Genomic DNA, 141,274 nt, shown 5'->3' on the forward strand with positions numbered 1-141,274 from the left:
CGTAAGGTGTATGCTACAGTCCGTCCGATGGTAGAACAGGATGGAGAGTGGACTACTTACCTCAGAAAGGTAAGTAGTGGAATGAAGTCTCAACGAGGACAGATTTGAGGCAGCACAGGGATGAAGAAAGGCAGTCCGGGCACAGGCGAGGGTCAGCAACCTGGGAGCCAAAACAAAACACAGGTTGAGAGCGAGCAATCCAAAAGCAGGCAAAGTCGGTACACGGGAATCCACACGAAGAAACACGAGAAAGGAGCGAGTAAACAAGAAGGCGAAAAGAGCGAGCAGAAGAAAACAACAGGAGACGGGCGGTAACGGAGGTAGAAGAAGAGAAGGAACGGTACGAGCAGGGATAGGAGCAGAGGAAAAGGCTAGGAAGGAAACGGTCGAGCAGGACCGAAAAAGGAAGCAAAGGAGTGAAAAACTAGGAGCACTGGGAAGTAAGTGAAACGCAGGCTAACGCAGACAGACTGGAACACAGGACGTTGCGCCCGAAAGCCGGAAGTGCAGAAAGAAAACTACCGGCGTTGGATGTGCTGCAATAAAAGACTAGACCGGCACTCTGCGTTGTACAGAACGTGATGCAACTGTAATGGAGAACGCCGTTTCCAACGGTTCCACAGTCGCCAGGTACCAAAAGGTGTGACAGTATGCCCCCTCCCAAGGCCTACCCCTCCCGGTTTCCCCGGGTATTTCTGATGGTACTTGCGCAATAATAGGGGGGCATTCAGATGAGATCTGGGTTCCCAGGAACTTTCAGACCTAGGAACATGCAAAGGATCTCATCAATCAGGCAGAATGAACAGGAAAACAGTATGAACAATGTTGTGGCATGATGGCAGTTGAAGGGCAAGTGCAGTAATCAGGTGCAAATTGTCAACTGCGGTCAGAAGGGATACTGTAAAACCCAAACCCACAGCCGGGAGATGGTTTGGAGGCACCACATGGGTGACCCATAGCAGTCATGAGTACAGAGCCTCACCTGGCACTGAATCAGACCACATCACCCAAGCAACATACACATGGTTTGCACACACATGGCATGGCCACTCATCGGACATTGCCTCAAGATCTGGTAGGTCTCCCACGCCTTGGATCTGATCCTCTGTGATGAAGCCTCCAGCGATTGACTCATGTTCTGTGAGTACTTCCTCCTCTGGTGGAGACTCACTGTCAGTCACCAGAGTAGAAGCATGATTGTAAGCCAGCTTGTTCTTTGCTCTGCGTTTGAGGTCATTCCACCGCTTAGATCAATCATCAGCTGTGCGCCTCACAAATCCAAGGGAACTAATCTGGTCCGCGATGCATTGCCAGTGGGCCCTACGTTGAGCAGTTGTAGTCTTGCACCCTGCAGTCACCAGCATTTTGCGGCTATGGGCCAACACGTAGCCCACAAATGCGTCTAGTTCCACATCATTGAAACTACGCTTCCTTGACGTGCCGAAGGGGGGAGCCATGTCTGGAGTCCCAGCCTGTACCACAAGAGCATCCTTCTTCCTCTTGAGAGGTGGTCCGGACCCTGAGTGGCTTACGCCGCTCTGGTTGGTAGGGGCTGAAGCACAGGTGGACTGGGCACTGGAAGTAGCCAAAGGCACGATGACCAAAGGTCTCACTGCAGGCATTGGCTGCTGGGTGATGTTGGCGGGACCAACCTCAGTGTGATGGGCTTGGACGAACACTGTCCCGGCTGGGTGACTCGGAGCAGGGGTGGATTGAGCTGCAGCTGCCCCTGCAGCCCCCTCACCCTGGCTACTTGGGGCAGCAGATGACATTGCTGCCCCAGATCCACGTGGCCTGGTGACAGCAACTTTCACCGCCACACGTGGCTTTGACTTGGTGACATGGAAGTCAGCCTGGGAGTCATCCTGTGCCAGTTCGGTTGACAATATGGGCCGGGTTAACAAGGCCTGAGCTGGGATGGTGTCAGCTGCATCTCCCCGACCCATTGGGGGGGCATAGGTATTCCTGATTGGTCCTCCACACACTGGCCTCTTGGGCCACCCTGCACATCCTGGCCATGTCCCCTACCGCGGCCATCTCTTGGAGGTCAGCCACCTTTGCCTCCCTTACCACTTGGTCACCTCCCAACCATGGCACTGATGTTCTTGTTGCGAATGGGAGGTGCAGTAAACAATTGCCCAGGGCAATTGGGGTCAAAGGGGCAGGGTACTAGATGGAATACATACCCTAGTGCTCTAGCAAGGCTGTCTGTGACCCCTGGGGGAAGATGACGGGTCACACAACGCTCAGGCACCCCGAAAACAAAATTTAACATGCACGTGACCCCTGGTAGCCCACGTACGTGAAATAAAGAACCCGCACTATGCTCTGGCACCCAGTAACACAAAAATAAGCGTAGGCGTGGTACACGCAGGCTACAATGACCTCTGAATGGGTACGAGATACACGGGCCAACCACAGTTGAAAAATATGTGCGCGACTCACCAACTGCCTGGAAAAAGAATGTGAAAAAGATGTGCGTATGCGCGTTGGCAACACCCCTGCCAAAAGAAGAATTGCACGCTGTCTGAGTATACAAACAGTACGAATTGGAAACGTTGTGAAGTAATCGCGTGTGAACCGACAAGAAGTACAAGAATCACCCGTTCGCTCTCCACAAAAAGCATGCACAAGAAAATGGTGTCCTACGCGTACCTTTTAACCCAGCCCACACGTGCGACGTCAGTTACGTGCGTACACGCTGAGGGCCTTTCCTCCAATTACACGCAGTGACACCCGGATGTGCAGTTTTTGCATGTGTACAATCAACATGCACTCGTGTGGAGGGAAACGCCCGCACGTGTTACGTCACACACACGCTACTATGCTAAGGCCCTTTCCTCGAATTACAAGCTGATGTGCTATTTTTTCACGTGCCAATTCTCTCCGTATCAAGCTGGCCACGCGCCAACACACGGAAGACCACGCTCCTGCCCAGAAGGCCATTTTCCTGCCCCCCAGAACCTCGAGCACGCTCCCACCTGCCATCTGCTGCTGCCTGCCTGCCTGCTGGCCACGCGCCCTGCTATTTGGTGCCTGCACGTCAGCCATCTGCAGGGGTCCAGTTGCTGTGACCACCCCTGCTGGAACAGAAGACTCCCGAAAGGTATTCCATCACTCCAAAGCCCAGCCCCAGGACCCAGTTGCCCACCCACACCTGCCTCGGGGGTTTCCATGTCCGACACAACACCATCTGGCACCAGTGGCAACCCCCCAGCAGAGAGGCAGAGAGCTGCCAGCTTCACTGCCAATGAAGTTGGCATCCTGGTGGAGCAAGTCCTGGGGCATAATGATGCCCTCTTCGGAGGTTCACGTGCCGACAATGAAGGATGGAAGAGGATCTGGAAGGACATCGTGGCTGCCATCAACGTGGAGGGGTTGGCAGCCCGTGACATGCAACACGTCCGGAAGCGCTGGGAGGACTTCAGGTCCAGGACCCTCAGCAAGTCCTGGCGCCTCTTGAAGGCAAAGCATGCAGAGGGGTGCCGGGTCCGCCTTACCAACATCCAGATGAGGGTCCTGGAATGCATACACCCAGCGCTCCACCTCCAGGTCCTTCAGAGGCAGACCCGTCCGGAGTCGAGCGATAACTGTCCATGCTTACTGATTGGACGCAGTGCATGTTGAGGTGTGCCAGGAGTGTGCAGGTTGGACTTATGTCTTGAAAGGCCAATGTATGGATGTGTATGTACAGGGACATGAGCCTGCCGCATGTGAGTCCAGTCATGTGTGAGGCACATCAATGGTGTATGTGTTCAAATGCATGATGGCCAAATGCATGTGTAGGTGCACACATGTATACATTTCTGTGTATGTACTGTGGCATGGTTGTGGTGTGACACATGGATGCTGATTCCACCTTCATGTATGTGCACAATGTACATGTGCGTGTGTGTGTATTTGACATGTGTGCCACTGTGATACACCATGGATGCATGTGACACCGACATGTAGGAGGCTGATTGGCAGATGTGACATGGATACCGATGATTTCACTGCGACAGGTGGTGGAGATGTACAGATGCATGTATGACTGGTGGCGTGTGTGCATGTGTTCGGCACTCCCCGTGTTGCATGTGACGTCAGGCTAACCTTCGAATGTTCATGCTGTTGTATGTTTATGGATGGTGCTGCTTGCTGTAACATTCCTGTTCATTTGCGCATGTGTGTGGGTTCAAATTATATGTGTGTTGGGGAGTGTGATGCCATGTGTGAAGTTCGACACTGCCACTCATGTGCAACTGTCATGTGTGTATCAGACCATTGTACAGTGCCCTGATGCTTGTGTTCTGTCTCTCCCTGTCTGCAGCGTCAACTGATGAAGAGGGCGGAGACGGTGTTGTGGAGCACAGCATCAGGGATCCCACCGCCAGCCGGAGACGCAAGGCCCAGCTCCCCTCCCATGTTGTCATCTTGTTGGGGAGTGAGGAGTCTGGTACCGCGTCCGCGGCTGCAGCTGCCGAGGGTAAGTCAAAGAGGCGGAGGTCAGAGGTGGACTCCTCGGCAGCAGAAGGGGCAGCTGAGACCCCACAGGGGCCTATGGAGGAAGATGGCATGGAGTCATCCAGGTTGGTGGAGGGTTTGGTTGAGGAGGAGGCCGTGGAAGGCCCACATACAGGGTCTGGAGGGGGGATTCCACTGGTGCTAGTGGTGCAGTCCAGGGGCAGGGACAGGCAGCCGCAGAGGTGCCTTTGTGTAATCGTGTCCCTGATCCTGTGACTATATCATCCCGCACCAGCAGGGATGCCTTCGTCCAGGCCCATTTTCAGGGAGGGGATGCGCGCACAACTAACCTTCCTCTCCCTGCGGACGTGGCAATATGGGACCGTGTTGAGCCTGTCCTGGCTGGGGTGGCGTTGCGTCAACGTGGCATTCGGGATGACATGCAGGGTTCTCGTGAGGACACTGAACGTTATTTCGGATGCCTCGTTGACCGCGTCGACCTACTAGGACGGGTCACCAGTGCTGGGTTCCTCCGTGTGCTGGACCTTCTATCGACCCCCTCCTCAACTGAACCCCTTATGCGCCAGTCGTCCTCCGTGCCATCTTCCTGGCCAAGTATCACCTGGTCACCCTGCGGAGCTGCCCCTGACCCAGCAGCCTGGCTGGTGGAGGACACATCCCTGCCACAGTTGGGAGTCGGAGGTCCAGCAGGGGTGGAAACCACATCAAGTGGACCCCAGCAGGAGGAGGACGTTCAGGCATCAACAGGGGAGCGATGATGGCTTGGGGCCATCAACATCACAGGGGCAGGCATCGGCTAGAGGGCAGGAGGACCCTGGATTGGGAGTGTCTTCCATGTGGCAGCGGTTGGGCCGGCTAATAGATGCGGAGCGACGGCAGGCGGAAGAGGCATGGCTTACTATGGTCAGGGCGGAGAACTCCATGCTCAGGGCGTTGAGGCGGGCTGAGTGCCTCGAGGCAACTCGCAGGGAGTTGGAGGTGGCCATGGCTGCATCCCTGCGAGACCTTGGGGCCAGGGAAGAGGCCCGCCTACGGGAGATTGAAGAGGAGTTTGATGATGCCCGGTCCGGAACATCAACAAGTGAGCCGTTGTACTTGCCCGCCACCTTTGTAAATAGTTCTGTAGGTGTACGTTTCCTTTCTATTTTTTTTCCTTTGGGGCACATGGACTATGCCCCGCCTTTTTGTATATAGTTATTTTTTAGGTAGGATTAAGGTTAGGTTTCCTTTGGATTGTTGGGCTCATGGACCCTTGGATATTCTTTTGTAAATAGTTTTGGACCTGGATTTCATTTTCTTGGTGGAATACTTAGCTTTTTTTAAACTCTGATTTTTTTTTTTGATGGACTGACCCATTGGAGCCATTTTACTTTGGATTTTATTGGTTGCAGCATTTTTTTTTTTTCATTTTTGTACTTCCGGACTTGGAATCTTTCTTTTCATTATTGTGTGCTTTTGTTTTATTCATTTTTGTTAATTCTTCAATACACTTTTTTTCTATACTTTACTTGTGTGGTCTTCTCTCATTTGTTTTGTGCATGTCACAATGTGGTTTTTCACAGTCATGTGTCGCCATTGTGTGGGTCTGAGGGACATGTATTCATGGGCATGCTGGTTATTTATTTTCTATCATAACATTGGGAATTCAATGTGGGGTGTTTGGACTGGGGTGGCGTGGGGTGGGATTTGGGTGGCCATAAGGGCCATGGGTCTGGAGTGTGATGACGTGTCGGGTGGGGGGACATGAGTCGAAGCCTGCTGGCAGGTGCCCGTCAATGTTGAGTGGGTGGGGTTACATCAGTCGGGGCCTGCTGGCAGGTGCCCGTCAATGGTGGGTGGGTGGTGGGACATGAGTCAGGGCCTGCAGGTAGGTGCCCGTCAATGGTGGGTGGGTGGTGAGACATGAGTCGGGGCCTGCTGGCAGGTGCCCGTCAATGGTGGGTGGGTGTTGAAACATGAATCGGGGCCTGCTGGCAGGTGCCCTTCAATGGTGGGTGGGTGGGGGGACATGAGTTGGGCCCTGCTGGCAGGTGCCCTTCAATGGTGAGTGGGGGGGACATGAGTTGGGCCCTGCTGGCAGGTGCCCGTCAATGGTGGGTGGGTGGTGGGACATGAGTCGGGGCCTGCTGGCAGGTGCCCGTCAATGGTGGGTGGGTGGTGGGACATGAGGCGGAGCCTGCTGGCAGGTGCCCGTCAATGGTGGGTGGGTGGGGGGACATGAGTCAGGCCCTGCTGGCAGGTGCCCATGGGGGGGGCATGTGTCGGGGCTCACAAGTGCATGGTGCCATGTGGGCTGCCTACAGGGCACGGTCAGGGGTGTTGTTTAGTCCCCTGCGGTGTGGGCTGCCTACAGAGCATGGTCAGGGGTGCAGGTTAGTCCCCTGTGGTGTGGGCTGCCTGCAGGGCATGGGAAGGGGGGAAAGGGCACACCCGGGAGGGGCCACAATGCCTAATTGCGTGTAAAACTTCCTGCGCACCCCTGAAATACACGTGCCCTGCTCTCGCCAGGACTATCGCATGTGAAACTTCCCGCCTACCCCCCAAATACATGTACCCCGCTCGCCCAAGTTCTATCGCATGTGATACTCCACGCGTACCCCCCAAATACACGTACCCCGCTCACCCAAGGGCTATCACGTGTGAAACCTCCTGCGCACCCCCGTGATACACGTACCCCGCTCACCCATGGCCTATTGCATATGTGACTCCACGTGTACCCCCGCAATACACATACCCCGCTCACCCAATGCCTATCGTGTGTGAAACTTCCCGCGCACCCCCGAAATACACGCAGGTACCCCATCCACCCTGGGCATGCCCCACAGGCAGCCCACTCACGCTCCCCATGCCCCACAGGCAAGCCATCCACCCTGGGCATGCCCCACAGGCAGCCCACACCACACAGGGTACATTTTTCAAAGCAATTTACCTGGCCCGAACGGGATACACGTATTCCAAGTGGTGCGCGAGTACATTTTCACGCGTTTTGGCTGCCGTGAGCGGGGTATGCGTAGTATTTTCACGCGATTACAGTGCAGCAGCCCTGTAAGCTGGTCCAGGGTTAGCGCAGCCCTTTGCGCTGCATTGAGGATTTCAATGGCTTTTCCTTACGCAAGGGGCATTCTTGGGGGCATAACTGGCACTGTGGGATGCTCGCTGCACCAGCGCTCAAAATGGCTTGGAAATTCCATGAATACGCGGTGCGCCAGAATGCTGTTTAGCGCACACGGCTGGCGCACGCTGGTGCACGCTCCCTCTCTGCGCTGCTCGCATGCGCGGCCTCTGCGCTAAAATCTATGAATTACCCCCCATGTGTTTTGACAGAAAAAGATGACACACTCAGTTGCAGGCTCCCAAATATAATAGGCGACCCACTCATTTACAGCCAGGAAATTCTTTCAAAAAAGGTTTTGTAAGACTTTCAGTTGCAAAAAACATTCTAGCGGCCTGCCCACGAATTTAATGGTTTTAGCTCCCAAACGACTGCCAAATCTTAATACCACTCCTGCATGCAGTAATAGCGCAGTCATTTCCAGGGTCCACGTGATTCCGAATCATGCAGACCCTTCGTGTATACCCCATTTAGGGGGTCCCATTGGATTTCATGGGGACTTGTTTTTACCACATACAGTCATGCTATTGTGTGTGGCAATTATCTCCACACTACAGCTAACAGAATAGAAGAGATTCAGAGCTGAAACTCTTGGTTTGGCGGAGTGGTGAAAAATCCAGAGTTCTAAAATACCAGATGTTTCATTGCTGCCCCAAACCTTATAATCAAGATCCAAGTCTTTAATTTGCAAAATAAATTCTGAGACGTCATATTTGCAACTTGGTGTATTTGGTCTTGGAACAAAAGACAACAAATTCAGTTGAAGCAACTAAATTTGCTTTCTTGCCTAAATGGCTTCTAAGACTTTTCATTTGTGGGAAAAATCGAAGCTTTTATTTTGCAGAGACAATTGAAAGACTCTTTATTTTCATCTTTGCAATCACCAAGTTTGGCTGGACAGACGCAGATGACACACAGTCACAGACAGTGAGTATAATCTCCTCCTGCCTCTTAAGATTTTCTAGGATTTTGTAAATGCAAACAACACACATTTGGACTGGCCACACAAAAAGGCAATGCCCTCCGATACAGTCACTGCATGCACTGTTTTGTCTAAAATTTGATCTAACCTTTTAATTCACAAAAAGGTTTCTAAGCCTTTTTATTCCAAAAATTAATTTCAGGACGTTTCATTAACAAGTTAAGGCAACATAGATAATTGTAACACTGTTTATTCACAATTTCACGAGCCGAGGAACAAGAATTTGGACTGAGCAAAAAATGGCACACTATGTTCAAGCAAGTAAATGCACTATCGTGCCTTAACATATTCCTAAAACTATTGGTTTGCAAAACGATTTCTAAGACTTTTCATTTGCAAAAATAATTCTAAGACTTTTTATTTGCATCTTCGCAAACAAAAAGTATTTGGTGGCCAAAGAAAATGGCACACAGGGTGACAGCGACTAAATTCAATGCCCTACACATCAGTGTCACTAGAGAAGACAGCTGTGCTATTCTTCTCAATCACCTCTTTGTGCCCCAAAGATTACCTAGACATTTTTATGCAACCAACAAGTATCTAGCGTGTTCACAAAAAGGTGGCATAACTCAGCTACTGAATATATAGGGCCCGATTCTTGGAGCTGTGCACAGAAATCCTGCAAGGGCTGCGTGCCGAGAAGGGCACTGCGTGAGCCTGCACGCAAAATAAAAAAAGCATGCTGCACATATTCATGGAATTTACTGTGTAAAGTAACCGTATTCACAAGTCGCGCCCGTAACGCCCCTGACATGCCTACACGCAAAGCATAAACAGCCAGAACAGCTACCTTTGCATGCTTCCCTGGGCATGAATACACCCACACTTCAAACAGTGCATGGGATCCCCATAAGCAGGCTTACATATCAGGGTCCCTGCGCACAGTCCCCCGTAACTATTGCTGGCACCCCCACAACATGCATATAGAAAATCGTAACTCGGTCCTGCACCCCGCTACACTGCATACACACACCCCTAAGTTAGATCGAAACCTCAGTTGCGAATATGCACCTGTAAATCAGAGATGCACACCCACCCCCACGCTGCGAATCCCATGTGCAAGTGTAGCTACGCCTGCCTTCGGGTGGCGTAAGGATCGAGGGATTTGTGTGGCCATTCCTAAGTGTAGCTACGCCTGCCTTCGGGTGGCGTAAGGATCGAGGGATTTGTGTGGCCATTCCTATGCCGAGAAGCTGCGTGGGGGGTTTCCATGAGAATACATGCCATCTGGCACAAATGTGGGTGTGTGAGGGACTGCCTGCGGGCCGTCCCTCGTAACAACCACTTTTTCACATGTTCATCCCCATTTTCAACCCTCTGCTCAAGCCATTCCCATGCTCTGCATGGTCTCACGCGCAAGGTGCTTGAGGGCTCGCAGAAGCATGCCGAGCCTGCGTGAACTCCACACGAGTCCTGGAAAAGTCCCACACACTCGATTCCATAAATCGACAAACAGGGATTTGCGTGCTCAATGGATCGTAAATCCCCAATTTACCACGCACGTAATTCCATGAAACAGCCCCTGAATAATCTCTCCCAGCATTCAACGAGTTATTGACCTTTTCTAGGCAAGCAACACATATGTGGACTGGCCACACAATGATGGTGCAATCAGTTACATCCACTGAATGCACAATCTTGTATTTAATTCATGGCTTTGAATGCAACATGTAGTTGTTCTAGAAAAACATATGTCTGGAGCGACCACAAATATAAGATAAACTGAATTATAGATATAGAATGCACTATCTTCTTTAAAAAATGTCTAAGACTTTCAATCAAAAAACAATGATAAGACTTTTTACTTGCAACTTCCCAAGCCACAAGTCTTTGGCTTGGCTATTGAGTGCAAGCAAGACGTATTTGGCTTTGTCACAAAATGACAAAGCATTAAGGTATAGCCACTAAATGCTCCTTCATCCCTAAACATAATTATATGGCTTTCTTTTCTCCGAAAATGTGCAACTCTGCAAGCAACACGCCTTTGATTAGCCCTTTGATGTCAAGGATGACATACCGAGTTACAGCCACACTGTTTAATCTACTACCTGCCCATCTGTATACACAATGTGGTTATGCTCTTCTCCGCAAGCCATGGCATGTGTTTTTATGCCTTCAAGGTAAGCAGAAGTTAGAAAATTGTTTATCCGATTTTACTTTTCTCCCTATCCCTCAAGTAAATACTATCAATTTTTGAACACACCCAACTATGTCTGCTCATCAACTGTAGCCTGCTCCCAAAGGATGTGCAACCTTCTGCCTCTTCTGTTGCCTACACCACACCTGCACTGTTTATTCTATTTGCTCAAACCACTCATTTCCAAAATGGGCAATTTCCAGGGGCTTCTGCTTTGTAGCTAAATATGTTTGCCCAGGTTTTTCCGGGATAAAAAGTATCTTGCATGTGACATGCACGCACTAGTGACTCATTTCATAGGTTCCACATTCTTTCGGGATTTCTGGGCGTGCCGCACAACTGCTTTCCCCATTTGCAAGGGGCCTGTTTGTACTATGGCACTGTGCCAGCGCTCCTTCTCTTTTTAAAGGGCACCTATTTCTGTGATCTTTTGTTATGAAGAGGAAACAGAGATCATACATGTGAGATTGAAGTGCTTTTAGTTTGCCCATGACTTGCCCAAAGCAGGCATTCTTGCCCCGAATCCCTCTTTCAGCTTTGACTTATTGGTGTTCCTGCTGGACATATGTGGAAGTGGGAATTATAGAGACCACCTTCTGTGTTCATGGTGGGAAATGGACCCCAGGCCTCTGTGTGTGTGCCATGTGGGAGGGTTGTGCTATTGTACAGAAGCCGTTCTGTCTGCTTCCACCATGGTGCAGACACTGGACCCGAGCTCTGATGTAGCATTGTGGCTCCTGGTGTGGTCACCAGGACAAAGGCCAGTCGATGCTTGATTTGCACTGCCCTAACGGCAGGATGCCCTCCTAGGCACATGTCTAGTGAAAATGTGGGTGAAGTCAGAGACAGCTGGAAGCCACCCCACCTAACATACTGAAGGAGTTGAACCGGGCTTCTGAAGTTTTCATATCCTGAGCAGCTCTCCAGAAAATACATCTCCCCTCCACAACCCACAACACTGCATTCATGGTAATGAGTGATGTGACCCGCCCCAATATGCTATTGCCTGATTCTGTCTGCACCATGGGTACAATGTATCTACTTAAAAAAGCGTGGGAGAGAGAGGAAGAGACAGAAATATATAGCGAGAGAGAGGGAGAGAGAGAAAGAGCGAGGGAGAAAGGGGGAGGGCTAGAGAGAAAAAGGAGAGCGAGAATAAGCTGTGTGAGAGAGAGAGAGAGAGAGAGAGAAAGAAACCGAGAGAGGGGAGAGGGTGAGAGAGTCAAAGAGCTATAATGAAGGGAGATTTCCGCAGATGTCAGTGGTAGGAATTCGGGAGGAAGACTTGTCTTTTCTTTTAATGTCTTGTTTTATGTATACTCTTCATTCCCTGTTATGTCTATTCAGCGTTGTCTTGCCTTGTTAAACTATATAAGGCAATGCTATGGTTTGTTACCTTGTGTCAGAGAAAGTTATGCCAGATCTCACACTAAAGGCTGCAAATGGTAATCACTTTAGCGGGTACTCCCTTCACGCGGCCCATGGCAACTTCCCAGATATTCCAACTGCTACATCACTCTCCCTTATCTGTGGGAAAAATATTGCATGAAACCCACTTTCTACTAGCAAGTGCCACAAACAGCAGTAAACCATGTGGAAAAACCACAAAGCACACACCCAGAATGGGAGGATTTACATAAAATTAAGAGGACAATCACACAGGCAGCAAAGGCAAGCTAATTTGACCTGAATCAGAGACTAATGTTTTCAACTGAGAGTGATCAAATCAGACTTAATGAATCAGTGGAATGGCACAACATTCTGTCAGCAAGATATTTATGAGGCATCACTACCTCAGCACAATACATTCAAATGTACCTCTTTTGGAAAGAAGCCAGCGATTTTGGTGATTTTGGTTGACCCTGCAAAATACCCTGCAAAAGGCTAATCAATAAAGAATTGCTCATCACTTGTGCTGGATTGGAGACAATTTGAATTCCCTGAAGAATTAAGGTAGAGCTGCCAGTATACTGGCAAACGTAGATACCGTTTCCGGCATTAAGTCCGGTGGCAATGCCGCCAGATTACGAGTGCTGGAGTGATGGTGTAAATCTCCATTCATGGAGTCCCAAAGGACTCGATGAGGGGATTTGCCGTCATTACTGGCACCGTTAATGCCAGTAATAAGGGATTTTTTTGCTGATAGGTGGACTGGCTTACCTCCAGCTCTTAGCTGGATGTCACGCAGGCGCCCCATCTGCTAACTTATAGTCGGCCTGTCCGGTAAAGTGCTGGTATCCACGAATAGCTGCACTTTTTTACCAGACCGACTAACCTAGTATGAGGCCAGCGTTCTTTAATTATTTGCTGCTTCTAACTTTATTGATTGTGCAATGGCATTCATAACGGAGGGAGGGATAAAGTGAAGCAAAGAGAAAAGGAAATCGTTTTTTATTATGACTATATTTTAAACAAAATATTGTATTAAATGTATTGTTTATTTGCATTGTTTTTCTTTTTTATGATGTGTCAAAAGTTTGTATAAAGTACAACACACACAAAAAAAGTAAGACAATTAAAGTACAAATACAAATGATTCATCCCGAAATGGTCCTCATACTATTGTACGTATCAACAACATTTGACCCAATCAGTCACGCAACACTAATAAAAAGATTGATGAAGTGTGGCATGCAGGAATCTTCCAAAAGTGGCTTACCTCATTCCTAACAAACCGAAGGAACCTACCTACCACCGCTCACCTCAAACACCAAAAATTAATCCTGTGGAGTCCCCCGGGGATCCAGCCTCTCCCCCTACTGTTCAGCATCTATATGTGACCACTGATGAAAACCCACCAACTTAACCACCTATAACTACGAAGACGACAATCAACTGATTGTGAAAACAAACAGAACCCTGGAACAAAATAACAGCCTCAACAACTCCCTCAGAGATATCTACAACTGGATGACCACGAACAACCTCAAAGTAAACACGGCAAAACTATAAATAATGCTCTCACCTGCAGGATTCGATGGAGGGAACCCACAACTGGACTGGCCGATCGGCATGGGAACGCAACCAGAGACTACTGATGTAGTGAATAACCTAGGAATACTCCTGGACAATGGACTATCACTGGAACTGCAAGTCAACGCAATCACAAAAACATACTTTTTCCTCCTAAGACTGCTCAGAGGATTACTCCCCTATCTCCCCTTCCCACACAGAACCCTCACAATCATATCCCTGATGCTCACAAGAATTGACTACGCAAACAGCCTCTTCCTAGGAATGTTGGAACGACTCAACAAAAAACTCCAAAGGGTGCAAAAATATTGCAGCCAGGATCCTATTAAGACTAAAAAGAAGAGACCACATCACTCCAGCATTGAAAAGCTTACACTGGTTACCAGTAAAAAAGTGCATGAAATTCAAAGCACTCTGCATCTACCACAGAGCCTTGCACAGATAAGGAGCAGAATTCCTCCGAGACAAGGTTAGCGGTATGGCCCAGGAAGAGAACTAAGATCCAGCAACGACCTACAAATAGAGACAAAAAACTGTAAAAAAGAAAATTCAGCAGAACTGCTTTCAACCGTCTAATTGCTAATATCTGGAACACCATGCCCAAAGAAATTAGAACCACAGAAGACCATATCACCTTCGGGAAACAGCTAAAATCCCAGGTATTCAACAGACAATGACAACCTCAAAGAGACACCAGCATCTATAACATCACAGGCAAACAACTAGAGAGGAGACAAGATGGGCCAAAGAACCACAACCAAGAACCTGGGTAGATACCGTCAAGCAGCAACCAAAGCGTAGCGCCAGAGACTCCAACAAACTGACTAACTTACTCACCCATTTCCCCTTCCTGCTCCTCCAACATAACTGCTGCCACACCAGACCTTGGGCTAGTAACACTACACATAAACAAATCAAGAATCAATTCTATGTTCACATCCAGCATCTTTAGAAACACAGCTAGAGTGAACCACAGTCCATAAAAACACCACCAATGCAATCATACACCAAGATACCGAATAATTTTACAACTATGGCCACTCGTGACTCTGAATCCCTTATGGGCAATATCTAACCAGTGTGCACTATCAATCTCACCACATCACCACACAACACACTTACACCAACACAAAACACTTCCACAAACCCGTGGCACTGAATCTTACTGGTCACAACCAAGAGGCCTCCTGCACCAACTCCCATACGCAAAACATCACTCACAGACACCAGTTGCTCCTGGTTCTGAACCTCTCCTCAGACCCGGGAGGATAGCTCAGGGGCAACGTGGAAGCAAGACGACACCATACCCAGGTCCGCACTTAGAAACCTCTGGGTATTAAGCGAGTCATAAATAACCTATCATATCAGCCGATCCCGCCTACCACCCTCTCTTGCAGAGCCACGCGAGTGCCGGGAGAGTGCTCCTGGGTCCTAGCGGTGCACGGTATAAATCAATATAATATATACACTTGTCTAGCCGATGGGCTCCATATTTTATAATACAACTTTTGTAATCCATGGAGACTAATTTTAGCTCTATCCGTCTGATATTTAATATGATCCTTCCATCGACTGACTTTTGTAAATGCGAGTCCCAAATACATACATGAATCCACTACTTCTATAGGGTCCCCTTTTACTTCCCACCTTAAGGGTTTGTTCTTTTTTCCAAATATCACAACCTTGGTTTTGTCTCTGTGATAACGTTGAATAAGTACATGGTGAATATTCCCCATTCACCTGTGGGTTGTAATGTATGCAGTACAGTAGAAAGTTAAACCATCTTCAGAACAGGTGGTCTCAGCTGTACTCGGGGGCTACGGAACTGAATCATTATTCCTATAGGTCCTGAGAAAATAAGTGACCGTGGAGTGGATGTTTAAGCACACTCACACTTTGATTCCTAGAAATCCCAGGAACTGAAAAGTGTGCAGCCTCAAGCAATCGCTACAAATGATGACAGGAGTCATTAAGTGGGAGGGATTCCATGAATTCTCAGGGACCAGGAAGCGTGGAATCCAGCAGGCAGGAAAGCAGGAAATGGTGTGAATGGCAGCGATGGAGGAGACGATGTACACAGAGTCCGTAGCGTTTACAAACGAAGCTAAATTCCGATGCTCGGCCCTAGAGTCTAATGTGCAGGGGCGTTGCTAGGGGGGGGCTAAGGGGGCTAAAGCCCCTGACCTTTTGCTTGTAGCCCCGGATAGAATCTCAGGAGCTACAGCCAAAAGACTAGCTAGCCCCCAGTCCCAACAGTTCCAACATCAGCTTAGCCCCGGGTCTTTTCCAGACCTAGCAACTCCCCTGCTAATGTGTAATAGAGGCGCATCAAAGCAGTAGGAGCAGCCCCTGTGACAGGGCCCTATAGGCGTAGAGTGGATTAAGTCGCCTACACAGGCACTGATTGGACACAGCAGAAAGTGGGATTTGAAAATTAGGATCTTTCAATTGAGAAATAGGAAGGCAGGAATCCGGTAAAACCCCAATCATACTTAAGAGCAAGGCTTTCTTTATTACACCTTTTAAGACATTTAAGTTGTTAAATAAGACTGTCTGGCCTGCATTCCCTTGAAATAGGTAACAAGCAGGCATTGCAGGGAAGAAGATTGGATTGAACTAAAAGGCTTCATGTTGTTAAGGTAGGCATGGCAAGGCTGAATACACCAGGGGCCTTATAATGTTCATGTTGCTATGCAGAACCTCTGAGGAGCCTCCTCGTGCACCACTGATAGAAGGTGTGACTAAAACAGACATCTCTAAATAAAGAGGCTGTACCCTATACTTTTGACATCCTTTAAGAGGCCATTATACTCACTTTCACATCATTAAATGCTGCAAGTCAGCGTTCTGTAAGTCAAGTAAGAACAATACTAAGAGGCTACAGTTTCTAATATACAGTTTACAGATTTCCTCACAAGAGTTCACAGTTCAAGGGTGTTTATTGAACTGTAAAATGGGTCAGATAAAGGCCTAATCTAAGCCTAAGGGTGTCATTACAAGGTGGGCGGTAAGGGATACCGGGCACCGGTAAGGAGACGGTGCCAGTAATCCCGTACCGCCCTATTCCAAGGTCAGACCACACGTCCCTTACGGGTCCCGCTACGGGACCTGGGCACTAATCACAGGCTTGCAAGTCTCGAGCCCGTTATTAGCGCCCTCCCCATTCCCATTGAGCCCTATGGGGCCTCAAATGGGAATGGGGGATGGCATGTTCAATGGGGACTTACCGGTCCCTCCAGGGTCGGACTACACCGTTAAGTCCCCATTGAACTACACCGGTGCCGGAACCATTATTGATGGCAGTCATGGCGCAAATAGCTCCATGACTACCACCAATCTCGGAATGAGGCCCTAAATCTAAAGTGGGAGCAAACCACGACCATTAAATAATAATAATACAGTCCTAGTGGAGTTTAGTCAAATAAAAAGGGCCTATACATAAGCAATAAGCCCTGAGCCACGGGGGCATTACCGAGTCAGGTAATGCCCCAGGGCCCATAGCTGACTCGGTAATGCCCCTGCAGCAAGGGTCTTATTGCTATTAGTACCCCAGCCTGTAAAACCTGTGTACTAATAGCGGAACAGAAAAAAAAAATGGAAAAAAAAATGACCGCCGTGGAAGGTAAAACGGAGTCGGTTTTCCCTTTCTATGGCGGGCATCGGATGCGGACGCGCTGGGGTCAGAAGTGTTCCCAGTGCGTTCGCTCTTGAAAAAGGACCAAAAAGAATGTACGTGGGGTTGGGAGGGTGGAGAGGGGATTGTTTGGAAGGGGACAAGGGAGGGAGAAAACACTTACCTGAATCCCTGGTGGGGGAGGATGGCAGCCTCCAGCCTTGTGGTGGCTCGGAGCGGGGATTACCCTGTTCCGATCCTCCTCATTGGCTGAGGGGCTGCCACCCCCAGCCCCCTGACGGTGATATGAAGGAAGTTGAAGAGTCCAAGGATTCTGCGTCGGGTAAAGCCCCGGCGAGGGCCAATCAGATTGTATGTAACAATCTGATTGTCTCTCGCCAGGTACTAATGAAACATCTATTGGCAATCCTCACCGCAATGCTACAAAATAGTATGGGAACATTTTCACAAGAAAAGAAAGAAGTGTTCACAAAAGAATAAGTGTCAGGATGATAAGGCAGGGGTATCCCTTCCACACGTTTTAAACACGGGACAAGGCGGGACTCTCGAGCACAGCACACTCCTGGGTTTCTCCGACACAAGGTTACACTTCCTTTTCTCAATGTCAGGGCCTTCTGTGCCCAAGTCTCTTTCATGCAAAGTCTGTTGCTTCAGAGGTCCTAATGTGCTCTAATCAACAAAACAAAAAGTTCCTTCTATTACTCTTCATGGTGGGCGACAACTCTTCATCCGTGGATCCCCCTCAGCCGGGCTCCGATCATTCTCTCAACGTTAGCCTGCCTCAGTCGGGCTCAAACCAACCACTCACTGTGGACATCCCTCAGTCGGGGTCACACTTGTCATCACAATATTCACGGGTGCATTACTGCTCACCCAAGTTCGTAGGCATCCCTCAGCCGGCTTCACATTTGCCTACATACACAATTCTTTTAGCTTTACCACAATGCAGGATTCCCTTACCTTCGGTTTCTCCTGGTATCCCCCATCGGGTTCACATTTCATTTTAGCATAGTTCAACAGAAAGTAATTCTAGACCCCTTATGTTTTTCCCTTACCAAAATCTGGGTCTTTGCCCACAGTCAGGCTTTCCCCTTAAGACCCCAGTCAAGCCTTCCCTACACCCTCCAGTCAGGTTGCACATGATTTGGTCACCACAATGTTCTCGGATGGGTTACTGATTACCCTGATTTGCAGGCATCCCTCAGTCGGGGTCACACTTTCCTCATTTACACAGTTCACTTTGCTCACTATTCTCTTGGAATCCCTCAGTCGGGTTCACATTTGCCTCATTTACACAGTTCACTTTGCTTAGCTTTCTCTTGGCATCCCTCAGTCGGGTTCACATTTGCCTCATTTACACAGTTCACTTTGCTCAGTATTCTCTTGGAATCCCTCAGTCGGGTTCACATTTGCCTCATTTACACAGTTCACTTTGCTTAGTATTCTCTTGGCATCCCTCAGTCGGGTTCACATTTGCCTCATTTACACAGTTCACTTTGCTTAGCTTTCTCTTGGCATCCCTCAGTCGGGTTCACATTTGCCTCATTTACACAGTTCACTTTGCTCAGTATTCTCTTGGCATCCCTCAGTCGGGTTCACATTTGCCTCATTTACACAGTTCACTTTGCTTAGCATTCTCTTGGCATCCCTCAGTCGGGTTCACATTTGCCTCATTTACACAGTTCACTTTGCTTAGCTTTCTCTTGGCATCCCTCAGTCGGGTTCACATTTGCCTCATTTACACAGTTCACTTTGCTTAGCTTTCTCTTGGCATCCCTCAGTCGGGTTCACATTTGCCTCATTTACACAGTTCACTTTGCTTAGCATTCTCTTGGCATCCCTCAGTCGGGTTCACATTTGCCTCATTTACACAGTTCACTTTGCTTAGCTTTCTCTTGGCATCCCTCAGTCGGGTTCACATTTGCCTCATTTACACAGTTCACTTTGCTTGGCTTTCTCTTGGCATCCCTCAGTCGGGTTCACATTTGCCTAATTTACACAGTTTACTTTGCTTAGCATTCACTTGGAATCCCTCAGTCGGGTTCATATTTGCCTCATTTACACAGTTCACTTTGCTTAGCTTTCTCTTGGCATCCCTCAGTTGGGTTCACATTGGCCTCATTTGCACAGTTCACTTTGCTTAGCTTTCTCTTGGCATCCCTCAGCCAGGTTCACATTTGCCTCCACAACGTGCCAAAGACTTTTGACAGCACAAGGGGTTTGACTTGACCCATGTATGACCACTTTGACACCTCAAGCCAGCCTCCCCCAAGGCCTCTTGGTACTTGTAGTTTCTACAACAACCCCAAGACTTTCGAATATGCACTGGATTCAACATAACCTGCTGCAGGACCACTTCGATTTGCCAGCTCAACTCGTTCTCCTTATTCAGGAGTGGGATATCAGTCAGAGTCCTTTGAATCAGCACCCACGTGGTGCCGGACCACTCTAACTCTGATACCAGTTTGGCTCACAAAAGACCTTTGTACCTTAGTCTTCATTCTTCATACAATGTTGCTCTTCGCAACCTTGCACCCAACACAGTCCGGTCTATTATTGGCTCTTTCCAACTCACCAGCTGTACCGAACTCTGTTGGCGTCTCTTGACTCTCGAGTCAAGGAAGGTACCATGTTGGCAACCGCTTCTCCCCACCTTGGCTATCAGTGTGGGAGGGTCTTGTGTACTGCTGACATCCTTCGCACCATTCGCCTGCTGCGATTCCAGGTCTGACATTTCCCTTCTCTGAGGTTCCGTGGATCTGGTTTTAAAAGGGCAAAGGAAATTCCCTCCTTGTCGTCCTTTCAGATCTCGCCGCCTTTCTCCTCCATTTGAACTGCCATCCTGGAGTAGCTGCTTCCCCATGCACTTGGCCTTGCTCGGAATGTGCTTTTGTGCTCTGCCTTTTATACCTATGGAGAAGCGAAAGGGATATCAGGTGTGTGTAGTTATCAGCAATTGCTTGACTCTGCTTGACCCTTTTGTTGCGACAACTTGGCGGGTTGTCACAGGGAATTATCGCCCTTGTATTCCTATAGGGATTCTTTCTACCTCCATGTTCACTGACCCTCATCCTCGGGTGCTTGGTAAACTTTGAAGGGTGAGAATTGTAGGGTTTGTGAAATGAAAGGGAGAAATCCATAAAATAACTATTTGGAGGTCTGACGAGGGAATGACCGGGATTATTGTCATGAAATGTGTAGGGGGGGATTGTGGGAACTGTAGTGTTTTGTCAAAGTGGACTGGGAGTTCGGGAAATAATACTCGGGGAGAAGAATTACTGGAAGTACTCGGTAGGCAACAGGAAAATAGGGATTCTGGGAGATATAGTTTACCACTGCAATGGGGTTTGTGTGCCTAATAGGTTTACCGGATGCGCAAGGGCTCTTGGATTCTGTTAAGGGAGATTCATTGGGTGGAAGGGAGGTTGATTTGGAACCACTTACAAAAGCCTCAGGGACTTCGTCCTCCTTGTCCTCTGCCCCGATGTAATACTGCGTCTCACCTGGGGCATTCCCCCGAGCATAACTCCGGGTTCCCCTACCTAGGTGATCCTTCCTCGCTGGTCCACTCCCAGGGTTGGGATATGAGAGCGCCAGTCCTTCCCTGCCCACCTGAACAAGGGATTCTCGGGATCTAATCGGGAGAACTCCCTTAGGTTTCTCACACCTCATAAGTGTGAACTATCACCACATATACAAATGAATAGTACATGCACATATATTCCCCTGATGAATATTCCAGAATTAACATCTTTTTCAACAGAAACATGTTGGGATAATGTGGCTTACACAGAGGCACATTGAATTGCAGGAACATGCAATGCAGTGTTTAGAAATGATGTTTGATGCTCTTTAAAGTCCTTCATTTTTTTGTCACCTATAGTAGATGTCTGATAAGAACATGAGTTTTATTTAATAAAAATGAGGAACATGTGATGAATGAGCATGTTCGAGGTGGGAATTATGTGTGATTGGTGTGATGCTGTATTGCACTGATCTCTTAATAATGAAACTGATATTCCTTTTAAAAATATCCCAATGTAGCTTTTTACATGAAGAAATTAAAGTGATTCTGAATAGTGGTTTTACAGATTAATTAGTAAGGTAATCCAAAAGAGAGCAAACAGCCAATAGGCAGTTTTAGAGTAGTTTCACTTCGTAAGGTTAGTTATACATCCACAGAAGCATCTCTGTGCAGTCTGCGACATACCACATCACAACCATAGATAGCTATTCTGGAAAGTACCAGTAAGGGGAAGCCTACTGCACACTGCACTGGTGTTGTGATATTCTGTTACTTGGTTCAGTTATTAGTACTTTGTGTTGCTGTATCTTTGCAGTGATTTCAATATGCTTGTGCATAAGGTGACATTATGGCCTCTTGAACAAACTCTGAAAGTTATGCACAGGATTATATGAAGCAGAGCCTCTGCAAACATAGAATATTAATGCATATAAAACAATTAGCACAATAATACATATGCAAATATGTTCACTTACAGAAAAAGAAAACAGGTGGGTTTTTCGTCTATTGTGCATGTGCAATTATTTTAATATAAAGGAGGAATTAATGTGCAGTGTATCAGGTTGACTGTTTTAAATAGTGCACCAATTAAAAACAAAGAAAGGTGGGGTCCTCCCCACATAGGCCATCATTACGCATTTGGCAGTAGTTCAGATGTAATTCCACCAAACTACCACCAAACAGAATTATCGTTACCGTCACTTTGTTCTGTGGATTTGCCACAGGATTATAAGTGGTGGTAGCTGGTGTAAGTCCTCCATAGGACTCCATGGGGATTTCAGTGGAATTACCGCCAGCGGTAATTCCGCCAGGGGCAATTCCCCCGATTTTGCTGGTTCTGGTGGAGGATTTACCTCTAGTTTGATGGTGGAGGTAAATCCTCCACTTCATTGCCAAACTCGGGATTTGGCAGAGTGGTACACGTGTTGGAAATTGTGTTACCGCCACTGTTTTGCCACTCTGCTAAACTGGGAATGAGGCCCATAGTGCCGTGCAGAAGGCATGTAGGGCCCAGGCCTTTGTGTCACACAGTCCTCTGCTCATGCAATCCTCCCTCGGCTTAGAGAGATTGGAAGGAGAGGGACTACTTCTGAGGGAAAGGGGCTTCCTTCAAAAAATAACTTCTTCAAAGAATAGCGACTTCTTCCATGCACAGTGATCTCCTTAAAGGAGGTGAATTCATTGAAGGAGCTAGAGTCATTCAAACGAAAGTGTCTTCTTTTAAGTGGGGTGATTTGGGGAGGGAAGGAGACTTCTTTAAAGGAATTTGAAAGGGAACGTTCTCCAAGTAAATTACTTCTTTGAAACAGAGAAATGTACGTACCTAGAAGATGTTATTACAAATAAGTGCCCTTGTGAAGAGAGCCACTTGTTTGAGAGAATGGCTTGTTTCAGCAGAAGTGACCTGTCAAAATTAGATTTCTTCTTTGAAACATATTAACTTTTTTTCAGATAAAGACGTGTTTGGAAAAAGAGAACTTCATTTGAAAATAATAATATTAATAAATATAATATCAAGTTTTACATGGCACTTCATTCCAGAAACAACCTACTTCTGAGCGATGTACGAAAACATGTTTTTACTATCCCATTTAATGATGCTTAATTTACGGAGCTTTGAAGGATTAAGGGCTGAGTCGGCCCTCTGAAGATTCGAACTTGGAAAGTGCAAGATTGTCAGAAGTGAGCAAACATGAGAATATCAGCAAGTTACTTCTGCTTGAGAGAATGAAAGCTCGCCGAACACCCGCCTTCTTTTAAGGGAAGTGCAGTAACTGGAATTAAAACGACTTCTTGGAATGCAAGCGAGAGGGATTGAAATGGATGAAGAGAGTGACTTCTCCCAAAGCACAGAATGCAAAGTGCAGGAGTTGGCACTTGAAAGGCACTTAGAAAGGGCAGCTGACACTGTCCTCGCACGTCCCAGACATTCTATTTATTGTTGCACGTAAATAGTGGCTCTGGCCCAAACACAGATCAGACTTCTCCCTGAAAAACAACACTCCACCGCCAATTTGTGAGATAAAAGGCAGCTGTTGCTATTTGGTAGGAGTTAACTTAGAGGTGACCTATATAGGAAAATACAATAACAGACCCTTCACTGAGTGGGTGTCCTAACTGTACACAAACCAGAGAAGTCCTTCCTTAAATGAAATCAAACATAGCGAACAAGTTCAGCCTGGCCCCAGGCAGGGTAAAAAGCTCCCTCAATGGGACGAGAAAAACTGGAGAGATTGTATTGACTTTAATATCTGACAATAAAACAGCGGAGGAACGGAAAGGTTTTAAACCGGCTGTTCTACGATTTAGAATTCTCTGCCCCTTTGGGAGTTTCAAATGCAGCCCTATCAGCAATAAGACTGGGGATCATCCATCTTTTTGAGCGTAGGGCCCTTTAGTAACGTGCATGCAATGGATGGAGATGCACAATAACTCTGACTCCAAATAATCGAACCAATTTAGGAAGATGGCAAAGAGTCTGTTTTATTAACAATTATCTAAAACTGGGACTTTACAACAGGCATCAATAGACGTTCGCTCAGCTCTCAACGATTTTCTCATAAAACATAGACTTTATACTAAAAATGTGTCAGAGGTGACGTCATACTACGTGACAAATAAGAAAAACGTACACAAATTGTAATTTTTTACAGGGTAACATCTAAGTATACTTTCTATAGGGACAAGGATTGTGATTGCCTGCCCCTGTCAGATGGACAATGTATGCCTACCCCTAACACATGTCATCTTCAACACTATTAAGTACATGTTTATCATTGGTTCTCAAACTGTAAGGCCCTTCACTATCTGGCCCTCTACAAATGGTTGGAATGCTTGTGCCATGTCTGGGGCATTCGGTTCACTTAGCAGCACATGAGCTCAGACCCAGGTGCCAGGAGTTGGACTTGACTTTACCTCCCCACCCAATTAGCCCAACATCTCTCATCACTCAAGCCTTCTGCTATGAAGATTGTCTTTGAACTTGGCCTTGCAGAGTATCCTTGTCTCTGGGAATATATGGGAGTGCAAGCACTCACTATCGTTGTTCTAGGTCTCCAAACTCAACTCTATTTTCACCCTTGGCTCACATGACAGGAGACCAGGATTTGGTCCATTTTGCAGCATTTTAAATGTCTTAAATCAATAAAACTTGGCACTCTTGGCATTATTTCTTTTCACCTTAATAAGGGATGATTTATCCTGCGTATGTTCACTGCTTTCAAGAATAGATAGCCAACCTTGGCTTCTTCAGTTTTGATACAAGCCAGACAGCCTTGCCATGCGTGTGCACGATCTCAGCTTGTTCTTGCTGCGACACAATTATCTGCCTTTCCTCTCCATGGGTCCTGGCTCACTTAAATTCATGACACTGATGTCCAGCTTCTATACAGTGGCGGCTTTGCCTGCAGTATATTCACTACATATAGCCAGCTTCTATGATGACTTGGTCTACCTTGCCTTTCAGCATCTGTACAATCATTGAACGGTTGATTTTCTGCAGCACTTTGCACACGTGCAATCTTCTTTTCGCATATGAGAGTTTCCTTGATTCTTAACTTTGTCATCAGTTTCTGTAAGGTCCATGCATTCTTTTCAACCACTCTTCTAAGTGCGCCACGCTGCCGGCTTTTCTTTCACTCTTGTTCATATTCCTTCAGGGAGTTCCTCCCTCAGATTGTCCTCTCTTCAGGGATACATTTGATTGGGCTGTCTCGGAGGGTACCTTCTTTCGAATATCTGCTGTGGTACAGTCACAACAGCTGGTGTCAAGCATGGCACGATCGCAGGCTTCTAACTAATAGGAGGTGGCGGGGTGATTTCCTGCAGAGGCATCTAGCTGCTCCTCTACATTTTGTATACGTCTAGAAGTGCATATTTTATAGAGAGAGGGTCATAAGCTTTGCTCATACATGTCCCATCATGATAACCTTTAATTTAATACAATGCAGTTTAAAACTATGAAGCATACCTTGCTGTATATTCTGATAATATATAGTAATTTGTGATGTGAAACACTTCTTGTACACATTATTCATAACCTATAACTATTAGAATGAGACTCAATTGCCCTGCTCCCCAGTGTTTGTTTAGCTCATAAACCCTATTGCTTATCTAAAGCACCCACATTCACTAACATGTGTTCATCAGCGTTTGAGCTAAGCATTAGGAAGAAGGAAAACCTATAATATTATTATTGCATGAGCCATTATGAAAATCTAAGTTCATTTTTACCAAGATGTTGTCATATAGTGTGAATAGCATTTCACTTTTAATAATATGCGTTCATATCAGGATTCAATGATAACGTAGCAGACTGTCGATATTTATTTCATTTATTTATTGGGTATTTATAGTGCACCTATACACAATGCGCCTCATTACGACTCTGGCTGCTGCGGTATGAACGGTGGCGGTAAGGAACCGGCACCGTTCATACCGGGCCGCCACATTACGAGTTTGCTCGCGGGTGGCGGTATGCACGTCTGGTCTGGCCAGACATGCATACCGGCACCCGCGAGCAGACCAGGATGCTAACAACAGACCTGTCATTAACGGGTCCGTTGTTAGCATCCTCTGCATTCCCATGAGCCCTGTGGGGGCTCAAATGGGAATAGGGATGTACCATGTCTGGGTCCCGAAAATGGAAATTACCGGGCCCGCAGAAGTTGGAATGGCCTGGTAAATCCCTTTTTTCGGGACCCGGACACGAGTTTGGAGGTAGGCATGCCGGCAATGATGGCATGGCTACCTCCAAACTCGTTATGAGGCCCAATGTGTTTTGAGGTACAACAGGACAAGATGGAGGGGGAACAGGGAGGAAAACAACAAAAACTGTCCCACTCGGCCGTTGTGACATTCGGACCGTGCTAGTTTAGTAACAAGAAGTGCTGGGGAAACGTGAGGGGGGGCAGGAGTGCCAGATATGGGGGCAGTAGGACCTGTGAGAAAAGCGAGTGCCAAGGGAGGCCAGGTGGACAGAGCCAGGGGAACGCAGGGAGTGCAGGGGAAGGAAGGTACATGAGCTAAGTGCAAGGTAAGGGGCTGGAAGGGCTCAAAGGTGCAGGCCAAGCCAGGCTATTGCCTGGAGGGGGGGTCCCATATGTGCAAGTGCAGGTTGTGGCAGGGTCAGGGAAGACCAAGTGCAGGCCCTACACGAGGGAGGCCTGGAGCCCTGTAAGAATCTGAAGGAAACTGCTAGTCAAGAGGTGGACGGGGACAATAGCAGGAGAGGGGGAGAGGTAAGGAGGAAGAGAAAAGGAAGGTCTTGAGAAGCTTCCAGAACTTAAGGAGACCCAGCTCAAATCTGAGAAGGACAGGGAGGCCATTCGAGTGGAGGCTTATGTGGAAGAGAGTGATCTACCCCCCACTCTCTGCTTGGAAAAGCGTCTGATCTACAGAGAGGTAGGACTAGAAGACAGAAGGGCTCTAGCAGGGAGGTATTTAGGGAAAGAGAGTTGGATGTAGCAGGGTCCAAGGCCCCAGAAAACCTTGAGGGTCTTGAACTTGATCCTCGGAGCATCCCGGAGCCAGTTGAGTTCTACTTTTCTAACATACTTCTCTTGATAGCATGGGATAATACACGGTCTGTCTATGCTATGTTGTGCTATGTTATGTGCATCACGTTAATGCAAGTCCAATACCATCAAGAGCAGCAATGCGCACGCGGGACTCCACTAAGTGTACAAATCACTTGGAGTGCGTCGAGAAGGCTATTGACTTCGACAAAGTGTGCAACTGAGTGATCACTCCCCTCTCTGTTATTTTATAAATAAAGACATCCTGGAGACGAGGAGGACATCACTAAGATCTGATGTATCAAGATTAGGCTTTTTTTGTAGTCGTGATTTTATGACCATTTATAACAAGGATGGAAACTAAGGTTACTTCGACCTACAGTTGGAAAACACATTCACTTCGATAAATGTCATAAAAACACAGACTGAATTTTTTATATTTAATATCAAAGCCATCAATGGCAATCAATATTCAATCACATTGGCATGGCGGGCAGTATGTCTTGTTCTGCAATGCCCTCCAGTGGTAGAATTGTACCGAAAAAAGTAGTGTAGGGGAGAGGGTAGGCAGAAGCCTAGTGCAACATGTGACAAGGTTTTGCGGCCGGGGCATTGCAATAGTCTAAGTGACTATGAACTAAGGTTCTGATTACAACTTTGCACTTGCACAGGGACATGAATGGACAGATCCTCTGTATAGAATGGTGAAAATGCTCGTGAAAGGTAGAGGAACGGTAAAAGAAAATAATGAAAGTAGTGGAACAAAGCTCCCGACCGTTCCCGCTCACTTCGATCACTGCCTATGAACCGCTTTGTGAGATGTTTCCAGTGGTCTACTCACCATCATCAGACTAAAAATGAATTAAGAAAATAGTCACCTGTTAGATAGGCTGCTGAAAGCTGACTAACCAGGAAGCAAACAATGAAAACCCTGAGTGGGGCAAGCTACCACTACCAAGCCTTGGCGCGCCTTTGCTTTTCGCTGCAGCTTATGCCTCCTCCTTTCAGCAGCATGAGCCTCATGTCATCTTATCTCAAGAGTGTGATGTCTTACTCCTTAATGCTCTTATATCATCACTGCTCTATATGTGCTTTCGTATAAGGCTGGTAGTCACCTGGCAACCGTATGACCCATAACCGGGCCAGCATTTGAATGTTGCTTGGCAAAACCCAAGGGGTCAAAGGATCTCACTTTAAGTACTGCCCCTTCAGAAATGCAGATGTAGTCATTGTGTCTGCCTTTCATCTAAAAGGATCCGGAATTCCTTCTTAGGGCGCTAGGAATGGGGTTATAGTGAAGGGTGCAAGGTCCTCACGATACATTAAGTCCAAATTGTAGCCCCCTTCCATTGATAGGAGGCCAAAGCTGTATTTCTCCTAGACTTTAAAAGATGTGTATTTGGACACCAAACCAATCAAGATTTTGAGGCTGTGTTTACTTTGTCAGCCCAGGCAAAAACAAAGAGGTGATGGCTGGAAAGTTTAGAATGAATCTTAACCATTGGCAATGCTCTGGGCAACCCTCCAGACCACTGTTCTTCGCCTGCCAAGCAATTACAGAAGGGGAAAGACCATATGTAAATCAGGCATGGCCCCACCCCAAAAGGGGCAGTCCAGCCCGAACTGCTAGGCCACATCCCTTCTGCACGAGACCACAAGCATCCCCAAACATGTTTCGCCCTTGTTGGGGCTCATCAGTGAGGAGTAGCTTGGGTCTCTAGGCCCAGCAGGCACGGGACCCACGTCTGGGCATACCCGTCCCACTCGGGTTGACAAAGCAAAAACAAAGAGGTGATGGCTGGAAGGTTTAGAATGAATCTTAACCACTGGCAATGCTCTGGGCAACCCTCCAGACCACCGTTCTTCGCCTGCCAAGCAATTACAGAAGGGGAAAGACCACATGTAAATCAGGCTTGGCCCCACCCCAAAAGGGGCAGTCCAGCCCGAACTGCTAGGCCACATCCCTTCTGCCCGAGACCACAAGCATCCCCAAACATGTTTTGCCCTTGTTGGGGCTCATCAGTGAGGAGTAGCTTGGGTCTCTAGGCCGAGCAGGCACGGGACTCACGTCTGGGCATACCCGTCCCACTCGGGGTGACAAAGCAAAAACAAAGAGGTGATGGCTGGAAGATTTAGAATGAATCTTAACCACTGGCAATGCTCTGGGCAACCCTCCAGACCACCGTTCTTCGCCTGCCAAGCAATTACAGAAAGGGAAAGACCATATGTAAATCAGGCTTGGCCCCACCCCAAAAGGGGCAGTCCAGCACGAACTGCTAGGCCACATCCCTTCTGCACGAGACCACAAGCATCCCCAGACATGTTTCAGCCTTGTTGGGCGTCATCAGTGAGGAGTAGCTTGCGTCTCTAGGCCCAGCAGGCACGGGACCCACGTCTGGGCATACCCGTCCCACTCGGGGTGACAATAGCAAAACAAAAGAGGTGATGGCTGGAAGGTTTAGAATGAACCTTAACCTCTGGCATCACTCTGGGCAACCCTCCAGACCATTGTTCTTCGCCTGCCAAGCCATTACAAAAGGGGAAAGACCATATGCAAATCAGGCTTGTTCCCATCCCCAAAGGGGTAGTCCAGCCCGAGCTGCTAGGTCACATCCCTTCTGCACGAGACCACAAGCATCCCCAGACATGTTTCAGCCTTGTTGAGCGTCATCAGTGAGGAGTAGCTTGGGTCTCTAGGCCCAGCAGGCACGGGACCCACGTCTGGGCATACCCGTCCCACTCGGGGTGACAAAGCAAAAACAAAAGAGGTGATGGCTGGAAGGTTTAGAATGAATCTTAACCACTGGCATCGCTTTGGGCAACCCTCCAGACCACCGTTCTTCGCCTGCCAAGCAATTACATAGGGGGAAAGACAATATGTAAATCAGGCATGGCCCCACCCCAAAAGGGGCAGTCCAGCCCGAACTGTTAAGGCCACATCCCTTCTGCACGAGACCACAAGCATCCCCAAACATGTTTCGCCCTTGTTGGGGCTCATCAGTGAGGAGTAGCTTGGGTCTCTAGGCCCAGCAGGCACGGGACCCACGTCTGGGCATAACCGTCCCACTCGGGGTGACAAAGCAAAAACAAAGAGGTGATTGCTGGAAGGTTTAGAATGAATCTTAACCACTGGCAATGCTCTGGGCAACCCTCCAGACCACCGTTCTTCACCTGCCAAGCGATTACAGAAGGGGAAAGACCATATGTAAATCAGGCTTGGCCCCACCCCAAAAGGGGCAGTCCAGCACGAACTGCTAGGCCACATCCCTTCTGCACGAGACCACAAGCATCCCCAGACATGTTTCAGCCTTGTTGGGCGTCATCAGTGAGGAGTAGCTTGGGTCTCTAGGCCCAGCAGGCACGGGACCCACGTCTGGGCATACCCGTCCCACTCGGGGTGACAATAGCAAAACAAAAGAGGTGATAGCTGGAAGGTTTAGAATGAACCTTAACCTCTGGCATCACTCTGGGCAACCCTCCAGACCATCGTTCTTTGCCTGCCAAGCCATTACAAAAGGGGAAAGACCATATGCAAATCAGGCTTGTTCCCATCCCCAAAGGGGTAGTCCAGCCCGAACTGCTAGGCCATATCCCTTCTGCACGAGACCACAAGCATCCCCAAACATGTTTCGCCCTTGTTGGGGCTCATCAGTGAGGAGTAGCTTGGGTCTCTAAGCCCAGCAGGCACGGGACCCACGTCTGGGCATACCCGTCCCACTCGGGGTGACAAAGCAAAAAGAAAGAGGTGATGGCTGGAAGGTTTAGAATGAATCTTAACCACTGGCAATGCTCTGGGCAACCCTCCAGACCACCGTTCTTCGCCTGCCAAGCAATTACAGAAGGGGAAAGACCATATGTAAATCAGGCTTGGCCCCACCCCAAAAGGGGCAGTCCAGCCCGAACTGCTAGGCCACATCCCTTCTGCACGAGACCACAAGCATCCCCAAACATGTTTCGCCCTTGTTGGGGCTCATCAGTGAGGAGTAGCTTGGGTCTCTAGGCCCAGCAGGCACGGGACTCACGTCTGGGCATACCCGTCCCACTCGGGGTGACAAAGCAAAAACAAAGAGGTGATGGCTGGAAGATTTAGAATGAATCTTAACCACTGGCAATGCTCTGGGCAACCCTCCAGACCACCGTTCTTCGCCTGCCAAGCGATTACAGAAGGGGAAAGACCATATGTAAATCAGGCTTGGCCCCACCCCAAAAGGGGCAGTCCAGCACGAACTGCTAGGCCACATCCCTTCTGCACGAGACCACAAGCATCCCCAGACATGTTTCAGCCTTGTTGGGCGTCATCAGTGAGGAGTAGCTTGGGTCTCTAGGCCCAGCAGGCACGGGACCCACGTCTGGGCATACCCGTCCCACTCGGGGTGACAATAGCAAAACAAAAGAGGTGATGGCTGGAAGGTTTAGAATGAACCTTAACCTCTGGCATCACTCTGGGCAACCCTCCAGACCATCGTTCTTTGCCTGCCAAGCCATTACAAAAGGGGAAAGACCATATGCAAATCAGGCTTGTTCCCATCCCCAAAGGGGTAGTCCAGCCCGAGCTGCTAGGTCACATCCCTTCTGCACGAGACCACAAGCATCCCCAGACATGTTTCAGCCTTGTTGAGCGTCATCAGTGAGGAGTAGCTTGGGTCTCTAGGCCCAGCAGGCACGGGACCCCCGTCTGGGCATACCCGTCCCACTCGGGGTGACAAAGCAAAAACAAAAGAGGTGATGGCTGGGAGGTTTAGAATTAATCTTAACCACTGGCAATGCTCTGGGCAACCCTCCAGACCACCGACCGCCAGAGGTTAAGATTCATTCTAAACCTTCCAGCCTTCACCTCTTTTGTTTTGCTATGGTCACCCCGAGTGGGACGGGTATGCCCAGACGTGGGTCCCGTGCCTGCTGGGCCTAGAGACCCAAGCTACTCCTCACTGATGACGCCCAACAAGGCTGAAACATGTCTGGGGATGCTTGTGGTCTTGTGCAGAAGGGATGTGACCTAGCAGTTCGGGCTGGACTACCCCTTTGGAGATGGGACCAAGCCTGATTTGCATATGGTCTTTCCCCTTTTGTAATGGCTTGGCAGGCGAAGAACGATGGTCTGGAGGGTTGCCCAGAGCGATGCCAGAGGTTAAGATTCATTCTAAACCTTCCAGCCATCACCTCTTTTGTTTTGCTATTGTCACCCCGAGTGGGACGGTATGCCCAGACGTGGGTCCCGTGCCTGCTGGGCCTAGATACCCAAGCTACTCCTCACTGATGATGCCCAACAAGGCTGAAACATGTCTGGGGATGCTTGTGGTCTCGGTCAGAAGGGATGTGACCTAGCAGTTCGGGCTGGACTACCCCTTTAGGGATGGGACCAAGCCTGATTTGCATATGGTCTTTACCCTTTTGTAATGGCTTGGCAGGCGAAGAACGATGGTCTGGAGAGTTGCCCAGAGCGATGCCAGAGGTTAAGATTCATTCTAAACCTTCCAGCCATCACCTCTTTTGTTTTACTTTGTTAGCCCAACATCATTCTTGGAGTTGTTTCATTTAGTGGTGAGCGCCCGCACTACAAAGTGCAACAGTTTTTTTCAATGGCATAATCCCTGGGTGGTAGCGGTGCATGGTATAAATCAACATAACATAACATAACATAACATAACATAACATAACATAACATAACATAACATAAGCACATAAGAAGCTGAGACTCCGCTGTCTCACTGCTTTCAGTGTGAAAAGCAGTGCCAGTGGAAGCCCTACGTTTGAGGCACTACAATTGCTATTGAATTCCTGCGGCAGCTGACAGCTAAACATTGCGATGTGGTTCGCCATAGAAGTGCCACGTGTGGGCAGTTTGGAAACTTAAATATAACATTAACTCAATTCGCCATTTTCGGGGCACCCCATGGAGGCGCTACATTTAATGTTAATTCAACTCGACAGAAAATATATTAGGATCTAGGGCCTCGTCTTTGGGTACTAGTGCTATGATTCTGAATTTCTCGCAAAATAAATGACACCTTGTTCCTTTCGGGGGTCACCAGGGCTGGATACTAAGGTTTAACCACTTCACCACGTTCTATCGGTTCTTGCGCTGCTCTGTCTTTGGGTTATTCGGTTCCTCTGAAACTTTTGTTTCCAGGTATGGAATTCCTCCCAGGCCCCCCTCTTGAGATTTTGCATGTGTTTCCAGATCTAGAATACCTACCAGCCCCCGTCCGGAGCATTTGTTTCCAGGCCTGGAATTCCTCCCTGGCCACCTCTGGAGCATTTGTTTGCAGGTCTGGAATTCCTCCCAGACCCCCACTCTCTGGACAATTTGTTTCCAGGTCTGGAACCCCCTCCATGCCCCCCTCTGGGGCATGTGTTTCCAGATCTAGAATCCCTTCCAGCCCCCCTCTGGAGTATTTGCTTCCAGGTCTGGAATTCCTCCCATGCCCCCCTCTGGAGCATTTGTTTCCAGGTCTGGAATTCATCCCAGGCCCCCCTCTTGAGCTTTTGTTTCCAGGTCTGGAATTCCTCCCATGCCCCTCTCTGGAGCTTGTGCTTCCAACTCTGGAATTCCTCCCATGCTCCCCTCTGGAGCATTTGTTTCCAAGTATGGAATTCCTTCCAGACCCCCCTCTGGAGCATTTTCTCCCAGGTCTATAATTCCTCCCAGGGCCCCCTGTGGATCATTTGTTTCCCAGTCTGGAATCCCTCCAATGTCCCCCCTCTGGAGCCTTTGCTGCCAGGTCTGGAACCCCTTCCAGGCAACGCTCTGGAGCATTTGTTACCAGGTCGGGAATTCCTCATGGTCCCCCTCTTGAGCTTTTGTTTCCAGGTCTGGAATCCCTTCAAGGCCCCCCTCTGGAGCATCTGTTTCCAGGTCTGGAATCCCTCCCATACCCCCCTCTGGAGCGCTTGCTTCCAGGTCTGGAATTCCTTCCAGACCTCCTTGGAACCTCCTAGATGCCATCTTGTCTATGGGATCACCTTTTCATTCCTGAAGTTGTGGCTGCCAGAACCTTTTAGCCCTGACAGAGCTGTTTGTTGAATGGATAGTCTGTGACATCCTAGAATAGCGGTCTACAAACTTTTTTATACTGAGACCCCTTGATTAAAAAATATTGTTTCTGGTTCCCAACCCCACAAGCTATAACTGCTTATATTATCTATTAAATGCTTATATTGTCTATTAAACACAGTCACTGTAATCCTCTTTAAAGAGCCTTGCAACCCCCTGGGCATGCTTCACCAACCCCCTGCCCACTCCCGTAGGGGACCAGTCCCACAGTTTGAAGACCACTGCCCTAGAACATTTTAGTGAACTAAAAAAGTGATGCCATAAGAGTGCAGCAATAATAATGGACAGAAAATAGGGGTGGGAGGGCAACAGTAGCAAGCGGAAGAGGCTGGGCACCAGTATCAAGAGGAAGATGGTGGGCAGCAGTAGCAAGCGGAAGATGGTGGGCACAAGTAGCAAGCGGAAGATGGTGGGCACAAGTAGCAAGCAGAAGAGGGTGGGCACCAGTATCAAGAGGAAGATGGAGAACAGCAGTAGCAAGCAGGAGAGGGTGGGCACCAGTAGCAAGCAGAAGAGGGAGGGCATCAGTAGCAAGCAGGAGAGGGTGGGCACCAGTAGCAAGCAGAAGAGGGTGGGCACCAGTAGCAATCGGAAGAGGGCAGGCACCAGTAGCAAGCGGAAGAAGGTGGGCACCAGTAGCAATCGGATGAGGGAGGGCACCAATAGCAAGCGGAAGACAGGGGGCACCAGTAGCAAGCAGAAGATTGAGAACAGCAGTAGCAAGCAGAAGAGGGAGGGCACCAGTATCAAGAGGAAGATGGTGGGCACCAGTAGCAAGCAGAAGAGGAAGGGCAGCAGTAGCAAGCGGAAGAGGGCAGGCACCACTAGCAAGCGGAAGAGGGTGGGCACCAGTAGCAATCGTATGAGGGAGGGCACCAATAGCAAGCGGAAGACAGGGGGCACCAGTAGCAGGCAGAATATTGAGAACAGCAGTAGCAAGCGGAAGAGGGTGGGAACCAGTAGCAAGCAGAAGAGGGAGGGCAGCAGTAGCAAGCAGAAGAGGGAGGGCAGCAGTAGAAAGTGGAAGAGGGAGGGCACCAGTTGCAAGCAGAAGAGGGAGGGCAGCAGTAGCAAGTGTAAGAGGGAGGGCAGCAGTAGCAAGCAGGAGAGGGTGGGCACCAGTAGCAAGCTGAAGAGCGTGGGAATCAGTAGCAAGCGGAAGAGGGTGGAGGGAGGGCGGCAGTGGCAAGCAGAAGAGGTTGGGCACCAGTAGCAAGCGGAAGAGGGGCAGCAGCAGTAGCAAGCAGAAGAGGGCAGGCACCAGTAGCAAGCGGAATAGGGTGGGCACCAGTAGCAAGCGGAAGAGGGAGGGCAGCAGTAACAAGTGTAAGAGGGTGGGTACCATTAGCAAGCGGAAAAGAGGGTGGGCACGAGTAGCAAGCGGAAGAGGGAGGGCAGCAGTAGCAAGCAGAAGCGGGTGGGCACCAGTAGCATGCGGAAGAGGGAGGGCACGAGTAGCAAGCAGAAGCAGGTGGGCACCAGTAGCATGCGGAAGAGGGAGGGCACGAGTAGCAAGCAGAAGAGAGAGCGTAGCAGTAGCAAGCAGAAGAGGGTTGGAACCAGTAGCAAGCAGAAGAGGGCAGGCACCAGTAGCAAACGGAAGAGGGTGGGCACTAGTAGCAAACGGAAGAGGGAGGGCACCAGTGGTAAGTGGAAGAGGGTGGGTACCAGCAGCAAGCAGAAGAGGGTGGGCACCGGGCACCAGTAGCAAGCAGAAGAGGGAGGGCACCAGTAACAATCAGACGAGGGAGGGCGCCAATAGCAAGCGGAAGACATAGGGGCACCAGTAGCAAGCAGCAGAGGGTGGGAACCAGTAGCAAGCGGAAGAGGATGGGCAACAGAAGAAAGCAAAAGAGGGTGGGCAGCACTAGCAAACAAAAGAGGGTGAGCACCTGGCACCAGTAGCAAGTGGAAGAGGGTGGGTACCAGTAGCAAGCTGAAGAGGGTGGGCACCAGCACCAAGCGGAGGACGGTGGGAACCAGTAGCAAGCGGAAGAGGGCAGGCACCAGTAGCAAGTGGAAGAGGGTGGGCACCAGTAGCAAACGGAAGAGGGGGGGCACCAGCACCAAGCGAAAGACGGTGGGCACCAGTAGCAAGCGAAAGAGGGCAGGCACCAGTAGCAAGTGGAAGAGGGTGGGCACCAGTAGCAATTGGATGTGGGAGGGCACCAATAGCAAGCAGAAGATAGGGGGAACCAGTAGCAAGCAGAAGAGGGTGGGCACCAGTAGCAAGCGGAAGAGGGTGGGCATCAGCAGAAAGCAAAAGAGGGTGGGTACCACTAGCAAGCAGAAGAGGGTGAGCACCTGGCACTGCTAGCTATCGGAAGAAGGAGGGCACCACTAGAAATCGGATGAGGGATGGCACCAATGGCAAGCGGAAGAGGGAGGGCAGCAGTAGCAAGCGGAAGAGGGTGGGCACCAGTAGCAAGCAGAAGAGGGAGGGCAGCAGTAGCAAGCGGAAGAGGGAGGGCAGCAGTAGCAAGTGGAAGAAGGAGGGCAGCAGTTTCAAGCGGAAGAGGGTGGGCACCAGTATCAAGAGGAAGATGGTGGGCACCAGTAGCAAGCAGAAAGGGAGGGCAGCAGTAGCAAGTGGAAGAGGGAGGGCAGCATTAGCAAGCGGAAGAGGGAGGGCAGCAGTAGCAAGCAGAAGAGGGTGGGCACCAGTATCAAGCAGAAGAGGGAGGGCAGCAGTAGCAAGCAGGAGAGGGTGGACACCAGTAGCAAGCAGAAAAGGGAGAGCAGTAGTAGCAAGCAGGAGAGGGTGGGCACCAGTAGCAAGTAGAAGAGGGTGGGCAGCAGTAGCAAGCAGAAGAGGGCAGGCTCCAGTAGCAAGCGGAAGAGTGTGGGCACCAGTAGCAATCGGATGAGGGAGGGCAGCAGTAGCAAGTGGAAGAAGGAGGGCAGCAGTTTCAAGCGGAAGAGGGTGGGCACCAGTATCAAGAGGAAGATGGTGGGCACCAGTAGCAAGCAGAAAGGGAGGGCAGCAGTAGCAAGTGGAAGAGGGAGGGCAGCAGTAGCAAGTGGAAGAAGGAGGGCAGCAGTTTCAAGCGGAAGAGGGTGGGCACCAGTATCAAGAGGAAGATGGTGGGCACCAGTAGCAAGCAGAAAGGGAGGGCAGCAGTAGCAAGTGGAAGAGGGAGGGCAGCATTAGCAAGCGGAAGATGGAGAACAGCAGTAGCAAGCAGGAGAGGGTGGGCACCAGTAGCAAGCAGAAGAGGGAGGGCAGCAGTAGCAAGCAGGAGAGGGTGGACACCAGTAGCAAGCAGAAAAGGGAGAGCAGTAGTAGCAAGCAGGAGAGGGTGGGCACCAGTAGCAAGTAGAAGAGGGTGGGCAGCAGTAGCAAGCAGAAGAGGGCAGGCTCCAGTAGCAAGCGGAAGAGTGTGGGCACCAGTAGCAATCGGATGAGGGAGGGCACCAATAGCAAGCGGAAGACAGGGGGCACCAGTTGCAAGGAGAAGATTGAGAACAGCAGTAGCAAGCAGAAGAGGGAGGGCACCAGTATCAAGAGGAAGATGGTGGGCACCAGTAGCAAGCAGAAGAGGGAGGGCAGCAGTAGCAAGCGGAAGAGGGCAGGCACCAGTAGCAAGCAGAAGAGGGTGGGCACCAGTATCAATTTGATGAAGGAGGGCACCAATAGCAAGCGGAAGACAGGGGTTACCAGTAGCAAGCAGAAGGTTGAGAACAGCAGTAGCAAGCAGAAGAGGGAGGGCACCAGTATCAAGAGGAAGATGGTGGGCACCAGTAGCAAGCAGAAGAGGGAGGGCAGCAGTAGCAAGTGGAAGAGGGAGGGCAGCAGTAGCAAGCGGAAGAGGGAGGGCAGCAGTAGCAAGCAGAAGAGGGAGGGCACCAGTATCAAGAGGAAGATGGTGGGCACCAGTAGCAAGCAGAAGAGGGAGGGCAGCAGTAGCAAGCAGAAGAGGGAGGGCAGCAGTAGAAAGTGGAAGAGGGAGGGCACCAGTTGCAAGCAGAAGAGGGAGGCCAGCAGTAGCAAGTGGAAGAGGGAGGGCAGCAGTAGCAAGCGGAAGAGGGTGGAGGGAGGGCAGCAGTGGCAAGCAGAAGAGGTTGGGCACCAGTAGCAAGCGGAAGAGGGGAGGCAGCAGTAGCAAGCAGAAGAGGGCGGGCACCAGTAGCAAGCGGAAGAGGGTGGGCACCAGTAGCAAGCGGAAGAGGGAGGGCAGCAGTAGCAAGTGTAAGAGGGTGGGTACCAGTAGCAAGCGGAAAAGAGGGTGGGCACGAGTAGCAAGAGGACGAGGAAGGGCACCAGTAGCAAGCGGAAAAAAGGGAGGACAGCAGTAGCAAGTGGAAGAGAGAGGGTAGCAGTAGCAAGCGGAAGAGGGAGGGCAGCAGTAGCAAGCAGAAGCGGGTGGGCACCAGTAGCATGCGGAAGAGGGAGGGCACGAGTAGCAAGCAGAAGAGGGAGGGCAGCAGTAGCAAGCAGAAGAGAGAGTGCAGCAGTAGCAAGCAGAAGAGGGTGGGCACCAGTAGCAAGCAGAAGAGGGCAGGCACCAGTAGCAAGCGGAAGAGGGCGGGCACCAGTAGCAAACGGAAGAGGGAGGGCACCAGTGGTACGTGGAAGAGGGTGGGTACCAGCAGCAAGCGGAAGAGGGTGGGCACCGGGCACCAGTAGCAAGCAGAGGAGGGAGGGCACCAGTAACAATCAGATGAGGGAGGGCGCCAATAGCAAGCGGAAGACATAGGGGCACCAGTAGCAAGCAGAAGAGGGTGGGCACCAGTAGCAAGCGGAAGAGGTTGGGCACCAGCAGAAAGCAAAAGAGGGTGGGCACCACTAGCATACAAAAGAGGGTGAGCACCTGGCACCAGTAGCAAGTGGAAGAGGGTGGGTACCAGTAGCAAGCTGAAGAGGGTGGGCACCAGCACCAAGCGGAAGACGGTGGGAACCAGTAGCAAGCGGAAGAGGGCAGGCACCAGTAGCAAGTGGAAGAGGGTGGGCACCAGTAGCAAGCGGAAGAGGGTGGGCACCAGCACCAAGCGGAAGACGGTGGGCACCAGTAGCAAGCGAAAGAGAGCAGGCACCAGTAGCAAGCAGAAGAGGGAGGGCGGCAGTGGCAAGTGGAAGAGGGAGGGCAGCAGTAGCAAGCGGAAGAGGGTGGGCACCAGTAACAAGAGGAAGATGGTGGGCACCAGTAGCAAGCAGAAGAGGGAGGGCAGCAGTAGCAAGCAGAAGAGGGAGGGCAGCAGTAGAAAGTGGAAAAGGGAGGGCACCAGTTGCAAGCAGAAGAGGGAGGGCAGCAGTAGCAAGTGGAAGAGGGAGGGCAGCAGTAGCAAGCAGGAGAGGGTGGGCACCAGTAGCAAGCTGAAGAGCGTGAGCATCAGTAGCAAGCGGAAGAGGGTGGAGGGAGGGCAGCAGTGGCAAGCAGAAGAGGTTGGGCACCAGTAGCAAGCGGAAGAGGGGCGGCAGCAGTAGCAAGCAGAAGAGGGCAGGCACCAGTAGCAAGCTGAAGAGCGTGGGCATCAGTAGCAAGCGAAGAGGGTGGAGGGAGGGCAGCAGTGGCAAGCAGAAGAGGTTGGGCACCAGTAGCAAGCGGAAGAGGGGCGGCAGCAGTAACAAGCAGAAGAGGGCAGGCACCAGTAGCAAGCGGAATAGGGTGGGCACCAGTAGCAAGCGGAAGAGGGAGGGCAGCAGTAGCAAGTGTAAGAGGGTGGGTACCAGTAGCAAGCGGAAAAGAGGGTGGGCACGAGTAGCAAGCGGAAGAGGGAGGGCAGCAGTAGCAAGCAGAAGCGGGTGGGCACCAGTAGCATGCGGAAGAGGGAGGGCACGAGTAGCAAGCAGAAGAGGGAGGGCAGCAGTAGCAAGCAGAAGAGAGAGCGTAGCAGTAGCAAGCAGAAGAGGGTTGGCACCAGAAGCAAGCAGAAGAGGGCAGGCACCAGTAGCAAACGGAAGAGGGTGGGCACTAGTAGCAAACGGAAGTGGGAGGGCACCAGTGGTAAGTGGAAGAGGGTGGGTACCAGCAGCAAGCAGAAGAGGGTGGGCACCGGGCACCAGTAGGAAGCAGAAGAGGGAGGGCACCAGTAACAATTAGATGAGGGAGGGTGCCAATAGCAAGCGGAAGACATAGGGGCACCAGTAGCAAGCAGCAGAGGGTGGGCACCAGTAGCAAGCGGAAGAGGATGGGCAACAGCAGAAAGCAAAAGAGGGTGGGCAGCACTAGCAAACAAAAGAGGGTGAGCAACTGGCACCAGTGGCAAGTGGAAGAGGGTGGGTACCAGTAGCAAGCTGAAGAGGGTGGGCACCAGCACCAAGCGGAGGACGGTGGGAACCAGTAGCAAGCGGAAGAGGGCAGGCACCAGTAGCAAGTGGAAGAGGGTGGGCACCAGTTGCAAACGGAAGAGGGGGGGCACCAGCACCAAGCGAAAGACGGTGGGCACCAGTAGCAAGCGAAAGAGGGCAGGCACCAGTAGCAAGTGGAAGAGGGTGGGCACCAGTAGCAATTGGATGTGGGAGGGCACCAATAGCAAGCAGAAGATAGGGGGAACCAGTAGCAAGCAGAAGAGGGTGGGCACCAGTAGCAAGCAGAAGAGGGTGGGCATCAGCAGAAAGCAAAAGAGGGTGGATACCACTAGCAAGCAGAAGAGGGTGAGCACCTGGCACTGCTAGCTATCGGAAGAAGGAGGGCACCACTAGAAATCGGATGAGGGATGGCACCAATGGCAAGCGGAAGACGGTGGGCACCAGTAGCAAGCGGAAGAGGGCAGGCACCAGTAGCAAGCGGAAGAGGGAGAGCATCAGTAGCAATCGGGAGAAGGTGGGCACCAGTAACAAGCGGAAGAGGGTGGGCACCAGTAGCAATCAGAAGAGGGAGGGCACCAATAGCAAGGGGAAGAGGGTGGGCACCAGGCACTAGTAGCAAGCAGAAGAGGTTGGGCACCAGCAGCAAGCAGAAGAGAGAGGGCATAAGTAGCAAGCAGGAGTGTGAGGGGACCAGTAGCAAGCAGAAGAGGGTGGACACCAGTCGCAAGCAGAAGAGGGTGAGCACCAGGCACTAGTAGCAAGCAGAAGAGGGTGGGCACCAGCAGCAAGCGGAAGAGGGTGGGCAGCAGTAGCAAGCAGAAAAGAGGGTGGGCACCAGTCGCAAGCGGAAGAGAGTAAGCACCAGGAACTAGTAGTAAGCAGAAGAGGGTGGGCACCAGTAGCTATCGGAAGAGGGAGGGCAGCAGTAGCAATCGAATGAGGGAGGGCACCAGTAGCAAGAGGAAGAGGGTGGTCAGCAGTAGCAAGCAGAAGAGGGGGACACAGGTAGCAAGCGGAAGGGGGTGGGCCCAAGTAGCAAGCAGAAAAGAGGGTGCCACCAGCAGCAAGCGAAAGAGGGTGGGCACCAGTAGCAAGCAGGAGAGGGAGGGCACCAGTAGCTATCGGAAGAAGGAGGGCAGCAGTAGCAGTCGAATGAGGGAGGGCACCAGTAGCAAGTGGAAGAGGGTGGGCCGCAGTAGCAAGCAGAAGAGGGGGGGCACCAGTAGCAAGCGGAAGAGCGTGGACAACAGTAGCAATCAGAGGAGGGAGGGCACCAGTAGGAAACAGAAGAGGGTGGGCACCAGCAGCAAGCGGAAGAGGGTGGGCACCAGCAGCAAGTGGAAGCGGGTGGTCCGCAGTAGCATGCGGAAGAGGGAGGGTACCAGTAGCAAGCGGAAGGGGGTGGGCACCATACGAAAGCGGAAGAGGGTGAGCACCAGGCACTAGTATCAAGCAGAAGACGGTGGGTAAGAGCAGCAAGCAGAAGAGGGTGGGCACCAGTAGCAAGCGGAAGAGGTTGGGCACCAGTAGCAAGCGGAAGAAAGAGGGCAGCAGTAGCAAGTGGACGAGGGAGAGCACCAATTGCAAGCGGAAGAGGGTGGGCACCAGTAGCAAGCTGAAGGGGTGGGCACCAGCAGCAAGCGAAAGAGGGTGGGCACCAGCAGCATGCAGAAGAGGGTGGGCACCAGTAGTAAGCGGAAGAGGGTGAGCACCGGGCACCAGTAGCAATTGGAAGAGGTTCGGCACCAGTAGCAACTGGAAGAGGGAGGGCACCAGTAGCAAGCGGAAGAGGGAGGGCACCAGTAGCAAGCGGACGAGGGTGGGCACCAGTAGCAAGCGGAAGAGGGTGGGCACCAGCAGCAGGCGGAAGAGGGTAGGCACCAGTAGCAAGCGGAAGAGGGAGGCCACCAGTAGCAAGCAGATGAGGGAGGGCAGCAGTAGCAAGCAGAAGAGGGAGGGCAGCAGAAGCAAGAGTTAGAGGTGGGCACCAGTAGCAAGCGGAAGAGGGTGGGCACGAGTAGCAAGCGCACGAGGGAGGGCACCAGTAGCAAGCGGAAAAGGGAGGGCAGCAGTAGCAAGCGGAAGAGGGAGGGCAGCAGTAGCAAGCAGAAGAGTGTGGGCACCAGTAGCATGCGGAAGAGGGAGGGCACCAGTAGCAAGCATAAGAGGGAGGGCAGCAGTAGCAAGCAGAAGAGAGAGGGCAGCAGTAGCAAGCAGAAGAGGGTGGGCACCAGTAGTAAGCAGAAGAGGGCAGGCACCAGTAGCAAGCGGAAGAGGGCGGGCATCAGTAGCTATCGGAAGAAGGAGGGCAGCAGTAGCAGTCGAATGAGGGAGGGCACCAGTAGCAAGTGGAAGAGGGTGGGCCGCAGTAGCAAGCAGAAGAGGGGGGGCAGCAGTAGCAAGCAGAAGAGTGTGGGCACCAGTAGCATGCGGAAGAGGGAGGGCACCAGTAGCAAGCAGAAGAGGGAGGGCAGCAGTAGCAAGCAGAAGAGAGAGGGCAGCAGTAGCAAGCAGAAAAGGGTGGGCACCAGTAGTAAGCAGAAGAGGGCAGGCACCAGTAGCAAGCGGAAGAGGGCGGGCATCAGTAGTAAACGGAAGAGGGAGGGCACCAGTGGTAAGTGGAAGAGGGTGGGCAACAGTAGGAAGCGGAAGAGGGTGAGAACCTGGCACCAGTAGCAGGCGGAAGAGGGTGGGTACCAGCAGCAAGCGGAAGAGGGTGGGCACCGGGCACCAGTAGCAAGCAGAAGAGGGAGGGCACCAGTGACAATCAGATGAGGGAGGGCACCAATAGCAAGCGGAAGACATAGGGGCACCAATAGCAAGCAGAAGAGGGTGGGCACCAATAGCAAGCGGAAGAGGGTGGGCACCAACAGAAAGCAAAAGAGGGTGGACACCACTAGCAAGCAAAAGATGGTGAGCACCTGGCACCAGTAGCACGTGGAAGAGGGTGGGCACCAGTAGCAAGCGGAAGAGGGTGGGCACCAGCACCAAGCGGAAGACGGTGGGCACCAGTAGCAAGCGGAAGAGGGCAGGTACCAGTAGCAAGCAGATGAGGGTGGGCACCAGTAGCAATTGCATGAGGGAGGGCACCAATAGCAAGCAGAAGACATGGGGCAGCAGTAGCAAGCAGTGAGGGTGGGCACCAGTAGCAAGCGGAAGAGGGTGGGCACCAGCAGAAAGCAAAAGAGCGTGGGCACGACTAGCAAGTAGAAGAGGTTGAGCACCTGGCACCTTTAGCTATCGGAAGAGGGAGGTCACCACTAGCAATCGGATGAGGGACGGCACCAATAGCAAGCGGAAGACGGTGGGTACCAGTAGCAAGCGGATGAGGGCAGGCACCAGTAGCAAGCGGATGAGGGTGGGCATCAGTAGCAATCGGAAGAAGGTGGGCACCAGTAGCAAGCGGAAGAGGGTGGGCACAAGTAACAATCAGAAGATGGAGGGCACCAGTAGCAAGGGGAAGAGGGTAGGCACCAGGCACTAGTAGCAAGCAAAAGAGGGTGGGCACCAGCAGCAAGTGGAAGAGGGTGGGCACCAGTAGTAAGCAGAAGAGGGAGGGCACCAGTAGCAAGCAGGCAGTCGCAAGCAGAAGAGGGTGAGCACCAGGCACTAGTACCAAGCAGAAGAGGGTGGGCACCAGCAGCAAGTGGAAGAGGGTGGGCAGTGGAAGCAAGCAGAAATGAGGGTGGGCACCAGTCGCAAGCAGAAGAGAGTGAGCACCAGGAACTAGTAGTAAGCAGAAGGGGGTGGGCACAAGTACATATCAGAAGAGGGACGGCAGCAGTAGCAGTCGAATGAGGGAGGGCACCAGTAGCAAGAGGAAGAGGGTGGTCAGCAGTAGCAAGCAGAAGAGGGGGCCACCAGTAGTAAGCGGAAGAGAGTGGGCACAAGTAGCAAGCAGAAAAGACGGTGCCACCAGCAGCGAGCAAAAGAGGGTGGGCACCAGTAGCAAGCATAAGAGGGAGGGCACCAGTAGCTATCGGAAGAAGGAGGGCAGCAGTAGAAATCGAATAAGGGAGGGCACCAGTAGCAAGTGGAAGAGGGACGGCAGCAGTAGCAAGCAGAAGAGGGGAGCACCAGTAGCAAGCGGAAGAGGGTGGACACCAGTAGCAATCAGAGGAGGGAGGGTACCAATAGGAAACAGAAGAGGGTGGCCACCAACAGCAAGTGGAAGAGGGACGGCCGCAGTAGCAAGCGGAAGAGGGGGGGTACCAGTAGCAAGTGGAAGAGGGTGGGCACCATACACAAGCGGAAGAGGGTGAGCACCAGGCACTAGTATCAAGCAGAAGAGGTTGGGTAAGAGCAGCAAACGGAAGAGGGTGGGCACCAGTAGCAAGCGGAAGAGGTTGGGCACCAGTAGCAAGCGGAAGAAAGAGGGCAGCAGTAGCAAGTGGAAGAGGGAGGGCACCCGTTGCAAGCGGAAGAGGGTGGGCACCAGTAGCAAGCTGAAGGGGGTGGTACCAGCAGCAAGCGAAAGAGGGTGGGCACCAGTAGCAAGTGGAAGAGGGTGGGCACCAGCAGCAGGTGGAAGACGGTGGGCACCAGTAGTAAGCAGACGAGGGTGAGCTCCGGGCACCAGTAGCAATTAGAAGAGGTTGGGCACCAGTAGCAATTGGAAGAGGGAGGGCACAGTAGCAAGCGAAAGAGGGAGGGCACCAGTAGCAAGCAGACGAGGGTGGGCACCATTAGCAAGCATAAGAGGGTGGGCACCAGCAGCAGGCGGAAGAGGGTGGGCACCAGTTGCAAGCGGAAGAGGGTGGCCACCAGTAGCAAGCAGATGAGGGAGGGCAGCAGTAGCAAGCAGAAGAGGGAGGCAGCAGTAGCAAGAGTTAGAGGGTGGGCACCAGTAGCAAGCAGAAGAGGGCGGGGACCAGTAGCAAGCGGAAGAGGGCAGGCACCAGTAACAAGCAGAAGAGGGTGGGCACCAGTAGTAATCGGATGAGGGAGGGCACCAATAGCAAGCAGACGACAGAGGGCACCAGGAGCAAGCAGAAGAGGGTGGGCACCAGTAGCAAGCGCTAGAGGGTGGGCACCAGCAGAAAGCAAAAGAGGGTGGGCACCACTAGCAAGCAGAAGAGGGTGAGCACCTGGCACCGGTTGCTATCGGAAGAGGGAGGTCACCACTAGCAATCAGATGAGGGACAGCACCATTAGCAAGCGGAAGACGGTGGGCACCAGTAGCAAGCGGATGAGGGCAGGCACCAGTAGCAAGCGGAAGAGGGTGGGCATCATTGGCAATCGGAAGAAGGTGGGCACCAGTAGCAAGCGGAAGAGGGTGGGCACCAGTAGCAATCAGAAGAGGGAGGACACCAGTTGCAAGGGGAAGAGGGCGAGCACCAGGCACTAGTAGCAAGCAGAAGAGGGTGGTCACCATCAGCAAGTGGAAGATGGTGGGCACCAGTAGCAAGCGGAAGAGTGAGGGCACCAGTAGCAAGCAGAAGAGTGAGGGGACCAGTAGCAAGCGGAAGAGGGTGGACACTAGTCGCAAGCAGAAGAGGGTGAGCACCAGGCACTAGTAACAAGCAAAAGAGGGTGGGCACCAGCAGCAAGCGGAAGAGGGTGGGCACCAGTAGCAAGCAGAAATGAGGGTGGGCACCAGTCACAAGCGGAAGAGAGTGAGCACCAGGAACTAGTAGTAAGCAGAAGAGGGTGGGCACCAGTACATATCGGAAGAGGGAGGGCAGCAGTAGCAATCGAATGAGGGAGGGCACCAGTAGCAAGAGCAAGAGGGTGGTCAGCAGTAGCCAGCAGAAGAGGGGGCCACCAGTAGCAAGCAGAAAAGGGTGGGCACAAGTAGCAAGCAGAAAAGAGGGTGCCACCAGCAGCGAGCGAAAGAGGGTGGGCACCAGTAGCAAGCAGAAGAGGGAGGGCACCAATAGCTATCGGAAGAAGGAGGGCAGCAGTAGCAATCGAATGAGGGAGGGCACCAGTAGCAAGTGGAAGAGGGTGGGCAGCAGTAGCAAGCAGAAGAGGGGGGCACCAGTAGCAAGCAGAAGAGGGAGGGCACCAGTAGCTATCGGAAGAAGGAGGGCAGCAGTAGCAATCGAATGAGGGTGGGCACCAGTAGCAAGCGGAAGAGGGTGGGCACCAGCAGAAAGCAAAAGAGCGCGGGCACGACTAGCAAGTAGAAGAGGGTGAGCACCTGGCATCGGTAGCTATCGGAAGAGGGAGGTCACCACTAGCAATCGGATGAGGGACGGCACCAATAGCAAGCGGAAGACGGTGGGTACCAGTAGCAAGCGGATGAAGGCAGGCACCAGTAGCAAGCGGATGAGGGTGGGCATCAGTAGCAATCGGAAGAAGGTGGGCACCAGTAGCAAGCGGAAGAGGGTGGGCACAAGTAACAATCAGAAGATGGAGGGCACCAGTAGCAAGGGGAAGAGGGTAGGCAACAGGCACTAGTCGCAAGCAAAAGAGGGTGGGCACCAGCAGCAAGTGGAAGAGGGTGGGCACCAGTAGTAAGCAGAAGAGGGAGGGCACCAGTAGCAAGCAGGCAGTCTCAAGCAGAAGAGGGTGAGCACCAGGCACTAGTAACAAGCAGAAGAGGGTGGGCACCAGCAGCAAGTGGAAGAGTGTGGGCAGTGGAAGCAAGCAGAAATGAGGGTGGGCACCAGTCGCAAGCAGAAGAGAGTGAGCACCAGGAACTAGTAGTAAGCAGAAGCGGGTGGGCACAAGTACATATCAGAAGAGGGACGGCAGCAGTAGCAGTCGAATGAGGGAGGGCACCAGTAGCAAGAGGAAGAGGGTGGTCAGCAGTAGCAAGCAGAAGAGGGGGCCACCAGTAGTAAGCGGAAGAGAGTGGGCACAAGTAGCAAGCAGAAAAGACGGTGCCACCAGCAGCAAGCGAAAGAGGGTGGGCACCAGTAGCAAGCATAAGAGGGAGGGCACCAGTAGCTATCGGAAGAAGGAGGGCAGCAGTTGAAATTGAATAAGGGAGGGCACCAGTAGCAAGTGGAAGAGGGACGGCAGCAGTAGCAAGCAGAAGAGGGGAGCACCAGTAGCAAGCGGAAGAGGGTGGACACCAGTAGCAATCAGAGGAGGGAGGGTACCAATAGGAAACAGAAGAGGGTGGGCACCAGCAGCAAGTGGAAGAGGGACGGCCGCAGTAGCAAGCGGAAGAAAGAGGGCAGCAGTAGCAAGTGGAAGAGGGAGGGCACCCGTTGCAAGCGGAAGAGGGTGGGCACAACTAGCAAGCAGAAGAGGGTGAGCACCTGGCACCGGTTGCTATTGGAAGAGGGAGGTCACCACTAGCAATCGGATGGGGGACGGCACCATTAGCAAGCGGAAGACGGTGGGCACCAGTAGCAAGCGGATGAGGGCAGGCACCAGTAGCAAGCGGAAGAGGGTGGGCATCATTGGCAATCGGAAGAAGGTGGGCACCAGTAGCAATCAGAAGAGGGAGGACACCAGTTGCAAGGGGAAGAGGGCGAGCACCAGGCACTAGTAGCAAGCAGAAGATGGTGGTCACCATCAGCAAGTGGAAGATGGTGGGCACCAGTAGCAAGCGGAAGAGTGAGGGCACCAGTAGCAAGCAGAAGAGTGAGGGGACCAGTAGCATGCGGAAGAGGGTGGACACTTGTCGCAAGCAGAAGAGGGTGAGCACCAGGCACTAGTAACAAGCAAAAGAGGGTGGGCACCAGCAGCAAGTGGAAGAGGGTGGGCACCAGTAGTAAGCAGAAGAGGGAGGGCACCAGTAGCAAGCAGGCAGTCTCAAGCAGAAGAGGGTGAGCACCAGGCACTAGTAACAAGCAGAAGAGGGTGGGCACCAGCAGCAAGTGGAAGAGGGTGGGCAGTGGAAGCAAGCAGAAATGAGGGTGGGCACCAGTCGCAAGCAGAAGAGAGTGAGCACCAGGAACTAGTAGTAAGCAGAAGCGGGTGGGCACAAGTACATATCAGAAGAGGGACGGCAGCAGTAGCAGTCGAATGAGGGAGGGCACCAGTAGCAAGAGGAAGAGGGTGGTCAGCAGTAGCAAGCAGAAGAGGGGGCCACCAGTAGTAAGCGGAAGAGAGTGGGCACAAGTAGCAAGCAGAAAAGACGGTGCCACCAGCAGCAAGCGAAAGAGGGTGGGCACCAGTAGCAAGCATAAGAGGGAGGGCACCAGTAGCTATCGGAAGAAGGAGGGCAGCAGTTGAAATTGAATAAGGGAGGGCACCAGTAGCAAGTGGAAGAGGGACGGCACCAGTAGCAAGCGGAAGAGGGTGGACACCAGTAGCAATCAGAGGAGGGAGGGTACCAATAGGAAACAGAAGAGGGTGGGCACCAGCAGCAAGTGGAAGAGGGACGGCCGCAGTAGCAAGCGGAAGAAAGAGGGCAGCAGTAGCAAGTGGAAGAGGGAGGGCACCCGTTGCAAGCGGAAGAGGGTGGGCATCATTGGCAATCGGAAGAAGGTGGGCACCAGTAGCAATCAGAAGAGGGAGGACACCAGTTGCAAGGGGAAGAGGGCGAGCACCAGGCACTAGTAGCAAGCAGAAGAGGGTGGTCACCATCAGAAAGTGGAAGATGGTGGGCACCAGTAGCAAGCGGAAGAGTGAGGGCACCAGTAGCAAGCAGAAGAGTGAGGGGACCAGTAGCATGCGGAAGAGGGTGGACACTAGTCGCAAGCAGAAGAGGGTGAGCACCAGGCACTAGTAACAAGCAAAAGAGGGTGGGCACCAGCAGCAAGCGGAAGAGGGTGGGCACCAGTAGCAAGCAGATATGAGGGTGGGCACCAGTCACAAGCGGAAGAGAGTGAGCACCAGGAATAGTAGTAAGCAGAAGAGGGTGGGCACCAGTACATATCGGAAGAGGGAGGGCAGCAGTAGCAATCGAATGAGGGAGGGCACCAGTAGCAAGAGCAAGAGGGTGGTTAGCAGTAGCCAGCAGAAGAGGGGGCCACCAGTAGCAAGCAGAAAAGGGTGGGCACAAGTAGCAAGCAGAAAAGAGGGTGCCACCAGCAGCGAGCGAAAGAGGGTGGGCACCAGTAGCAAGCAGAAGAGGGAGGGCACCAGTAGCTATCGGTAGAAGGAGGGCCGCAGTAGCAATCGAATGAGGGAGGGCACCAGTAGCAAGTGGAAGTGGGTGGGCAGCAGTAGCAAGCAGAAGAGGGGGGCACCAGTAGCAAGCGGAAGAGGGTGGACACCAGTAGCAAGCAGAGGAGGGAGGGTACCAACAGGAAACAGAAGAGGGTGGGCACGAGTAGCAAGTAGAAGAGGGTGGGCCGCAGTAGCAAGCGGAAGAGGGAGGGTACCAGTAGCAAGCGGAAGAGGGTGGGCACCATACACAAGCGGGAGAGGGTGAGCACCAGGCACTAGTATCAAGCAGAAGAGGGTGGGTAAGAGCAGCAAGCGGAAGAGGGTGGGCACCAGTAGCAAGCGGAAGAGGTTGGGCACCAGTAGCAAGCGGAAGAAAGAGGGCAGCAGTAGCAAGTGGAAGAGGAGAGCACCAGTTGCAAGCGGAAGAGGGTGGGCACCAGTAGCAAGCTGAAGGGGGTGGGCACCAGTAGCAAGCGAAAGAGGGTGGGCACCAGTAGCAATTGGAAGAGGGAGGCCACCAGCAGCAAGCGGAAGAGGGTGGGCACCAGTAGTAAGCGGAAGAGGGTGAGCACTGGGCACAAGTAGCAATTGGAAGAGGTTGGGCACCAGTAGCAATTGGAAGAGGGAGGCACCAGTAGCAAGCGAAGAGGGAGGGCACCAGTAGCAAGCAGACAAGGGTGGGCACCAGTAGCAAGCGGAAGAGGGTGGGCACCAGCAGCAGGCGGAATAGGGTGGGCACCAGTAGCAAGCGGAAGAGGGAGGCCACCAGTAGCAAGCAGATGAGGGAGGGCAGCAGTAGCAAGCAGAAGAGGGAGGGCAGCAGTAGCAAGAGTTAGAGGGTGGGACCCAGAAGCAAGCAGAAGAGGGCGGGGACCAGTAGCAAGCGGAAGAGGAAGGGAAGCAGTAGCAAGCAGAAGAGTGAGGGCAGCAGTAGCAAGCGGAAGAGGGTGGGCACAAGTAGCAAGCGGAAGAGGGAGGGCACAAGTAGCAAGCGGAAGAGGGAGGGCACCAGTAGCAAGTGGAAGAGGTTGAGCACCAGTAGCAAGCCGAAGAGCGAGGGCAGCAGTAGCAAGCAGAATAGGGAGGGCAGCAGTAGCAAGCAGAAGAGGGTGGGCACCCACAGCAAGCGGAAGAAGGAGGGCAACAGTAGCAAGCAAAAGAGGGAGGGCAGCAGTAGGAAAAGGAAGAGGGTGGACACCAGTAGCAAGCCGAAGAGGGTGGGCACCAGAAGCAAGCAAAATAGGATGTGCATCACTAGCAAGCGGAAGAGGGTGAGCACCTGGCACCAGTAGCAATCGGAAGAGGGTGGGCACCAGTAGCAAGTGGAAGAGGGTGGGCAGCAGCAGCAAGTGGAAGATGGTGGGCACCAGTAGCAAGCAGAAGAGGGTGGGCACCGGGTACCAGTAGCAAGCGGAAGAGGGAGGGCACCAGTAGCAAGAGGAAGAGGGTGGTCAGCAGTAGCAAGCAGAAGAAGGGGCCACCAGTAGCAAGCGGAAGAGGGTGGGCACAAGTAGCAAGCAGAAAAGAGGGTGCTACCAGCAGCAAGCGAAAGAGGGTGGGCACCAGTAGCAAGCAGAAGAGGGAGTGCACCAGTAGCTATCGGAAGAAGGAGGGCAGCAGTAGCAAGTGGAAGAAGGTGGGCAGCAGTAGCAAGCAGAAAAGAGGGTGGGCACCAGTCGCAAGCGGAAGAGAGTAAGCACCAGGAACTAGTAGTAAGCAGAAGAGGGTGGGCACCAGTAGCTATCGGAAGAGGGAGGGCAGCAGTAGCAATCGAATGAGGGAGGGCACCAGTAGCAAGAGGAAGAGGGTGGTCAGCAGTAGCAAGCAGAAGAGGGGGGCACAGGTAGCAAGCGGAAGGGGGTGGGACCAAGTAAAAAGCAGAAAGAGGGTGCCACCAGCAGCAAGCGAAAGAGGGTGGGCACCAGTAGCAAGCAGAAGAGGGAGGGCACCAGTAGCTATCGGAAGAAGGAGGGCAGCAGTAGCAATCGAATGAGGGAGGGCACCAGTAGCAAGTGGAAGAGGGTGGGCCGCAGTAGCAAGCAGAAGAGGAGGGGCACCAGTAGCAAGCGGAAGAGGGTGGACAACAGTAGCAATCAGAGGAGGGAGGGCACCAGTAGGAAACAGAAGAGGGTGGGCACCAGCAGCAAGCGGAAGAGGGTGGGCACCAGCAGCAAGTGGAAGAGGGTGGTCCGCAGTAGCATGCGGAAGAGGGAGGGTACCAGTAGCAAGCGGAAGGGGGTGGGCACCATACGAAATCGGAAGAGGGTGAGCACCAGGCACTAGTATCAAGCAGAAGAGGGTGGGTAAGAGCAGCAAGCGGAAGAGGGTGGGCACCAGTAGCAAGCGGAAGAGGTTGGGCACCAGTAGCAAGCGGAAGAAAGAGGGCCGCAGTAGCAAGTGGACGAGGGAGAGCACCAATTGCAAGCGGAAGAGGGTGGGCACCAGTAGCAAGCTGAAGGGGTGGGCACCAGCAGCAAGCGAAAGAGGGTGGGCACCAGTAGCAAGCGGAAGAGGGTGGCCACCAGCAGCAAGCGGAAGAGGGTGGGCACCAGTAGTAAGCGGAAGAGGGTGAGCACCGGGCACCAGTAGCAATTGGAAGAGGTTCGGCACCAGTAGCAATTAGAAGAGGGAGGGCACCAGTAGCAAGCGGAAGAGGGAGGGCACCAGTAGCAAGCGGACGAGGGTGGGCAGCAGTAGCAAGCGGAAGAGGGTGGGCACCAGCAGCAGGCGGAAGAGGGTGGGCACCAGTAGCAAGTGGAAGAGGGAGGCCACCAGTAGCAAGCAGATGAGGGAGGGCAGCAGTAGCAAGCAGAAGAGGGAGGGCAGCAGAAGCAAGAGTTAGAGGTGGGCACCAGTAGCAAGCAGAAGAGGGCGGGCAGCAGTAGCAAGTGTAAAAGTTTGGGTACCAGTAGCAAGCGGAAGAGGGTGGGCACGAGTAGCAAGCGGACGAGGGAGGGCACCAGTAGCAAGCGGAAAACGGAGGACAGCAGTAACAAGTGGAAGAGTGTGGGCACCAGTAGCATGCGGAAGAGGGAGGGCACCAGTAGCAAGCATAAGAGGGAGGGCAGCAGTAGCAAGCAGAAGTGAGAGGGCAGCAGTAGCAAGCAGAAGAGGGTGGGCACCAGTAGCAAGCAGAAGAGGGCAGGCACCAGTAGCAAGCGGAAGAGGGCGGGCATCAGTAGCAAACGGAAGAGGGAGGGCACCAGTGGTAAGTGGAAGAGGGTGGGCAACAGTAGGAAGCGGAAGAGGGTGAGAACATGGCACCAGTAGCAGGCGGAAGAGGGTGGGTACCAGCAGCAAGCAGAAGAGGGTGGGCACCGGGCACCAGTAGCAAACGGAAGAGGGAGGGCACCAGTGGTAAGTGGAAGAGGGTGGGGACCAATAGTAAGCGGAAGAGGGTGGGCACCACCAGAAAGCAAAAGAGGGTGGACACCACTAGCAAGCAAAAGATGGTGAGCACCTGGCACAAGTAGCACGTGGAAGAGGGTGGGCACCAGTAGCAAGCGGAAGAGGGTGGGCACCAGCACCAAGCGGAAGACGGTGGGCACCAGTAGCAAGCGGAAGAGGGCAGGCATTAGTAGCAAGTGGAAGAGGGTGGGCACCAGAAGCAAGTGTAAGAGAGTGGGTACAAGCACCAAGCGGAAGACGGTGGGCACCAGTAGCCAGCGGAAGAGGGCAGGCACCAGTAGCAAGCAGATGAGGGTGGGCACCAGTTGCAATCGGATGAGGGAGGGCACCAATAGCAAGCAGAAGACATGGGGCAGCAGTAGCAAGCAGTAGAGGGTGGGCACCAGTAGCAAGCAGAAGAGGGTGGGCACTAGCAGAAAGCAAAAGAGCGTGGGCACGACTAGCAAGCAGAAGAGGGTGAGCACCTGGCACCGGTAGCTATCGGAAGAGGGAGGTCACCACTAGCCATCGGATGAGGGACGGCACCAATAGCAAGCGGAAGACGGTGGTTACCAGTAGCAAGCGGATGAGGGCAGGCACCAGTAGCAAGCGGAAGAGGGTGGGCATCAGTAGCAATCGGAAGAAGGTGGGCACCAGTAGCAAGCGGAAGAGGGTGGGCACAAGTAACAATCAGAAGATTGAGGGCACCAGTAGCAAGGGGAAGAGGGTGGGCACCAGGCACTAGTAGCAAGCAAAAGAGGGTGGGCACCAGCAGCAAGTGGAAGAGGGTGGGCACCAGTAGTAAGCAGAAGAGGGAGGGCACCAGTAGCAAGCAGAAGAGTGAGGGGACCAGTAGCAAGAGGAAGAGGGTGAGCACCAGGCACTAGTAACAAGCAGAAGAGGGTGGGCACCAGCAGCAAGCGGAAGAGGGTGGGCAGTGGAAGCAAGCAGAAATGAGGGTGGGCACCAGTCGCAAGCGGAAGAGAGTGAGCACCAGGAACTAGTAGTAAGCAGAAGCGGGTGGGCACAAGTACATATCAGAAGAGGGAGGGCAGCAGTAGCAGTCGAATGAGGGAGGGCACCAGTAACAAGAGGAAGAGGGTGGTCAGTAGTAGCAAGCAGAAGAGGGGGCCACCAGTAGCAAGCAGAAGAGAGTGGGCACAAGTAGCAAGCAGAAAAGACGGTGCCACCAGCAGCAAGCGAAAGAGGGTGGGCACCAACAGAAAGCAAAAGAGGGTGGGCACCATTAGCAAGCAGAAGAGGGTGAGCACCTGGCACCGGTTGCTATCGGAAGAGGGAGGTCACCACTAGCAATCGGATGAGGGACGACACCATTAGCAAGCGGAAGACGGTGGGCACCAGTAGCAAGCGGATGAGGGCAGGCATCAGTAGCAAGCGGAAGAGCGTGGGCATCATTGGCAATCGGAAGAAGGTGGGCACCAGTAGCAAGCGGAAGAGGGTGGGCACCAGTAGCAATCAGAAGAGGGAGGACACCAGTTGCAAGGGTAAGAGGGCGAGCACCAGGCACTAGTAGCAAGCAGAAGAGGGTGGTCACCATCAGCAAGTGGAAGATGGTGGGCACCAGTAGCAAGCGGAAGAGTGAGGGCACCAGTAGCAAGCAGAAGAGTGAGGGGACCGGTAGCAAGCGGAAGAGGGTGGACACTAGTCGCAAGCAGAAGAGGGTGAGCACCAGGCATTAGTAACAAGCAAAAGAGGGTGCGCACCAGCAGCAAGCGGAAGAGGGTGGGCACCAGTAGCAAGCAGAAATGAGGGTGGGCACCAGTCACAAGCAGAAGAGAGTGAGCACCAGGAACTAGTAGTAAGCAGAAGAGGGTGGGCACCAGTACATATCGGAAGAGGGAGGGCAGCAGTAGCAATCGAATGAGGGAGGGCACCAGTAGCAAGAGCAAGTGGGTGGTCAGCAGTAGCCAGCAGAAGAGGGGGCCACCAGTAGCAAGCGGAAAAGGGTGGGCACAAGTAGCAAGCAGAAAAGAGGGTGCCACCAGCAGCGAGCGAAAGAGGGTGGGCACCAGTAGCAAGAAGAAGAGGGAGGGCACCAGTAGCTATCGGAAGAAGGAGGGCAGCAGTAGCAATCCAATGAGGGAGGGCACCAGTAGCAAGCGGAAGAGGGTGGGCACCATACACAAGCGTTAGAGGGTGAGCACCAGGCACAAGTATCAAGCTGAAGAGGGTGGGTAAGAGCAGCAAGCGGAAGAGGGTGGGCACCAGTAGCAAGCGGAAGAGGTTGGGCACCAGTAGCAAGCGGAAGAAAGAGGGCAGCAGTAGCAAGTGGAAGAGGAGAGCACCAGTAGCAATTGGAAGAGGGAGGCCACCAGCAGCAAGCGGAAGAGGGTGGGCACCAGTAGTAAGCGGAAGTGGGTGAGCACCGGGCACAAGTAGCAATTGGAAGAGGTTGGGCACCAGTAGCAATTGGAAGAGGGAGGGCACCAGTAGCAAGCGGAAGAGGGAGGGCACCAGTAGCAAGCAGGCGAGGGTGGGCACCAGTAGCAAGCAGAAGAGGGTGGGCACCAGTAGCAGGCGAGCAGGCGGAATAGGGTGGGCACCAGTAGCAAGCGGAAGAGGGAGGCCACCAGTAGCAAGCAGATGAGGGAGGGCAGCAGTAGCAAGCAGAAGAGGGAGGGCACGAGTAGCAAGCGGAAGAGGGTGGGCACCAGTAGCAAGCGGAATAGGAAGGGAAGCAGTAGCAAGCAGAAGAGTGAGGGCAGCAGTAGCAAGTGGAAGAGGGTGGGCACAAGTAGCAAGCAGAAGAGGGAGGGCACAAGTAGCAAGCGGAAGAGGGAGGGCACCAGTAGCAAGTGGAAGAGGTTGAGCACCAGTAGCAAGCCGAAGAGCGAGGGCAGCAGTAGCAAGCAGAATAGGGAGGGCAGCAGTAGCAAGCAGAAGAGGGTGGGCACCCATAGCAAGCGGAAGATGGAGGGCAACAGTAGCAAGCAGAAGAGGGAGGGCAGCAGTAGCTATCGGAAGAAGGAGGACAGCAGTAGAAATCGAATGAGGGAGGGCACCAGTAGCAAGTGGAAGTGGGTGGGCGGCAGTAGAAGGCAGAAGAGGGGGGCAATAGTAGCAAGCGGAAGAGGGTGGACACCAGTAGCAAGCAGAGGAGGGAGGGTACCAATAGGAAACAGAAGAGGGTGGGCACGAGTAGCAAGTAGAAGAGGGTGGGCCGCAGTAGCAAGCGGAAGAGGGAGGGTACCAGTAGCAAGCGGAAGAGGGTGGGCACCATACACAAGCGGGAGAGGGTGAGCACCAGGCACTAGTATCAAGCAGAAGAGGGTGGGTAAGAGCAGCAAGCGGAAGAGGGTGGGCACCAGTAGCAAGCGGAAGAGGTTGGGCACCAGTAGCAAGCGGAAGAAAGAGGGCAGCAGTAGCAAGTGGAAGAGGAGAGCACCAGTTGCAAGCGGAAGAGGGTGGGCACCAGTAGCAAGCTGAAGGGGGTGTGCACCAGTAGCAAGCGAAAGAGGGTGGGCACCAGTAGCAATTGGAAGAGGGAGGCCAACAGCAGCAAGCGGAAGAGGGTGGGCACCAGTAGTAAGCGGAAGAGGGTGAGCACTGGGCACAAGTAGCAATTGGAAGAGGTTGGGCACCAGTAGCAATTGGAAGAGGGAGGCACCAGTAGCAAGCGAAGAGGGAGGGCACCAGTAGCAAGCAGACAAGGGTGGGCACCAGTAGCAAGCGGAAGAGGGTGGGCACCAGCAGCAGGCGGAATAGGGTGGGCACCAGTAGCAAGCGGAAGAGGGAGGCCACCAGTAGCAAGCAGATGAGGGAGGGCAGCAGTAGCAAGCAGAAGAGGGAGGGCAGCAGTAGCAAGAGTTAGAGGGTGGGCACAAGTAGCAAGCGGAAGAGGGAGGGCACAAGTAGCAAGCGGAAGAGGGAGGGCACCAGTAGCAAGTGGAAGAGGTTGAGCACCAGTAGCAAGCCGAAGAGCGAGGGCAGCAGTAGCAAGCAGAATAGGGAGGGCAGCAGTAGCAAGCGGAAGAGGGTGGGCACCAGCAGCAGGCGGAATAGGGTGGGCACCAGTAGCAAGCGGAAGAGGGAGGCCACCAGTAGCAAGCAGATGAGGGAGGGCAGCAGTAGCAAGCAGAAGAGGGAGGGCAGCAGTAGCGAGAGTTAGAGGGTGGGCACAAGTAGCAAGCGGAAGAGGGAGGGCACAAGTAGCAAGCGGAAGAGGGAGGGCACCAGTAGCAAGTGGAAGAGGTTGAGCACCAGTAGCAAGCTGAAGAGCGAGGGCAGCAGTAGCAAGCAGAATAGGGAGGGCAGCAGTAGCAAGCAGATGAGGGTGGGCACCCATAGCAAGCGGAAGAAGGAGGGCAACAGTAGCAAGCAAAAGAGGGAGGGCAGCAGTAGGAAAAGGAAGAGGGTGGACACCAGTAGCAAGCCGAAGAGGGTGGGCACCAGAAGCAAGCAAAATAGGATGTGCATCACTAGCAAGCGGAAGAGGGTGAGCACCTGGCACCAGTAGCAATCGGAAGAGGGTGGGCACCAGTAGCAAGTGGAAGAGGGTGGGCAGCAGCAGCAAGTGGAAGATGGTGGGCACCAGTAGCAAGCAGAAGAGGGTGGGCACCGGGTACCAGTAGCAAGCGGAAGAGGGAGGGCACCAGTAGCAAGAGGAAGAGGGTGGTCAGCAGTAGCAAGCAGAAGAAGGGGCCACCAGTAGCAAGCGGAAGAGGGTGGGCACAAGTAGCAAGCAGAAAAGAGGGTGCTACCAGCAGCAAGCGAAAGAGGGTGGGCACCAGTAGCAAGCAGAAGAGGGAGTGCACCAGTAGCTATCGGAAGAAGGAGGGCAGCATTAGCAAGTGGAAGAAGGTGGGCAGCAGTAGCAAGCAGAAAAGAGGGTGGGCACCAGTCGCAAGCGGAAGAGAGTAAGCACCAGGAACTAGTAGTAAGCAGAAGAGGGTGGGCACCAGTAGCTATCGGAAGAGGGAGGGCAGCAGTAGCAATCGAATGAGGGAGGGCACCAGTAGCAAGAGGAAGAGGGTGGTCAGCAGTAGCAAGCAGAAGAGGGGGGCACAGGTAGCAAGCGGAAGGGGGTGGGACCAAGTAAAAAGCAGAAAGAGGGTGCCATCAGCAGCAAGCGAAAGAGGGTGGGCACCAGTAGCAAGCAGAAGAGGGAGGGCACCAGTAGGTTTCGGAAGAAGGAGGGCAGCAGTAGCAATCGAATGAGGGAGGGCACCAGTAGCAAGTGGAAGAGGGTGGGCCGCAGTAGCAAGCAGAAGAGGAGGGGCACCAGTAGCAAGTGGAAGAGGGTGGACAACAGTAGCAATCAGAGGAGGGGGCGCACCAGTAGGAAACAGAAGAGGGTGGGCACCAGCAGCAAGCGGAAGAGGGTGGGCACCAGCAGCAAGTGGAAGAGGGTGGTCCGCAGTAGCATGCGGAAGAGGGAGGGTACCAGTAGCAAGCGGAAGGGGGTGGGCACCATACGAAAGCGGAAGAGGGTGAGCACCAGGCACTAGTATCAAGCAGAAGAGGGTGGGTAAGAGCAGCAAGCGGAAGAGGGTGGGCACCAGTAGCAAGCGGAAGAGTTTGGGCACCAGTAGCAAGCGGAAGAAAGAGGGCCGCAGTAGCAAGTGGACGAGGGAGAGCACCAATTGCAAGCGGAAGAGGGTGGGCACCAGTAGCAAGCTGAAGGGGTGGGCACCAGCAGCAAGCGAAAGAGGGTGGGCACCAGTAGCAAGCGGAAGAGGGTGGCCACCAGCAGCAAGCGGAAGAGGGTGGGCACCAGTAGTAAGCGGAAGAGGGTGAGCACCGGGCACCAGTAGCAATTGGAAGAGGTTCGGCACCAGTAGCAATTAGAAGAGGGAGGGCACCAGTAGCAAGCGGAAGAGGGAGGGCACCAGTAGCAAGCGGACGAGGGTGGGCAGCAGTAGCAAGCGGAAGAGGGTGGGCACCAGCAGCAGGCGGAAGAGGGTGGGCACCAGTAGCAAGTGGAAGAGGGAGGCCACCAGTAGCAAGCAGATGAGGGAGGGCAGCAGTAGCAAGCAGAAGAGGGAGGGCAGCAGAAGCAAGAGTTAGAGGTGGGCACCAGTAGCAAGCAGAAGAGGGCGGGCAGCAGTAGCAAGTGGAAAAGTTTGGGTACCAGTAGCAAGCGGAAGAGGGTGTGCACGAGTAGCAAGCGGACGAGGGAGGGCACCAGTAGCAAGCGGAAAACGGAGGACAGCAGTAACAAGTGGAAGAGGGAGGGCAGCAGTAGCAAGCGGAAGAGGGAGGGCAGCAGTAGCAAGCAGAAGAGTGTGGGCACCAGTAGCATGCGGAAGAGGGAGGGCACCAGTAGCAAGCATAAGAGGGAGGGCAGCAGTAGCAAGCAGAAGTGAGAGGGCAGCAGTAGCAAGCAGAAGAGGGTGGGCACCAGTAGCAAGCAGAAGAGGGCAGGCACCAGTAGCAAGCGGAAGAGGGCGGGCATCAGTAGCAAACGGAAGAGGGAGGGCACCAGTGGTAAGTGGAAGAGGGTGGGCAACAGTAGGAAGCGGAAGAGGGTGAGAACATGGCACCAGTAGCAGGCGGAAGGGGGTGGGTACCAGCAGCAAGCAGAAGAGGGTGGGCACCAGTGGTAAGTGGAAGAGGGTGGGGACCAATAGTAAGCGGAAGAGGGTGGGCACCAACAGAAAGCAAAAGAGGGTGGACACCACTAGCAAGCAAAAGATGGTGAGCACCTGGCACAAGTAGCACGTGGAAGAGGGTGGGCACCAGTAGCAAGCGGAAGAGGGTGGGCACCAGCACCAAGCGGAAGACGGTGGGCACCAGTAGCAAGCGGAAGAGGGCAGGCATTAGTAGCAAGTGGAAGAGGGTGGGCACCAGTAGCAAGTGTAAGAGAGTGGGTACAAGCACCAAGCGGAAGACGGTGGGCACCAGTAGCCAGCGGAAGAGGGCAGGCACCAGTAGCAAGCAGATGAGGGTGGGCACCAGTTGCAATCGGATGAGGGAGGGCACCAATAGCAAGCAGAAGACATGGGGCAGCAGTAGCAAGCAGTAGAGGGTGGGCACCAGTAGCAAGCGGAAGAGGGTGGGCACTAGCAGAAAGCAAAAGAGCGTGGGCACGACTAGCAAGCAGAAGAGGGTGAGCACCTGGCACCGGTAGCTATCGGAAGAGGGAGGTCACCACTAGCCATCGGATGAGGGACGGCACCAATAGCAAGCGGAAGACGGTGGGTACCAGTAGCAAGCGGATGAGGGCAGGCACCAGTAGCAAGCGGAAGAGGGTGGGCATCAGTAGCAATCGGAAGAAGGTGGGCACCAGTAGCAAGCGGAAGAGGGTGGGCACAAGTAACAATCAGAAGATTGAGGGCACCAGTAGCAAGGGGAAGAGGGTGGGCACCAGGCACTAGTAGCAAGCAAAAGAGGGTGGGCACCAGCAGCAAGTGGAAGAGGGTGGGCACCAGTAGTAAGCAGAAGAGGGAGGGCACCAGTAGCAAGCAGAAGAGTGAGGGGACCAGTAGCAAGAGGAAGAGGGTGAGCACCAGGCACTAGTAACAAGCAGAAGAGGGTGGGCACCAGCAGCAAGCGGAAGAGGGTGGGCAGTGGAAGCAAGCAGAAATGAGGGTGGGCACCAGTCGCAAGCGGAAGAGAGTGAGCACCAGGAACTAGTAGTAAGCAGAAGCGGGTGGGCACAAGTACATATCAGAAGAGGGAGGGCAGCAGTAGCAGTCGAATGAGGGAGGGCACCAGTAACAAGAGGAAGAGGGTGGTCAGTAGTAGCAAGCAGAAGAGGGGGCCACCAGTAGCAAGCGGAAGAGAGTGGGCACAAGTAGCAAGCAGAAAAGACGGTGCCACCAGCAGCAAGCGAAAGAGGGTGGGCACCAACAGAAAGCAAAAGAGGGTGGGCACCACTAGCAAGCAGAAGAGGGTGAGCACCTGGCACCGGTTGCTATCGGAAGAGGGAGGTCACCACTAGCAATCGGATGAGGGACGGCACCATTAGAAAGCGGAAGACGGTGGGCACCAGTAGCAAGCGGATGAGGGCAGGCATCAGTAGCAAGCGGAAGAGCGTGGGCATCATTGGCAATCGGAAGAAGGTGGGCACCAGTAGCAAGCGGAAGAGGGTGGGCACCAGTAGCAATCAGAAGAGGGAGGACACCAGTTGCAAGGGTAAGAGGGCGAGCACCAGGCACTAGTAGCAAGCAGAAGAGGGTGGTCACCATCAGCAAGTGGAAGATGGTGGGCACCAGTAGCAAGCGGAAGAGTGAGGGCACCAGTAGCAAGCAGAAGAGTGAGGGGACCGGTAGCAAGCGGAAGAGGGTGGACACTAGTCGCAAGCAGAAGAGGGTGAGCACCAGGCATTAGTAACAAGCAAAAGAGGGTGGGCACCAGCAGCAAGCGGAAGAGGGTGGGCACCAGTAGCAAGCAGAAATGAGGGTGGGCACCAGTCACAAGCAGAAGAGAGTGAGCACCAGGAACTAGTAGTAAGCAGAAGAGGGTGGGCACCAGTACATATCGGAAGAGGGAGGGCAGCAGTAGCAATCGAATGAGGGAGGGCACCAGTAGCAAGAGCAAGTGGGTGGTCAGCAGTAGCCAGCAGAAGAGGGGGCCACCAGTAGCAAGCGGAAAAGGGTGGGCACAAGTAGCAAGCAGAAAAGAGGGTGCCACCAGCAGTGAGCGAAAGAGGGTGGGCACCAGTAGCAAGAAGAAGAGGGAGGGCACCAGTAGCTATCGGAAGAAGGAGGGCAGCAGTAGCAATCCAATGAGGGAGGGCACAAGTAGCAAGCGGAAGAGGGTGGGCACCATACACAAGCGGGAGAGGGTGAGCACCAGGCACAAGTATCAAGCTGAAGAGGGTGGGTAAGAGCAGCAAGCGGAAGAGGGTGGGCACCAGTAGCAAGCGGAAGAGGTTGGGCACCAGTAGCAAGCGGAAGAAAGAGGGCAGCAGTAGCAAGTGGAAGAGGAGAGCACCAGTAGCAATTGGAAGAGGGAGGCCACCAGCAGCAAGCGGAAGAGGGTGGGCACCAGTAGTAAGCGGAAGAGGGTGAGCACCGGGCACAAGTAGCAATTGGAAGAGGTTGGGCACCAGTAGCAATTGGAAGAGGGAGGGCACCAGTAGCAAGCGGAAGAGGGAGGGCACCAGTAGCAAGCAGGCGAGGGTGGGCACCAGTAGCAAGCGGAAGAGGGTGGGCACCAGTAGCAGGCGAGCAGGCTGAATAGGGTGGGCACCAGTAGCAAGCGGAAGAGGGAGGCCACCAGTAGCAAGCAGATGAGGGAGGGCAGCAGTAGCAAGCAGAAGAGGGAGGGCACCAGTAGCAAGAGTTAGAGGGTGGGACCCAGAAGCAAGCAGAAGAGGGCGGGGACCAGTAGCAAGCGGAAGAGATGGGCACCAGTAGCAAGCGGAATAGGAAGGGAAGCAGTAGCAAGCAGAAGAGTGAGGGCAGCAGTAGCAAGTGGAAGAGGGTGGGCACAAGTAGCAAGCAGAAGAGGGAGGGCACAAGTAGCAAGCGGAAGAGGGAGGGCACCAGTAGCAAGTGGAAGAGGTTGAGCACCAGTAGCAAGCCGAAGAGCGAGGGCAGCAGTAGCAAGCAGAATAGGGAGGGCAGCAGTAGCAAGCAGAAGAGGGTGGGCACCCATAGCAAGCGGAAGATGGAGGGCAACAGTAGCAAGCAGAAGAGGGAGGGCAGCAGTAGGAAAAGGAAGAGGGTGGACACCAGTAGCAAGCCGAAGAGGGTGGGCACCAGAAGCAAGCAAAATAGGATGTGCATCACTAGCAAGCGGAAGAGGGTGAGCACCTGGCACCAGTAGCAATCGGAAGAGGGTGGGCACCAGTAGCAAGTGGAAGAGGGTGGGCAGCAGCAGCAAGTGGAAGATGGTGGGCACCAGTAGCAAGCAGAAGAGGGTGGGCACCGGGCACCAGTAGCAAGCGGAAGAGGGAGGGCACCAGTAGCAAGAGGAAGAGGGTGGTCAGCAGTAGCAAGCAGAAGAGGGGGCCACCAGTAGCAAGCGGAAGAGGGTGGGCATAAGTAGCAAGCAGAAAAGAGGGTGCTACCAGCAGCGAGCGAAAGAGGGTGGGCACCAGTAGCAAGCAGAAGAGGGAGTGCACCAGTAGCTATCGGAAGAAGGAGGGCAGCAGTAGCAATCGAATGAGGGAGGGCACCAGTAGCAAGTGGAAGAAGGTGGGCAGCAGTAGCAAGCAGAAGAAGGGGGTCACCAGTAGCAAGCGGAAGAGGGAGGGTACCAGTAGCAAGCGGAAGAGGGTGGGCACCATACACAAGCGGGAGAGGGTGAGCACCAGTAGCAAGTGGAAGAGGGTGGGCAGCAGTAGCAAGCAGAAAAGAGGGTGGGCACCAGTCGCAAGCGGAAGAGAGTAAGCACCAGGAACTAGTAGTAAGCAGAAGAGGGTGGGCACCAGTAGCTATCGGAAGAGGGAGGGCAGCAGTAGCAATCCAATGAGGGAGGGCACCAGTAGCAAGGGGAAGAGGGTGGTCAGCAGTAGCAAACAGAAGAGGGGGGCACAGATAGCAAGCGGAAGGGGGTGGGCCCAAGTAGCAAGCAGAAAAGAGGGTGCCACCAGCAGCAAGCGAAAGAGGGTGGGCACCAGTAGCAAGCAGAAGAGGGAGGGCACCAGTAGCTATCGGAAGAAGGAAGGCAGCAATAGCAATCGAATGAGGGAGGGCACCAGTAGCAAGTTGAAGAGGGTGTGCCGCAGTAGCAAGCAGAAGAGGGGGGGCACCAGCAGCAAGCGGAAGAGGGTGGACAATAGAAGCAATCAGAGGAGGGAGGGCACCAGTAGGAAACAGAAGAGGGTGGGCACCAGCAGCAAGCGGAAGAGGGTGGGTACCAGCAGCAAGTGGAAGAGGGTGGTCCGCAGTAGCATGCGGAAGAGGGAGGGTACCAGTAGCAAGCGGAAGGGGGTGGGCACCATACAAAAGCGGAAGAGGGTGAGCACCAGGCACTAGTATCAAGCAGAAGAGGGTGGGTAAGAGCAGCAAGCGGAAGAGGGTGGGCACCAGTAGCAAGCGGAAGAGGTTGAGCACCAGTAGCAAGCGGAAGAAAGAGGGCAGCAGTAGCAAGTGGACGAGGGAGAGCACCAATTGCAAGCGGAAGAGGGTGGGCACCAGTAGCAAGCTGAAGGGATGGGCACCAGCAGCAAGCGAAAGAGGGTGGGCACCAGTAGCAAGCGGAATAGGGTGGCCATCAGCAGCAAGCGAAAGAGGGTGGGCACCAGTAGTAAGCGGAAGAGGGTGAGCACCGGGCACCAGTAGCAATTGGAAGAGGTTCGGCACCAGTAGCAATTGGAAGAGGGAGGGCAGCAGTAGCAATTGAATGAGGGAGGACACCAGTAGCAAGTGGAAAAAGGTGGGCAGCAGTAGCAAGCAGAAGGAGGGGGTCACCAGTAGCAAGCAAAAGAGGGTGGACACCACTAGCAAGCAAAAGATGGTGAGCAACTGGCACCAGTAGCACGTTGAAGAGGGTGGGCACCAGTAGCAAGCGGAAGAGGGTGGGCACCAGCACCAAGCGGAAGACGGTGGGCACCAGTAGCAAGCGGAAGAGGGCAGGCATTAGTAGCAAGTGGAAGAGGGTGGGCACCAGTAGCAAGCGTAAGAGAGTGGGTACCAGCACCAAGCGGAAGACGGTGGGCACCAGTAGCCAGCGGAAGAGGGCAGGCACCAGTAGCAAGCAGATGAGGGTGGGCACCAGTAGCAATCGGATGAGGGAGGGCACCAATAGCAAGCAGAAGACATGGGGCAGCAGTAGCAAGCAGTAGAGGGTGGGCACCAGTAGCAAGCAGAAGAGGGTGGGCACTAGCATAAAGCAAAAGAGCGTGGGCAGGACTAGCAAGCAGAAGAGGGTGAGCACCTGGCACCGGTAGCTATCGGAAGAGGGAGGTCACCACTAGCCATCGGATGAGGGACGGCACCAATAGCAAGCGGAAGACGGTGGGTACCAGTAGCAAGCGGATGAGGGCAGGCACCAGTAGCAAGCGGAAGAGGGTGGGCATCAGTAGCAATCGGAAGAAGGTGGGCACCAGTAGCAAGCGGAAGAGGGTGGGCACAAGTAACAATCAGAAGATGGAGGGCACCAGTAGCAAGGGGAAGAGGGTGGGCACCAGGCACTAGTAGCAAGCAAAAGAGGGTGGGCACCAGCAGCAAGTGGAAGAGGGTGGGCACCAGTAGTAAGCAGAAGAGGGAGGGCACCAGTAGCAAGCAGAAGAGTGAGGGGACCAGTAGCAAGAGGAAGAGGGTGAGCACCAGGCACTAGTAACAAGCAGAAGAGGGTGGGCACCAGCAGCAAGCGGAAGAGGGTGGGCAGTGGAAGCAAGCAGAAATGAGGGTGGGCACCAGTCGCAAGCGGAAGAGAGTGAGCACCAGGAACTAGTAGTAAGCAGAAGCGGGTGGGCACCAGTACATATCAGAAGAGGGAGGGCAGCAGTAGCAGTCGAATGAGGGAGGGCACCAGTAGCAAGAGGAAGAGGGTGGTCAGCAGTAGCAAGCAGAAGAGGGGGCCACCAGTAGCAAGCGGAAGAGAGTGGGCACAAGTAGCAAGCAGAAAAGACGGTGCCACCAGCAGCAAGCGAAAGAGGGTGGGCACCAGCAGAAAGCAAAAGAGGGTTGGCACCACTAGCAAGCAGAAGAGGGAGGGCACCAGTAGCTATCGGAAGAAGGAGGGCAGCAATAGCAATCGAATGAGGGAGGGCACCAGTAGCAAGTTGAAGAGGGTGGGCCGCAGTAGCAAGCAGAAGAGGGGGGGCACCAGTAGCAAGCGGAAGAGGGTGGACAATAGTAGCAATCAGAGGAGGGAGGGCACCAGTAGGAAACAGAAGAGGGTGGGCACCAGCAGCAAGCGGAAGAGGGTGGGCACCAGCAGCAAGTGGAAGAGGGTGGTCCGCAGTAGCATGCGGAAGAGGGAGGGTACCAGTAGCAAGCGGAAGGGGGTGGGCACCATACAAAAGCGGAAGAGGGTGAGCACCAGGCACTAGTATCAAGCAGAAGAGGGTGGGTAAGAGCAGCAAGCGGAAGAGGGTGGGCACCAGTAGCAAGCGGAAGAGGTTGAGCACCAGTAGCAAGCGGAAGAAAGAGGGCAGCAGTAGCAAGTGGACGAGGGAGAGCACCAATTGCAAGCGGAAGAGGGTGGGCACCAGTAGCAAGCTGAAGGAATGGGCACCAGCAGCAAGCGAAAGAGGGTGGGCACCAGTAGCAAGCGGAAGAGGGTGGCCATCAGCAGCAAGCGAAAGAGGGTGGGCACCAGTAGTAAGCGGAAGAGGGTGAGCACCGGGTACCAGTAGCAATTGGAAGAGGTTCGGCACCAGTAGCAATTGGAAGAGGGAGGGCACCAGTAGCAAGCGGAAGAGGGAGGGCACCAGTAGCAAGCGGACGAGGGTGGGCACCAGTAGCAAGCGGAAGAGGGTGGGTACCAGCAGCAGGCGGAAGAGGGTGGGTACCAGTAGCAAGTGGAAGAGGGAGGCCACCAGTAGCAAGCAGATGAGGGAGGGCAGCAGTAGCAAGCAGAAGAGGGAGGGCAGCAGAAGCAAGAGTTAGAGGTGGGCACCAGTAGCAAGCAGAAGAGGGCGGGCAGCAGTAGCAAGTGGAAGAGGGTGGGTACCAGTAGCAAGCGGAAGAGGGTGGGCACGAGTAGCAAGCGGACGAGGGAGGGCACCAGTAGCAAGTGGAAAAGGGAGGACAGCAGTAGCAAGTGGAAGAGGTAGGGCAGCAGTAGCAAGCGGAAGAGGGAGGGTAGCAGTAGCAACCAGAAGAGTGTGGGCACCAGTAGCATGCGGAAGAGGGAGGGCACCAGTAGCAAGCATAAGAGGGAGGGCAGCAGTAGCAAGCAGAAGAGAGAGGACAGCAGTAGCAAGCAGAAGAGGGTGGGCACCAGTAGCAAGCAGAAGAGGGCAGGCACCAGTAGCAAGCGGAAGAGGGCGGGCATCAGTAGCAAACGGAAGAGGGAGGGCACCAGTGGTAAGTGGAAGAGGGTGGGCAACAGTAGGAAGCGGAAGAGGGTGAGAACCTGGCACCAGTAACAGGCGGAAGAGGGTGGGTACCAGCAGCAAGCGGAAGAGGGTGGGCACCGGGTACCAGTAGCAAGCAGAAGAGGGAGGGCATCAGTGACAATCAGATGAGGGAGGGCACCAATAGCAAGCGGCAGACATAGGGGTACCCATAGCAAGCAGAAGAGGGTGGGCACCAATAGCAAGCGGAAGAGGGTGGGCACCACTAGCAAGCAAAAGATGGTGAGCACCTGGCACCAGTAGCACGTGGAAGAGGGTGGGCACCAGTAGCAAGCGGAAGAGGGTGGGCACAAGCACCAAGCAGAAGACGGTGGGCACCAGTAGCAGGCGGAAGAGGGCAGGCATCAGTAGCAAGTGGAAGAGGGTGGGCACCAGTAGCAAGCGTAAGAGAGTGGGTACCAGCACCAAGCGGAAGACGGTGGGCACCAGTAGCCAGCGGAAGAGGGCAGGCACCAGTAGCAAGCAGATGAGGGTGGGCACCAGTAGCAATCGGATGAGGGAGGGCACCAATAGCAAGCAGAAGACATGGGGCAGCAGTAGCAAGCAGTAGAGGGTGGGCACCAGTAGCAAGCGGAAGAGGGTGGGCAGTAGCAGAAAGCAAAAGAGCGTGGGCACGACTAGCAAGCAGAAGAGGGTGAGCACCTGGCACCGGTAGATATCGGAAGAGGAGGTCACCACTAGCCATCGGATGAGGGAAGGCACCAATAGCAAGCGGAAGACGGTGGGTACCAGTAGCAAGCGGATGAGGGCAGGCACCAGAAGCAAGCGGAATAGGGTGGGAATCAGTAGCAATCGGAAGAAGGTGGGCACCAGTAGCAAGCGGAAGAGGGTGGGCACAAGTAACAATCAGAAGATGGAGGGCACCAGTAGCAAGGGGAAAAGGGTGGGCACCAGGCACTAGTAGCAAGCAAAAGAGGGTGGGTACCAGTAGCAAGCGGAAGAGGGTGGGCACGAGTAGCAAGCGGACGAGGGAGGGCACCAGTAGCAAGTGGAAAAGGGAGGACAGCAGTAGCAAGTGGAAGAGGTAGGGCAGCAGTAGCAAGCGGAAGAGGGAGGGTAGCAGTAGCAACCAGAAGAGTGTGGGCACCAGTAGCATGCGGAAGAGGGAGGGCACCAGTAGCAAGCATAAGAGGGAGGGCAGCAGTAGCAAGCAGAAGAGAGAGGACAGCAGTAGCAAGCAGAAGAGGGTGGGCACCAGTAGCAAGCAGAAGAGGGCAGGCACCAGTAGCAAGCGGAAGAGGGCGGGCATCAGTAGCAAACGGAAGAGGGAGGGCACCAGTGGTAAGTGGAAGAGGGTGGGCAACAGTAGGAAGCGGAAGAGGGTGAGAACCTGGCACCAGTAACAGGCGGAAGAGGGTGGGTACCAGCAGCAAGCGGAAGAGGGTGGGCACCGGGTACCAGTAGCAAGCAGAAGAGGGAGGGCATCAGTGACAATCAGATGAGGGAGGGCACCAATAGCAAGCGGCAGACATAGGGGTACCCATAGCAAGCAGAAGAGGGTGGGCACCAATAGCAAGCGGAAGAGGGTGGGCACCACTAGCAAGCAAAAGATGGTGAGCACCTGGCACCAGTAGCACGTGGAAGAGGGTGGGCACCAGTAGCAAGCGGAAGAGGGTGGGCACAAGCACCAAGCAGAAGACGGTGGGCACCAGTAGCAGGCGGAAGAGGGCAGGCATCAGTAGCAAGTGGAAGAGGGTGGGCACCAGTAGCAAGCGTAAGAGAGTGGGTACCAGCACCAAGCGGAAGACGGTGGGCACCAGTAGCCAGCGGAAGAGGGCAGGCACCAGTAGCAAGCAGATGAGGGTGGGCACCAGTAGCAATCGGATGAGGGAGGGCACCAATAGCAAGCAGAAGACATGGGGCAGCAGTAGCAAGCAGTAGAGGGTGGGCACCAGTAGCAAGCGGAAGAGGGTGGGCAGTAGCAGAAAGCAAAAGAGCGTGGGCACGACTAGCAAGCAGAAGAGGGTGAGCACCTGGCACCGGTAGATATCGGAAGAGGAGGTCACCACTAGCCATCGGATGAGGGAAGGCACCAATAGCAAGCGGAAGACGGTGGGTACCAGTAGCAAGCGGATGAGGGCAGGCACCAGAAGCAAGCGGAATAGGGTGGGAATCAGTAGCAATCGGAAGAAGGTGGGCACCAGTAGCAAGCGGAAGAGGGTGGGCACAAGTAACAATCAGAAGATGGAGGGCACCAGTAGCAAGGGGAAAAGGGTGGGCACCAGGCACTAGTAGCAAGCAAAAGAGGGTGTGCACCAGCAGCAAGTGGAAGAGGGTGGGCACCAGTAGTAAGCAGAAGAGGGAGGGCACCAGTAGCAAGCAGAAGAGTGAGGGGACCAGTAGCAAGAGGAAGAGGGTGAGCACCAGGCACTAGTAACAAGCAGAAGAGGGTGGGCACCAGCAGCAAGCGGAAGAGGGTGGGCAGTGGAAGCAAGCAGAAATGAGGGTGGGCACCAGTCGCAAGCGGAAGAGAGTGAGCACCAGGAACTAGTAGTAAGCAGAAGCGGGTGGGCACCAGTACATATCAGAAGAGGGAGGGCAGCAGTAGCAGTCGAATGAGGGAGGGCACCAGTAGCAAGAGGAAGAGGGTGGTCAGCAGTAGCAAGCAGAAGAGGGGGCCACCAGTAGCAAGCGGAAGAGAGTGGGCACAAGTAGCAAGCAGAAAAGACGGTGCCACCAGCAGCAAGCGAAAGAGGGTGGGCACCAGTAGCAAGCACGAGAGGGAGGGCACCAGTAGCTATCGGAAGAAGGAGGGCAGCAGTAGAAATCGAATAAGGGAGGGCACCAGTAGCAAGTGGAAGAGGGACGGCAGCAGTAGCAAGCAGAAGAGGGGAGCACCAGTAGCAAGCGGAAGAGGGTGGACACCAGTAGCAATCAGAGGAGGGAGGGCACCAATAGGAAACAGAAGAGGGTGGGCACCAGCAGCAAGTGGAAGAGGGACGGCCGCAGTAGCAAGCGGAAGAGGGAGGGTACCAGTAGCAAGCGGAAGAGGGTGGGCACCATACACAAGCGGGATAGGGTGAGCATCAGGCACTAGTATCAAGCAGAAGAGGTTGGGTAAGAGCAGCAAGCGGAAGAGGGTGGGCACCAGTAGCAAGCGGAAGAGGTTGGGCACCAGTAGCAAGCGGAAGAAAGAGGGCAGCAATAGCAAGTGGAAGAGGGAGGGCACCTATTGCAAGCGGAAGAGGGTGGCACCAGTAACAAGCTGAAGGGGGTGGCCACCAGCAGCAAGCGGAAGACGGTGGGCACCGGTAGTAAGCAGACGAGGGTGAGCTCCGGGCACCAGTAGCAATTAGAAGGGGTTGGGCACCAGTAGCAATTGGAAGAGGGAGGGCACCAGTAGCAAGCGGAAGAGGGAGGGCACCAGTAGCAAGCAGACGAGGGTGGGCACCATTAGCAAGCAGAAGAGGGTGGGCACCAGCAGCAGGCGGAAGAGGGTGGCCACCAGTAGCAAGCAGATGAGGGAGGGCAGCAGTAGCAAGCAGAAGAGGGAGGCAGCAGTAGCAAGAGTTAGAGGGTGGGCACCAGTAGCAAGCAGAAGAGGGCGGGAACCAGTAGCAAGCGGAAGAGGGCAGGCACCAGTAACAAGCAGAAGAGAGTGGGCACCAGTAGCAATTGGATGAGGGAGGGCACCAATAGCAAGCGGAAGACAGAGGGCACCAGGAGCAAGCAGAAGAGGGTGGGCACCAGTAGCAAGCGCTAGAGGGTGGGCACCAGCAGAAAGCAAAAGAGGGTGGGCACCACTAGCAAGCAGAAGAGGGTGAGCACCTGGCACCAGTTGCTATCGGAAGAGGGAGGTCACCACTAGCAATCGGATGAGGGACGGCACCATTAGCAAGCGGAAGACGGTGGGCACCAGTAGCAAGCGGATGAGGGCAGGCACCAGTAGCAAGCGGAAGAGGGTGGGCATCATTGGCAATCGGAAGAAGGTGGGCACCAGTAGTAAGCGGAAGAGGGTGGGCACCAGTAGCAATCAGAAGAGGGAGGACACCAGTTGCAAGGGGAAGAGGGTGAGCACCAGGCACAAGTAGCAAGCAGAAGAGGGTCGTCACCAGCAGCAAGTGGAAGAAGGTGGGCACCAGTAGTAAGCGGAAGAGGGTGGGCACCAGTAGCAATCAGAAGAGGGAGGACACCAGTTGCAAGGGGAAGAGGGTGAGCACCAGGCACAAGTAGCAAGCAGAAGAGGGTCGTCACCAGCAGCAAGTGGAAGATGGTGGGCACCAGTAGCAAGCAGAAGAGTGAGGGCACCAGTAGCAAGCAGAAGAGTGAGGGGACCAGTAGCAAGCGGAAGAGGGTGGACACTAGTCGCAAGCAGAAGAGGGTGAGCACCAGGCACTAGTAACAAGCAAAAGAGGGTGGGCACCAGCAGCAAGCGGAAGAGGGTGGGCACCAGTAGCAAGCAGAAATGAGGGTGGGCACCAGTCGCAAGCGGAAGAGAGTGAGCACCAGGAACTAGTAGTAAGCAGAAGAGGGTGGGCACCAGTACATATCGGAAGAGGGAGGGCAGCAGTAGCAATCGAATGAGGGAGGGCACCAGTAGCAAGAGCAAGAAGGTGGTCAGCAGTAGCCAGCAGAAGAGGGGGCCACCAGTAGCAAGCGGAAAAGGGTGGGCACAAGTAGCAAGCAGAAAAGAGGGTGCCACCAGCAGCGAGCGAAAGAGGGTGGGCACCAGTAGCAAGCAGAAGAGGGAGGGCACCAGTAGCTATCGGAAGAAGGAGGGCAGCAGTAGCAATCGAATGAGGAAGGGCACCAGTAGCAAGTGGAAGAGGGTGGGCAGCAGTAGCAAGCAGAAGAGGGGGGCACCAGTAGCAAGTGGAAGAGGGTGGACACCAGTAGCAATCAGAGGAGGGAGGGCACCAATAGGAAACAGAAGAGGGTGGGCACCAGCAGCAAGTAGAAGAGGGTGGGCTGCAGTAGCAAGTGGAAGAGGGAGGGTACCAGTAGCAAGCGGAAGAGGGTGGGCACCATACAAGAGCGGGAGAGGGTGAGCACCAGGCACTAGTATCAAGCAGAAGAGGGTGGGTAAGAGCAGCAAGCGGAAGAGGGTGGGCACCAGTAGCAAGTGGAAGAGGTTGGGCCCCAGTAGCAAGTGGAAGAAAGAGGGCAGCAGTAGCAAGTGGAAGAGGAGAGCACCAGTTGCAAGCGGAAGAGGGTGGGCACCAGTAGCAAGCTGAAGGGGTGGGCACCAGTAGCAAGCGAAAGAGGGTGGGCACCAGTAGCAATTGGAAGAGGGAGGCCACCAGCAGCAAGCGGAAGAGGGTGGGCACCAGTAGTAAGCGGAAGAGGGTGAGCACCGGGCACAAGTAGCAATTGGAAGAGGTTGGGCACCAGTAGCAATTGGAAGAGGGAGGGCACCAGTAGCAAGCGGAAGAGGGAGGGCACCAGTAGCAAGCAGACGAGGGTGGGCACCAGTAGCAAGCGGAAGAGGGTGGGCACCTGCAGCAGGCGGAATAGGGTGGGCACCAGTAGCAAGCGGAAGAGGGAGGCCACCAGTAGCAAGCAGATGAGGGAGGGCAGCAGTACCAAGCAGAAGAGGGCGGGCAGCAGTAGCAAGCGGAAGAGGGTGGGCACCAGTAGCAAGCGGAATAGGAAGGGAAGCAGTAGCAAGCAGAAGAGTGAGGGCAGCAGTAGCAAGCGGAAGAGGGTGGGCACAAGTAGCAAGCGGAAGAGGGAGGACACAAGTAGCAAGCGGACGAGGGAGGGCACCAGTAGCAAGTGGAAGAGGTTGAGCACCAGTAGCAAGCTGAAGAGCGAGGGCAGCAGTAGCAAGCAGAATAGGGAGGGCAGCAGTAGCAAGCAGAAGAGGGTGGGCACCAGTAGCAAGCGAAAGATGGAGGGCAACAGTAGCAAGCAGAAGAGGGAGGGCAGCAGTAGGAAAAGGAAGAGGGTGGACACCAGTAGCAAGCCGAAGAGGGTGGGCACCAGAAGCAAGCAAAATAGGATGTGCATCACTAGCAAGCGGAAGAGGGTGAGCACCTGGCACCAGTAGCAATCGGAAGAGGGTCGGCACCAGTAGCAAGTGGAAGAGGGTGGGCAGTCGCAGCAAGTGGAAGATGGTGGGCACCAGTAGCAAGCAGAAGAGAGTGGGCACCGGGCACCAGTAGCAAGCGGAAGAGGGAGGGCACCAGTAGCAAGAGGAAGAGGGTGGTCAGCAGTAGCAAGCAGAAGAGGGGGCCACCAGTAGCAAGCGGAAGAGGGTGGGCACAAGTACCAAGCAGAAAAGAGGGTGCCACCAGCCGCGAGCGAAAGAGGGTGGGCACCAGTAGCAAGCAGAAGAGGGAGTGCACCAGTAGCTATTGGAAGAAGGAGGGCAGCAGTAGCAATCGAATGAGGGAGGGCACCAGTAGCAAGTGGAAGAAGGTGGGCAGCAGTAGCAAGCAGAAGAAGGGGGGCACCAGTAGCAAGCGGAAGAGGGAGGGTACCAGTAGCAAGCGGAAGAGGGTGGGCACCATACACAAGCGGGAGAGGGTGAGCACCAGTAGCAAGTGCAAGAGGGTGGCCACCAGTAGCAAGCGGAAGAGGTTGGGCACCAGTAGCAAGCAGAAGAAAGAGGGCAGCAGTAGCAAGTGGAAGAGGAGGGCACCATTTGCAAGCGGAAGAGGGTGGGCACCAGTAGCAAGCTGAAGAGGGTGGGCACCAGTAGCAAGCGAAAGAGGGAGGGCACCAGTAGCAAGTGGAATAGGGTGGCCACCAGCAGCAAGCGGAAGAAGGTGGGCACCAGAAGTAAGCGGAAGAGGGTTAGCACCGGGCACCAGTAGCAATTGGAAGAGGTTGGGCACCAGTAGCAATTGGAAGAGGGAGGGCACCAGTAGCAAGTGGAAGAAGGAGGGCACCAGTAGCAAGCAGATGAGGGAGGGCAGCAGTAGCAAGCAGAAGAGGGAGGGCAGCAGTAGCAAGAGTTAGAGGGTGGGACCCAGTAGCAAGTGGAAGAGGGCGGGCACCAGTAGCAAGCGGAAGAGGGTGGGCACCAGCAGCAGGCGGAAGAGGGTGGGCACCAGTAGCAAGCGGAAGAGGGAGACCACCAGTAGCAAGCATATGAGGGAGGGCAGCAGTAGCAAGCAGAAGAGGGAGGGCAGCAGTAGCAAGTGTTAGAGGGTGAGACCCAGTAGCAAGCAGAAGAGGGCGGGGACCAGTAGCAAGCAGAAGATGGTGGGCACCAGTAGCAAGCGGAATAGGGAGGGAAGCAGTAGCAATCAGAAGAGTGAGGGCAGCAGTGGCAAGCGGAAGAGGCCGGGCACAAGTACCAAGCGGAAGAGGGAGGGCACAAGTAGCAAGCGGAAGAGGGAGGGCACCAGTAGCTATCGGAAGAAGGAGGGCAGCTGTAGCAATCGAATGAGGGCGGGCACACGTAGCAAGCGGAAGAGGGAGGGCACAAGTAGCAAGCGGAAGAGGGAGGGCACCAGTAGCTATCGTAAGAAGGAGGGCAGCAGTAGCAATCGAATGAGGGAGGGCACCAGTAGCTAGTGGAAGAGGGTGGGCAGCAGTAGCAAGCAGAAGAGGGGGGGCACCAGTAGCAAGCGGAAGAGGGTGGACACCAGTAGCAATCAGAGGAGGGAGGGCACCAATAGGAAACAGAAGAGGGTGGGCACCAGCAGCAAGTAGAAGAGGGTGGGCCGCAGTAGCAAGCGGAAGAGGGAAGGTACCAGTAGCAAGTGGAAGAGGGTGGCCACCATACACAAGCGGGAGAGGGTGAGCACCAGGCACTAGTATCAAGCAGAAGAGGGTGGGTAAGAGCAGCAAGCGGAAGAGGGTGGGCACCAGTAGCAAGCGGAAGAGGTTGGGCACCAGTAGCAAGCGGAAGAAAGAGGGCAGCAGTAGCAAGTGGAAGAGGAGAGCACCAGTTGCAAGCGGAAGATGGTGGGCACCAGTAGCAAGCTGAAGGGGGTGGGCACCAGTAGCAAGCGAAAGAGGGTGGGCACCAGTAGCAAGTGGAAGATGGAGGCCACCAGCAGCAAGCGGAAGAGGGTGGGCACCAGTAGTAAGCGGAAGAGGGTGAGCACTGGGCACAAGTAGCAATTGGAAGAGGGAGGGCACCAGTAGCAAGCGGAAGAGGGAGGGCACCAGTAGCAAGCAGACGAGGGTGGGCACCGGTAGCAAGTGGAAAAGGGTGGGCACCAGCAGCAGGCGGAAGAGGGTGGGCACCAGTAGCAAGCGGAAGAGGGAGGCCACCAGTAGCAAGCAGATGAGGGAGGGCATCAGTAGCAAGCAGAAGAGGGAGGGCAGCAGTAGCAAGAGTTAGAGGGTGGGACCCAGAAGCAAGCAGAAGAGGACGGGGACCAGTAGCAAACGGAAGAGGGTGGGCACCAGTAGCAAGCGGAATAGGGAGGGAAGCAGTAGCAAGCAGAAGAGTGAGGGCAGCAGTAGCAAGCGGAAGAGGGAGGGCACAAGTAGCAAGCGGAAGAGGGAGGGCACCAGTAGCAAGTGGAAGAGGGTGAGCACCAGTAGCAAGCCGAAGAGTGAGGGCAGCAGTAGCAAGCAGAATAGGGAGGGCAGCAGTAGCAAGCAGAAGAGGGTGGGCACCAGTAGCAAACGGAAGATGGAGGGCAACAGTAGCAAGCAGAAGAGGGAGGGCAGCAGTAGGAAAAGGAAGAGGGTGGACACCAGTAGCAATCCGAAGAGGGTGGGCACCAGAAGCAAGCAAAATAGGATGTGCATCACTAGCAAGCGGAAGAGGGTGAGCACCTGGCACCAGTAGCAATCGGAAGAGGGTGGGCACCTGTAGCAAGTGGAAGAGGGTGGGCACCAGTAGCAAGCTGAAGGGGGTGGGCACCAGTAGCAAGCGAAAGAGGGTGGGCACCAGTAGCAATTGGAAGAGGGAGGCCACCAGCAGCAAGCGGAAGAGGGTGGGCACCAGTAGTAAGCGGAAGAGGGTGAGCACCGGGCACAAGTAGCAATTGGAAGAGGTTGGGCACCAGTAGCAATTGGAAGAGGGAGGGCATCAGTAGCAAGCGGAAGAGGGAGGGCACCAGTAGCAAGCAGACAAGGGTGGGCACCAGTAGCAAGCGGAAGAGGGTGGGCACCTGCAGCAGGCGGAATAGGGTGGGAACCAGTAGCAAGCAGAAGAGGGAGGCCACCAGTAGCAAGCAGATGAGGGAGGGCAGCAGTACCAAGCAGAAGTGGGAGGGCAGCAGTAGCAAGAGTTAGAGGGTGGGACCCAGAAGCAAGCAGAAGAGGGCGGGGACCAGTAGCAAGCGGAAGAGGGTGGGCACCAGTAGCAAGCGGAATAGGAAGGGAAGCAGTAGCAAGCAGAAGAGTGAGGGCAGCAGTAGTAAGCGGAAGAGGGTGGGCACAAGTAGGAAGCGGAAGAGGGAGGACACAAGTAGCAAGCGGAAGAGGGAGGGCACCAGTAGCAAGTGGAAGAGGTTGAGCACCAGTAGCAAGCTGAAGAGCGAGGGCAGCAGTAGCAAGCAGAATAGGGAGGGCAGCAGTAGCAAGCAGAAGAGGGTGGGCACCAGTAGCAAGCGAAAGATGGAGGGCAACAGTAGCAAGCAGAAGAGGGAGGGCAGCAGTAGGAAAAGGAAGAGGGTGGACACCAGTAGCAATCCGAAGAGGGTGGGCACCAGAAGCAAGCAAAATAGGATGTGCATCACTAGCAAGCGGAAGAGGGTGAGCACCTGGCACCAGTAGCAATCGGAAGAGGGTGGGCACCTGTAGCAAGTGGAAGAGGGTGGGCACCAGTAGCAAGCTGAAGGGGGTGGGCACCAGTAGCAAGCGAAAGAGGGTGGGCACCAGTAGCAATTGGAAGAGGGAGGCCACCAGCAGCAAGCGGAAGAGGGTGGGCACCAGTAGTAAGCGGAAGAGGGTGAGCACCGGGCACAAGTAGCAATTGGAAGAGGTTGGGCACCAGTAGCAATTGGAAGAGGGAGGGCATCAGTAGCAAGCGGAAGAGGGAGGGCACCAGTAGCAAGCAGACGAGGGTGGGCACCAGTAGCAAGCGGAAGAGGGTGGGCACCTGCAGCAGGCGGAATAGGGTGGGCACCAGTAGCAAGCAGAAGAGGGAGGCCACCAGTAGCAAGCAGATGAGGGAGGGCAGCAGTACCAAGCAGAAGAGGGAGGGCAGCAGTAGCAAGAGTTAGAGGGTGGGACCCAGAAGCAAGCAGAAGAGGGCGGGGACCAGTAGCAAGCGGAAGAGGGTGGGCACCAGTAGCAAGCGGAATAGGAAGGGAAGCAGTAGCAAGCAGAAGAGTGAGGGCAGCAGTAGTAAGCGGAAGAGGGTGGGCACAAGTAGCAAGCGGAAGAGGGAGGACACAGGTAGCAAGCGGAAGAGGGAGGGCACCAGTAGCAAGTGGAAGAGGTTGAGCACCAGTAGCAAGCTGAAGAGCGAGGGCAGCAGTAGCAAGCAGAATAGGGAGGGCAGCAGTAGCAAGCAGAAGAGGGTGGGCACCAGTAGCAAGCGAAAGATGGAGGGCAACAGTAGCAAGCAGAAGAGGGAGGGCAGCAGTAGGAAAAGGAAGAGGGTGGACACCAGTAGCAAGCCGAAGAGGGTGGGCACCAGAAGCAAGCAAAATAGGATGTGCATCACTAGCAAGCGGAAGAGGGTGAGCACCTGGCACCAGTAGCAATCGGAAGAGGGTCGGCACCAGTAGCAAGTGGAAGAGGGTGGGCAGTAGCAGCAAGTGGAAGATGGTGGGCACCAGTAGCAAGCAGAAGAGAGTGGGCACCGGGCACTGGGCACCAGTAGCAAGCGGAAGAGGGTGGGCACCATACAAGAGCGGGAGAGGGTGAGCACCAGGCACTAGTATCAAGCAGAAGAGGGTGGGTAAGAGCAGCAAGCGGAAGAGGGTGGGCACCAGTAGCAAGTGGAAGAGGTTGGGCCCCAGTAGCAAGTGGAAGAAAGAGGGCAGCAGTAGCAAGTGGAAGAGGAGAGCACCAGTTGCAAGCGGAAGAGGGTGGGCACCAGTAGCAAGCTGAAGGGGTGGGCACCAGTAGCAAACGAAAGAGGGTGGGCACCAGTAGCAATTGGAAGAGGGAGGCCACCAGCAGCAAGCGGAAGAGGGTGGGCACCAGTAGTAAGCGGAAGAGGGTGAGCACCGGGCACAAGTAGCAATTGGAAGAGGTTGGGCACCAGTAGCAATTGGAAGAGGGAGGGCACCAGTAGCAAGCGGAAGAGGGAGGGCACCAGTAGCAAGCAGACGAGGGTGGGCACCAGTAGCAAGCGGAAGAGGGTGGGCACCTGCAGCAGGCGGAATAGGGTGGGCACCAGTAGCAAGCGGAAGAGGGAGGCCACCAGTAGCAAGCAGATGAGGGAGGGCAGCAGTACCAAGCAGAAGAGGGAGGGCAGCAGTAGCAAGAGTTAGAGGGTGGGACCCAGAAGCAAGCAGAAGAGGGCGGGGACCAGTAGCAAGCGGAAGAGGGTGGGCACCAGTAGCAAGCGGAATAGGAAGGGAAGCAGTAGCAAGCAGAAGAGTGAGGGCAGCAGTAGCAAGCGGAAGAGGGTGGGCACAAGTAGCAAGCGGAAGAGGGAGGACACAAGTAGCAAGTGGAAGAGGGTGAGCACCAGTAGCAAGCCGAAGAGTGAGGGCAGCAGTAGCAAGCAGAATAGGGAGGGCAGCAGTAGCAAGCAGAAGAGGGTGGGCACCAGTAGCAAACGGAAGATGGAGGGCAACAGTAGCAAGCAGAAGAGGGAGGGCAGCAGTAGGAAAAGGAAGAGGGTGGACACCAGTAGCAATCCGAAGAGGGTGGGCACCAGAAGCAAGCAAAATAGGATGTGCATCACTAGCAAGCGGAAGAGGGTGAGCACCTGGCACCAGTAGCAATCGGAAGAGGGTGGGCACCTGTAGCAAGTGGAAGAGGGTGGGCACCAGTAGCAAGCTGAAGGGGGTGGGCACCAGTAGCAAGCGAAAGAGGGTGGGCACCAGTAGCAATTGGAAGAGGGAGGCCACCAGCAGCAAGCGGAAGAGGGTGGGCACCAGTAGTAAGCGGAAGAGGGTGAGCACCGGGCACAAGTAGCAATTGGAAGAGGTTGGGCACCAGTAGCAATTGGAAGAGGGAGGGCATCAGTAGCAAGCGGAAGAGGGAGGGCACCAGTAGCAAGCAGACGAGGGTGGGCACCAGTAGCAAGCGGAAGAGGGTGGGCACCTGCAGCAGGCGGAATAGGGTGGGCACCAGTAGCAAGCAGAAGAGGGAGGCCACCAGTAGCAAGCAGATGAGGGAGGGCAGCAGTACCAAGCAGAAGTGGGAGGGCAGCAGTAGCAAGAGTTAGAGGGTGGGACCCAGAAGCAAGCAGAAGAGGGCGGGGACCAGTAGCAAGCGGAAGAGGGTGGGCACCAGTAGCAAGCGGAATAGGAAGGGAAGCAGTAGCAAGCAGAAGAGTGAGGGCAGCAGTAGTAAGCGGAAGAGGGTGGGCACAAGTAGCAAGCGGAAGAGGGAGGACACAAGTAGCAAGCGGAAGAGGGAGGGCACCAGTAGCAAGTGGAAGAGGTTGAGCACCAGTAGCAAGCTGAAGAGCGAGGGCAGCAGTAGCAAGCAGAATAGGGAGGGCAGCAGTAGCAAGCAGAAGAGGGTGGGCACCAGTAGCAAGCGAAAGATGGAGGGCAACAGTAGCAAGCAGAAGAGGGAGGGCAGCAGTAGGAAAAGGAAGAGGGTGGACACCAGTAGCAATCCGAAGAGGGTGGGCACCAGAAGCAAGCAAAATAGGATGTGCATCACTAGCAAGCGGAAGAGGGTGAGCACCTGGCACCAGTAGCAATCGGAAGAGGGTGGGCACCTGTAGCAAGTGGAAGAGGGTGGGCACCAGTAGCAAGCTGAAGGGGGTGGGCACCAGTAGCAAGCGAAAGAGGGTGGGCACCAGTAGCAATTGGAAGAGGGAGGCCACCAGCAGCAAGCGGAAGAGGGTGGGCACCAGTAGTAAGCGGAAGAGGGTGAGCACCGGGCACAAGTAGCAATTGGAAGAGGTTGGGCACCAGTAGCAATTGGAAGAGGGAGGGCATCAGTAGCAAGCGGAAGAGGGAGGGCACCAGTAGCAAGCAGACGAGGGTGGGCACCAGTAGCAAGCGGAAGAGGGTGGGCACCTGCAGCAGGCGGAATAGGGTGGGCACCAGTAGCAAGCAGAAGAGGGAGGCCACCAGTAGCAAGCAGATGAGGGAGGGCAGCAGTACCAAGCAGAAGAGGGAGGGCAGCAGTAGCAAGAGTTAGAGGGTGGGACCCAGAAGCAAGCAGAAGAGGGCGGGGACCAGTAGCAAGCGGAAGAGGGTGGGCACCAGTAGCAAGCGGAATAGGAAGGGAAGCAGTAGCAAGCAGAAGAGTGAGGGCAGCAGTAGTAAGCGGAAGAGGGTGGGCACAAGTAGCAAGCGGAAGAGGGAGGACACAGGTAGCAAGCGGAAGAGGGAGGGCACCAGTAGCAAGTGGAAGAGGTTGAGCACCAGTAGCAAGCTGAAGAGCGAGGGCAGCAGTAGCAAGCAGAATAGGGAGGGCAGCAGTAGCAAGCAGAAGAGGGTGGGCACCAGTAGCAAGCGAAAGATGGAGGGCAACAGTAGCAAGCAGAAGAGGGAGGGCAGCAGTAGGAAAAGGAAGAGGGTGGACACCAGTAGCAAGCCGAAGAGGGTGGGCACCAGAAGCAAGCAAAATAGGATGTGCATCACTAGCAAGCGGAAGAGGGTGAGCACCTGGCACCAGTAGCAATCGGAAGAGGGTCGGCACCAGTAGCAAGTGGAAGAGGGTGGGCAGTAGCAGCAAGTGGAAGATGGTGGGCACCAGTAGCAAGCAGAAGAGAGTGGGCACCGGGCACCGGGCACCAGTAGCAAGCGGAAGAGGGAGGGCACCAGTAGCAAGAGGAAGAGGGTGGTCAGCAGTAGCAAGCAGAAGAGGGGGCCACCAGTAGCAAGCGGAAGAGGGTGGGCACAAGTACCAAGCAGAAAAGAGGGTGCCACCAGCAGCGAGCGAAAGAGGGTGGGCACCAGTAGCAAGCAGAAGAAGGTGGGCACCAGTAGTAAGCGGAAGAGGGTGGGCACCAGTAGCAATCAGAAGAGGGAGGACACCAGTTGCAAGGGGAAGAGGGTGAGCACCAGGCACAAGTAGCAAGCAGAAGAGGGTCGTCACCAGCAGCAAGTGGAAGAAGGTGGGCACCAGTAGTAAGCGGAAGAGGGTGGGCACCAGTAGCAATCAGAAGAGGGAGGACACCAGTTGCAAGGGGAAGAGGGTGAGCACCAGGCACAAGTAGCAAGCAGAAGAGGGTCGTCACCAGCAGCAAGTGGAAGATGGTGGGCACCAGTAGCAAGCAGAAGAGTGAGGGCACCAGTAGCAAGCAGAAGAGTGAGGGGACCAGTAGCAAGCGGAAGAGGGTGGACACTAGTCGCAAGCAGAAGAGGGTGAGCACCAGGCACTAGTAACAAGCAAAAGAGGGTGGGCACCAGCAGCAAGCGGAAGAGGGTGGGCACCAGTAGCAAGCAGAAATGAGGGTGGGCACCAGTCGCAAGCGGAAGAGAGTGAGCACCAGGAACTAGTAGTAAGCAGAAGAGGGTGGGCACCAGTACATATCGGAAGAGGGAGGGCAGCAGTAGCAATCGAATGAGGGAGGGCACCAGTAGCAAGAGCAAGAAGGTGGTCAGCAGTAGCCAGCAGAAGAGGGGGCCACCAGTAGCAAGCGGAAAAGGGTGGGCACAAGTAGCAAGCAGAAAAGAGGGTGCCACCAGCAGCGAGCGAAAGAGGGTGGGCACCAGTAGCAAGCAGAAGAGGGAGGGCACCAGTAGCTATCGGAAGAAGGAGGGCAGCAGTAGCAATCGAATGAGGAAGGGCACCAGTAGCAAGTGGAAGAGGGTGGGCAGCAGTAGCAAGCAGAAGAGGGGGGCACCAGTAGCAAGTGGAAGAGGGTGGACACCAGTAGCAATCAGAGGAGGGAGGGCACCAATAGGAAACAGAAGAGGGTGGGCACCAGCAGCAAGTAGAAGAGGGTGGGCTGCAGTAGCAAGTGGAAGAGGGAGGGTACCAGTAGCAAGCGGAAGAGGGTGGGCACCATACAAGAGCGGGAGAGGGTGAGCACCAGGCACTAGTATCAAGCAGAAGAGGGTGGGTAAGAGCAGCAAGCGGAAGAGGGTGGGCACCAGTAGCAAGTGGAAGAGGTTGGGCCCCAGTAGCAAGTGGAAGAAAGAGGGCAGCAGTAGCAAGTGGAAGAGGAGAGCACCAGTTGCAAGCGGAAGAGGGTGGGCACCAGTAGCAAGCTGAAGGGGTGGGCACCAGTAGCAAGCGAAAGAGGGTGGGCACCAGTAGCAATTGGAAGAGGGAGGCCACCAGCAGCAAGCGGAAGAGGGTGGGCACCAGTAGTAAGCGGAAGAGGGTGAGCACCGGGCACAAGTAGCAATTGGAAGAGGTTGGGCACCAGTAGCAATTGGAAGAGGGAGGGCACCAGTAGCAAGCGGAAGAGGGAGGGCACCAGTAGCAAGCAGACGAGGGTGGGCACCAGTAGCAAGCGGAAGAGGGTGGGCACCTGCAGCAGGCGGAATAGGGTGGGCACCAGTAGCAAGCGGAAGAGGGAGGCCACCAGTAGCAAGCAGATGAGGGAGGGCAGCAGTACCAAGCAGAAGAGGGAGGGCAGCAGTAGCAAGAGTTAGAGGGTGGGACCCAGAAGCAAGCAGAAGAGGGCGGGGACCAGTAGCAAGCGGAAGAGGGTGGGCACCAGTAGCAAGCGGAATAGGAAGGGAAGCAGTAGCAAGCAGAAGAGTGAGGGCAGCAGTAGCAAGCGGAAGAGGGTGGGCACAAGTAGCAAGCGGAAGAGGGAGGACACAAGTAGCAAGCGGACGAGGGAGGGCACCAGTAGCAAGTGGAAGAGGTTGAGCACCAGTAGCAAGCTGAAGAGCGAGGGCAGCAGTAGCAAGCAGAATAGGGAGGGCAGCAGTAGCAAGCAGAAGAGGGTGGGCACCAGTAGCAAGCGAAAGATGGAGGGCAACAGTAGCAAGCAGAAGAGGGAGGGCAGCAGTAGGAAAAGGAAGAGGGTGGACACCAGTAGCAAGCCGAAGAGGGTGGGCACCAGAAGCAAGCAAAATAGGATGTGCATCACTAGCAAGCGGAAGAGGGTGAGCACCTGGCACCAGTAGCAATCGGAAGAGGGTCGGCACCAGTAGCAAGTGGAAGAGGGTGGGCAGTCGCAGCAAGTGGAAGATGGTGGGCACCAGTAGCAAGCAGAAGAGAGTGGGCACCGGGCACCAGTAGCAAGCGGAAGAGGGAGGGCACCAGTAGCAAGAGGAAGAGGGTGGTCAGCAGTAGCAAGCAGAAGAGGGGGCCACCAGTAGCAAGCGGAAGAGGGTGGGCACAAGTACCAAGCAGAAAAGAGGGTGCCACCAGCCGCGAGCGAAAGAGGGTGGGCACCAGTAGCAAGCAGAAGAGGGAGTGCACCAGTAGCTATTGGAAGAAGGAGGGCAGCAGTAGCAATCGAATGAGGGAGGGCACCAGTAGCAAGTGGAAGAAGGTGGGCAGCAGTAGCAAGCAGAAGAAGGGGGGCACCAGTAGCAAGCGGAAGAGGGAGGGTACCAGTAGCAAGCGGAAGAGGGTGGGCACCATACACAAGCGGGAGAGGGTGAGCACCAGTAGCAAGTGCAAGAGGGTGGCCACCAGTAGCAAGCGGAAGAGGTTGGGCACCAGTAGCAAGCAGAAGAAAGAGGGCAGCAGTAGCAAGTGGAAGAGGAGGGCACCATTTGCAAGCGGAAGAGGGTGGGCACCAGTAGCAAGCTGAAGAGGGTGGGCACCAGTAGCAAGCGAAAGAGGGAGGGCACCAGTAGCAAGTGGAATAGGGTGGCCACCAGCAGCAAGCGGAAGAAGGTGGGCACCAGAAGTAAGCGGAAGAGGGTTAGCACCGGGCACCAGTAGCAATTGGAAGAGGTTGGGCACCAGTAGCAATTGGAAGAAGGAGGGCACCAGTAGCAAGCAGATGAGGGAGGGCAGCAGTAGCAAGCAGAAGAGGGAGGGCAGCAGTAGCAAGAGTTAGAGGGTGGGACCCAGTAGCAAGTGGAAGAGGGCGGGCACCAGTAGCAAGCGGAAGAGGGTGGGCACCAGCAGCAGGCGGAAGAGGGTGGGCACCAGTAGCAAGCGGAAGAGGGAGACCACCAGTAGCAAGCATATGAGGGAGGGCAGCAGTAGCAAGCAGAAGAGGGAGGGCAGCAGTAGCAAGTGTTAGAGGGTGAGACCCAGTAGCAAGCAGAAGAGGGCGGGGACCAGTAGCAAGCAGAAGATGGTGGGCACCAGTAGCAAGCGGAATAGGGAGGGAAGCAGTAGCAATCAGAAGAGTGAGGGCAGCAGTGGCAAGCGGAAGAGGCCGGGCACAAGTACCAAGCGGAAGAGGGAGGGCACAAGTAGCAAGCGGAAGAGGGAGGGCACCAGTAGCTATCGGAAGAAGGAGGGCAGCTGTAGCAATCGAATGAGGGCGGGCACACGTAGCAAGCGGAAGAGGGAGGGCACAAGTAGCAAGCGGAAGAGGGAGGGCACCAGTAGCTATCGTAAGAAGGAGGGCAGCAGTAGCAATCGAATGAGGGAGGGCACCAGTAGCTAGTGGAAGAGGGTGGGCAGCAGTAGCAAGCAGAAGAGGGGGGGCACCAGTAGCAAGCGGAAGAGGGTGGACACCAGTAGCAATCAGAGGAGGGAGGGCACCAATAGGAAACAGAAGAGGGTGGGCACCAGCAGCAAGTAGAAGAGGGTGGGCCGCAGTAGCAAGCGGAAGAGGGAAGGTACCAGTAGCAAGTGGAAGAGGGTGGCCACCATACACAAGCGGGAGAGGGTGAGCACCAGGCACTAGTATCAAGCAGAAGAGGGTGGGTAAGAGCAGCAAGCGGAAGAGGGTGGGCACCAGTAGCAAGCGGAAGAGGTTGGGCACCAGTAGCAAGCGGAAGAAAGAGGGCAGCAGTAGCAAGTGGAAGAGGAGAGCACCAGTTGCAAGCGGAAGATGGTGGGCACCAGTAGCAAGCTGAAGGGGGTGGGCACCAGTAGCAAGCGAAAGAGGGTGGGCACCAGCAGCAAGTGGAAGATGGAGGCCACCAGCAGCAAGCGGAAGAGGGTGGGCACCAGTAGTAAGCGGAAGAGGGTGAGCACTGGGCACAAGTAGCAATTGGAAGAGGGAGGGCACCAGTAGCAAGCGGAAGAGGGAGGGCACCAGTAGCAAGCAGACGAGGGTGGGCACCGGTAGCAAGTGGAAGAGGGTGGGCACCAGCAGCAGGCGGAAGAGGGTGGGCACCAGTAGCAAGCGGAAGAGGGAGGCCACCAGTAGCAAGCAGATGAGGGAGGGCATCAGTAGCAAGCAGAAGAGGGAGGGCAGCAGTAGCAAGAGTTAGAGGGTGGGACCCAGAAGCAAGCAGAAGAGGACGGGGACCAGTAGCAAACGGAAGAGGGTGGGCACCAGTAGCAAGCGGAATAGGGAGGGAAGCAGTAGCAAGCAGAAGAGTGAGGGCAGCAGTAGCAAGCGGAAGAGGGAGAGCACAAGTAGCAAGCGGAAGAGGGAGGGCACCAGTAGCAAGTGGAAGAGGGTGAGCACCAGTAGCAAGCCGAAGAGTGAGGGCAGCAGTAGCAAGCAGAATAGGGAGGGCAGCAGTAGCAAGCAGAAGAGGGTGGGCACCAGTAGCAAACGGAAGATGGAGGGCAACAGTAGCAAGCAGAAGAGGGAGGGCAGCAGTAGGAAAAGGAAGAGGGTGGACACCAGTAGCAATCCGAAGAGGGTGGGCACCAGAAGCAAGCAAAATAGGATGTGCATCACTAGCAAGCGGAAGAGGGTGAGCACCTGGCACCAGTAGCAATCGGAAGAGGGTGGGCACCTGTAGCAAGTGGAAGAGGGTGGGCACCAGTAGCAAGCTGAAGGGGGTGGGCACCAGTAGCAAGCGAAAGAGGGTGGGCACCAGTAGCAATTGAAAGAGGGAGGCCACCAGCAGCAAGCGGAAGAGGGTGGGCACCAGTAGTAAGCGGAAGAGGGTGAGCACCGGGCACAAGTAGCAATTGGAAGAGGTTGGGCACCAGTAGCAATTGGAAGAGGGAGGGCATCAGTAGCAAGCGGAAGAGGGAGGGCACCAGTAGCAAGCAGACGAGGGTGGGCACCAGTAGCAAGCGGAAGAGGGTGGGCACCTGCAGCAGGCGGAATAGGGTGGGCACCAGTAGCAAGCAGAAGAGGGAGGCCACCAGTAGCAAGCAGATGAGGGAGGGCAGCAGTACCAAGCAGAAGTGGGAGGGCAGCAGTAGCAAGAGTTAGAGGGTGGGACCCAGAAGCAAGCAGAAGAGGGCGGGGACCAGTAGCAAGCGGAAGAGGGTGGGCACCAGTAGCAAGCAGAATAGGAAGGGAAGCAGTAGCAAGCAGAAGAGTGAGGGCAGCAGTAGTAAGCGGAAGAGGGTGGGCACAAGTAGCAAGCGGAAGAGGGAGGACACAAGTAGCAAGCGGAAGAGGGAGGGCACCAGTAGCAAGTGGAAGAGGTTGAGCACCAGTAGCAAGCTGAAGAGCGAGGGCAGCAGTAGCAAGCAGAATAGGGAGGGCAGCAGTAGCAAGCAGAAGAGGGTGGGCACCAGTAGCAAGCGAAAGATGGAGGGCAACAGTAGCAAGCAGAAGAGGGAGGGCAGCAGTAGGAAAAGGAAGAGGGTGGACACCAGTAGCAATCCGAAGAGGGTGGGCACCAGAAGCAAGCAAAATAGGATGTGCATCACTAGCAAGCGGAAGAGGGTGAGCACCTGGCACCAGTAGCAATCGGAAGAGGGTGGGCACCTGTAGCAAGTGGAAGAGGGTGGGCACCAGTAGCAAGCTGAAGGGGGTGGGCACCAGTAGCAAGCGAAAGAGGGTGGGCACCAGTAGCAATTGGAAGAGGGAGGCCACCAGCAGCAAGCGGAAGAGGGTGGGCACCAGTAGTAAGCGGAAGAGGGTGAGCACCGGGCACAAGTAGCAATTGGAAGAGGTTGGGCACCAGTAGCAATTGGAAGAGGGAGGGCATCAGTAGCAAGCGGAAGAGGGAGGGCACCAGTAGCAAGCAGACGAGGGTGGGCACCAGTAGCAAGCGGAAGAGGGTGGGCACCTGCAGCAGGCGGAATAGGGTGGGCACCAGTAGCAAGCAGAAGAGGGAGGCCACCAGTAGCAAGCAGATGAGGGAGGGCAGCAGTACCAAGCAGAAGAGGGAGGGCAGCAGTAGCAAGAGTTAGAGGGTGGGACCCAGAAGCAAGCAGAAGAGGGCGGGGACCAGTAGCAAGCGGAAGAGGGTGGGCACCAGTAGCAAGCGGAATAGGAAGGGAAGCAGTAGCAAGCAGAAGAGTGAGGGCAGCAGTAGTAAGCGGAAGAGGGTGGGCACAAGTAGCAAGCGGAAGAGGGAGGACACAGGTAGCAAGCGGAAGAGGGAGGGCACCAGTAGCAAGTGGAAGAGGTTGAGCACCAGTAGCAAGCTGAAGAGCGAGGGCAGCAGTAGCAAGCAGAATAGGGAGGGCAGCAGTAGCAAGCAGAAGAGGGTGGGCACCAGTAGCAAGCGAAAGATGGAGGGCAACAGTAGCAAGCAGAAGAGGGAGGGCAGCAGTAGGAAAAGGAAGAGGGTGGACACCAGTAGCAAGCCGAAGAGGGTGGGCACCAGAAGCAAGCAAAATAGGATGTGCATCACTAGCAAGCGGAAGAGGGTGAGCACCTGGCACCAGTAGCAATCGGAAGAGGGTCGGCACCAGTAGCAAGTGGAAGAGGGTGGGCAGTAGCAGCAAGTGGAAGATGGTGGGCACCAGTAGCAAGCAGAAGAGAGTGGGCACCGGGCACCGGGCACCAGTAGCAAGCGGAAGAGGGAGGGCACCAGTAGCAAGAGGAAGAGGGTGGTCAGCAGTAGCAAGCAGAAGAGGGGGCCACCAGTAGCAAGCGGAAGAGGGTGGGCACAAGTACCAAGCAGAAAAGAGGGTGCCACCAGCAGCGAGCGAAAGAGGGTGGGCACCAGTAGCAAGCAGAAGAGGGAGTGCACCAGTAGCTATTGGAAGAAGGAGGGCAGCAGTAGCAATCGAATGAGGGAGGGCACCAGTAGCAAGTGGAAGAAGGTGGGCAGCAGTAGCAAGCAGAAGAAGGGGGGCACCAGTAGCAAGCGGAAGAGGGAGGGTACCAGTAGCAAGCGGAAGAGGGTGGGCACCATACGAAGCGGGAGAGGGTGAGCACCAGTAGCAAGCGGAAGAGGTTGGGCACCAGTAGCAAGCAGAAGAAAGAGGGCAGCAGTAGCAAGTGGAAGAGGAGGGCACCAGTTGCAAGCGGAAGAGGGTGGGCACCAGTAGCAAGCTGAAGAGGGTGGGCACCAGTAGCAAGCGAAAGAGGGAGGGCACCAGTAGCAAGTGGAATAGGGTGGCCACCAGCAGCAAGCGGAAGAAGGTGGGCACCAGAAGTAAGCGGAAGAGGGTTAGCACCGGGCACCAGTAGCAATTGGAAGAGGTTGGGCACCAGTAGCAATTGGAAGAGGGAGGGCACCAGTAGCAAGTGGAAGAGGGAAGGCACCAGTAGCAAGCAGATGAGGGAGGGCAGCAGTAGCAAGCAGAAGAGGGAGGGCAGCAGTAACAAGAGTTAGAGGGTGGGACCCAGTAGCAAGTGGAAGAGGGTGGGCACCAGTAGCAAGCGAAAGAGGGTGGGCACCAGCAGCAGGCGGAAGAGGGTGGGCACCAGTAGCAAGCGGAAGAGGGAGACCACCAGTAGCAAGCATATGAGGGAGGGCAGCAGTAGCAAGCAGAAGAGGGAGGTCAGCAGTAGCAAGTGTTAGAGGGTGGGACCCAGTAGCAAGCAGAAGAGGGCGGGCACAAGTACCAAGCGGAAGAGGGAGGGCACAAGTAGCAAGCGGAAGAGGGAGGGCACCAGTAGCTATCGGAAGAAGGAGGGCAGCTGTAGCAATCGAATGAGGGCGGGCACAAGTAGCAAGCGGAAGAGGGAGGGCACAAGTAGCAAGCGGAAGAGGGAGGGCACCAGTAGCTATCGTAAGAAGGAGGGCAGCAGTAGCAATCGAATGAGGGAGGGCACCAGTAGCTAGTGGAAGAGGGTGGGCAGCAGTAGCAAGCAGAAGAGGGGGGGCACCAGTAGCAAGTGGAAGAGGGTGGACACCAGTAGCAATCAGAGGAGGGAAGGCACCAATAGGAAACAGAAGAGGGTGGGCACCAGCAGCAAGTAGAAGAGGGTGGGCCGCAGTAGCAAGCGGAAGAGGGAAGGTACCAGTAGCAAGTGGAAGAGGGTGGCCACCATACACAAGCGGGAGAGGGTGAGCACCAGGCACTAGTATCAAGCAGAAGAGGGTTGGTAAGAGCAGCAAGCGGAAGAGGGTGGGCACCAGTAGCAAGCGGAAGAGGTTGGGCACCAGTAGCAAGCGGAAGAAAGAGGGCAGCAGTAGCAAGTGGAAGAGGAGAGCACCAGTTGCAAGCAGAAGATGGTGGGCACCAGTAGCAAGCTGAAGGGGGTGGGCACCAGTAGCAAGCGAAAGAGGGTGGGCACCAGTAGCAAGTGGAAGATGGAGGGCATCAGTAGCAAGCGGAAGAGGGTGGGCACCAGTAGTAAGCGGAAGAGGGTGAGCACTGGGCACAAGTAGCAATTGGAAGAGGTTGGGCACCAGTAGCAATTGGAAGAGGGAGGGCACCAGTAGCAAGCGGAAGAGGGAGGGCACCAGTAGCAAGCAGACGAGGGTGGGCACCAGTAGCAAGTGGAAGAGGGTGGGCACCAGCAGCAGGCGGAAGAGGGTGGGCACCAGTAGCAAGCGGAAGAGGGAGGCCACCAGTAGCAAGCAGATGAGGGAGGGCAGCAGTACCAAGCAGAAGAGGGAGGGCAGCAGTAGCAAGAGTTAGAGGGTGGGACCCAGAAGCAAGCAGAAGAGGGCGGGGACCAGTAGCAAGCGGAAGAGGGTGGGCACCAGTAGCAAGCGGAATAGGGAGGGAAGCAGTAGAAAGCAGAAGAGTGAGGGCAGCAGTAGCAAGCGGAAGAGGGTGGGCACAAGTAGCAAGCGGAAGAGGGAGGGCACAAGTAGCAAGTGGAAGAGGGTGAGCACCAGTAGCAAGCCGAAGAGTGAGGGCAGCAGTAGCAAGCAGAATAGGGAGGGCAGCAGTAGCAAGCAGAAGAGGGTGGGCACCAGTAGCAAACGGAAGATGGAGGGGAACAGTAGCAAGCAGAAGAGGGAGGGCAGCAGCAGGAAAAGGAAGAGGGTGGACACCAGTAGCAAGCCGAAGAGGGTGGGCACCAGAAGCAAGCAAAATAGGATGTGCATCACTAGCAAGCGGAAGAGGGTGAGCACCTGGCACCAGTAGCAATCGGAAGAGGGTGGGCACCAGTAGCAAGTGGAAGAGGGTGGGCAGCAGCAGCAAGTGGAAGATGGTGGGCACCAGTAGCAAGCAGAAGAGGGTGGGCACCGGGCACCAGTAGCAAGCGGAAGAGGGAGGGCACCAGTAGCAAGAGGAAGAGGGTGGTCAGCAGTAGTAAGCAGAAGAGGGGGCCACCAGTAGCAAGCGGAAGAGGGTGGGCACAAGGAGCAAGCGGAAGAGGGAGGGTACCAGTATCAAGCGGAAGAGGGTGGGCACCATACACAAGCGGGAGAGGGTGAGCACCAGTAGCAAGTGGAAGAGGGTGGCCACAAGTAGCAAGCGGAAGAGGTTGGGCACCACTAGCAAGCAGAAGAAAGAGGGCAGCAGTAGCAAGTGGAAGAGGGTGGGCACCAGAAGTAAGCGGAAGAGGGTGAGCACCGGGCACCAGTAGCAATTGGAAGAGGTTGGGCAGCAGTAGCAATTGGAAGAGGGAGGGCACCAGTAGCAAGTGGAAGAGAGAGGACACCAGTAGCAAGCAGATGAGGGAGGGCAGCAGTAGCAAGCAGAAGAGGGAGGGCAGCAGTAGCAAGAGTTAGAGGGTGGGACCAAGTAGCAAGTGGAAGAGGGTGGGCACCAGTAGCAAGCGGAATAGGGAGGGAAGCAGTAGCAATCAGAAGAGTGAGGGCAGCAGTGGCAAGCGGAAGAGGGCAGGCACAAGTAGCAAGCGGAAGAGGGAGGGAACAAGTAGCAAGCAGAAGAAAGAGGGCAGCAGTAGCAAGTGGAAGAGGAGGGCACCAGTTGCAAGCGGAAGAGGGTGGGCACCAGTAGCAAGCTGAAGGGGGTGGGCACCAGTAGCAAGCGAAAGAGGGAAGGCAACAGTAGCAAGTGGAAGAGGGTGGCCACCAGCAGCAAGCGGAAGAGGGTGGGCACCAGAAGTAAGCGGAAGAGGGTGAGCACCAGGCACCAGTAGCAATTGGAAGAGGTTGGGCAGCAGTAGCAATTGGAAGAGGGAGGGCACCAGTAGCAAGTGGAAGAGAGAGGACACCAGTAGCAAGCAGATGAGGGAGGGCAGCAGTAGCAAGCAGAAGAGGGAGGGCAGCAGTAGCAAGAGTTAGAGGGTGGGACCTAGTAGCAAGCGGAAGAGGGTGGGCACCAGTAGCAAGCGGAATAGGGAGGGAAGCAGTAGCAATCAGAAGAGTGAGGGCAGCAGTGGCAAGCGGAAGAGGGCAGGCACAAGTAGCAAGCGGAAGAGGGAGGGCACAAGTAGCAAGCGGAAGAGGGAGGGCACCAGTAGCAAGTGGAAGAGGGTGAGCACCAGTAGCAAGCCGAAGAGGGAGGGCAGCAGTAGCAAGCAGAATAGGGAGTGCAGCAGTAGCAAGCGGAAGAGGGTGGGCACCAGTAGCAAGCGGAAGATGGAGGGCAGCCTTAGGAAAAGGAAGAGGGTGGACACCAGTAGCAAGCCGAAGATGGAGGGCAACAGTAGCAAGCAGAAGAGGGAGGGCAGCCTTAGGAAAAGGAAGAGGGTGGGCACCAGAAGCAAGCAAAATAGGATGTGCATCACTAGCAAGTGGAAGAGGGTGAGCACCTGGTACCAGTAGCAATCGGAAGAGGGTGGGCACCAGTAGCAAGTGGAAGAGGGTGGGCAGCAGCAACAAGTGGAAGATGGTGGGCACCAGTAGCAAGCGGAAGAGGGTGGTCACCGGGCACCAGTAGCAAGCGGAAGAGGGAGGGCACCAGTAGCTATCAGAAGAGGGAGAGCATCAGTAGTAGCAATTGGATGAGGGAGGATGCCAATAGCAAGAGGAAGATGGTGGGCACCAATAGCAAGCAGAAGAGGGTGGGCACCAGTAGCAAGGGGAAGAGGGTAAGCACCTGGCACCAATAGCAGGCGGAAGAGGGTGGGCACCAGCAGCAAGTGGAAGAGGGTGGGCACCAAGCACCAGTGCAAGCGGAAGAGGGAGGGCACCAGTAACAATCAGATGAGGGAGGGCACCGATAGCAAGCGGAAGACAGTGAGCACAAGTAGCAAGCAGAAGAGGGTGGGCAGCAGTAACAATCGGATGAGGGAGGGCACCAGTACCAAGTGGAAGAGGGAGGACAGCAGTAGCAAGTGGAAGAGGAAGGGCAGCAGTAGCAAGCGGAAGAGGGAGGGCAGCAGTAGCAAGCAGAAGAGGGTGAGAACCAGTAGCAGGCAAAAGAGGGTTTGCACCAGTAGCAAGCAGAAGAGGGAGGGCAGCAGTAGCAATCGGATGAGGGAGGGCACCAGTAGCAAGTGGAAGAGGGAGGACAGAATTAGCAAGCAGAAGAGGGTGGGCACCAGTAGCAAGCGGAAGAGGGAGGGCACCAGTAGCAAGCAGAAGAGGGAGGGCAGCAGTAGCAAGCAGAAGAAGGTGTGAACCAGTAGCAAGCAGAAGAGGGCAGGCACCAGTAGCAAGAGGAAGAGGGCGGGCACCAATATCAAACGGAAGAGGGAGGGCACCACTGGTAAGTGGAAGAGGGTGGGCAACAGTATGAAGCAGAAGCGGGTGAGAACCTAGCACCAGTAGCAGGCGGAAGAGGGTGGACACCGGGCACCAGTAGCAAGCAGAAGAGGGAGGGCACCAGTAACAATCGGATGAGGGAGGGCACAAACAGCAAGCGGAAGACAGGGGGCGCCAGTAGCAAGCAGAAGAGGGTGGGAACCAGTAGCAAGCGGAAGAGGGTGGGCACCAGCAGAAAGCAAAAGAGGGTGGGCACCACTAGCAAGCAGAAGAGGGTGAGCACCTGGCACCGGTTGCTATCGGAAGAGGGAGGGCAGCAGTAGCAATCGGATGAGGGAGGGCACCAGTAGCAAGTGGAAGAGGGAGGACAGAATTAGCAAGCAGAAGAGGGTGGGCACCAGTAGCAAGCGGAAGAGGGAGGGCACCAGTAGCAAGCAGAAGAGGGAGGGCAGCAGTAGCAAGCAGAAGAAGGTGGGAACCAGTAGCAAGCAGAAGAGGGCAGGCACCAGTAGCAAGAGGAAGAGGGCGGGCACCAATATCAAACGGAAGAGGGAGGGCACCACTGGTAAGTGGAAGAGGGTGGGCAACAGTATGAAGCAGAAGCGGGTGAGAACCTAGCACCAGTAGCAGGCGGAAGAGGGTGGACACCGGGCACCAGTAGCAAGCAGAAGAGGGAGGGCACCAGTAACAATCGGATGAGGGAGGGCACAAACAGCAAGCGGAAGACAGGGGGCGCCAGTAGCAAGCAGAAGAGGGTGGGAACCAGTAGCAAGCGGAAGAGGGTGGGCACCAGCAGAAAGCAAAAGAGGGTGGGCACCACTAGCAAGCAGAAGAGGGTGAGCACCTGGCACCGGTTGCTCTCGGAAGAGGGAGGTCACCACTAGCAATCGGATGAGGGACGGCACCATTAGCAAGCGGAAGACAGTGGGCACCAGTAGCAAGCGGATGAGGGCAGGCACCAGTAGCAAGCGGAAGAGGGTGGGCATCATTAGCAATCAGAAGTTGGTGGGCACCAGTAGCAAGCGGAAGAGGGTGGGCACCAGTAGCAATCAGAAGAGGGAGGACACCAGTTGCAAGGGGAAGAGGGTGGGCACCAGGCACTAGTAGCAAGCAGAAGAGGGTGGGCACCAGCAGCAAGTGGAAGATGGTGGGCACCAGTATCAAGCAGAAGAGGGAGGGCACCAGTAGCAAGCATAAGAGTGAGGGGACCAGTAGCAAGCGGAAGAGGGTGGACACTAGTCGCAAGCAGAAGAGGGTGAGCACCAGGCACTGTTAACAAGCAAAAGAGGGTGGACACCAGCAGCAAGCGGAAGAGGGTGGGCACCAGTAGCAAGCAGAAATGAGGGTGGGCACCAGTCGCAAGCGGAAGAGAGTGAGCACCAGGAACAAGTAGTAAGCAGAAGAGGGTGGGCACCAGTACATATCAGAAGAGGGAGGGCAGCAGTAGCAATCGAATGAGGGAGGGCACCAGTAGCAAGAGGAAGAGGGTGGTCAGCAGTAGCAAGCAGAAGGGGGCGCCACCAGTAGCAAGCAGAAGAGAGTGGGCACAAGTAGCAAGCAGAAAAGACGGTGCCACCAGCAGCAAGCGAAAGAGGGTGGGCACCAGTAGCAAGCATGAGAGGGAGGGCACCAGTAGCTATCGGAAGAAGGAGGGCAGCAGTAGAAATCGAATAAGGGAGGGCACCAGTAGCAAGTGGAAGAGGGACGGCAGCAGTAGCAAGCAGAAGAGGGGAGCACCAGTAGCAAGCGGAAGAGGGTGGACACCAGTAGCAATCAGAGGAGGGAGGGCACCAATAGGAAACAGAAGAGGGTGGGCACCAGCAGCAAGTGGAAGAAGGTCGGCCGCAGTAGCAAGCGGAAGAGGGAGGGTACCAGTAGCAAGCAGAAGAGGGTGGGCACCATACACAAGCGGGAAAGGGTGAGCACCAGGCACTAGTATCAAGCAGAAGAGGTTGGGTAAGAGCAGCAATCGGAAGAGGGTGGGCACCAGTAGCAAGCGGAAGAGGTTGGGCACCAGTAGCAAGCGGAAGAAAGAGGGCAGCAGTAGCAAGTGGAAGAGGGAGGGCACCCGTTGCAAGCGGAAGAGGGTGGGCACCAGTAGCAAGCTGAAGGAGGTGGTACCAGCAGCAAGCGAAAGAGGGTGGGCACCAGAAGCAAGTGGAAGAGGGTGGCCACCAGCAGCAAGCGGAAGACGGTGGGCCCCAGTAGCAAGCGGAAGAAAGAGGGCAGCAGTAGCAAGTGGAAGAGGGAGGGCACCCGTTGCAAGTGGAAGAGGGTGGGCACCAGTAGCAAGCTGAAGGGGGTGGTACCAGCAGCAAGCGAAAGAGGGTGGGCACCAGTAGCAAGTGGAAGAGGGTGGGCACCAGTAGCAAGCAGAAGAGGGTGGGCACTGGGCACCAGTAGCAAGTGGAAGAGGGTGCGCACTAGTAGCAAGCAGAAGAGGGTGGGCAACAGTAGCAGGCAGAAAAGGGTGGGCCCTTGTAGCAAGTGCAAGAGGGTGGGCACCATTAGCAAGCAGAAGAGGGTGGGCACCAGCAGTAAATGGAAGAGGGTGGGCACCAGTAGCAAGCGGAAGAGGCTGGGCACCAGTAGCAAGCGGAAGAGGGTGGGCACCAGTAGCAAGCAGAAGAGGGTGGGCACTGGGCACCAGTAGCAAGTGAAAGAGGGTGGGCACCAGTAGCAAGCAGAAGAGGGTGGGCAACAGTTGCAAGTAAAAGAGGGTGGGCACCACTAGCAAGCAGAAGAGGGTGGGCACTGGGCACCAGTAGCAAGTGAAAGAGGGTGGGCACCAGTAGCAAGCAGAAGAGGGTGGGCAACAGTTGCAAGGAAAAGAGGGTGGGCACCACTAGCAAGCGGAAGAGGGTGGGCACCAGTAGCATGCGGAAGAGGGTGGGCACCACTAGTAAGCAGAAGAGGGTGGGCACCAGTAGCAAGCGGAAGTGGGTGGGCACCAGTCACAAGCAGAAGAGGGTGAGCACCAGGCACTAGTAGCAAGCAGAAGATGGTGGGTGCCAGCAGCAAGCGGAAGAGGGTGGGCACCAGTACCAAGCAGAAAAGAGGGTGGGCACCAGTCACAAGCGGAAGAGGGTAAGCACCAGGAACTAGTAGCAAGCAGAAGAGGGTGGGCACCAGCAGCAAACGGAAGATGGTGGGCTCAAGTAGCAAGCAGAAAAGAGGGTGGGCACCAATAGCAAGCAGAAGAGGGTTGGCACCAGCAGCAAGTGGAAGAGGGTGGGCACCAGTAGCAAGCGGAAGAGGGTAGGCACCAGTAGCAAACGGAAGAGGGTGGGCACCAGCAGCAAGTGAAAGAGGATGGGCACCAGTAGCAATCGGAAGAGGGTGGGCACCGGGCACCAGTAGCAAGCAGAAGAAGGATGGCAGCAGAAGCATACAGAAGAGGGTGAGCACCGGGCACAAGAAGCAAGCGGAAGAGGGAGGGCACCAGTAACAAGCGGAAGAGGGAGGGCACCAGTAGCAATCGGAAGAGGGAGGGCACCAGTAGGAATTGGATGAGGGAGGGCACCAGTAGCAAGCGGAAGAGTGTGGGCACCAGCAGAGAGTGGAAGAGGGTGGGCACCAGTAGCAAACGAAAGAGGGTGGGCACCGGGCACCAGTAGCAAGCGGAAGAGGGTGGGCACCACTAGCAAGCAGAAGATGGTGGGCACCAGTAGCAAGTAGAAGAGGGTGGGCACCAGTATGAAGCAGAAGAGGGTGGGCACCAGTAGAAAAAGGAAGAGGGAGGGCACCTCTAGCAAGCAGAAGAGGGTGGGCACTTGGAACCAGTAGAAAGCTGATGAGGGAGGGCAGCAGTAGCAAGTGGAAGAGGGTGGGCACCAGTAGCAAGCGGAAGAAGGTGGGCACCACTAGTAAGCAGAAGAGGGTGGGCACCAGTAGCAAGCGGAAGTGGGTGGGCACCAGTAGCAAGCAGAAGTGGGTGAGCACCAGGCACTAGTAGCAAGCAGAAGAGGGTGGGTGCCAGCAGCAAGCGGAAGAGGGTGGCACCAGTAATAAACAGAAAAGAGGGTGGGCACCAGTCGCAAGCGGAAGAGGGTAAGCACCAGGAACTAGTAGCAAGAAGAAGAGGGTGGGCACCAGCAGCAAACGGAAGACAGTGGGCACAAGTAGCAAGCATAAAAGAGGGTGGGCACCTGCAGCAAGCAAAAGAGGGTGGGCACCAGTAGCAAGTGGAAGAGGGTAAGCACCAGGAACTAGTAGCAAGCAGAAGAGGGTGAGCACCAGCAGCAAACGGAAGACGGTGGGCACAAGTAGCAAGCAGAAAAGAGGGTGGGCACCAGCAGCAAGCAAAAGTGGGTGGGCACCAGTAGCAAGTGGAAGAGGGAGGGCACCAGTAGCAAGCGGAAGAGGGTGGGCACCAGCAGAAAGCAAAATAGGGTGGGCACCACTAGCAAGCAGAAGAGGTTGAGCACCTGGCACCGGTTGCTATCGGAAGAGGGAGGTCACCACTAGCAATCGGATGAGGGACGGCACCATTAGCAAGCGGAAGACAGTGGGCACCAGTAGCAAGCGGATGAGGGCAGGCACCAGTAGCAAGCGGAAGAGGGTGGGCATCATTAGCAATCAGAAGTTGGTGGACCCCATTAGCAAGCGGAAGAGGGTGGGCACCAGTAGCAATCAGAAGAGGGAGGACACCAGTTGCAAGGGGAAGAGGGTGGGCACCAGGCACTAGTAGCAAGCAGAAGAGGGTGGGCACCAGCAGCAAGTGGAAGATGGTGGGCACCAGTATCAAGCAGAAGAGGGAGGGCACCAGTAGCAAGCATAAGAGTGAGGGGACCAGTAGCAAGCGGAAGAGGGTGGACACTAGTCGCAAGCAGAAGAGGGTGAGCACCAGGCACTGTTAACAAGCAAAAGAGGGTGGACACCAGCAGCAAGCGGAAGAGGGTGGGCACCAGTAGCAAGCAGAAATGAGGGTGGGCACCAGTCGCAAGCGGAAGAGAGTGAGCACCAGGAACTAGTAGTAAGCAGAAGAGGGTGGGCACCAGTACATATCGGGAGAGGGAGGGCAGCAGTAGCAATCGAATGAGGGAGGGCACCAGTAGCAAGAGGAAGAGGGTGGTCAGCAGTAGCAAGCAGAAGAGGGGGCCACCAGTAGCAAGCAGAAGAGAGTGGGCACAAGTAGCAAGCAGAAAAGACGGTGCCACCAGCAGCAAGCGAAAGAGGGTGGGCACCAGTAGCAAGCATAAGAGGGAGGGCACCAGTAGCTATCGGAAGAAGGAGGGCAGCCGTAGCAATCGAATGAGGGAGGGCACCAGTAGCAAGTGGAAGAGGGAGGGCAGCAGTAGCAAGCAGAAGAGGGGAGCACCAGTAGCAAGCGGAAGAGGGTGGACACCAGTAGCAATCAGAGGAGGGAGGGCACCAATAGGAAACAGAAGAGGGTGGGCACCAGTAGCAATTGGAAGAGGGAGGGCACCAGTAGCAAGCGGAAGAGGGAGGGCACCAGTAGCAAGCAGACGAGGGTGGGCACCATTAGCAAGCAGAAGAGGGTGGGCACCAGTAGCAAGCAGATGAGGGAGGGCAGCAGTAGCAAGCAGAAGAGGGAGGGCAGCAGTAGCAAGAGTTAGAGGGTGGGCACCAGTAGCAAGCAGAAGAGGGCGGGGACCAGTAGCAAGCGGAAGAGGGCAGGCACCAGTAACAAGCAGAAGAGGGCGGGCACCAGTAGCAATCGGATGAGGGAGGGCACCAATAGCAAGCGGAAGACAGAGGGCACCAGGAGCAAGCAGAAGAGGGTGGGCAACAGTAGCAAGCGCTAGAGGGTGGGCACCAGCAGAAAGCAAAAGAGGGTGGGCACCACTAGCAAGCAGAAGAGGGTGAGCACCTGGCACCGGTTGCTATCGGAAGAGGGAGGTCACCACTAGCAATCGGATGAGGGACGGCACCATTAGCAAGCGGAAGACGGTGGGCACCAGAAGCAAGCGGATGAGGGCAGGCACCAGTAGCAAGCAGAAGTGGGTGGGCATCATTAGCAATCGGAAGAAGGTGGGCACCAGTAGCAAGCGGAAGAGGGTGGGCACCAGTAGCAATCAGAAGAGGGAGGACACCAGTTGCAAGGGGAAGAGGGTGAGCACCAAGCACTAGTAACAAGCAAAAGAGGGTGGGCACCAGCAGCAAGCGGAAGAGGGTGGGCTCCAGTAGCAAGCAGAAATGAGGGTGGGCACCAGTCGCAAGCGGAAGAGAGTGAGCACCAGGAACTAGTAGTAAGCAGAAGAGGGTGGGCACCAGTACATATCAGAAGAGGGAGGGCAGCAGTAGCAGTCGAATGAGGGAGGGCACCAGTAGCAAGAGGAAGAGGGTGGTCAGCAGTAGCAAGCAGAAGAGGGGGCCACCAGTAGCAAGCGGAAGAGAGTGGGCACAAGTAGCAAGCAGAAAAGACGGTGCCACCAGCAGCAAGCGACAGAGGGTGGGCACCAGTAGCAAGCATGAGAGGGAGGGCACCAGTAGCTATCGGAAGAAGGGGGGCAGCAGTAGAAATCGAATAAGGGAGGGCACCAGTAGCAAGTGGAAGAGGGACGGCAGCAGTAGCAAGCAGAAGAAGGGAGCACCAGTAGCAAGCGGAAGAGGGTGGACACCAGTAGCAATCAGAGGAGGGAGGGCACCAATAGGAAACAGAAGAGGGTGGGCACCAGCAGCAAGTGGAAGAAGGTCGGCCGCAGTAGCAAGCGGAAGAGGGAGGGTACCAGAAGCAAGCGGAAGAGGGTGGGCACCATACACAAGCGGGAAAGGGTGAGCACCAGGCACTAGTATCAAGCAGAAGAGGTTGGGTAAGAGCAGCAAGCGGAAGAGGGTGGGCACCAGTAGCAAGCGGAAGAGGTTGGGCACCAGTAGCAAGCGGAAGAAAGAGGGCAGCAGTAGCAAGTTGAAGAGGGAGGACACCCGTTGCAAGCGGAAGAGGGTGGGCACCAGTAGCAAGCTGAAGGGGGTGGTACCAGCAGCAAGCGAAAGAGGGTGGGCACCAGAAGCAAGTGGAAGAGGGTGGCCACCAGCAGCAAGCGGAAGACGGTGGGCACCAGTAGCAAGCGGAAGAGGTTGGGCACCAGTAGCAAGCGCAAGAAAGAGGGCAGCAGTAGCAAGTGGAAGAGGGAGGGCACCCGTTGCAAGCGGAAGAGGGTGGGCACCAGTAGCGAGCTGAAGGGGGTGGTACCAGCAGCAAGCGAAAGAGGGTGGGCACCAGTAGCAAGTGGAAGAGGGTGGGCACCAGTAGCAAGCAGAAGAGGGTGGGCACTGGGCACCAGTAGCAAGTGGAAGAGGGTGCGCACTAGTAGCAAGCAGAAGAGGGTGGGCAACAGTAGCAGGCAGAAAAGGGTGGGCCCTTGTAGCAAGCGCAAGAGGGTGGGTACCAGTAGCAAGCAGAAGAGGGTGGGCACCAGCAGTAAATGGAAGAGGGTGGGCACCAGTAGCAAGCGGAAGAGGCTGGGCACCAGTAGCAAGCGGAAGAGGGTGGGCACCAGTAGCAAGCAGAAGAGGGTGGGCACTGGGCACCAGTAGCAAGTGAAAGAGGGTGGGCACCAGTAGCAAGCAGAAGAGGGTGGGCAACAGTTGCAAGGAAAAGAGGGTGGGCACCACTAGCAAGCAGAAGAGGGTGGGCACTGGGCACCAGTAGCAAGTGAAAGAGGGTGGGCACCAGTAGCAAGCAGAAGAGGGTGGGCAACAGTTGCAAGGAAAAGAGGGTGGGCACCACTAGCAAGCGCAAGAGGGTGGGCACCAGTAGCATGCGGAAGAGGGTGGGCACCACTAGTAAGCAGAAGAGGGTGGGCACCAGTAGCAAGCGGAAGTGGGTGGGCACCAGTCACAAGCAGAAGAGGGTGAGCACCAGGCACTAGTAGCAAGCAGAAGATGGTGGGTGCCAGCAGCAAGCGGAAGAGGGTGGGCACCAGTACCAAGCAGAAAAGAGGGTGGGCACCAGTCACAAGCGGAAGAGGGTAAGCACCAGGAACTAGTAGCAAGCAGAAGAGGGTGGGCACCAGCAGCAAACGGAAGATGGTGGGCTCAAGTAGCAAGCAGAAAAGAGGGTGGGCACCAATAGCAAGCAGAAGAGGGTTGGCACCAGCAGCAAATGGAAGAGGGTGGGCACCAGTAGCAAGCGGAAGAGGGTAGGCACCAGTAGCAAACGGAAGAGGGTGGGCACCAGCAGCAAGTGAAAGAGGATGGGCACCAGTAGCAATCGGAAGAGGGTGGGCACCGGGCACCAGTAGCAAGCAGAAGAAGGATGGCAGCAGAAGCATACGGAAGAGGGTGAGCACCGGGCACAAGAAGCAAGCGGAAGAGGGAGGGCACCAGTAACAAGCGGAAGAGGGAGGGCACCAGTAGCAATCGGAAGAGGGAGGGCACCAGTAGGAATCGGATGAGGGAGGGCACCAGTAGCAAGCGGAAGAGTGTGGGCACAAGCAGAGAGTGGAAGAGGGTGGGCACCAGTAGCAAACGAAAGAGGGTGGGCAACGGGCACCAGTAGCAAGCGGAAGAGGGTGGGCACCACTAGCAAGCAGAAGATGGTGGGCACCAGTAGCAAGTAGAAGAGGGTGGGCACCAGTATGAAGCAGAAGAGGGTGGGCACCAGTAGAAAAAGGAAGAGGGAGGGCACCTCTAGCAAGCAGAAGAGGGTGGGCACTGGGCACCAGTAGAAAGCTGATGAGGGAGGGCAGCAGTAGCAAGTGGAAGAGGGTGGGCACCAGTAGCAAGCGGAAGAAGGTGGGCACGACTAGTAAGCAGAAGAGGGTGGGCACCAGTAGCAAGCGGAAGTGGGTGGGCACCAGTAGCAATCAGAAGTGGGTGGGCACCAGTCGCAAGCAGAAGAGGGTGAGCACCAGGCACTAGTAGCAAGCAGAAGAGGGTGGGTGCCAGCAGCAAGCGGAAGAGGGTGGCACCAGTAATAAACAGAAAAGAGGGTGGGCACCAGTCGCAAGCGGAAGAGGGTAAGCACCAGGAACTAGTAGCAAGAAGAAGAGGGTGGGCACCAGCAGCAAACGGAAGACGGTGGGCACAAGTAGCAAGCAGAAAAGAGGGTGGGCACCTGCAGCAAGCAAAAGAGGGTGGGCACCAGTAGCAAGTGGAAGAGGGTAAGCACCAGGAACTAGTAGCAAGCAGAAGAGGGTGAGCACCAGCAGCAAACGGAAGACGGTGGGCACAAGTAGCAAGCAGAAAAGAGGGTGGGCACCAGCAGCAAGCAAAAGAGGGTGGGCACCAGTAGCAAGTGGAAGAGGGAGGGCACCAGTAGCTATCGGAAGAGGGAGGGCACCAGTAGCAATCGAATGAGGGAGGACATCAGTGGCAAGCGGAAGAGGGTGGGCACCAGTACCAAGCAGAAGAGGGGGGCACAAGTAGCAAGTGCAAGAGGGTGGGCACCAGTAGCAATTAGAAGAGGGAGGGCACCAGTAGCAAGCGGAAGAGGGTGGACATTGGGAACCAGTAGCAAGCGGAAGAGGGTGGGCACCAGCTGCAAGTGGAAAAGGGTGGGCACCAGTAGCAAGCGGAAGAGGGAGGGCACCAGTAGCAAGAGGAAGAGGATGGGCACCATTCGCAAGCAGAAGAGGGTGAGCACCAGGTACTAGTAGTAGGCAGAAGAGGGTGGGCACCAGCAGCAAGCGGAAGAGGGTGAGCACCAGTAGAAAGCAGAAAAGAGTGTGGGCAAGAGCAGCAAGCGGAAGAGGGTGGGCATCAGTAGCAAGCGGAAGAGGTTGGGCACCAGTAGCAAGCGGAAGAGGGAGGGCAGCAGTAGCAAGTGGAAGAGGGAGGGCACCAGTAGCAAGCGGAAGAGGATGGGCACCAGTAGCATGCTAAAGGGGGTGGGCACCAGCAGCAAGCGAAAGAGGGTGGGCACCAGCAGCAAGCGGAAGAGGGTGGGCACCAGTAGCAAGCGGAAGAGGGTGAGCACAGGGCACCAGTAGCAAGTGGAAGAGGTTAGGCACCAGTAGCAAGCAGAAGAGGGTGGGCACCAGTAGCAAATGGAAGAGGGTGGGCACCATCAGCAATTGAAAGAGGATGGCACCAGTAGCAAGCGGAAGGGGGTGGGCACCACTAGCAAGCAGAAGAGGGTGGGCATGGGGCACCAGTAGCAGGCAGAAGAGGGACGGCAGCAGTAGCATACGGAAGAGGGTTAGCACCATGCACCATTAGCAAGCAGAAGAGGGAGGGCATCAGTAACAAGTGGAAGAGGGAGGGCACCAGTAGCAATCGGAAGAGGGAGGGCACCAGTAGAAACAAGTAGAATTCGGATGAGGGAGGGCACCAGTAGCAAGCAGAAGAGCCTGGGCACCAGCAGAGAGTGAAAGAGGGTGGGCACCAGTAGCAAACGGAAGAAGGTGGGTATCGGGTAGCAGTAGCAAGCGGAAGAGGGTGGGCACCACTAGCAAGCGGAAGATGGTGGGCAACAGTAGCAAGCAGAAGAGGGTGGGCACCAGTATAAGCGGAAGAGAGTGGGCACCAGTAGCAAAAGGAAGAGGGTGGGCACCTCTAGCAAGCATAAGAGGGTGGGCACCACTAGGAAGCAGAAGAGGGTGGGCACTGCGCACCCGTAGGAAGTGGATGAGGGAGGGCAGCAGTAGCATATTGAAGAGGGTGAGCACCGGGCACCAGTAGCAAGCGGAAGAGGGAGGGCACCAGTAACAAGCTGAAGAGGGAGGGCACCAGTAGCAAGCGGACGAGGGAGGGCACCAGTAGCAAGCAGAAGAGGGTGGGCACCAATAGCAAGCAAAAGAGGGTTGGCACCAGCAGCAAGTGGAAGAGGGTGGGCACCAGTAGCAAGCAGAAGAGGGTGGGCACCAGTAGCAAACGGAAGAGGGTGGGCACCGGGCACCAGTAGCAAGCAGAAGAAGGAGGGTAGCAGTAGCATACGGAAGAGGGTGAGCACCGGGCACCAGTAGTAAGCGGAAGAGGGAGGGCACCAGTTACAAGAGGAAGAGGGAGGGCACCAGAAGAAATCGGAAGAGGGAAAGCACCAGTAGAAATCGGATGAGGGAGGGCACCAGTAGCAAGCGGAAGAGTGTGGGCACCAGCAGAGAGTGGAAGAGGGTGGGCACTAGTAGCAAACGGAAGAGGGTGGGCACTGGGCACCAGTAGCAAGCGGAAGAGGGTGGGCACCACTAGCAAGCAGAAGATGGTGGGCACCAGTAGCAAGCGAAAGAGGGTGGGCACCAGTAGAAAAAGGAAGAGGGTGGGCACCTCTAGCAAGCAGAAGAGGGTGGGCACTGGGCACCAGTAGAAAGCTGATGAGGGAGGGCAGCAGTAGCAAGTGGAAGATGGTGAGTACCGGGCACCAGTTGCAAGCAGAAGAGGGAGGGCGCCAGTAGCAAGTGGAAGACGGTGGGCCCCAGCAGCAAGTGGAAGAGGGTGGGCACCAGTAGTAAGCAGAAGAGGGAGGGCATCAGTAGCAAGCGGAAGAGGGAGGACACCAGTAGTAATTGGAAGAGGGAGGGCACCAGCAACAAGTGGAAGAGGATAGGCACCAGGCACTAGTAGCAAGTGGAATAGGGGGGACACCGGGCACCAGTAGCAAGCCGAAGAGGGTGGGCACCAGTAGCAAGTGGAAGAGGGTGGGCACCAGTAGCAATTGACTGAGGGAGGGCACCAGTAGCAATTGGATGAGGGAGGGCACCAGTAGCAAGCAAAAGAGGGTGGGCACCAGCGGTAAGCAGAAGAGGGTGGGCACCAGCAGCAAGCGGAAGAGGGTGGGCAACAATAGCAAGCAGAAGAGGGTGGGCACCACTAGCAAGCAGAAGAGGGTGGGCACCAGTAGCAATCAGAAGAGGGAGGGCACCAGGATCAAGCGGAAGAGGGAGGGCACCAGTATCAAGCGGAAGAGGGTGAGCACCAGTAGCAACCGGAAGAGGGTGAGCACCAGTAGCAAGCGGAAGAGGGTGGGCACCACTAGCAAGCAGAAGATTGTGGGCACCAGTAGCAAGCGGAAGAGGGTGGGCACCAGTAGCAAGCAGAAGAGGGTGGGCACGACTAGCAAGCAGAAGATGGTGGGCACCAGTAGCAAGCAGAAGAGGGTGGGCACCAGTATGAAGCAGAAGAGGGTGGGCACCAGTAGAAAAAGGAAGAGGGTGGGCACCTCTACCAAGCAGAAGAGGGTGAGCACTGGGCACCAGTAGAAAGCTGATGAGGGAGGGCAGCAGTAGCAAGTGGAAGAGGGTGGGCACCAGTAGCAAGTGGAAATAGGTGGGCACCACTAGTAAGCAGAAGAGGGTGGGCACCAGTAGCAAGCGGAAGTGGGTGTGCACCAGTAGCAAGCAGAAGTGGGTGGGCACCAGTCGCAAGCAGAAGAGGGTGAGCACCAGGCACTAGTAGCAAGCAGAAGAGGGTGGGTGCCAGCAACAAGCGGAAGAGGGTGGCACCAGTGCCAAACAGAAAAGAGGGTGGGCACCAGTCGCAAGCGGAAGAGGGTAAGCACCAGGAACTAGTAGCAAGCAGAAGAGGGTGGGCACCAGCAGCAAACAGAAGACGGTGGGCACAAGTAGCAAGCAGAAAAGAGGGTGGGCACCTGCAGCAAGCAAAAGAGGGTGGGCACCAGTAGCAAATGGAAGAGGGTAAGCACCAGGAACTAGTAGCAAGCAGAAGAGGGTGGGCACCAGCAGCAAACGGAAGACGGTGGGCACAAGTAGCAAGCAGAAAAGAGGGTGGGCACCAGCAGCAAGCAAAAGAGGGTGGGCACCAGTAGCAAGCGGAAGAGGGTGGGCACCACTAGCAAGCAGAAGATGGTGGGCACCAGTAGCAAGCAGAAGAGGGTGGGCACCAGTAGAAAAAGGAAGAGGGTGGGCACCTCTAGCAAGCAGAAGAGGGTGGGCACTGGGCACCAGTAGAAAGCTGATGAGGGAGGGCAGCAGTAGCAAGTGGAAGATGGTGAGTACCGGGGACCAGTTGCAAGCAGAAGAGGGAGGGCGCCAGTAGCAAGTGGAAGACGGTGGGCCCCAGCAGCAAGTGGAAGAGGGTGGGCACCAGTAGTAAGTAGAAGAGGGAGGGCATCAGTAGCAAGCAGAAGAGGGAGGACACCAGTAGTAATTGGAAGAGGGAGGGCACCAGCAACAAGTGGAAGAGGATAGGCACCAGGCACTAGTAGCAAGTGGAATAGGGGGGACACCGGGCACCAGTAGCAAGCTGAAGAGGGTGGGCACCAGTAGCAAGTGGAAGAGGGTGGGCACCAGTAGCAATTGACTGAGGGAGGGCCCCAGTAGCAATTGGATGAGGGAGGGCACCAGTAGCAAGCAAAAGAGGGTGGGCACCAGCAGTAAGCAGAAGAGGGTGGGCACCAGCAGCAAGCGGAAGAGGGTGGGCAACAATAGCAAGCAGAAGAGGGTGGGCACCACTAGCAAGCAGAAGAGGGTAGGCACCAGTAGCAATCAGAAGAGGGAGGGCACCAGGATCAAGCGGAAGAGGGAGGGCACCAGTATCAAGCGGAAGATGGTGAGCACCAGTAGCAACCGGAAGAGGGTGAACACCAGTAGCAAGCGGAAGAGGGTGGGCACCACTAGCAAGCAGAAGATTGTGGGCACCAGTAGCAAGCGGAAGAGGGTGGGCACCAGTAGCAAGCAGAAGAGGGTGGGCACCACTAGCAAGCAGAAGATGGTGGGCACCAGTAGCAAGCAGAAGAGGGTGGGCACCAGTATGAATCAGAAGAGGGTGGGCACCAGTAGAAAAAGGAAGAGGGTGGGCACCTCTAGCAAGCAGAAGAGGGTGGGCACTGGGCACCAGTAGAAAGCTGATGAGGGAGGGCAGCAGTAGCAAGTGGAAGAGGGTGGGCACCAGTAGCAAGTGGAAATAGGTGGGCACCACTAGTAAGCAGAAGAGGGTGGGCACCAGTAGCAAGCGGAAGTGGGTGGGCACCTTTAGCAAGCAGAAGTGGGTGGGCACCAGTCGCAAGCAGAAGAGGGTGAGCACCAGGCACTAGTAGCAAGCAGAAGAGGGTGGGTGTCAGCAGCAAGCGGAAGAGGGTGGCACCAGTTCCAAACAGAAAAGAGGGTGGGCACCAGTCGCAAGCGGAAGAGGGTAAGCACCAGGAACTAGTAGCAAGCAGAAGAGGGTGGGCACCAGCAGCAAACGGAAGACGGTGGGCACAAGTAGCAAGCAGAAAAGAGGGTGGGCACCTGCAGCAAGCAAAAGAGGGTGGGCACCAGTAGCAAGTGGAAGAGGGTAAGCGCCAGGAACTAGTAGCAAGCAGAAGAGGGTGGGCACCAGCAGCAAACGGAAGACGGTGGGCACAAGTAGTAAGCAGAAAAGAGGGTGGGCACCAGCAGCAAGCAAAAGAGGGTGGGCACCAGTAGCAAGTGGAAGAGGGAGGGCACCAGTAGCTATCGGAAGAGGGAGGGCACCAGTAGCAATCGAATGAGGGAGGACATCAGTGGCAAGCGGAAGAGGGTGGGCACCAGTAGCAAGCAGAAGAGGGGGGCACAAGTTGCAAGTGGAAGATGGTGGGCACCAGTAGCAATTAGAAGAGGGAGGCCACCAGTAGCAAGCGGAAGAGGGTGGACATCGGGAACCAGTAGCAAGCGGAAGAGGGTGGGCACCAGCTGCAAGTGGAAAAGGGTGGGCACCAGTAGCAAGCGGAAGAGGGAGGGCACCAGTAGCAAGAGGAAGAGGATGGGCACCATTCGCAAGCAGAAGAGGGTGAGCACCAGGTACTAGTAGTAAGCAGAAGAGGGTGGGCACCAGCAGCAAGCGGAAGAGGGTGGGCACCAGTAGAAAGCAGAAAAGAGGGTGGGCAAGAGAAGCAAGCGGAAGAGGGTGGCCATCAGTAGCAAGCGGAAGAGGTTGAGCACCAGTAGCAAGCTAAAGGGGGTGGGCACCAGCAGCAAGCGAAAGAGGGTGGGCACCAGCAGCAAGCGGAAGAGGGAGGGCACCAGTAGCAAGCGGAAGAGGGTGAGCACAGGGCGCCAGTAGCAAGTGGAAGAGGTTAGGCACCAGTAGCAAATGGAAGAGGGAGGGGACCAGTAGCAAGCGAAAGAGGGATGGCAAAAGTAGCAAGCGGAAGAGGGAGGGCACCAGTAGTAAGCGGATGAGTGTGGGCACTGGGCTCCAGTAGCAAGTGGAAGAGGGTGGGTACCAGCAGAAAGCAGAAGAGGGTGGGCACCAGTAGCAAGCGGAAGAGGGAGGGCACCAGTATCAAGCAGAAGAGGGTGGGCACCAAAAGCAAGCGGAAGAGGGTGGGCACCAGTAGCAAGTGGAAGAGGGTGGGCACCAGTAGCAAGCAGAAGAGGTGGGCACCAGTAGCAAACGGAAGAGGGTGGGCACCAGCAGCAATTGAAAGAGGATGGGCCACCAGTAGCAAGCGGAAGGGGGTGGGTACCACTAGCAAGCAGAAGAGGGTGGGCACGGGGCACCAGTAGCAAGCAGATGAGGGACAGCAGCAGTAGCATACGGAAGAGGGTTAGCACCATGCACCATTAGCAAGCAGAAGAGGGAGGGCACCAGTAACAAGTGGAAGAGGGAGGGCACCAGTAGCAATCGGAAGAGGGAGGGCACCAGTAGAAACCAGTAGAAATCGGATGAGGGAGGGCACCAGTAGCAAGCAGAAGAGCGTGGGCACCAACAGAGAGTGGAAGAGGGTGGGCACCAGTAGCAAACGGAAGAGGGTGGGTATCGGGCACCAGTAGCAAGCAGAAGCGGGTGGGCACCACCAGCAAGCGGAAGATGGTGGGCAACAGTAGCAAGCAGAAGAGGGTGGGCACCAGTATAAGCGGAAGAAAGTGGGCACCAGTAGCAAAAGGAAGAGGGTGGGCACCTCTAGCAAGCATAAGAGGGTGGGCACCAATAGGAAGCAGAAGGGGCTGGGCACTGGGCACCCGTAGCAAGCGGATGAGGGAGGGCAGCAGTAGCATATTAAAGAGGGTGAGCACCGGGCACCAGTAGCAAGCGGAAGAGGGAGGGCACCAGTAACAAGCTGAAGAGGGAGGGCACCAGTAGCAAGCGGATGAGGGAGGGCACCAGTAGCAAGCAGAAGAGGGTGGGCACCAATAGCAAGCAAAAGAGGGTTGGCATCAGCAGCAAGTGGAAGAGGGTGGGCACCAGTAGCAAGCAGAAGAGGGTGGGCACCAGTAGCAAACGGAAGAGGGTGGGCACCGGGCACCAGTAGCAAGCAGAAGAAGGAGGGCAGCAGTAGCATACGGAAGAGGGTGAACACCGGGCACCAGTAGTAAGCGGAAGAGGGAGGGCACCAGTTACAAGAGGAAGAGGGAGGGCACCAGAAGAAATCGGAAGAGGGAAAGCACCAGTAGAAATCGGATGAGGGAGGGCACCAGTAGCAAGCGGAAGAGTGTGGGCACCAGCAGAGAGTGGAAGAGGGTGGGCACCGGTAGCAAATGGAAGAGGGTGGGCACTGGGCACCAGTAGCAAGCGGAAGAGGGTGGGCAACACTAGCAAGCAGAAGATGGTGGGCACCAGTAGCAAGCAGAAGAGGGTGGGCACCAGTAGAAAAAGGAAGAGGGTGGGCACCTCTAGCAAGCAGAAGAGGGTGGGCACTGGGCACCAGTAGAAAGCTGATGAGGGAGGGCAGCAGTAGCAAGTGGAAGAGGGTGAGTACCGGGCACCAGTTGCAAGCAGAAGAGGGTGGGCACCAGCAGCAAGTGGAAGAGGGTGGGCACCAGTAGTAAGCAGAAGAGGGAGGGCATCAGTAGCAAGCGGAAGAGGGAGGACACCAGTAGTAATTGGAAGAGGGAGGGCACCAGCAACAAGTGGAAGAGGGTAGGCACCAGGCACTAGTAGCAAGTGGAATAGGGGGGACACCGGGCACCAGTAGCAAGCCGAAGAGGGTGGGCACCAGTAGCAAGTGGAAGAGGGTGGGCACCAGTAGCAATTGGATGAGGGAGGGCACCAGTAGCAATTGGATGAGGGAGGGCACCAGTAGCAAGCAAAAGAGGGTGGGCACCAGCAGCAAGTGGAAGAGGGTGGACAACAATAGCAAGCAGAAGAGGGTGGGCACCACTAGCAAGCAGAAGAGGGTGGGCACCAGTAGCAATCAGAAGAGGGAGGGCACCAGGATCAAGCGGAAGAGGGAGGGCACCAGGATCAAGCGGAAGAGGGAGGGCACCAGTATCAAGCGGAAGAGGGTGAGCACCAGTAGCAACCGGAAGAGGGTGAGCACCAGTAGCAAGCAGAAGAGGGTGGGCACCACTAGCAAGCAGAAGATTGTGGGCACCAGTAGCAAGCGGAAGAGGGTGGGCACCAGTAGCAAGCAGAAGAGGGTGGGCACCACTAGCAAGCAGAAGATGGTGGGCACCAGTAGCAAACGGAAGAGGTTGGGCACCAGTAGCAAGCAGAAGAGGGTGGGAACCACTCGCAAGCAGAAGATGGTGGGCACCAGTAGCAAGCGGAAGAGGTTGGGCACCAGTAGCAAGCGGAAGAGGTTGGGCACCAGTAGCAAGCAGAAGATGGTGGGCACCAGTAGCAAGCGGAAGAGGTTGGGCACCAGTAGCAAGCAGAAGAGGGTGGGAACCACTCGCTAGCATACGAGGGAGGGGACCACTAGCAAGCAGAAGAGGGAGGGGACCAGTAGCAAGCGGAAGAGGATGGGCACCAGTAGCCAGTGAAAGGGGTCTTGCTGATTCGTGGGCTGTTTTCTAAGATGTCTTATGCCTTGCCCCTTCATCCCAAAGCCCACAAACCCTCCACACGCCGTCTCTGGGGCAGAGAGGGTCGAGGACAAACAAAACACTGTAAAGCTAACGAGGGGTCGCTCAGGCGCCCTGGTGAGGTGTTTGGCACAGGTGTGCAGGTGGAGGTGGGACTATTGAGGGCTGGGCTAGGCAGTACCAGGCCCATCACCAGAATGAAGCAAGCCTCTGAAATCCGCTGTTCCGCGACAGCTGTGCGTTCAGCTGGAAGCATCAGTACCTGCACAGCCTATATGGCGAGAGGTGGTGACAGAGCGTTGCAATGAATGGCCTGCGTAAGCATCAGGCTTCATGGAGCGTGGCACCCGGCCCAGTGACTGCCAGGACCAGCCTCCAGTGAGCTCTCTGGGTGGCGGCCTCAGTGCTTCCAGAAGGTCCAGTACTCCACTCATGCCACCTCGCTGGAGTCTGTGAAACATCACGCTGGGAGAGTTCCCGCCGAAGCCCCCGTGCACTAAAGCTGCTGAGAGGGCAGAAGGGCTGGCCTTCGTCTCAATGACCCAGCCTGAACTATCTCCGAACCATCTGGGTGACCTGCACCGCTGCCAAGTGACTCCTTGGGCCAGTCCAGGCCTTCCCACCAACAGTACGTTCACTTCTGAGACGCGCAGTTTCCTGTGATTCTCGAGTTAGGTTTAGGCTTGCCATTCACAGCAGGCAAAGCCTGGGGTCTTGGCTAAAGGAACAGAACGAGTTGCTGCTGGTGTCACATCCGACATGTGGCAACTTGGCAGACATGGACCAGCAAGGAAATGCAGGCTGGTCTCAAACTACTTTTCATAGACGTGGGGTAACACCATAACTTTCTTAGTCTAAATTCTAAACCAGTGGTATCCAAGCTGTTTCATACTGAGCCCCCCTTGAGTAAAGATATATTTCTGCCCCCTCCACCCTCCAACTAGAGGTTGGTCCATGTAAGGGCCCCAAAGGATGTCCAGGGGGAGCCCAGCCTCTTTATAATATAAACAGATTATCTACTGCTATTATTTTCTATTTAAACCAGTCGCCTTCTCCCTTTAGTATATTAAAAACAGTAACCTTGAGACCACCAGGGACGCAGGTGACATGGCAGCCTAAGATGGCGTCTCCCTTGCCCAGTGACTGGTAATGGTGGCGAGAGAACTCTTGCCTCGCTTGTGGCATGATAAAATGACTACAATGCCGTGAAGCGGCCCAGAAGTGATTGGCCGCCGAGCATGAGTTTTGGCAGAAGAACTAGGGAGAATTCGGCACTGCGCTAAGTGTGGCCTGTATGGCAGCAAGGTGGCATGGTGACAGCGGGGTCCAGTGGGAGGAGACGCCAGGCTACGCCGGCCTATGCTGCGGGGCATAGAGGAGGAAGGCTGACGACCGCTCAGGACCAGTGGTTTTTCGAGGTGGCGGAAACATGGCGGACGCAGCAACAAAATGCTGACCAATTCAAGGAATTCGGGTCGACCCGAGGAACACCGGAGGGTTCCATTTCCAAACCTGGTAAGGCCTGCGGCGGCTACCTTCTCTAGAGTATCCTTGATTAAAGAATTGTTCAAACGCCGGGCAGCGACATCCCAAGAAGGTGGCCAGCGTGCGTGGGCCTAGATTGGCTATTTGTTGGGCCAGCCTCCTGCATGCAGACACTGTAGGTCGCCAAGCTCAGAGAGACCACACTTTGGAGCTCGAGCTGACGGCCATAGGATTGATCCGAGCAGGTCCTGACAGGCGGGGTACCAAAACTAACGACACCCTGATAGGGAGGAGTGCCGCCCGGGGCCAGAAAATATCGGCAGCGCCTCTCAGTCTGACCATTAGGATAAGACGTGTGGGGCCACTGGGCCCCAGTGGCGGGCGGTACCGCTTCCCTCGGCCTTGAACTAGAATGTATATGTGTTAAGAAACCAGGTGGTCGAGGAGAGGGAGGCACCCCTTTCACTTTGGGTCCAGCAAGGCCTAGCAAGTCAGCATAAGCGCACGCAGGCGCCACATGCTGGACCCAACAAAGCAGCCTTTTTGCAGAGCTTTCGTCGTAGTCCAGATAGGGCCGCCCTGAACCCGTTGGAGAACACACCGGGTACCCCGGGGCAGATCCTGAGGCAGCTTCTAAGGCAGATCCATGAAAAGTGGAGGAGGGATCTCACCTTCAAAATTGACGACTTGGGAAAAGCTGGAGCAGCGATCGAATCTATGCATCGTGGGCCTAAAAGAAGCAGAGGGCGAGACAACCCTCTCACTTGCAGGTCAGGTGAAGACCATTGGCAGCAGTCTTTGCAATAAGCCACCATCTCCTGGAATATCGTTCGACAGAGTACACCGATGGGGCGACCGCCAAAATGGACCACGCTCAGTTCTGTGGACGCCAGCTAAAATAAAAGAGTGCCGCTCACTCACCCAATGGTTACAAGAACGGGAGATTTGAAATAGATGGGGCTTCCAGTTTTTGCCCTGCTTTGAATATCGGGAAGGGAATAGGGTCATCTCAATGAAGGAAATTGGGGGGCGTCTTAAAGAGGATGACCTCGGAGGATCGTGACTCGGACATTGGGAACACAAACTCCACACCATGCTCCAGCATTGGGCGTCCAAAGTCTCAGCCACGTGGACGTCATCCAGAGGGCTCAAGGATATTTCACAGATCTAACACCACATGACTGTCTGGCATTAGCCTGTCCAAAAAATCTACACAGAGTGACGACATTTCTGGATCAGTTGCAGAACAAAAAACGATGCAGGCTTACCCCAAAATGAAAAGACCAGGAAGGCGTTTTCGAGCAGTCACCCCATCTGTAGTATTTCAGAGTATTACAGGAGTGCTTTCTTTTTAAGTATTGTTTATGTAGGCAAGGGCAAGGGTGGCCCCAGTTTCACAGAGTGTCTCAGAATTGGGGGGACACAATCCCGGGCAAGGGGTTAGAAGGGTTTGTGAGCTCAGGGGGGGGTCAAGAAATCAATGGCACGTGATGCTGTTTTTGTTATTGGGGTAAGGCAAGGCGGCACACAATGGGGAGAGGCTTAATATTGCAAGGGGACGGATGGCAGAGAGAACTGCGAGGAAGGGGATGTAAACATGACGAGGGTCCTATTGGGGTCCGTGAATGTAAAAGGCCTGAACTCTCCACAAAAAACTATCCATGGTACTTAGGTATTTTAAAGGGGTAGAAATCCTTCCTTTTCTTACACGACACTACATTTAAAAAGGGGGAGGAATACTCACTCAGATGCAAGGAGCTGGGAGGAGCCCTGTGGAATCTGGCTCAAGGCAAAAAGTGGGGATAGGTGCGCTCTTTCGCAGGGCAAGAGGGGCGTGGTTGGGATGTTATTAGCAATAAATGGAAGGATAGGCCACACAGAGGTCACGTTACGTTCTGTCTTTGCGCTGAACCAGCAACAAATCACTTTCTGTAATGAGGTATTGGCTCGTTTAAGCACATGGAATATGGGCTTCTTTTTTGTGGAGGGGACCTTAATATGATAGCGGACCCCTTACAGGACTGGTCCTTGTAAAGACTGGAGGGGGTCTGTACTTCCGCTCTCTATATGGTAGAGGAGAGGCACAGAGGACCCCAGCCAAGATTCTCTATTGTGGTAGCAATGGACGAGCAATCAAGGCCTAGCTTCTCAGGGGGTGATGCAGGCTGGTTCTTAAGTACAGTGTCGTCCCCAAGCACCCACAAAGGAATGTCTACACACTCTATCGGTTAAAACACAGTCTTTATATAATTAATATTCAAGGTTATATACAATATCACGATAACTCACTTTGTACTCGGTTATCTATAATGGCAAATATACAGTTCTACGTGGTACCATAATTACTATTAGACCTCTTTAGAGTGCATCAACTGTGCGGTTAAATGGCACACAAGTCAAGTCGCAAAGGAAACCAACATTAGAAAAAAGAGGGAAGCAGTTGATACGAACAATTGGCAGAAATACTGGTCGCTACCGTTAAACACAGCTCTGTGTGGAGATCCCCACACCTGGGCAACCTGTAGGATAAAGATACACGCCCAGTCCATATATTGTTCACAAGAGACTTCCCAATAGTTCTGTAACCCCAAAGTACCTGGCATTGTAGCGTTCCTCGTCGGGGAATCGACAACCCTTCTTGAGTGTCCTCCCTTTAAGGCAGGAGTCACGGGTCGTCGAACGTCCGACGGAGAACAGGATGAGCTACGACGGTGAAGTGGCAGCTTCGTTCCTAGTGGTGCTCGTTGACAGGGAAGCATAAACGTCCTGCACAGAAGAGGCATGCGGGGCACCTCGGTGTCGATAGTTCTGGACTGCAAAGAGTTTGAAGAACTGTGGCCCAGCATGGGCGTCGAGTCGTCAGCGTCTCTGTGGTCTTTGGGTGGCAGGAAACCCACCGATGGATGCTCCTTGGCGCCTCGACGGTCAGGCCTTCTCCAGCAGGATACAGTGGCAACAGTGCGGACGAGGGCGTCCTTGGATTCAAAAGTTCTTAGGCAAAACGGGAGCACAGCAGCTCAGGTCGGCGACGGCGGTCGGCGACAGTGGCAGACAACAGTCCGAGAGCTTCTCTTTGTGATTCCGCGGCAGTTCCCGTCTCGGGTCGGCAGCCTGTCGAAGGTCTGTCTACCAGGGAGGTTTGGCAAAGATCTGCTGGTGCACGATGGTCCCTCGTAGCTCGGGTAGAGGGCGCCTCACCAGGTCCTCTCTGGGTAAGTCCTTGGAGACACAGCAGCTTTCAGATTGCGAAGGAGAGCAACAGCAATTCTTCTCGTCCAGTGGGGCTTCAAGGTCCAGCTTCACTCCAGTTACTCGTGGTAGTGGACTTCAGCTTCTGAACATGATTCCTAGCAGTGAGAGGTCCCCAGATATACTGTTGATCTCCCATTCATTCCGCTGGGTCATTCTCAAGCATCCAATCACGACTAAGGGCATTCATGCAGACAGGCAGACAATCAGGCACACAGTGCATTCAGGCCATTCACTTCTCTCCAAACACTCACAACAAGTTATGTGTATTGGGACAAGTACCAAGCCATTCAACACTCCACACTGCATTCATACCGGTTTCGGGCAGGGCTGTCTCAGTCATTGTGTCAACCACCAGATACAACACAGGTGCCCTACACAGACTTTCTTTCAAGCCATCAAACGCCCCCTGACAGTCTTCCGTCCAATTAACCTTCCTAGGTTGTTTGGGTGAAGTCAGAGCTGTCAGTGGTGCAGCTATGGTTCCATAGTCCGCCATGAAATTGCGTAATACTCAGGGAGGCCCTGTAGTGATACACAAAATTGCAACCTTGCCAATCAGGGCTTTAGATGACAGCATTAGCCGCTGAAAGCCAATAGTGTATTCAAAGTATGTGCTAAAAATGCTGACAGTAGTCTGTTGTAGCACTTCCATTATGCAGTAGTGAGCTACAAGGAATATGCAGGCCTAGTATGAGTGATAGGTCACATTATGCATTGTTGATAGACAGACAGGGAGAGGGCCCTAGCTCTGTAGCTAATAGACATTTTTGGAGTGTTTAGAACATTATGGCACCTATATAGCGCTTAGATAGCCAGTCTTAAGCGCTATGAACACTAAGCTATGAGTGCATGCCTTTTAGAGCTTGCAGATGGGGTTAATACATCCCTGCTTCCCTTAAGAATATTCTGCCTCACTAACGGTAGCCCTGCATGGCCCCAAGCTAATCTCCTTTTCTCTGGGAAGGCACTGATAAGACATTCCTGAGCTTTCGTGCAGATGGGAGCCAGGAAGGGGCTCAGAAGAAGGAGCAGTGGAAATTAACAGAGTTGGGTTTTTTCCATGAGCCAGCCTATATTTTGCACAGGGAAAGTTCTGGAACTCTGCGTCATGGATGGGCAGCACGAGATTATAAAATATACATGCTCACATGACTCAGGTGGGAGATCGTCCTGTGGACTTGGTTCGAGCAAGATCAAGTGCCCGGAATTGGAGCTCTGACGGCACCCGGCAGCGCTGTCCTCTGAGCGGGGCTTGTTACAGCTAGCTTATGAGAGCCAGGGTCTCCCAGTGCTGATTGAAGGGGCGTAAGACTGTGTTTCTCTATGTTTCTCTATGTTTATCTAAGTTCTATGTTTCTCTATATTTTGCATTTCTCTAAGTTTTGTGCTTTGTAATCTTCTCTAACTTGAATCCCAAATGTATATGAAATTCACTGTTTAGAATAAATACTAAAACTTATTGAAGGTGTCATTTGTCACTAGCATGAGATCACTGCTCAGCACAATAGAACCTGTATTTTGGGCTGAATTGGGTAATTTTTGCTCCCGAGGGCTGGTCCCGAGGACGATTTGGCCCATATCAAGACATTTGGTGGCAGCTTTGTGGGAATTGTGAAGAGCAGTGCCTTGCTGTGAAATGACAAATTGTGTGAGAGAACACAGTGCAGAGTGAGGAGCAGGCTGTCGCATTTCCTTGGTGGTCTCACTGCAGCTCTGAGACTTCAAAAGACAGCAGCGTTGTGTCGGCTTGCCGTGGCCGATAGCTTGTGTGGTTAAGACTCCCTTCAGTAAATCAGTCGTGACTGACTTATTGCTTGGGAATGGAGCCAGGGAGTACATGGCGATAAACAAGCGGGAAATGGCTTTGTTTAAAGCGCTCTGATGAATGGTCAAGAAAGATGTATGTTCAATTAGGAAAGAATTTTATCATGCGGTTTCCCCAGTTTAAAGTTGTAATTTGAAATGCAAAGTGAGACGGAGTTCTCATCTCTATTCTGTCATGAGGGCAGGGAAAAATAGTTGCAAGGATTTGACATGCAAATTGTGAATAGTATTCTAACCATTGATTCAGCCCCAGTGTGCTAGTGAGTGGGGGGCTGTAATTTTCGGAGGCGAAGGTTCGCTTTTTAATGTATGCTTTTGAAGTGTTGACATTCCTGAAGATAACGTGGGGAATGAGCCGTGCTTAGGAGAAAGAGTAACATCTGTGCTGAGAGCCTAAAGGGTTTGTTTTTCTTTTGGCAACTGTAAATTCCATGTGCTGGTGGCGAATTCTGTTTAAAGGAAACACACTAAAATGGTTATATTGCATTTTAAGCTGTGCCATGCTTATAATGGGTGAGAGACTCACTTAAAAAAGAAAGTGAGTGATGTTATTTGGATTTTCGATTTTTGTGTATTGATTTGAAATTGCAGAATCAGTTTGCAATGGTTTGGGGGGAAAAAACAATTTATATTTTTCTAAATTGCCTCTAAATTGCCCCTGGAGTATTTTTGACTGTTCCCACGCTATGCCATGGATTTGTACTGTTGCCTTATAAGTGATGCATGTTTGGAAATAGTGACCTGTTAACTGTGATACATAGTGAAAAATGTTGTTGACACATTTAACAGCCCACAAGCAATATAGAGTGTGGGTTGCTCTTGCAGAAAAAAAAACGTGCAGGGAGCTGCACTAAACATGGCATTTTTTAAATGCACTGAAATAAGTGGTTATATTCTGGCAATGGTACAACAGAATGAAAAATCTGTGTGTGATAAGATAGCACAAAGATTTAGTGGGTTGCGGGTTCTTTTGAATGATCGCACATTGCATTGGAGTGAGCTTGTGAAGCCAAACTACGAGGAAGAAGAGGAAAAAAAAAACGTATGCTTTTAAATGGGACATTAATCCGTTCAAAACAGTCTAAAAGACGCTTTGACATTTTGCTAAATTACATGGAGTAGAATCTGATGAGAAGAGAAAGTGCCTCTTTTGAAAATAAGAGTCTTGCTGTGTGTGCAGAGCTTGTGCCTTGAACTTGCACTGTCTTGGGCGAGGTGCGCGAAGAAAAAAAAACTGTTGGAGGAAGGCAGACAAAAAGCAGAATACTGCGCTCCTGTTTAGTGAAATGGTGTTTCAGATATGGGAGCTTTTCTGAGTTGCTGGAACAGTGCAGGAAAGAGTTAATCTGGATGAACTGTCTGAAACAAGTGCCTTCCATTGAAGCCGCCACAGTTTAAGAGTTATAGGCAAAGAGATAAGCTTGCTGCGCGAAAGATAAACATTGACATTCCTGCATTCCATCCCCTGTGAGAGACACGTCAGTGTGAGCAAAAAACTGAGGAGAGGGGGTGCAAAGAAAGACATGCTGATCAGAAGTAAAGAATTTGCCCAGTATCAACACTGGAAGGAAAACAAACGCTGCATGCAGGATGGCAGACGGGCACATCACATCTGAACATTTGGGGAACCTGTGCATCTGTGAATGGGCTAAGAAAAGACAGCTGCCCATTTCAAGAGACTCTGTGCAAACTGCATTCCCATGCACCATGTGATGTGATGTGAAGTGAAGCGACATTGCTGTGCAAGCTGCATCCCAGTGCTCCATGTGATGTGAACTGAAGTAAAGCGCTGTGCACTGGAGAAGAAACCTCTAGGCGCTTTGAGAAATGAAAATACACGGCTGGCAAAATGCAAGCTACATTGCCAGGGCTGGAGTAACTGACAAAGACATTATGGCATTCCAGATGGAAGCAAAACTGACAAAAGCGCTTAGCCGTTTTGCAAGAGACAACATGCAGAGCGGGGCTTTGGAGTACAACATGAACACTGCACATTAGCCATGATCCAGAAGCCTTACGGCTTAGTGCAAGAATGAATGATTTGTTGAAGCAACAAAAGAAACTGACTTAGACTATCGCTCTCAAAGGGGTGGGCCAAGAAATCAGCAAACACCCTTTGAGAAAATGATAAGTGAAAAAAACCAGAGGCTTGAAAGACACTAGCTGTATGGAGAAAAATAAACAAAGCTGCTTGTGCAACTGTAGGCGGTATTGGACTGAAGGACTTTACCTTTGACAAATGGAGTGATGCCAGCAGGGCAAACTAAATCAAGATCATGAGACACTGGAAGCAAGTTGGCGCCTGGCATTTGTGATCGCTTTGGTGAAAAAGAAAAGCATTGTGCGACCTGGGTACTTATTATATGGCTTTTGTAAAAGCACAGATCAGTCTGAGGTACCATTGACCAACTATGATCGCATTGCACAAATGAGTTTGTGATTAGGCAGTTACACCCGGTATGGTTGAGTGTAAATAAGCCCCCAATAACATGCAGAAGAGTGACAAATAATTGTGGTAGCAATGATAAAGTGTGTAGTTACCTGATGAGACGTCTGAAGATGGGGGTGGTGTTATGGGAAGGGGTGGATAACGCTGATATTGAAGTTTTGATGGCATCCTAACATTTCTGTTTGTATTTTGCCTAGGCAAAAAAAGCAAGACATTAACAGAAGTAGATGTGTGCAATTTGTGGGTGACACTGATCAGTCAAGCAAACTGTGCTCAGAGAAAGCGAGTCAACTTTAAACGTGTCCTGCACCGCACTCAATGCTGCTAACATGCATGACGTATGAGGACATTTGTTCTGCAACCTCTGAAAGGTGTCCAACAGAGTAATAACTTTTGCTGAACTGGCACGGTGCAGACCTGGATAGTTATCAAATATTTGATGCTACACATTCAAATGATTCAGTTGCTGGAAATAACTTAATTGACATGTCTTGCCTTTCTTGTTTAAAGGACTGTGGACAATGAGTTGTGGACTGTAACATCATGCACCAGAAACAGCTGTGAGACACAGCACTTGAATGCTAACACATTGAGAAAATGGTTTTTAAATGCACTTTTTGAGATGAATCTGAAAAAACGAAATGGTTTTGCTCTTCCAACTGAATTGCTTTAACCAGAGATGTTTTGCTTTTTGAAAAAAAAAAACTTCTACGTTGCACGTAGGCAGGAAAATGATTTATGAATTGTTGGGGCAGCAGAAATATGCAAGCAGGAGTGTAATTTATTTTGAGATAAAATGAGTGCGCACATCAAAGTCACCTGTGCGTAGGTTAAGATCCTTAATTGAAGTAATGCTGCCAAGTGTGTGAGCTCAAATTTGAGATGGTAACCTTTGAAACACTGGATACTTTTACAGCCAGCTTTAAGGCAGGTAAATGAAACCATGACTGACTTGATGTTTGATTTTATGACACAGTGTGTGACACGGTTTTTGTTAAACCAACCAGTTTCATGTTTTTGTGGGGACAGCTGTCTCCAGCACACTAATGCAAAGAGTCACCTTTTGATTGTAGACATTTGGAATAATTCTTTGGAAAAGCGCTACAAATGAGTATCCACATGGAATTGCTAGTGTACTGGCCTGGCACATTGTCGGGCATCTTTTGTCACTGAATGGATACAACGATTTGTTTAATTTGTTTAATGTGATGATGTTTTTCTGACCAAGAACTGCAGCAAGTGTTCTCGCCAAGATTTTATGGACTATAACTTGACTAAATGCATTTTACACAATTGTGTGATGAAACAGCCACTGCCGGAGGGTAGTATGGTGTTTGTGGCTAAAACTAATATTGTATATGGTAGATATCCCACTTGAAGAAGGGTATTCTCCAAGTCACAATAGGTAGACACTGTGAACATGTTAGATTTTCCAGTAGTAAGGCAACATTTAAATTGTAGGCTGGTAATGCACACCTCCATTATTACAGTGATACACTTAGACATAGATTTATCATGAGACAATGTTTCCTTAGTACTACCAAGCTGCTACAAATGGAGTCCATTTCTATGGCCCATCACTAGAGTGCGCGTAGCTAGGGAGCTAGATTCATTAATTGCAGGAGCTTTATATGCTTGTGACATAGAAACTGTGCACAATAAGCTAGCCACTATGGGTTCTGATGCCAGCTCTGCTATATAAATTCTGGCCTAGTGGGGCCTATTGATACGCCCAACACTGCTACAAGTATTGGCAACCACTGAAGATGGCAGAATTTTAGGTATGAAGACATTTTTTCTGCCATAGGGGAGGTCAACAAGACTGCTAAATACACACGATGCATTGTATGGCAAACATTGTTTAATCAGCTGGTGTTGGCTTTTTACTGAGTGGGGGCGACCATCCTCCACACACTGGCATGCAGAGCTACAGTTACCAGCATACATATGGATTAAATTGCTTGCTTTTGATGGCATGAATAACACATGCCATGCTTGATGTAAATTAGTAGAATTGTTTTTATTTAAATAACCTGGTGCCCATGGGTTCACCTTGTTCACGAAATTAGATGGTTTCTGGTTGGGTTCCACATACATGGGGGAAGTGTCTAATCACACAGCCCATAGTCACGTTTGAATGCCCTGGGATCAGGGGGGAGGGTAGGCCCTTAGAGTGAAAGGATGCCAGGTTTTAGAATTGGTAACCATACATAAATGCAATAGTGCATTGTAGATTAGACTACACCGGATTGCCTTGACATTCTAACTGCATGCTGCTTTTTAACTGACAATCAGTTATACAATAATTATTTAGGTATTGTTGTGTAGGCCAGGTTTTGGCTAGAGTAAATGTCCATGTTCACTTTGTGTAGGTATTTTTGTGTAGGCCAGGTTTTGGCAAGGGTATATGTCACTGTTCACTTTGTGTACATTTTTGTTTAGGTAGTGTTTTACCTTGAATGCCACGCTGACTAACCGCTAGAAGATAGTTTGCTTAAACCTCTTGCAAAGCCCCAAGGTCTTTATCACTGCACTAAATACTATATTGATGAGTATTAGTCAGCATTTGTCGCACACACGTTGAATAGGGGTGGAATGTAGTGATACACAAAATTGCAACCTTGCCAATCAGGGCTTTAGATGACAGCATTAGCCACTGAAAGCCAATAGTGTATTCAAAGTATGTGCTAAAAATGCTGACAGTAGTCTGTTGTAGCACTTCCATTATGCAGTAGTGAGCTACAAGGAATATGCAGGCCTAGTATGAGCGATAGGTCACATTATGCATTGTTGATAGACAGGCAGGGAGAGGGCCCTAGCTCTGTAGCTAATAGACATTTTTGGAGTGTTTAGAACATTATGGCACCTATATAGCGCTTAGATAGCCAGTCTTAAGTGCTATGAACACTAAGCTATGAGTGCATGCCTTTTAGAGCTTGCAGATGGGGTTAATACATCCCTGCTTCCCTTAAGAATATTCTGCCTCACTAACGGTAGCCCTGCATGGCCCCAAGCTAATCTCCTTTTCTCTGGGAAGGCACTGATAAGACATTCCTGAGCTTTCGCGCAGATGGGAGCCAGGGAGGGGCTCAGAAGAAGGAGCAGTGGAAATTAACAGAGTTGGGTTTTTTCCATGAGCCAGCCTATATTTTGCACAGGGAAAGTTCTGGAACTGTGCGTCATGGATGGGCAGCACGAGATTATAAAATATGCATGCTCACATGACTCAGGTGGGAGATCGTCCTGTGGACTTGGTTCGAGCAAGATCAAGTGCCCGGAATTGGAGCTCTGACGGCACCCGGCAGCGCTGTCCTCTGAGCGGGGCTTGTTACAGCTAGCTTATGAGGGCCATGGTCTCCCAGTGCTGATTGAAGGGGCGTAAGACTGTGTTTCTCTATGTTTCTCTATGTTTATCTAAGTTCTATGTTTCTCTATATTTTGCATTTCTCTAAGTTTTGTGCTTTGTAATCTTCTCTAACTTGAATCCCAAATGTATATGAAATTCACTGTTTAGAATAAATACTAAAACTTATTGAAGGTGTCATTTGTCACTAGCATGAGATCACTGCTCAGCACAATAGAACCTGTATTTTGGGCTGAATTGGGTAATTTTTGCTCCCGAGGGCTGGTCCCGAGGACGATTTGGCCCATATCAAGACAGGCCCAAAAAGGCTCTCACCTGGGTTCGAGTAGTGGGAGTCTCCCAGTCATGTACATCCTGTACTTTACTGTGGAGAGGTTGGATTTGACCCCCTCCTACCTCATGACCAAGACACGTGACTTTCCCCTGAGATGTCTGGCATTTGGTGGCCTTGATAGTGAGGTTAGCCCTTTTCAAGGCCTGCAACACCTTATCCAGATGTGTCAAATGCTCTTCCCAGGTGGAACTGTAGACGGCAATGTCGTCTAAGTAAGCCACAAAAAAGGCATCCAGCCCACTGAGCGCATGGTTGATCAATCTCTGGAAGGTGGCAGGGGCATTCTTCAACCCAAAAGGCATGACCCTAAACTGGTAGAGTCCCTCTGTTGTTGAGAACGCCGTCTTTTCCTTGGCATGGTCCGTCAGAGCTATTTGCCAATAGTCTGAGGTAAGGTCAAAGGTGTTCACAAATTTGGCAGTACCTATGGTGTCCACGAGCTCATTAGCCCTGGGCAATGGGTGCGCGTCAGTTTTGGTGACGGCATTGACTCCTCGGTAATCCCCACAGAACCTCCAATCCTCGGTACCTGCCTGGGAACTTGCCTTGGTGACAAGGACCACTGGACTGGACCAGGGACTGGTTGAGGGTTCAATAACACCCAGATCCAACATCTTGGCGACCTCAGCCTGGATGTGGCTCTTAACAGTATCTGACATACGGTAGCACCTGCTTTTGACAGGCACACTGTGACCAGTGTCAATCTCGTGCCTACACAACGGTGTAAGGCCTGGTGTCAGTGAGAACAGACAGGCATATTGCCGGAGCAAAGCCCTGCAGGCCTTCTGCTGCTCTGTCGTCAGATTGGGAGAGAGATGTACTCCTTCCACTGAGCCATCCTGAGGGTTGCTATGCAGCAAATCAGGAAGGGGCTCACTCTCATCCTCTTCTTGCTCTGAAGCTAGCAAGAGACATGAGACTTCGGCTCGCCGGTGGAACGGCTTGAGCCTATTAACATGGAATATCTGAGGGGCTACCCCAGGGGCTCCCATGTCAACCAGATAATAGACCTCGCCCATGTTGGAGATTATCTTGAAGGGTCCAGTCCATTTATCTGCCAAAGCCCGGGGCTTGGTAGGCTCCATTATGAGGACCTCCTGTCCAGGAGTCCAAACCACTTGTGATGCTTTAAGGTCATGCCAGTAATTATTCAAGTACTGGCTGGCCTTGAGATTCGCTGTTGCCTGACCCATCATCTGCGTTATCCTCTGTCTGAGGCCTAACACATAGTCCCCCACTTGCTTGGCGGGAGCTGGAGGGGTGGCCTGCAAACCTTCTCTGATTAAGGCAAGGGGCCCCCTCACGGGATGTCCAAAGAGTAACTCAAAGGGACTGAAACCAACACCCTCTTGAGGTACCTCTCCGTAAGCAAACAGCAGGCATGGTAGGAGAAGATCCCACTTCTTCCTTCCAAAGCGCCTAGCATGCCCTTGAGAGTTTTGTTAAATCTCTCAACCAGACCATTGGTGTGCAGATGGTAAGAGGTGGAGAACTTAAAGGTTACCCCGCACTCTTTCCACATGGTTTTCATGTAACTAGACATGAAGTTGGATCCTCTATCAGAGACAACCTCCTTAGGGAATACAACACGGGTGAAAATGCCCAGGAGAGCCCTGGCAATCACCTTGGCATTAATAGTCCAAAGGGTTATAGCCTCAGGGTACCTGGTGGCATGATCGACCAAGACCAGGATAAACCGATGACCACCTGACGTGGGAGGGTTACAGGGACCGACAACGTTGTTGCCCACCCTCTCAAACGGTGTGCCAACCACTGGCAATAGTTGCAGTGGGGCAAGGACACTGCCTCCAGGGCACCTCATGCTCCAACTCCAGCAGGAAGGGCCTGTAAACCTGGGGTACCACCAACCTCTTGAGGGCACCAGGTTCAGGCTTAGTGGGCTCACTAACAAGGAGCTCACCCTCCCAATAGATACAGAATGTCCTAGGCACTTCTCCTTCTCCTTGGGACAGGGCCTGTTTCCTCAGACCCTTGAGAGAGTGGCACTCTCTCTGTCCCTTACAGAAGTATGCCCGGGAGGGTCCCCCTTCAGCTAACAAGCATTGAAGGTCGGGATGATCCTCCGGGTTGAGAGCCTCTCCCACAAGAAAGTCTTCTGGCTCTTCTCCCACAGGAGTTGAGACAGGATTCACCACTGGACCCAGCCCATCCAGAGCATGGATCCCAATGGGTGCTGTCAGAACAGCAGGAAGGGTAGGGGCTCCCTCCACAGAGGTGGCCTTCTTACTCTTCCGTTTCCTTCGCGCCTTGGGATTCCCCATCGGCGAGGGTACCGGACTCGCAGCCGGACCCTGTGTGACCTGCGATCGGGTGACCGCCAAAGCAGCCATGGGTAGACCATCCGCGATCATCCCCAACTCGACCAAATCGTTTCCCAACAAAATGTTCACAGGCACGTTGTCCTGAACCAGGACCGGAAGCTTTGCTGTCTTGTCTCCAATCGTAATGTTGACTAAGGCTACAGGCAATAATTTGGGAGGCCCACCAGCTAACCTGGTGGTTCTCAGAGGAGCACCTACATAGTCCTCTGGCTTGAGCAGGGTCCTGTCCACCACTGTCATGCTTGCCCCAGTGTCTCTCAAACCAGTAGAAGGCTGGCCATTCAAGAGGACACTTCTCAAAAACCTATGAGTTTTCTGTGGGATAGTCACCAGTACTTCTGCGTACTGGTACCAGGCCCCAAGGGACACGAAGGAAATCTCTACCGGAGCACCGAATGTGATCCCAGTAGAGGAGGGGAGGACAGTGGCCTCCACCTCAGATACGGAGTAGGGGTAGGTCAGGCTGACAGCCTGGACTCCAAGTGCTTTACCCTTACACTTGGGGTCACCCCTTCGGTGGTCCAGAGCCCCACATTCCCAACAAGTGCCAGGAGTGCGGGGTACAATACTGGAACCACTGGGACCCTGCTTTGCAGCAGGCGGACCACTACTCTTACTCCCACCCACAACAGACTTATCTCCACTAGATTTTTGGGCATTCAGAGAGGAAGGTTTTGGTTTACCCGACTGACTGCTTTTGGGACTCCTCAGCTTTCTGAGAGGCCCCCTTTTCTTTGTTCCTGTCCTTCCCATTGGAGTCCTTAGGGGACACACGGTGGGAGACCCGATTGTCAGCCAAACAAGCCAGCTTAAAGGGTTCCAAAATATTCTGGTCAGCAACATACTGACGCAGCTCTGGTGAACAGGCTTCTGAAAAATGTTCAAAAAACAAGAGGTGGGACAATTCAACAAACGTTTTCACTTTGTAACCATCAACCCACCCCATCATGTTCATGTGTGCAGCACTCACCCAGTCAATCCAAGACACATTCTCTCGTTTCTTAAAATCCCTGAACCGTTTAAGGTATTGGGTAGGCGTCTTGCCAAACTTGGCAATTAAAGCAGACTTCATGCACTCATACTGACCCCTTTCTTCCACACTCAGTTTCAGAATATAGTCCAATCTCTCTTATGAACATCATGAATTGCACAAGCCATCTCAAACGCTTCAATCCACTGGAGGATATGAGAACCCTCTGCGTACACGCCAACCAAATCTTTCATGAACTTGTTTGCTGGGGACCTGACACTCTCAACTGGTTTCGCTGAAGTCTCCACTCGAGCTTTCTCTAACTGGATTCGCTGACATTCAGTGTCCTTGTCTTTGAGTTCAAGATCCCTATTCTTGAGTTCCACTTGCTGTGCCAACTCCTCTTGCTTACGCTCAGCATATATTTCCAACTTGCGATATTTAAAGGCCAATTTCATCCTTAGTAACTCAAGCTCTAAGGAATTGCTTGGGTTCGGAACAGAGGCAGCAGAAAAGGTGGCATTCCCAGAATCAGATTCGGCGACAACCCTCGGGGTAGAGTCCTCATTGGTTGCATCCCCCCCTTCAAGAGCTTCACAATCAGTCTGGTAGTCCACCAGAGCAGCTATCAGCTCAGCCCTAGACTTATCCACAAAGTCTAATTCCCTGGCTTCACAAGCACTCTGGAGAGCCTCTAAGCTCATCCGAGTCAATTTACCATTCGCAATAGATGCCATTGCTTGTAATGCAGTTATCTTGTAGACAACTAAACCTTAATTTAACAAAGTGCAGATATCCTTCATAAGTGGCACGGTAATACACTGATTCTTAAAACCATAAGCATCCCACCGCTGCCGCCAGTGTAAAGACTGGAGGGGGGTCTGTACTTCCGCTCGCTATATGGTAGTGGAGAGGCCCAGAGGACCCCAGCCAAGATTCTCTATTGTGGTAGCAATGGATGAGCAATCAAGGCCTAGCTTCTCAGGAGGTGATGTAGGCTGGTTCTTAAGTACAGTGTGGTCCCCAAGCACCCACAAAGCAATGTCTGCACACTGTATCGGTTAAAACACAGTCTTTATAGATTAAATATTCAAGGTTACATACAATATCACGATAACTCACTTTGTACTCTGTTATCTATAATGGCAAATATACATTTCTACGTGGTACCACAATTACTATTAGACCTCTTTAAAGTGCATCAACTGTATGGTTAAATGGCACACAAGTTAAGGCGCAAAGGAAACCAACAATAGAAAAAAGAGGGAAGCAGTTGATATGAACAATTGGCAGAAATACTGGTCACTACCGTTAAACAAAGCTCTGTGTGGAGATACCCCTACCTGGGCAACCTGTAGGATAAAGATACACGCCCAGTCCATATATTGTTCGCAAGCGACTTCCCAATAGTTCTGCAACCCCAAAGTACCTGGCGTTGTAGCGTTCCTTGTCGGGGAATCGACGGCCCATCTTGAGCGTCCTTCCTTTAAGGCAGGAGTCACGGGTCGCTGAACATCCGACGGAGAGCAGGGTGAGCTACGATGGTGAAGTGGCAGCTTCGTTCCTAGCGGTGCTCGTTGACGGGGAAGCGTAAATGTCCTGCAAGGAAGAGGTGTGCGGGCACCTCGGTGTCGATAGTTCTGGTCAGTAAAGAGTTTGAAGAACTGTGGCCCAGCACGGGCGTCGAGTCGTCGGTGTCTCTGTGGTCTTTGGGTTGCGGGAAACCCACCGGTGGATGCTCTTCGGCGCATCAACGGTCAGGCCTTCTCCAGCAGGATACATCGGCAATGGTGCAGATGAGAGCATCCTTGGATTCGAAAGTTCTTAGGCAAAACGGGAGCATGGCGGCTCTGGTCGGCGACAACGGTCGGCGACAGTGGCGGACAACAGTCCGGGCTCTTCTCTTTGTGATTCCGCGGCAGTCCCTGTCTCGGGTCAGCAGCCTGTCGAAGGTCTGTCTACCAGGGAGCTTTTGCAAAGATCTGCTGGTGCACGATGGTCCCTCATAGCTCGGGAAGAGGGCACTTTTCCAGGTCCTCTCTGGGTCAGTCCTTGGAGGCACAGCAGTTTTCAGATTGCGAAGGAGAGCAACAGCAATTTTTCTCGTCCAGTATGGCTTCAAGGTCAAACTTCACTCCAGTTACTCGTCGTAGTGGACTTCAGCTTCTGAACACGATTCCTAGTAGTGAGAGGTCCCCAGATATACTGTTGATCTCCCATTCATTCCGCTCGGTCATACCCAAGCATCCAATCACAACTAAGGGCATTCATGCAGGCAGGCAGCCAATCAGACACACAGTGCATTCAGGCCATTCACTTCTCTCCAGACACTCACAACAAGTTATGTGTATTGGAACAAGTACCAAGCCATTCAACACCCCACACTGCATTCATACCGGTTTCGGTCAGGGATGTCTCAGTCAGTGTGTCAACCACCAGATAATAGACACCCCCAACATAGAATGCGTATTCGTCACACACTCCATTTACCCAGGTCCCACCCACAGGCGTACCCACAACATACGGTCGTTGGGAAGGCTCCAGCCATTCGGGCCAACATTTCCCCACACTACCATATAGGGAACTTCCACCCAACAGCCAGTCAGGGGGAAAGGACAGAGTCATGGCTTCCTGGGACTTCGCGAAGATCAAGGTAACAGGCGATGGAAGGCAAGAGGCCATGGGGGCCATTTTGTCTCCATCAGGAATCTACCGATTCCAATGACAGGGCCTGGGCATCCCAAAATGGAGGACGCTCAGGGAACCAGTCAATTCAGCACTTAGCTGCCACCAGCCCGTACCCTGCTCTGTGGGTCACACACAGGTGCTCAAAAACATACACTAGGGGCACGGGGTTGCACCCCTACCCATGGGTGCCATAAGGGTATCTCATGGGTCTGTTCACCAAACCAAAAGAGAGAGCTGCACCGCCAGGTGTCCCACATGAACTCCTGTTCAGAAAACACTACAGAACACACAATAAAAAGCAGTAAAGTACAAGGATACGGAGGCCCTGTCCCTCCGATGCATTTCTAGCATCACAGTCCTCGCTAAGAGCTGGAGCGGGGCCACCTCTCGTCCATGGGGAGGATGATATAAATGCCCTCTTCCAAGAATACTGTGATAGGTACGTGGATGATGATACAACCACAAACAAAAGCATTCACCTTTCACTCACCGCCACATAGAACATTTGCTAGAATAAACTACACATTGCCAGATGCTGCCGATGCAAACATAACATTATAGAGGCAGATATACACGTCTGTTCAAATCGCGATACGTGCGGATTGCTCCTGGACCTTGGTCCTCGTGTACCACGAGACAAACGAGGGATATACAACAATACTATGTTCAGAGACATACGATTTAGAGACGATTTTAGCAAAGAAATCACAGAGTTCTTCCAGCAGAATGACACAGGGGAAATGCCACTGAACATAAAGTGGGAAGCAGCCAAGGTCACCATTCGTGGCCTCTTATCTGAAGGTTGTAGAACGTGGGCCCTAGAGTGGAACTGACCTTGCTAAACTCTAGTATTGTTAATCCATTTAGTTGTGGGTGATGTCGGTTGCAAGATCACAGGTTAGTTTTGAGGCATAGCCCAGACCTCATTTGTTTGGTAGGGAGGTTTGCGAGTCGCAAAACGAACAGGAATCGGATCGCGTCAGAACAGAATCTCGAGGGCCCAACAGGAGCTACTGTGTACACAGGGCAAACCCATACCTCTTGACCTGAACCCCACAGGGGGCGCTGGACCGCAATCCTTAGCCTTGAGAAGGACCTACGGGTCGGAACACGTGTCGGCTGACCACATGGGGACATAAGAGCCCCGCCTATACACAAAAAAGGGCATTTATATATAAAAAACAAATAAACAAACCCATTCACAATCAAGCACAAAATGTATAAAGCTGCGTGGAAAATCAATTTCTTGAAAGTAATGAATGCAAGGTATTCAGGTTACCCCCCCTCCCCCCCCCTCACCCCTTTATCTTATCTGAAGGGGCAGAAAAGAATTGTGAAAGATTATTACATGAGTCTAGACTGAAAGAGAAGATTAAGGAGAAAGAGGAGACACTGAAACAGGATGTGGACCGTTTGGAAGATCTAAGGCAGGAGGAAGGCAATAGCACAGCTTTGGTTGGTTGAACAGAGGTGCGATGAAACGGGCGATAAAGCTCACACGTTGTTCACAGCTCACTTGAGAGGCCAGAGAGCAGAGAGGTCAGTCTACAAAATCAAAGATGAAAAATGCCCAATACTGAACCAGCCGCTACAAATAGCCCATAGGTTTGGTCAATATAATTTGACTGACTTTATGCGACTGAATTTGAAAGTGTCAAGGGAGTTATGCATACCTACTTAAAAGACTGCTTCCTCTGAACACCAACAGTTGAAGAGAAAATGTTTTTAGATGCACCAATAATTTGTGATGAAATTTGCAAAGATATCTCTAAATTAAATGTAGGTTCCGCACCAGGACAGGATGGGTTCACGCCGACTTTCTATAAGAGACATGGACCCTTACTGGTGTTATTTTGGTGAAACTTTTTAACCACAGCTCCAGACATGTTCACACAGACCAGGATTATAATTATCACGAAGGAAGGGAGGGACAAGCTGGATTGCGGACCTTATCACCCCATATCACTGATCAATGTTCATGCCAATATATACTCCAGTGTCCCTGTGGAAAGACATGTTGTGTTACCTGAATTGGTACACAAAGATCAACTGGGCATTATCATCCATAAGACCTTGGACCTAATGGATGGGATAACAAATAATGGCTTAGAACCTGTCCTGATTTCAATCAATTCTGAAAAGGCCTTTGACAGGTTCGAATGGCCCGTCAAGGAGGCGGTTTTATGAGAGGTGGGTTTGGGCAACAGGTGGCTCTCTGGAGCTATGGCTCTCAATAGAAATGCCAGCGCAAAAGTGGTAGTCAATGGGGTTACAATTAACTTGAATAGAACAACAGCCTTACCTTTCAGAGAGAAACCTTCTCAGGCAAACCAGCATTTATCAGATATTGGTATTCAGGTCCAAGAGGGGGGCATTAAATACTTAGGAGCAAACATTATAAGGATGTTTGCAGAACTGTATTGGGTGAATCTCCCGTCCTTAAATGACAAGATTAAAAAAAACATACAAAAATGGTCAGGCATCCAGCTGTCATGGGCGGCCCACCTCATGCCTATTGAAATGAACATCCTGCCAAGGCTACTGTTTTTGCTTCAGGTTTTCCCTATAATAATGCCTGCTACCTTCCATGATGAAGTGACGTTCCTCTAATTCTTATGAGCCGGAAGCGATTGTGCATAGCTAGCAACACATTGATATTACCCAAGGAGAGGGGTGGGATGGGGTGGTATGCCCAAACCTTTATGAATATTACAAAGCAGCACAGCTCCGAATACTAGTATATCACTTTTTTCAACTCTTTTTCAAACTTCCTGCTGACCCTCTTGCACCTGCCATCATCCCTGACTGCCTATCTGCCATCCAGTCCTGGTGCACCTCCACGGATATCTGCCTGAGTGACAGTAAAACTGAGATCCTTCCCATTGGGACCCCTGCTCACTCCTTCTTCCCTTCACTTTGGCCTTCCTCCGTGGGCTCTCCCCTTGCTCCAACTTTGGAGTCATCTTCGACTCTTCTCTTTCCTTCCTCGCTCACACTCAGGATATTGCCAAAAAGTCTCACTTTCAGCTCTTCCTTCTCAAAGGAATTCTCCCTCTTCTCACTTTCTCCCAGAAGTTCAATGTTACCCGAGCCCCGATTCTCTCTAGGCTTGACTATTGCAATAGCCTCCTCCTGAATCTACCTTCTTCCATTCTGCGACCCCTGCCAGCTAATCCAGATTAGGGCCGTGAGACTTATCCTTGGCCTTAAACCCAGGGACCACATCTCGCATGCCCTAAAAAGTCTTCACTAGCTCCTTGTTGCTGCACGGATTACATTCTAATCCCTCTGCATCATCCACAAGGCTGTCTGGGGGCAGGGACCACACTATCTTCAACTCTATCTTACTAAATTCTCTCCCTCTAGACCTCTATGTTCCTCTGGCACCAACGCTTTTCTCAGCAGGCTCCCTCCTATAAAACAGCCTTCCCCTCCCTCTGTGTCTTCAGCAGGACTTTCTTGAATTCCAGAAGCTCCTCAAGACTTTCCTCTTTTTCTCCTCCCTTCCTTCGTCTCTCCTCTGCTAATCCTACAGTTGCTGTGATTGGTCTCCTGGACCCTTGTGTATCCCTGGGCCCCCTGACCTCCCCCACCCAATCATCCCAGCTCCTATCTACCTTCAGCACTTGCCCCGGCACACCCTCCTCCCTGGAGGCTGGCACTAGCACCCAATGCAGCTCCAGGCCGTGTAGCACTTACCATACCTTGCCCTTCATCTGAGGATCACCCACAAGGACGGACATCCCAGCACCCATCCCCACTGCCCTCTTCCTTGCTGCATTTGCATCTTTTGAATGCTCACAAGGCATAGTAGGTTTGTCCTTTTTTTCTCTCTACTGTATTTAATACTTTTGTGTTTTTTAATGTGTTTCATTCCCATGTACCCTCCCTGTTGCCCTGTGGGCACGTTGAAACAGAATTTACTTGCTGTATAAGCGCCTAACAAGCGATCAATAAAAGAAATAAAAAATAAAATAAAGGGACAATAGAGGGAAACAAAGGCTAAACCTGGAAAATTGCTTTTTGCGCCAGTTAAGCTAGGGGAATGGTTATGGGTTCCATATGCGCGTTGACCGAATAGGATACGCACACTTCCAGTTGTATCCGTGCATTGGCATTTATGGAAGAATTCTAAGGAAATGGAGGGGGCTAGCTCATGGCCATCACCTCTCAGTTGTACTTGGGCTCCACTCATCAGAGATACTATTGTAGACACTTTAAGATTGCAACCATATTACAAAGCAGGATTGACTAGAGCGGGGCAGGTATGGAAAGATGGACCCTTTCTACTGAAAGTGGAATTAGAGGATGCCCTGCAGGTGGTTCGAATACCTCCTCTATTGTACCTACAGCTGAGGAGTGTGACAAATCAACTTCCGGGGCACCAGTGGTCCAGGGATGAATATTGGTTTCTAAACCATCAATCAACCCCACACCTCTTGTACACCAGAAGGCAACAGTAAGATTGGAATAAAAGTGAATTATAAGACCTCCTTGTCCAATTTTGGGAACGTGGACGAAACTGAAGGCTTATCTCTGCAAGGTCGTGGATCCTTGGTTAGTTGCAACACAGCGAAAATACAATAATTACCCAATGATAAAAGGGATTGTCCAGTCAAGGTTGTATAAACATATCTACTTTATTATTACTACAACAGACAGTTCTAGCACACTACAAAATACAACCCTCCCTGTAAATGAACACAGAGGACAGACAGTTTCGCGAAGGAATGGGATGCACTCTGGATACTGACAGGCAGATAGTTGGTAAAGTAAACAGTCTTACTGTTCAAGGTTATTCGGTTCCAGCACCAAACGGGCAAAGGGTCGTAACTGTCTCTAGGGGCCTTCGGAGAAGGACCAGAGGGGCAGAACCACAATGTACCTGGTTCTGAAGAAGTTCTTGGTGCTGAACAGCATCAAGGCAGTTCCAGGGTGCTTTGCAGCCCTTGAGACAGAGTTAGTGGCGGGAGACAGCTGCGAGTACTAGGTGGCAGGCAGTTCGGCAAGCGAGGCTGGACAGATATCTGCAGGCTGTCCAGCACAGGGGCTCAGGACCAAGAATTGTTGTCTCTGTACTGGTTGGCAGATCTGGAATGCTGGTTGAGGCGTCTTGGAGGGCTCTGGTAACTGCAACGTGACGACAGTCAGCGGTGCAGCCGGATGCGGTTCGAGGACTCGACAGTCTCGAAAATGGCCTTAAAAGATGGACGCTGGATGATGAGTATGTGGCACTCCTCCTAGCTTCTTTGCAGGGCTCGTATCCTTTCAAGGCGGATGGCCCAAAGCTCAGGAGAGTGTTTGCAGGCAACAGCCTTGTCCTTTATCCAGAGACTCTCTGGCATTTCCCTCCTACGAAGCTTGCTGGTAGAACCTAGCAGGGCACGCTGTCTGCTGGCTGGGTACCGGATATGAAGCTGCTGTATGGTTCCTCTTAGTCCGGTATCTCCCTCTGTTCCCTGGGAGATGTTTATGGGAAGGATCTTGCTTCACTCTTGGAACTCTTGGCCTTACTTTACTGGTGGAAGATGTAAGGTAGACTGTACCTTCAGCCCAAGTCCAAAAGAGTCCTTTTTATTACTCCTTTCAAAGTCGTTGTATGATCTGCTAAGTGAGGGGTTAGCCGGATTTTTAAGCCAAATGAGCCCCAGTGATTGGTGCAGGCTAAGCTTACCTTAATGAACCAATCCTGGGTCCCCACCAACAATATTCTGTTTTGCATGAGGTCAGGACCAGAGTGCTCTGCAACAGGACACACACAGGGTGACAACATATACTCAAGCCCCACCCATCTTCCTGTCTGTTGTAGATCAAAGTGTCTCTCCAGTTAACTGAGCCCTCTGTGACTCTTGATTAAAGTACAGGTTTCTCTTGAAGTATATGGCAAGGGCAGACTTCTTGACTCCCCCAAATCACACACTTCTCCCCTCTGAAAGGCGTCTGCTCTGCAGGGACACCGGTGGTAACTGCTGGTCCCAGACAGGCCATTCACTGCCTTTCATACAGAGAGATGGGAACTAGCCTCAAGTTGACACATTGCATACCTAAGGGGTGTTAGCCACCTTTTCTGTTGTCTATCCGGCAACAAAGCCCCTTCAGGGTTGCTTCAATCATCTCATTAGTATGCACTGCCACCAGCCAGATTAGACAAAGGGAAATCAGATCCATGGAGCCTTTGATATTTAAATTAGGCTGCTCATGGCTGGAGGAAGGTGTGCCTTCCCCCTTCGTGGAATGCTTTGATGTACCCATGGCGGTCACAATCCAGCTGAATATGACAGGGAAAGACAGTGCCTGTAGGGTGTGTCTTCCGGAATACACGTGACTATGCGTTTTGTGCGGGAAGCAGATGAAATGGGTGCGGAATGGCCGCACACATTTCTCAGAGGCTGATCTCTCATCATTCATTTTCATTACTAAAAAATCAACAAAGACCAGGCTATCGCACTCTCCCCATGCAGATGCTCGAATTCCTCACAAGGAGCTCGCTAGCAGAATCATCAAAAGCCTCCATTAGCACAATTCAAGCAGACTCTTAATACATATGTCACCACGAAGGGTCTCATCTCTAGGCTGTATGACTCGCTGCTATCTAGGGGTCATTTTGGCAATCCAAACCCGCATAATCACTGGGCTAGAGACCTAGGCTTACAGGAAGTGTTGGATATATGTTAGAAAATTCATTGAGCGGCCTGGTCCTCCACCATGGAGGTTCAATATGAAATGCATAATTGCAGACTCCTAATGAGATGGCACCTGACACCGCTCAGATGCTCCAAAATGTACCCCAATGTGAACCCTTTCGTATTGGAGAGAGTGCAACTCTTCAAGTAATTACTGGTGGGAATTCCCCTTAGTGCAGCAATATTGTAAAGAGGTACTAGCATGGGTTAAACGTGTAGATGGTATAGAAAGCAAGCTATCCACCTAACTGGCTCTGTTTAGCCTGGAGGAGCAAGGGGACGGGCTGATGCTGCTGTCTCATATGCCAAGAAATGTGGCAGCAAGGATATGCCCCCCCCCCCCACATTCAAGGGAAGAGAGGCCAACTTCCAGCACAAGAAGAATGGAAAAGGAAGGCTAACGAGCGGGATGACATGGACAGCGGGACTGCTATATTGATGGCATCCCACACACACATAGGCATGGAATGGCTTCCCTTTTCGGAATATTACAGAACATAAGAGCGGAAACAGCAAGGCGTGGCAGTGATGGAGCGCGCAGACCAAGAACTCATTGGAAGGATCCGGAAAGCATAGACAATGGCCCGGCTCGGCATCCAAGCATGCAAAGGACAAAGGCAATACCTTTAATATTATTCAGTAATCATCTACCAACAACCCCCAAAACTGTTTTACCATCTTATAAATTGGGGTGCAAGGGCGCAAGAGGGAGGGTTGGAGCAGGAATTGTAATGTTACTATAAAAGGCTCAGTAGTTCCATTGTGCTGCAGTAGCACTCAAAACCCGGGGCAGAGTGTAGTCTGGATTGGATCACCACAAGAGCCTTCGGCAAGAAAAGACGTGCTGTAATGTTGGTTCCTGGTGAAAACTTAATAAAGACATACTTTTTTTTTTAATCAGTAATCTTAATACCTTTTTAAAGGGTCTGGCGCGCTCTGGACATCGTTCGGGCCACCCTAGGAGGCCACCCCCCAGTTTGAAGACCACTGCTTCTTAGCCACAAGCTGGTGAAATCGCTCAGGTGGTTGTAGCCTCGGCTTCAGATGCTCCTGAAGCCGATCCTTTGGATACTGTTGTATAATAACACTATGATCTATTCAACCCTCAACCAATCCTGGCTGATATGCGAAATGATGGAAAACAATATTGCAGAGCTGGGCAGCAGGTGCTTCTCAATGAACTCTTGCCAAGGCCAGTCTCCTGCCTTTGTGTGAAAGCGAGGCTCCTTACAGATGTCTGATCCAAATGTGCGGGTGTCATCGCACATGCCAAGGAGCAGGGTCCATGACGCTGTGTGACCGAGACCTGCACACGCATGCTGTGTTACCAAAATCTCCATCTGGAAGGGAGATGGCCCACCCTGGACATGACAGCGCTGCCACACCCTGCTCCTCAGGGCTGGTGCAAACACGCTCCTTTAAAGGACCCTGCACCACAAGGTGTGCACAGCTGGCTCTAGGTGTGTCACCATCGCTGGGCAAATGATGGGTTCCTGAGTGACCTGAGGGCCACGGTCTTCTATGCCATTCTAAGTAGGGGTCGGAAAGCAGAGATAGTACTCGTAGACCCCGTGACCACCTCACCGGCCTCCCACTCACATGGCGTGAGTCAGTGTGTCCTGAACCTGCGCCTAAACACTAATGGTGAAACTTGCCCGATGCATCTGGAAACTGCGTCTCATTCCGAGACCAGGTGAATACAATTACCAGAGCGGGTTCTACTCCTGCGCCTGCTAACACCTGTTCTCCCCCTGCATCTACCCTCAAAACTGCCGATAGGCCTCTGCACCAGTTAGGTGTCCACATAGGAGTATTACAACGGCACTGCGCTTCCATCACAGACTAAAGCTTCTAGGCGCCAAGAACCAAACATTAGGACCATCTTTAACCTTCAGCAACAAAACCACATTTCACCAGCTCTGAAATCCCTTCACTGGTTCTCTGTAAAAGAACACCCCCCAGCCCCCTCCAACCCTGCTGCCAACCCCACGCACCGAAGTCTTCCAGTCTAACCAACCAACCCCACACCTGAAATCAACAGCTCTGAAATCCCTTCACTGATTCTCTGTAAAAGAACACCCCCCAGCCCCCTACAACCCTGCTGTCAACCCCGCGCACTGAAGTCTTCCAGTCCAACCAACCCCACACCTGAAATCACAAGCTCTGAAATCCCTTCACTGATTCTCTGTAAAAGAACACCCCCAGCCCCCTCCAACCCTGCTGCCATCCCCACGCACCGAAGTCTTCCAGTCTAACCAACCAACCCCACACCTGAAATCACCAGCTCTGAAATTCTTTCACTGATTCTCTGTAAAAGAAGACGCCCCAGCCCCCTCCAACCCTGCTGTCAGCCCCGCGCACTGAAGTCTTCCAGTCCAACCAACCCCACACCTGAAATCACAAGCTCTAAAATCCCTTCACTGATTCTCTGTAAAAGAACCCCCCCAGCCCCCTCCAACCCTGCTGCCAACCCCGCGCACCAAAGACTTCCAGTCCAACCAACCCCACACCTGAAATCACAAGCTCTGAAATCCCTTCACTGATTCTCTGTAAAAGAACCCCCCCAGCCCCATCCATCCCTGCTGCCTAACCCCGCGCACTGAAGTCTTCCAGTCTAACCAACCAACCCCACACCTGAAATCACCAGCTCTGAAATCCCTTCACTGATTCTCTGTAAAAGAACACACCCCAACCTCCTCCAACCCTGCTGCCAACCCCGCGCACCGAAGTCTTCCAGTCTAACCAACCAACCCCACACCTGAAATCACCAGCTCTGAAATCCCTTCACTGATTCTCTGTAAAAGAACACCCCCCAGCCCCCTCCATCCCTGCTGCCAACCCTGGGCACAGAATTCTTCCAGTCTAACCAACCAACCTCACACCTGAAATCACAAGCTCTGAAATCCCTTCACTGGTTCTCTGTAAAATAACACCCCCTAACCCTCTCCAACCCTGCTGCCAACCCCGCGCACCGAAGTCTTCCAGTCTAACCAACCAACCCCACACCTGAAATCACAAGCTCTGAAATCCCTTCACTGGTTCCCTGTAAAATAACACCCCCCAACCCCTCCAACCCTGCTGCCAACCCCACGCACCGAAGTCTTCCAGTCTAACCAACCAACCCCACACCTGAAATCACCAGCTCTGAAACCCCTTCACTGATTCTCTGTAAAAGAACACCCCCCATCCCCCTCCAACCCTGCTGCCTAATCCCGCGCACCGAAGTCTTCCAGTCTAACCAACCAACCTCACACCTGAAATCACAAGCTCTGAAATCCCTTCACTGGTTCTCTGTAAAAGAACATCCCCCAGCCCCCTCCAACCCTGCTGCCAATCCCGCGCACTGAAGTCTTCCAGTCTAACCAACCAACCCCACACCTGAAATCACAAGCTCTGAAATCCCTTCACAGGTTCTCTGTAAAAGAACACCCCCGTTCCCCCTCCAACCCTGCTGCCTAACCCCATGCACCGAAGTCTTCCAGTCTAACCAACCAACCTCACACCTGAAATCACAAGCTCTGAAATCCCTTCACTGTTTCTCTGTAAAAGAACACCCCCCATCCCCCTCCAACCCTGCTGCCTAACCCCATGCACCGAAGTCTTCCAGTCTAACCAACCAACCTCACACCTGAAATCACGAGCTCTGAAATCCCTTCACTGATACTCTGTAAAAGAACCCCCCCAGCCTCCTCCAACCCTGCTGCCTAACCCCGCGCACCAAAGTCTTCCAGTCTAACCAATCAACCTCACACCTGAAATCACAAGCTCTGAAATCCCTTCACTGGTTCTCTGTAAAAGAACACCCCCCAACCCCCTCCAACCCTGCTGCCTAACCCCACGCACCAAAGTCTTCCAGTCTAACCAACCAACCTCACACCTGAAATCACAAGCTCTGAAATCCCTTCACTGGTTCTCTGTAAAAGAACATCCCCCAGCCCCCTCCAACCCCGCTGCCAACCCCGCGCACTGAAGTCTTCCAGTCCAACCAACCCCACACCTGAAATCACAAGCTCTGAAATCCCTTCACTGGTTCTCTGTAAAAGAACACCCCCCAGCCCCCTCCAACCCTGCTGCCAACCCCGCGCACCGAAGTCTTCCAGTCTAACCAACCCCACACCTGAAATCACAAGCTCTGAAATCCCTTCACTGGTTCTCTGTAAAAGAACACCCCCCTGCCCCCTCCAACCCTGCTGCCTAACCCCACGCACCGAAGTCTTCCAGTCTAACCAACCAACCCCACACCTGAAATCACAAGCTCTGAAATCCCTTCACTGGTTCTCTGTAAAAGAACACCCCCCTGCCCCCTCCAACCCTGCTGCCTAACCCCACGCACCAAAGTCTTCCAGTCTAACCAACCAACCCCACACCTGAAATCACAAGCTCTGAAATCCCTTCACTGGTTCTCTGTAAAAGAACACCCCCCTGCCCCCTCCAACCCTGCTGCCTAACCCCACACACCAAAGTCTTCCAGTCTAACCAACCAACCCCACACCTGAAATCACAAGCTCTGAAACTTGAATCCATCTGCCGAGCCAGGTTTTAAAGGTCTGTGGGCGTGTCCCTCCACACGCAGGGCTCCCTCCTCTGCAGCATCTTCTCACCTCATCTGAGAGGAGAAACAGACCCACTTCCTCTGCACCACCTCTGACAAGATAAATGGCCCTACAAGATCTTCATAATACCTCCACCTGGCTCATCGAACCAGGTGGTTCATTGCTCCACCTGACTCATCGCTCCAGCTGGGTCATCACTTCACCGGTCTCTTTGCTATACCGGACTCATAAATCCAGCAGGCTTTTTGCTCCACCTCACTCATCACTTTGCCTGGCTCATCGCTCAACCTGATCATTGCTCCACCTGGCTCATTGCTCCTGCTGGTCCATCGCTGCAGCTGGCTAATCGGTAAACCAAACAAATTGCTCCAGCTGGCTCATCACTCAACCTGACTCATTGCTCCAACTGGCACATTGCTCCTACTGGATCACTGCTCCACCTGACTCATTGCTCCAATTGTCTCATCGGTCCACCTGACTCATCACTCCAGCTATCTCATTGCTCCAAATGGCCCTATTGTTAAACCTGACTCATCACTCCAGCTGGCTCATCGCTCCACCTGACTTATCACTACAGCTGGCTAATCGCTCAACCAGTCTCATTGCTCCATATGACTCATCGCTTCAGCTGGCGCATCACTTTACCTGACTCATTGCGACACACAGCTCATTGCTCTGGCTCATTGCCCAGCTGGCTCATTACTTCATGTGGCTCATTGCTCCATCTGACTCCTCGCTCCAGTTGGCTCATTGCTCCAGCTGTGTCATGACTCCACTTGACTCATTCCCCAACCTGACTCATTGCTCCAGCTGGCTCATCACTCCACCTGAATCATCGCTCTATCTGACTCATTGCTCTAGCTTGCTCATCCGTCAGCCTGTCTCATTACTCCAGCTTGCTCATCGCTCCAGTTGGCTCACTGCTCCACCTGACTCATTGCTTCAGCTGGCTCCTCACTACAGCTGACTCATTGCTCTAGCTGGCTCACTGCTCCACCTGACTCATTGCTCCAGCTAGCGTACCGCTCCACCTGACTCATCACTCCAGCTGGCTCATCACTCCATCTTACTCATCGCTCCAGCTTACTCATCACTCCACCTGACTCATTGCTCCAGCTGGCTCATCACTCAACCTGACTCGATGCTCTAGCAGGCTCATCACTCCAGCTGGCTCATTGCTCCCCCTGGCTCATCGCTACAGCTGGCTCATTGGTCAACCTGACACGTTGCTTGAGCTGGCTCATCCCTTACAGCTGGCTCTTTGTTTCATCTGACTTACTGCTCCAGCTGGCTCATTGATTGAGCTGGCTCATTGCTACACCAGACACATTGCTCCAGCAGTCTCATCGTTCAACCAAGCTCACTGCTCCACCAGACACATTGCTCCAGCAGACTCATCGTTCAACCAAGCTCACTGTTCCATCTGACTTATTGCTCCAGCAGACTCATCGTTCAACCAAGCTCACTGCTCCATCTGACTCATTGCTCCAGCAGACTCATGGTTCAACCAAGCTCACTGCTCCATCTGACTCATTGCTCCAGCAGACTCATCGTTCAACCAAGCTCACTGCTCCATCTGGCTCATTTCTCCAGCAGACTCATCGTTCAACCAAGCTCACTGCTCCAG

This window comes from Ambystoma mexicanum, chromosome 9 (assembly GCF_040938575.1).
Source record: "Ambystoma mexicanum isolate Mex_15411 chromosome 9, UKY_AmexF1_1, whole genome shotgun sequence".
NCBI classification, from domain to species: Eukaryota; Metazoa; Chordata; class Amphibia; order Caudata; family Ambystomatidae; genus Ambystoma; species Ambystoma mexicanum.